Here is a 101,492-nt window from a genome sequence, read left to right on the forward strand (position 1 = left end):
TAGCATTTGAACATGTAAGTGCAAAACCAGTGATATAAGAGAGAAGATCGGAGCGCAAAAACATTGGCACTAAAACCTCAGGGTTTGTCTGCACCAGAAATGCTATGGTGGCACAGCTGCGCTGCTGAAGCACTGTAGTGCAGACACTTTACTACAGTGTCTGAAGGGTTCTCCCAGGGCTGTCATAAATCCCCCTCTCCAAGAAGCAGCAGCCAGGTTGACAGAAGAATTCTTCCATTGACCTAAAGGTGTCTACAGGGGGCTTAGTTTGGCTTAACTATGTATCTCAGGGGGAGGGTTAATTTTTCACACTCCTAAGCGACATAACTAGGTCAACCTATGTTTTAGGTGTAGACCAAGCCTCGGTTGATCAGGGCAATGAGCTTCCCAGGGACAATTCTCTACTCTGCCTGAAGACTGGTCTACACTAGGAGCTTACATTGGCATGACTACACTGCTCGGAGGTGAGCCACAGCCCCGAGTGATGTAGCTATGCTGACCTAACCCCCAGTGTAGACAGTGCGAGGTGGACAGAAGAATTCCACTGCAGCTGTCCTTCTATAGTGGTTTAAGTGTAGACATGCCCTGACTCTAAGATGGAAAGCTGCAGATAAATAAGTACTCTAGTAGTTTGCAAGTTATTCCCTTGCAAAGCTGGTCATGTGTGACGAAATCACTTCTGAAAGGTTAAAAGAAGTGTTTTGTTAAACTTCTCTAAAGCCTACAAAGAAGTGATGTTAAACAAATAGGACAGGAGACCTACAATTAAATATTATGGACCTGATTCTCCAGTCACTTAGTCGTGTAAATCACTGAGGTCAATAGAGATACACTAGTATAAAAGGGACAGGAGAATCAGGCCATGTGCATCTGGGGCCTAATCCAGCTCCCACTGGAGACAATGGGAACCTTTCCATGATTTCAGTGGTAGATGGGCCAGGTCCCTTTACTGTTACTGTGGTGCTTTACACTGGTGTAGTGCCATTGACTTTAGTGGAGTTACTCCTGATTCTCACCTGTGTGAGAGGAGAATCAGGCTCAACACCTTTTGAGGGCCTAACTATTGTAAAGGAAACGATCAGCTAAACAAACACTGAGGAATGGATCCTCAGCTCTTCAGCTGGTATAAATGAGCATGGAACTTCATGCATTCACACCAGCTGAGGATCTGGCCTTGTATACTGCCTGAAACTTTTATTAAGGGCATGCAGATAATTCTCTGGCCTGTGGGCCCATTTTTTCCCAGCCATCCCAATGATAACTCTGAGAATACCTTATGCAGAAGTGAAGCCAGAGTGGGTTATTCCTGCAGTCTAAAAGTAACAGCATGAAAGATGAATCAGGCTTGAGTCTTAACTTCCTTCTCCTTGTGCAGTCATTTACACCTGTGCAAAGAAGGCATTATACAACACAATTCTCTGATTTGGTAGAATTTTATCAGTTTTGCATAGTTGTAAATAATAGCATAAGGTCCAGAAGAATCAGGTTCATAAAGTCTTGGGGGCCACCATGGAAGTGTGGGTCTGGCTCCTCTATCATACTTCAATACCCACTCCTTGTCTTCAGAAAAGACTCCATGAAGAGGCAGTGTCCCTGATCCTGCATCCATTGAAGTGAAATTCAAAATTCCCCCTTAGGAGGAGAAATGGGCCCAAGAGAGGCAAGCTGCAGACCTACAGACAAGGGGTTTCTGTAGCTCTTTCTCACATGAGTGATCCTTACTCACACTTGTAGTCGGACTGAAACCAATGGGCCAGATGCTGAACAGTCACAACTGTGTGAACCCAGAGTACCTTCACTGGTGTTATGCCAGGCTGCCAGCAGGCAGGATGACTGGGATCAGCACCTGGCTCTCTGGAACCACTTCAGAATGTATGGTTCCATCAAAATGGAAACACTTCATGAAAATGGGTCAATGTCATTTCAGAGGAAGATGTGGAGGGGAAGGGAGAGTTCTGATGTCAAACCACTTCTGTTTTTTTTTTTAATTTTTAAGTGACTTTCCATTTAGAACTTTTTATTTTGTAGGATCATGGCTAGCATTATAATATGATAACTTTGGAACATCAGAATTGGAACACAATGTCAAAATGAAACATTTCTATCACCCTAAAACTATTTTTTTTTTAAATTTTCCTTTGCAAGTTTGAACAATGCCAAGTTTCAAAATCCTTCACGAATTGGAAAGCCCAACCTCTGGATGGTTCTAGTTCCAGGGCTGGGACCTTTCATGGAGTTTTGGTGTATTCTAAGAAGTGAAGCAGCAGTGCTCCAGAACTCAAATGACATCATTATATGTAGCTGAAGTAACTGAAGAGGTTTCATAGAATCATAGACTCTCAGGGTTGGAAGGGACCTCAGGAGGTCATCTAGTCCAACCCCCTGCTCAAAGCAGGACCAATCCCCAATGAAATCAAATGTTTGTGTGAGACATTCTTCTTAAGCCTTCTGGGAAGCTACAACCTCTCCTCCAGCAATACAAGTTTCCTCTTCCTGTGATTACTATTTAGATTATTACTTATTACTGCTTTGATTGGTTCAAACTTTCCCCAGATACCTCTTTGTCTTGGTCCTCAGAGCAGCAGGTAACATTTTAGAATGTTAGTTTATTTGCATTTTGTTTAGAAGCTGAAAAACATAACACTGGAAAGCCACCATTTGCTAAAATGTAATGCAAATGTAAAATATTAAACCCACACTATATTTTATAAATAATGGCAAAAAATAATAAAACAATTGAAAAAGCTTTTATACAAAAAAGTGCACAAGAACATAAAGTGAATTGCACATGTTGCAATAAAAAAAGTACAGTAATCTGGCCATTTAATATTCCTGGAACAGCTGAAACAATTCTCATCACTGAAGATGTCTGTCCTGATGCATAAAAATATACCATTTTACTGCATATTGGAGTTACTGAACTGGTTCCAAAGCCTTGGCTCCAAAAGTATTTTTTCCGTTTCACAGCTGTATTCATTTTTATAAATGAAAGGAGAATTTGTACAGATTCAGGACTTTGGGTATGAGAGAGGTAGCCTGCCCTGTTTTAGTGCAAATAAATGTAAACCAACTGTGGAAAGACTGGCAGTGAGGGTCAAGCAGAAAGGATAAAGTAATATTGTGATTGCCAGGTCAAATCTTCAATGGAGTGATCGCTCCTCAGTTTATGTGCACAGTACGGGCCTGATTCTGCTCTCGCTTGCACTAATTTTACACCAGGGTAGCTCTTTTGATTTCAGTGGTGGTATTATCCTGACCGATACAAATATGATAGAGCAATCAGGCCTGTAGGTATCCAATTAAGGAGTAATACATCTTTTGCTCAACCCATACCCAGTTTCAGTTTTTCCAGGTTCAACACACCAGAACAATCCTGCATCCCATGATCATTTTGCATATGTAAAGGTTTCCTCTCCATAGTATTCCACAGTTTTGGATTGCTTATGAAATCCCAGCACTACTGTATGTACACGGTTTGTGATTGCCAGATCATTCTACCAAAAAGGAGGACTCGGATAATCTGATTATACAACATATAGATATTTAGGTAAACCATCTCCACCATGCCGGGTTTCAGTATCAATATCTGTTTGCAACTCAGTCTGATTCTAGCCTGTGACACTGGTTTAATCTCAGGGGAGATTCTCAGATAATCTCAGTTGCTCCTGATCTATAATAGTGGAAGTAAGCAAGAACCAGGCCCTCCAGGCTCAACCCACACAGGTGTGAGCTGTGCCAGCTAAACAGGTGATTTTTCTATATATCAAAAGCAACTTAGTTCACACAATACTGTTAGGACTACTGGAGCTGGCCAGTGGAATCCTTTCAGGAAGGCGGTAATGTGCCTGGCCTCACAAGTAGGGCTCCCAAGGTGGGTCTTTTTCTGATTCTTTATTGTATGTTTCTTGGCAAATTAGTGTTCATTATTGACAGGGGGAAATGTGGTGAGTTTTAAGTGGTGTCAGAAATTGTTTTCTTAGAATTATATAAAAATTCTCTGAAGCACCATGCTGCTGGGATGAGTTACCAGGCAGCAGGGGTGATTTTCAGAGCTCCCTGCAGCAGACTGTTTGCAAACACCAAAGGCTGGATCCTTGCTGGTATAAATGGGTGTTACGCCACTGGAGTAATGGGTGCTGTGCCCATTTACACTAGCTGCGGAGCGGGCGCCTGTTCTGAATTATTTTCCCTCTGAGGTTGTTATATCGAGCTGCTCAGCATCTTGCAGGATCTGGCCCGTCATTGTTTTTGGAGTGGGAAATAGCTTGGTGTTTGGCATCTCTTCTGTCCTTCATCTCCCTTTCAACCCTGACCGAGTGTCTGGAGTGCAGGAGATACCCATCAGAGGAGGACAAATGGTCAGCAGCATTATTAGACCTGAGAATGAGGGGCCAGCACATCAGCGGGAGTAAATGAAGACAATGGGTGGAGCTGTCTCCATTTTCACTAGCTGTGGAGCTGGCCAGGCACTAATCACTTTCTTCAAAGCTCTGCTAGAGGATCACAGCTCAGTCTGAATGGACAGGGCATTGGGTTCTCAACTGCCACTGCGTTTTGGAAGGGGACAGTCAACACACCCAGGTGCAATTAGCTGCCATTGTTGCTACTGTTGCATACATCCCCTTCCACAAGTGCTGGAAGGTATTTCACCCCAAACGTTGGGCAAAAACAGACATGCATGTATGCAATACACTTAATAGTTTTGTGTTAAGGTCTACAAAAAGAAACCTTTGTGCAATGCAGCCCTGTTTGTCAGGAATAACTGTATTTCCCCTGCTTTGCTTAGATTTCTATCTGAATCAGTATCTGGTGGGCAAGTCAACACACAAAATCATACCTAATGTATGTATGGTTGGACATGCAGATAATCTCTGGTATGAATCCAAATCAGACTGGAGCCCAAAACTCCTTTTGTGTTTACAATAAGAGGATGAAGAACCTGTGTATTTCTAGGCCAAGATTTGCAAAGGTAGGGGTCTACTGTAAATCCTTATATAGGGCCAAATAAGTGATTTGATTTTCAAAGGGGCTGAAATCTAGCAGCTTCCATTGATGTCAGTGGGAGCTTCTGGGTACTCAGCACTTTGAAATTCAGGCCATTTAGGGCCAAATTATGATACTGTAATTTTCCTGGAGTAGCACCTTACTGCATAAGTCCCCTCACTGACTTCAGTGGAATTACTTGTTGCATAAGTAAATGTTTAGTGTAAGTGTATCATAATCTGGCACTATTTAAATGCATAAATAAGGACATAGGAGCCTAATTTTGAGCACCCATTTTTGACAATCTTAGTGCCAGTGTTTATAATTTTGAAATAATCTCACTCTTCTACAAGTAACAGTAGCTCAGTGCCTTGGCTTCACTTAAATCTATCACCTGAACTTCAGGGCCTGATTCTGCTCTCACAGCAATTTTATGGTGGAGAAAATCCATTAACTTCTGTGGTGCTATTTTGGATTTACACCAGTTAAAAGGAGTTCAGAATTGCTTTTGGATCTTCACTGTAGAAATTCACTTACACCAGAACCCTGTCTCCTTCTTATACACATTTAATATACCACAAGCAGTATTTACTGTGAGCTAAATCCTTCAGTCCTTAGATTTTTACTCAAATAAGATGTCCATTGACTTAAAGAGGAGTTTAGGATGAGTCAAGTCCTCTTGGTTTGCCCCAATATTTACAAAATGTCTTTGTTGGGGGAAAAAAAATCTCCAAAGTTCTGAGTTTTTAATGCTTGGAAATCAAGTGAACTGTTCATAAAGAAAGGCCAAAAGAAACAAAAAATAAATAGGTGAGAGAGACAATGTCAAGGTACCAGAGAATTAGCAACCAGCAAACGGCTTAGTCAAACATGACAGAAAACAAAATAACACTCAGCGAAATGTGATTGTTTCCCCACATATGCAGATTCTTGACAATTACTGACTCCTGAGCATTGAAGAACTCTAACCTCTGAAAGACCCTCAGATCCTTTTTGAATCCCGCAATGTCACTTGGCTTTGGCTCTGCTAGTTTTTCAGTGCTGGCTTTCCTGTCCCCTTCCCTACAGAGCTCTCAGGTGTGTAACATTACAAAGCACTTGTTTTCTTTTGGGAAGAAAAATCAAAGGGTAGTCTGTCCTGTTTGTGTCACCTTGTGTCTTTCACCCTCCCTTTCTTCTCTCTCCCTTTCCAGCATTGTAATGCACATAGATTAGCTATACGGCGATCCTGTGTCATATGTGACACAGGTTCCTTCCCATCATGCAATCCGTTCAACATGCTCATGTGAATACTCTCCTCTCTAATGAATTGGGTTGTTGCACCAGGAAGCTGCTGATCACCAGGTTTGCACAAGGTTACTGTGAATAATCATACTGTAGGTATCGAATCAGTCTGCCCGGCAGAGGCAAAGTGTCAATCAGTTTAATGCGGTTTCTCCCAATCACGTTTCGAACCTTGATCCGGCAAAGGTGAGCGAGAGGCCTGGGGAGCTCTGGAAAAGAGACAGGACCTAAATGTTAGTCGGGCATTTTCAGATCAGTTGAGTTATTAAGCTAGGCAGTGCCTCACATGCTGAGCCATTACATTTATTAGGGGCTGTGGAGGAAGGACCCCCAGCAGCGGAGTCAGTGCAGTCAAAGGGGATGAACTGTGAGGTGAGCCACTTATGGTGTGTACATCCTCTGCACAGCACCCAGCTCAGCTCCCTGACAGGTCCAGGTGTGCTGTAAGTGGAGGTGGGGCAGATCAGATAGTGGGGGAGCAGCTGTGGCTGTGGAGTGTCTCTGCTGTCTGGGATGGGGGGTGGGATTCCTTCCCTCTCTTCTCCCTCATCCCAGCTCATCTTCTCAGTGCCTGACACACCTTCTTAAGTATACTACTGGTGGCTGAGCGTTTGCACCTTAATACATGTCCCACACTAACCACAGCCTGCTTCCAGTCTGTCCGACATTGCAGCCTGGCCGAGTTCTAGATTCAGACCTGCCAGTGGGAGGACAGCTGACTCCATGTGCTAACACATCACACTGCCACATGGGGCTGGGAGCTATGCCCCTTGTTCGCAGGCTGGCGGGAGCTGAGACACAATGTGAGGAAGAAGAGAGAAAATACTTCAGGTAGCTCTGTGGCAACCCCTCTGGCTCAGCCAGGAACCATGCTCAGCCCTCCTTGGCCAGAACAATGGTAGGCACAATATGAGGCCTTAAAGGTGGCTGGGGAAATGGGGTAGGGATCCCCAGGATTCTGAAGAGGGCTGAAAGAATCCCCTGGAAAAAAGGAGATTTGTAAGTGTGGAGGGGGAATAGGGTGAACCCTTGTGCCAATGAACCAGGTCACTAAGTAATCCCCTGCATTACAAAATGCCAGCCATGAGGATCTGCCAGCTCAGCTGTCATTAGAATCATAGAATATCAAGGTTGGAAGGGACCTCAGGAGGTGATCTAGCCCAATCCCCTGTTCAAAGCAGGACCAGTCCCCAACTGAGCTGAACCCTAATACAAACACAGTTTAGCAAAAAGGTGGAGATGCAAATATAAACCAGATAAAAGCTAGAGGGATTAACACAAAAGAGTCTCTATTTCTACAACAGCAAAGTCTCACTGAGATCAGTGGCTGCCCAGGCACTTAGGTGTAGTGCTGAAAGAGGGAACTAGAGTTTAGGACTCCTGAAGTCCATCTCAGAGTCTGCTACTGTCTTGCTGGGTGGCTTTTGGCAAGTTACTTAACTATACTCAGTCTCCCACTATTAAACCCTCCCACTAATAACCTGACAGAATTTAATAAGGATGAAACCAAATACAGTTCAGTAGAAATTGCAGTAAAGACCTACCCTACTTCTCCACAAGCGATCCAATGATAGAGCATCCTACCTGTGAAAGAAGGTGGTTTCTGACTGCTGAAGCTTTTTATGACCATCAGGCCGTCCCCCCACAATGTGACTTCCCTGGTACCGATTCTGGCCTGTGTAATGTAATTCAGCCCAGCATCATACCTGCTTTCTCTTTAATGACCGCCCAGTCCTCATAGCTGTCTATGTGCTCCTTTAGCCGGGCACAGAGCTGCACATTGCCCACATAATCCAGGAGAACATCGATAATAGGCCCGGCCCAGCGATTCATCTCCGGAGCAGACACCATATCACAAAACTGAAACAAAAGCCATAGCTACTGCAGTCAGTGCGAGATTGATAAATTCCTCAGGGGAGAGACGCTGTCAGGACATCATGTTGGTTATGCCTTCATACCATGGATAAAGACAGTTCTTAATTTTCCCTCTGAAAACTTCTACTAAAAACCCCTTATTGCTGCTGAGGACAAAATCATCCCCTCTGCCACTTTGGGTGAAAGAAACAAAATCCCAGTGGATTCCTGGCTCTGGAGTGTGGAAGAGGTGTCAACCACCTATAGGGCACAGTATCCTCTGTCACCCAAAGAGGGTCCTCAGGGTAGTCAAGGATCCATGAGTGGCTGGGTGCTTGGATGAGAGCCCACAGCTTTCCCTGGATACCAGCAGAGCATCTGCTTTAAAGTCAGAACAACCTTAGGCTCTATCACCCTTAGCGTGTTCCCTTTCTCTTCTTTGGGATCCTAGTTTGGGGAAAGTCTAAGGTAGCAGTTGGCAGGGCAGGCAGTGCAAGGGCACAGGACTTCAACGAGGAAGGACGACACCTCCAGTAGATTCCCTGACATCTGCAGGTTTGTGGGGGAGCTGAACTCCTGGCTAAGGAACAGTCTGGTGGAGATGCTACAAGATAAACCACATGGAGCTTTTGCTTCACTATGTAGGTTATTCTGTGTCAAAAAACAAACTGGGCCTAATATGGGGCCCAAAGCCTGCAGTCCCCCTTACTTTCTCCTGAAGCAGGAAAAACTCGTTGTCAGTGGAAGCTGGTGAGCGCTCAGCACCTTTGAATATCAGGCCACTCATTTAGGTGCCTAAATACAATCTTAGAAGCCTGACTTTCAGCACCCATTTAAAAAAATATGGCCTATCTTTCTACATAAATCCAACCCCATCCATCTGTTTCTTTTAGGGGGCCATGTTGTTACAATCACCAAAGTATCTGACTGTTTTCCAAGTAAATTAGATCTGTGTTGCAAGGTCCCCAGTGGACTTCGGTGGGTCTCCTGCTCTTCTGATTATAGGAAGTTCTGTTTGGGCTATATGGGCCTGATTTTCCTACTCCTTACACGTGGTGTCCAGGTTTAAATGATGACACACAGTGCAAGACAATGCAGAAGCAGATCCTGTGTCTAATGTTATTATTCTTCTTTTCTCCGGCAGCCACCCTCTCTGCACATACACAGACTACATTCAAACACTCATCAAATAAACTAACAGAAAATATTCGGGGGGGGGGACATTAGCAGTTGGCTGAGTGCAAGATAAGAGGATCCTCCCCAACTTCCTTGCACATATGCATGCATTGTGATGCCTGGAAATACTGGGAGAGGGGGTTCCCCAGTTGTTCCTACAACAATAGCAACATCTCTCACACTCTCAGAAACTTCAGTATCCCTAAAACCCCATTCTTTCCTCGAATGCAATTTACCATTAAAAATAAATAATAATAAAAAATGAATCTGTGCATGGGAGAAGAAAAAGAAAAGGGATAAAAATCCCTGATTTCAGAATCCTTTGTGGCATTTCTTCCCCAAAGAAGCAAGCAAATAAACAACCCCCCAAACTCCAAAATACATAATTGCTAACTGCTTGACATTGCTTGTTCCATATATGGCCAAAAAAGGCTTTCCATTCAGTGCATATCATTTTGATCATTTTACTTATTAAAATATATTAAAATGTATAATCAGACTTCTCAAAGCAGTCTAGGGGAACCTTTCATTAATGATAGTGGAAGATATTGCTGAAACATATGGCTATATCAGAAATATGGCTAATTTACAGCAACTGGGCATCTAAATCCCTTCAGTGGATTTGCAAATATCAGTTGATGGGTCTAACTCGGTTCTACACGGCTTTGAGAACCTCAACTGTAATTTACATATATGTGTTGCTAATATTGTGACTTGCACTTTCTCTAATGCTATACATTCAGTAAAACAGATTACTGCAGTTATGAACATTCACTAGGTTACTCTCCCAGCTAGAAGGGCTAGAAACCAAATTTGATTTTAATCAAAAGGGTAGAGTCAAAACATCCACCCTGCTCCGGAAAAGAGCAGTGTGGCCCCTCTTGACATAGACTGGCCTGAGAACCATTGGTTGAGAACCACTCTTTTGGCACACAGTGGAGCATTAGAACAATAGACCACACATCCTCCAATGGACCATTGGGAGATGAGCCCAATAGAGCACCCAATGGATGTTCAAAGATTACCAGTAAATTTTTAATTGAAAAAGTCTAAAATAGAAAATGTTTCAAGGCATATCTCTTCTGCCCAATACCCAGAAGAAACAGGGAGTGCTACCTAGCAAGGTAATTTAATTCATGATGGCTCAAATACCAAGGCAAAGAGAGTGGTATCGATGCCTACGTAGGAAGGCTGGTCCTGTGGTTAGAGCACTAGCTGATGATCTGGCTTCAAATCCCAGCTCCACCACAGACTTCCTGTGTGACCTTCGGCAAGTCACTTAGGTTCTCTGTGACACAATTCCCCATCTGTCAAAAGGGGAGAAGAGCCCTGTCCCACTTCATAGGGGTGTTGGGAGGATAATTACATTAAAGAGTGTGAGGGGCTCAGAGACTATGTTAATGGTGGCCATATAAATATCATAGATCGATTAGATTTGATAGCACTTACCTGTACTATGTTTGACTGTTTGTTCACCGGGGTATCATCCAATCTGTCCCTTCTATGATCCAGCACAGGATGTGGGCCATTTCCGTACTGACACTTAAAACAGGAGTAGGCGTCACACCCTAGATCCATTAGAAATTTGAGCAGACTGAGGTACTTCATTGAAAACATGATGGTGGCTGGGAAAGTAGTGGGATGGCTAGAAATGTACGCATCAATATTCGCCCCATGGTCTAGAAGCAACTTCATGGTTTTCAGGCAGCCGTGGCGAATGGAGATTAGCAAGGGGTTGATAAGATCGACATTGGGGTTGGCGCCGGCTTGCAGCAGCAGCTCCGTGGCGTAGATGTTATTGTTAATGACGGCGAAGTAGAGGACGGTGCTGCGCCTGTCCTCGTAGAGCCGGGCTCTCTCATAGGAGAGGGTTGTGTTCACATCATAGCCAGCCTCAATTAGCTCTTCCAAGATGTCGTTGTTGTTGCGCTCAGCTGCAAGATGGAGCGGGCTGATGCCACTGCGCTTGACCCGAGTGCGGCTGGTCACGGGGAGCAGCATTTTGACTATTCTGCAAGTAGGAGATTCAGTGGATAGCTGTTAGCCTTAGACAATCTACAGCAAATAATAGTGAGACACAGGAGTGAGCCAGCTGCTCATGAAAGTAAAGGATTGATAACACAGGCATGAGCTGTATTATTCCCCACAACTCAGCCAGTGCATTTTCATCCTGACAGGGTGGGGTTAGGAGCAGAGGAACTGCCAGACTGGGTCAGACACAACGTCCATGTGGTCCAAGGGGCCTCTGACAATGGCCAGCATCAGATGCTTCAGAGGAAGGAGTAAGAACCCAGCATATGTAGGATAATCTGCCCCCACATTAGGTCTCACCCTAGTCCCTAAAAATTAGGATTAGTTTTGGCCCTGAAGCATTTCTATGCATTGATTTGTCAAAATGCTTCAAACAGGAGGGAGAGAGCAAAGCCAGAAGCTCAGTTCTGAACTCATCGAGGGAGGGTTATATTCAGGTCCCAGGATCAAAGCCAGCGTTACAGTTCAGGTACCTAATCCAACTCTCTGCACTGGACAAACCTTTGGAGCCCTTCACTCTGTGGGTATTGGGAGGGGCAACTCCATGGGGCTATCGGAGTGAACTCAAGCTGGTTTGGTTGTGATGAGCCAAAAGGACAATTAGGAATTAAAATAAAACAAAGAACCAAAGCTGTTTTCCAGGCAGATTGCCAAGCATTAGCCCAGAGGAAAAAAAAATGTACAGCAAAATTATAAACCTCAGTAAACAGGAATTTCTATTGGAAACAATGATGCTTCCTTAACAACTCAAATAGAACTGCCATCATCCTACAGCCTTAACAATAAAAGTGTGGTGAGTATTAAACATATAGTAACAAATCCATGGTTGCTTTTAGGTCTTCATGGTTGTTACTATGGGCACATAATTTGCAATGAACATTTTATTCAGTGAGTTTAGCCCTTCTTCCTGCTTATAAATCATCTGCAAACAGACAGGAAGGTGGGATTTTTAGTCATGGCGCTAGGCTGAGGCCTCAAGAGATCAAGCCACTTAATCTCAGTGCCCCGGTACTGTCCTCTCTAAAATGAGGATAATTAATACTTTCCTCCCACCTCACAGAGTCTGGGCGCGAGCCTGAGCCCGGATTTCTACACAGCAATGAAACAGCCCCACAGCCTTAGCCCTGAAGCCTGAACTGGCTTGCATGGGCCAGCTGCGGGTGTCTAGTTGCTGCGTACACTTACCCTGTGAGTCTAAATTCATTGAAGTCTGTGAGGCATTTGGTTACTAATAATGATGAGCACCACAGAAGAGAAAATCAATAGCAGACTGGGTTTTTTATTAATGTATTCACTCTTCAAACCTGACGTATGTTTTCTGTGAACATTCTTCAACCTATGGGTTGTTGGACGCAGCAAGTATTCCCTTGTGTGTTCACTATTCCTAACTCCTTACCTGAGCTCAATCACATGACACAGTTTCTCTTCTCTGAACTAGACAACCCAATTGTTATAACTTACTGTTGTCCAACGAAGATTTAGTTCATTTGTGAAACAAATTTTGGGATTAAACTAATCTCCTCATGGGCCTCAAATGTACCTTCCACAAATAAGTGTATGAATACATGAAGGTTTGTAAAGAGTGAATGAAAAGACATTGAAATATGATGCAAAATTCTCCTTAGAAGGGGGTCTAAAGGTGCAAATAATTTTTCACCCAGCTCTAGCAGTCCCCATGCTGCATTGTAGCTACTGGAATTTTGCAATGGGGGAGGGGGGCAGAATTTAGATTATCCTGTGCCGAAAGCAAAAGCATAAACCTGTGCCACTTGAGCTAATGAAAAATCTCTGTTAAGTGATAGCAGCATGTGATCTTTGACACACAGATAAGCAGTGTTGATTCCAGCTCATAGAAGGCACTGCTACATGTACCCGAGATGCTAGCTAGTTCTTCATAATGTTTCTGTAGTGTGCAAGCTTGTTCGGATATATGGAAGACTAACACATTATATCAGATGGTATTAAACTTTAGTTCATTTAATCTTTTCTCTCTTATTTGAACTAAGATAGTTAGGGATGTAAACACTGATTTGGATAAAAACTAGTAATTATAAATAATAGTCATACTGTGGGCAGGATAATTAATAATACTTAGCACTAGAGAAGTGTCTGAGCTAAAGCCGTATGTCAGAACACCCCAGTTTTTGTGTGGTTCAGAATCTGAACCTGCTTCAAATTTCCTATCTGGCCCCCTTCTCTAACAAATCAAGCCAAAATTCCTGATCGAAACACAACTAGCTCTAAACAGATCTAAAACACTGGTCAAAACTTTTTATCTGAAAACAATTATTTTTTATTGAAAAAATGCTTTTTTCTGTCAAAATGGACATCTTCATGGGAAATGTCTGTTTGTGATGACAAAAAAAAAAAAAGAGAGTGAGGGTCTGCTGAAAACTCCCAAAATGAAAATTTTTAGCAACAAAACCAGAAAAAAAATCAGCAAATCAATTGAAAGTTTTTAGTAAAAATGAATTTTTTTGCCTGACTGGCCATAATTTTTCCGGTCTCAACAACCAAATGCCAACATTAAAAAAAAAACAAAAAACAAAAAACCCCACCACTTTTGGGTTTGGGGCTTTTGACAAAAACCTGAAAAATTTCAGTATAACCATGTATAGTGAATTTTTTTGCTGGGAAATAAAGATTTCCTGACTAGCTCTGCTAAATACCCCCAGAATTTGTATGTGTTGTGAGAAAATCTAGATCTGAATCTTGTTGCCTGGGTCCATCCCTGTGCAACAATTATACTGCAGGGGTGAATAAGTACTAATTAATAACTAACCCAATCCTTCACTCAGCTCTTGCACCTCCTAAGCCATCACAACTAACAAATAAACAATAAACATTTAAACCCATTTAGGGCCCAATCCTGCAAAACGTTGGGTGCCTTCTACAAGGTACTGGCCATCTTTAGCTTGACTGCAATGGCAGCTGCTCAACATATCCCACGATCAGAATATTTAAGGATAAATCCAACTTAATAGTAATTATTATAACTTTTAAAGCATCTGACGACGCCATGTGCTTAGCTGCTCCTGAATGGTGCTAAGCTCCCTCTACTTGGACTAAAATGAGAGTTGGAGACATGCAGAACCTTATACGCCTATTTACATGTTGGATTATGATGTCTCCCATGGCAAGTTTATAGCTACACCATTATTCATATACCTGAAGAAGTTCTGTCTTTATTTAAGGAAAAGATCCAAAGCCTACAGAGGAAATTTCCACCCAGAGCCTTTCTCAAAGCAGAGACTGACCTCATGTAACAAAGATGCTCACCAGAATCCAGGCGATTTGGGTGCTGCTTAGATGGCTACCATCCATCACCAACAAATGCTTCATAATAGCCATAAAGGCAAAAAGAGCACATGCACCGCTGCGATTATATCATGCCAAGTGCCAGCATTAGTCATCCCGTGATTTACTGGGTCTTATTAACATTTAAGGGTTGCTTTTGTTCTCTTGCTCCAGAAGTAAATGTGCTCAACCCAGCTCTCTGTATCTGATTGAGAGGGGACTGAAGAATCCTGAACTCCGAGGGTGTTTGAAATCCATACTTGGCTCTGGATCTGAATTTTGCAAATATCCCCTCTCTTGCTAAAGTGTCAAACCCAAAGCCCAGATCCAAAGCCCCCCTGCATGTATTTTAGGATTGGGAATGGGGAACACTAAAATCGGTATCAGGAACCTAATTTTGCAGCTGGAGCCCATCTCTCTTTCTGACCCCTAAAGGCTCTGTTCAGCATGACCGTGCCTCCAAGGCTGCAGACTCTACTTCCTATTCAAAGGTGGGGGGTTCTTCCCAGTGAGAGACATCCAAGCAAAGCCAATTACTGCTTTACATGGCCACCCAAGGCCACCTCCTTCACAGGGCCATACTCACACTGGAAGTGATGCTGGATTCCCCATGGTCCCTACCACTTGATCCTTTCTGCCACCTGAGACCAGGGATGCCTGAACTGGGACGCAGGGAGTGCAGCAGCGCCCCCTGGCTTGAAATGGTTTCCATCATATACAGGGTTTTCAGTTTTGTTCAATGGCTTCCAGTACCCAACTATACAAATTGTTCCAATGCCACTGCCAGCTGCATTGCCTCCCAGCTGCTGTAGATAATACGATACCAATAAAAATGCACCTAGTGATTGATTGCCGTCTTTAAAAAAATCAAAATAAATCACAAACAAATTCTACCCTTCTCCACCACCACTCCTGAGCACTGGGAAGAAAGGGGTTAAGTGACCTCTAGCTATTATCATGATACCGATGATACACAATTATGAATTTCATGCCAACAAAATTCATTTCACATTAATATTGACAAGGCATCATTTAAAATAAACAAACACCAAGCAATAAGAGTTGAGTGTTGAGTCCTGGGACCACATTCTTGGCTTTTTGATGTTATGAAGCCTCCGTGTTCTGGCAGCAAGTCTGAATGTGGAATTCCTGGAGAATTACATATTAAATCCGCAGGAATATAAAGAGAGGTCACCATGAAGGGTGTTATTATACTAAATACCAAAGGAATTAGGAACGACTGGCCACTTGGGGTAAAGCTTTGTCATCTGGATAAATATTTGATATTGGCCGCTAAAGAAAGGATACTTTTGTTTCACTTCAGTTCACAGCAGTTATAAACCAAAAAATGTGTTCAACCTTTTAAGTGTGAAGGAACTAAGACTTCTGACTTAATTCTGAACTCTTTTGCACTGATGGGAATCAGCAATGACTTGTGAGAGATTTGGATCAGGCCCCTTATTTTGAAAGTGGGGTTGGACTCAAGTTGGAGAGCTTTGGAACTGAAGTTAAACTTGTCCAGGTTTTGGGGCTGTTCAGATTGAGAGGTCTGGTTCAGGTTTAGTATAGGCATTCAGATTCAGAACCACTTTTCCAGAGTTTAGGGAAGGAGGACTGGAACTGGGTTTTTGCCTCTGACCCTTTTCTAGTTTAAAATACTTTTGTTTTTAAGAAAATCTCTTTTTAACTTAAACCCTGGAGAGAATTCTGAGTCATGCCAGCATAAGGCTATAATAGCTACTCCTACCCACATGATAGCAATATATACATCAGTTACATAAATGCACTCCAGGATGCCTCCTAGCACATACAGCCTCCACAATGGTACAGTTACAAAAAATAATAATCCTTACATACATCACAGTAATATTGAGAAGTTTAGTTAATGTCTGCAAAGTGCACGGAGATCTTTGGATAAAAGGCATGGTGTTGTCAAAAAGGTTTGGTTCTTCATGCACTATGAAATGGGAAAAATCCATACACACATTTTGCAGCTGTATTTAGTTTCTGATTCTACTATTTATTTGGAGATTTTGATGGAAAAATTAATAGATCCATAGAATTTAAGGCCAGAGGGAATGATTAGGATCACCTAGTCTGATATCCTGCATAACTGCATAGATTTCACCAAGTGGTTTCTACAACAAGAGCATATTTTTTAGAATGATATCCAACCTTGATTTAAACACTTCAAGTGCATTGGTTTTTGGCATTATATGACTAGCTCTAGTCATTACATGGTTTAATGTGCACATCAGCAGGAATAAACCATGCTAAAATATTGTTGGGCCACACACATCCATCACATCCTATGGTAAGTTGTTCCAATAGTTAATTACTCTCATTATTAAAAATGTGTTTTGTCTAGCTTCAGCTTTCAACCATTGGAATTTGTTATGCCTTTGTCTGCTAAATTAAAGAGCCATGTATCAGAAATCTTTTCCCCACTTACAGAAGGTGATCAAATCAATTCTTAACCTTCTCTTGTTTAAACAAAACAGATTGAGCTTATTTAGACTGTTACTATAATTTATAGCATGTTCTGCAGACCTCAGATCATTCTTGTAGCTCTTTTCTGAACTCTTTCCAACTTCTGAACATCCGTTTCAAAGTGCGGACACTAGAACTGGACACAGTATTCCAGCTGTGGTCTCTCTAATGCCATAGAGATTCATTTATCCACTCGTCACCTGTCAGCCTCTGAGTTATTGTTCTCTATAAATGGTGATAAAATCTGAACACACTGAAGAGTTGGGCAGCATGTTCTGCTTCTGAAGGCTCACCACTAATAAGTAATATCTCAGCTGAGGTAGCAGGATCCATCCCTGGTGTGGAAGGGAAGGCCCTATGACTGGCTTATACCATCCCAGCCGACACACCCTTGAGTTTAGTATTTGAAACCCAAACTCTGTGAATATAGGGCCAGATTCCCAGATGGTATAAATAAGTGTTGTTCTATTGACTTTAATGGAGATATACTGATGTAAATATGTGAGGATCTGGGTATTAATTTAATAAAAAATCTGAATTCCTTTCTACAGGGTGAAATGATACAATAAAGTGATTAAAAACACACCAAAAACTTACTCATAGTTGCCTTTTTTGGATGCTATATGAAGAGGTAATAACCCATCCTTATTGCCTTTGTTAGCATCTGCACCTTGGGACAAGAGAAACTCCACCACCTTTTCATGTCCATTTTTACAGGCTTCATAAAGAGCAGAGGCACTATCACTGGCTTGGGTGTTGATATCAGCACCTAAGAGCACAAAAAAACATTGAAGAGCTAAATGGCTAGAATCAGGTGTAATATATTTTGGATCAACAGCCCAAGTCTCCATGACTTACCTAAGGTTTCAACTACAAAACTGTCAGTAAGGTCAAGTGATTCCTAGCACTATTTGCTGGGGTGGGGTGAGAATGTGGGCAAGGCAATAAAAGAACAGCTTATGTCTTCTTCACTGTGTTTTTGCTATGAGGTAAATGTTTTCCCCAGTGCTGAGGAACTGAGTGTAACAGGGTATTCCCTGGGGCTAGCCACTCCACCAAGGACAAACCATTGCATATAAGTGGTAATACACTACATAGGAAGAGAGATTAAACAGCAGTACCCATAGGATAATACCCACAAAGGGTGTCTACGGTTAGATTCTGGTCACGAGCCCAGCCCTACCCTCACCATCTTCTTTACCATGGTTAAATATGGTTGAGGAGAAATCATGTTATAACACGGCCTTTTCTTGCCTGCATGGACAGAGAAAGTCTCATGTTATATAACCCTGTGTTGAAGAACCATGTTTTAATCCTTGTGCATATATCCAGGCTAAAAGATGATTCTGTAACATGGTAGGGTTTTTGCATTTTATTTTATTTTTTGCATTGACTAGCTCTAGTCATTACATGGTTTAATGTGCACACCAGCAAGAATAAACAATGATAAAATATTGTTGGGCCACAACCATGTTGAAATGTAGCTATTTTTGTGGCACCGTTTTAGGACCTGAAAACCTGTGTCAATTTCCAAACTGGGGCTTCAATTGTAATACACAGTGCCACTCTGCCTTCAGGCTGCCTGATCTATGGGTATCCTAAAAGAGAATTACAATCCACTGGTTTTCTGCTTCCCAAACTCTGGTAAGAAACAAACAAACAAAAAAAAGTACAGCCAGTCTTTTGTTTGGCCATGAAAACTCCCTGCCAAAGAGAACATTTCCCCCCTAGCTGAAACATCTGTGTTTTGTTTGGCAATTTAAAGATACTGTAGTTCGAAACACCAGAAGAATTTCAATGACAAAACACAAAACAGGGCTACTTTCTTAATGAGAAATAAATGAAATCTTTCTTTTTTATTTATGGCAAACATTGCTTATTGTAAAAATACAATTATATTATTACTGAGATTCTCAGCAGGTCTTTTATGGCTGGGAAATATTGGGCACTTTTATTGGACTTTTCTCAAAACTGAACTTTAAGGGAATACTAACATGTAATTGAGTTGAATCACAAATCATATTCAAATCAGTGTTTAAAATCATGATGGAGTAACTGGTTAGTTTTCAATGTCACATAAAGCTGACTTGTGAAAAAAATGAACTGGAAAGCCAGCAATATGTTTTGTTCTCTATCAGCCATAACTGCAATCTATATTTTTACAACCACATATCTTTATTTAGAGATTTTTCTTACCTTCATTGCAGTTTAGTTCTTATTTCATCAATATATTTTTATATGCTGGGCCTGATTCTTCTTTACTCTAGGGAGGCTGCACTGCTCTGGCAGTGTAAAGGAGACTGAGTGGGAATAAATTATATTTGCATCCACTTTTAAGGTCCTTTTACATGACTAGAGTGGTGTAAATGGCTTTAGTGTAAATGAGAATCAGGCCCACTATATCTATCTATACAAACACACTGACACACCACATTTTGTCTGATTCCCAGCTAGTGTAAATCAGTGTAGCTCTATTAACTTAAATGCTGCCTCACCAATTTATACCAGCTGAGAATCTTTATTATTTGATAAACTACATAAAATTCGTAGTTTGCACTGGAAATTAATGACAGGCTTAAGCATGGTCTCCTTTTATTTGCTGGCCTGTTCACAGCTGGAAGGGGCCAAGATATCATTTCTTTGTAAGGGATGGTGAAGCCAAAGGGTTGGTTTTACATGCATCATGAAGAGCCAGGAATCTGCTCTGATGCATGTGTAAGAGAGATTTTAAGATTTTAAGAGATTTTATGAACCCACCTGAGAAGAAGTGAGCACAAAGACTCATGGGACTACAGAAGAGAGCTGGATTCTAAAAGGCCTTTCTGGGGGGGAAGTAATATGAGATGTGATTTCTTGACTCATTATGAGAATCAAAATATTCTTATTCTTCCTCCGACTGACTAAGAAATATATTCTTCCTGGGCCATAACTTGCTTGCCTTACTCACAACAATAGACAAGGTAACTTCAAAGGGACTAACTCCTCACATGAGTAATGAGAGCAGGATTTGGCCTTATCTAGGGACTTTAAAATCCTCCCCCCCCAACACTAATAAACGTATTTAGTGCTTTTCAACTGCAAAGTGATTTGCAAACACCTCCTCATTAATCTTCCTGGCACCCCATGAGGTGGGAATGGTGAGTATGGTATCACCTTCTGTAAAATGGGGATAATGAGGTGACCAGCCCCAACGCAGGTATACAAGTGTGGAAGGTATAAGAAGTCTTCTCCCCTCTGTGCCCCTTGCTAAAGGGTCGGACAAAAATCACATAGATTTCAAAGACTGATCCTTGCCTTCTGGAGAACAAGCCACTTCAAAAGGGATAGGGAGGGAAGGAACCAAGCTAAGGTCCCTCCTACCACCTCGTCAGCCAACAGAGCTGGCTGTCTGAGAAAGGGAGTGTACTCTGCACCCTCCTACAGATGGACAATGCTGCACTTTCTCTGCACGATGTGGAGCTCTAGGAGGCTTTGTGCCCCTCATTGCTCCCACTGGAGTCCTGTGGCTCCAAAACTCCTACTCAGGGCTATGGCTAAAAGCTACAATAGAGCCTCAAAAAGAAAAAGAGTACTTGTGGCACCTTAGAGACTAACAAATTTATTAGAGCATAAGCTTTCGTGAGCTACAGCTCACTTCATCGGATGCATTTAAGCTTATGCTCTAATAAATTTGTTAGTCTCTAAGGTGCCACAAGTACTTCTTTTCTTTTTGCGAATACAGACTAACACGGCTGCTACACTGAAATAGAGCCTCAGTGAACTACCCTATGCCACAAGAGGGAGTCCCTTGACCATGGAAAAAAATATCTTCCCTGTGACCTTCTGAGAGACAAGGTGGATGAGGTAATATCTATTTATTTCACTTCAGAAGTTGGTCCAATAAAAGATATTCCCTCACTGACTTTGTCTCTGTAATATCCTGACATAGCTACAACAGCACTGCATACTGTGAACCTTCAACATTATGGAAAACAGGACAAAGTGATACAATATTTGAGGAGAACTATCTTTGCCCAAGTCATATCTTACTGAATGTTCATGAGCAGATCATGCTTGGCTAACATTTAACTCTGACCTTATTCTTATCTTTCCCTGTCTGTGACATATTCTTCTGTCACTGGATTTTTATGATACACATGTACAGTGAGAGTCACAAAAACTTTTGTGTTATCATTGCCGCACGAAGTAAGGGCACCAAATTGCTTCTAAATCTAGTGTCCATTGATACTGAAGAAGTTCGATCATTGTACACCTGTATTCTAACCAGCAGCACCCCCTTCTCACCCATGTGGACTGTTCTTGCTAGAAGCTTCCATGGGAGCAACAGGTGTTCACCACCTCTGAAAACTAGGTGTCATCTCCAGTTGGCTACCGAAAAACTGAGCCAACCAAAATTAGTGGATATTTTTGAATATTTAGGCCATAATATATAAAGCAAATGAACAGCACCACTGTACTCACCACACTTGGCAAGGTATCTCAAAGCATCTAACTGTCCACCCTCGGCAGCCACAAATAAAGAGGTGATCCCATAGGTGTTCTTGCTTTCAATCTTGGCTCCCCCTTTGATCAGGATATCAATTATTTCTATGTCATTCCTGGAGACAGCCTCATGGAGAGCAGTCCATCCCCGATTGCACCGGTGGTTTGCATCAGCATTGTACTGCACCAGCATCCTTACAGCTTCGACATTTTTGCATTCACAGGCTGTTTCAACAAAAGGCAGGTCATTTAGGCCAAACTTTTCAAGAGGCCACTAACTCTGGGTGCCACATTTCTGGGTGCCCCATTACAACATGCTAGAACCTGAGGTACCTAGAATCACAGGCACAGGTGCTGGCTTCTTCTTTGCCCCGGGGTTACTCAACCCCTGCTCTGCCCCTGACCCCGCTCCCATGCCACCCCTTCCCTCAAGCCCCCATCCCCACCCTGCCTCTTCCTGCCCCCGCTCCACCCCTGCCCTGTTTCTTCCCACTGAGTTCCACCCCCCACTTTCCCGCTGTAAAAAGCTTTAATCAAGCGGGTCCCATTCCAGCTCCTCCCCCTCCCTCCCAGCGCCTCCTGCATGCTGTGGAACAGCTGATCCATGGTGGGCAGAGGCACTGGGAAGGAGGGGGAGGGGGGGAGGATTTGATCGGTGGGGCTGCCAACAGCCAGGAGGTGCTGGGGGGGAGGGGGAGATGGCTGCTGGTGGGTGCTAAGCACCCACTAATTTTTTTCCATGGGTGCTCTAGCCTAGGAGCACTCATGGAGTCGGCATCTATGATCACCAGCCACTTTTGCAAGCTCTGGCCATAATGTATTGTACATTGCATATTAATATGGGCTAGGACAGTACAATGGCAATTTCTTTGTAAGTCGAAGTATAATTCTTCATAATGCTATCACTTCTCTTGTGGGTTGATTCTTTCTTTGATGAGTGGGTACAGTTCCCACTATCATTAATGGATGTCATTCACATGCATTGAGAGTGGACTATCTGACCGGATACTACAGCAATTATCTATCCATGGCAGCTTTGCAAAATTCAGCTCACTCACATGCCCAAAGCTAAGTAATTTTTTCACAATTAATTATCCATCATCATGATAGAGGACGAGTGTAACAGGGTAAGCTGGCCCTATAAGGAAAGAGGAATTGGGGAGGGGAAAAATCCAGGCTTCCCCATTCCAAGTAGCTTCAACTGTATAAAATCCCAGGGAACAGCAGGGGCAGATGTGGGCAGAGAGGAAGAGGTCTTGGTGTAAGACTGAGTCTTGCTGAGAAGAAATGACTGTCTCTTTAAGGCACCAGGAGCCTTGTAATGAAGGGTGGGGCAATGCTCCTTTCTCTCCCAATCAAGCCTCCAACCAGTCAAAGTAAAACCCTTGGAGAAGGGCATCACATAAGGCAGAGGGAAAGATTGTTCTGCTAGTAAGCCTTCAACCCTCACTCCCAGAAGGAGCAGGAGTGACCGGGGTTCTCCTTACCAGGCCTTGGAAGAGAAATGAGAAATGCCTCCAGCCAGGAGGAGCACTGGGAAGAAATCTGTTGGTTATCAAAGTTTGAGTTTAAGATCATTTTGACTTTGAAAGATTTTGGCAGCCATGCCCAGTGGAGCTGATGCCAAGAAAGTTAAAGGGACCTACCAAGAAATAGGTAATATGCTGTCTGGCTAATACACTGCCACCTGTGGGCAAGCAGATTTTGTGCTGAGACTAGTAAATTTTTGTAACAGTTTTCTAAGGCTGGGTGTGCTTCCATATGCTATGTTTTGTCCCATCTTTTATATTTACTGAAAAGTGAAACAGTCCCTTAAATCTGGTAGCCTATTTTGGGCCAGATTTTCAAAATCCAGTGTCAAGTTGGGTGTCCATAAATCCAGACACTCAAAGAGAGTGGCCACTTTGTAAAATCTGAGCCTATACATTTAAGACTAGGTTAGTCAGAGCACTAGAAAGAGTACTATGGGCACTAGACAGAGCACTACAAAACATACCATGGGGAACCATCCGTTCCACAAGGAGATGGACCTGATGACCTAAGAGAACTTTTCCTTCTCCAAACTCTGTTTCCATGGATTTTGTGTGGTTTTGCTGAATAAAGTGTGCTCAACACAAAGCAACAATGTAGCATACCCAGGATACCTTATAGCATTTTTTCATATTAGCATACATCTGTTTTAGTAAATACTGTACATTTGTGCCTGTGCCCACACTATAAGTGAATGACTGATGTGTTCTCAATTATTTTTGTTCTGATATCTAATAGGTGCTTTGAATTTTGTATTTAAAAAGGCACATACATACTCATATAGAAACAACATGGGCTTGATCTTTGGAGGCGCTGAACACCTGCTACTTCAGTTGAAATCTAGGGGGCTCAGCACCTCTGAAAATCAGGCCATTTACCTTTATAGAGTGGAGTCTCCCTGGACTTGTTCGTAATATCAGGTTCAGCCCCGGCTTGCAGCAAAGAAAGTAGACAGTCCAGGTTTCCCCTGCTTGTTGCTATGTACAGCGCTGTCTCTTCCTGAAGCGTACGCTGATCAGTGGTTCCAGGGTATGCTAATGAGATGTCATTGTTCCATAGTTAGTAAAGCATATAGCATATGCTGTCTAACTCTGAGACTGAAAATTGTTGCTAATCATTTTGGGGCAGGGATGATCTAAGTATACTTGGTCCTGTCTCAGTGTGGGGAGAATGGACTAGGTGACTTGAGGCCCCTTCCAACTCTACATTCCTATGATGATTTCAAACATGAAACACCAAATGCTAAGAAATTACCCAAGAGATGGCTTTGCCATGCCATCCAGACCAGATTCCACTATTCTCTGCAAAACCACCAAAAACTCTCTGATAAGAAAGATTCTTAAAAAGAGCAAAAAGAAAAGGAGTACTTGTGGCACCTTAGAGACTAACAAATTTATTTGAGCATAAGCTTTCGTGAGCTACAGCTCACTTCATCGGATTGGATGCATGAAGTGAGCTGTAGCTCACGAAAGCTTATGCTCAAATAAATTTGTTAGTCTCTAAGGTGCCACAAGTACTCCTTTTCTTTTTGCGAATACAGACTAACATGGCTGCTACTCTGAAACCTCTTTAAAAGAGGAAAATAAAATCACTTGACATTACATATCACTCCATATATTAACACTGCAGTAAATATGGCATCAGAAATCAATGCTGCACTAAAAAATGCATGAATGAGTTTGCTGACACATTAAAGTGCTTTCATCTATACAGCTGGCTGGGATTTAGACAGTCATAACAATACATGCTGGCCAACACTCAGCCTTAGAGGTGATGCATTTTCTGGTTATCAGTAAGAGGCACCTTATCTCACTGATGGAGAAATTAACCAACATGTTAGCGATGGATCTGAAGCAGAACACAACAGCCAAGCCCCTCGAAGTGCAGATCAAGTACAGATGAGGATTCAAAGTTCAGGACTCAGGACGGGCCTGTATCATGGGATAAAGTGAAACACCAAATCCAAACATTCCTGAGCGTTGGGGGAAGTTTGGCTATGAAGCCAAATCTGGATGTAAACTCAGGCCCCTCTCTAGACCATCATCTCTGGTGGGGTAATCCAGGACCCAACGGGGTGGAAAATTTACCATGTTACAGCACAGAGTGTCTGCAATCCAACTTCTCTCACTGAGGGGCTCATAACCAATCAGCACAAGAGGCAAAGGTGACTGACACTGGATAGGAGCAAGATGTGGCCAATGTATTCCCTGAGAACTCAGTGCAGCCCTTGGCCATACTCTGCTGGTGAGGCTACAGTGAAGTCTGAGCCACAATGTAAAGCTGCCATGCCCCAGTGGAAAGCCTGGGGAAGGGTGATGATGCTGTCTTCAACGGGAGGGGAGGTAGAGGACGGGAGTCTGCATGAGGATCAGAAAAGTGCAACTTGTATCTGCCAGTGCTGGCGGTGCCATTTATTGGATGAAATAGAAATAAACCGGAAGGGTTAGAGCATAAGCCAGTGCACCCCAGAGCAGTGCTCCTACTGACCATGGGTATGCAGCATGCCCTTTGATTTGACATCTTGGAGCACAGTGTTTAGATCCATGCATTGTGATGCCCAAAATCTGTGCACTGCATTTTCTTTTTCAAGGCACTTTAACCCTTCAAAATCCTTCAGGGTCCCCTCCCCTCACCCCACATAAACGAAGTCAAAGTAAGTTGAGAACATCCTGTAGATTGACTATAAAATAGGTTACAGAATAATAGGTCGGACACTAAATTAGGTTAAAATGTTAGAAATTTAGGTTGACTATAGCTACTCGTGATTCAAAAAGCAATTGAGCAACTGTTCTCCAATGGGAACTTGAGACCAAAAGTAAACCAGTAGCCCCATTATTAACTATTAACAAACAGAGGCCAGGCCAGATCTTGAGCTGGAGTATATTGGTGTAGCTCCTCTGACTTCTCTGGAATTACATTGATTTACACCAGCTCATGATCTAGACCACTATTTTATACCCTAAGAAACCTGATAATATGGGGCAAGCCAACATCAACCCAGAACAGTGACAGATATCAATCAGCATTTAAGATCTTAACTGTTATTTATTGTGTACAGACTGCAAGCGGCTTATTCAAATAGGTGAAATTCATACTCATGTACAAAGCTTGAGTAAAGAATCTTTTTGCAAGGAACTAAACAAAAGTTGGTGTGATGTATTAAAACATTGTTAAAATTGTAGCTTGTCACTTTAAATGTCAGGATTTTTCCTGATCCTGCTTGCAGTCTGTAGGAAAGTGTGTGATCTGGGCCTAGCAGCACTCAGTCTGCAGCCAGCTAGCCTACAGAAAGGTGGAGTGAGCTGTGCCTCTCCGTTTCAGGGAGCAGCCTGCTTTGTCCCCCTGTGGTTTTAGGTTCTTGTGTGTTATCTAAGAAATAAAGTAGTGTTACAAGTGCAACCTTTCAGCAAGAGTATTTATCTGTCTCTGTGTGTATGCCGTGAACAGAACATGGGAGTGGTTATATTTTCTTCTTTTTGGCTGATATTTTTAGTTTCTCTTCCATTTGTAATCAGTTGTTTTTATTTTACTAACCTCTTTGCAACACTTTAAGGCAGCCTACTTGGCCATAGTAGGCAGCTTCGTGCAGTGGTAGCCATCCATCCTTGTTAGGTTCGGAAAGGTTCTTCCCTGATTTCATCATATTGAGCAGGGCACTTTCATCTCCTTCCTTGATTGCTTCCACTACAGGATCCAACTCTCTTTAAAACAATGTTGAAAATCAATGACATTTTGCAGCATTACAGTAAAGCTTTTTTTTTTTTTAAACCAAGACGGACTGTGAAAACCTAGGGCCCACCTATGCAAACTAAAATGGCAAGATTTTGGTGGCTCTGGGGTGCACTGGCTGCAATGGACACTAGCTCTACAGTACTATGTGATTGTACTCCCATATACTGCTTTCCTCTAAAAGGTAACTCGGGATGGTCAAACCTGTCCAGAAACCTCTTTCCAATGCTTTGCTCCAAACTCACACCTAACCTGCACCAAACTTTTCTGAGATTTGCACAAGTTTGCTTAATTGTGTAAAAGAAATGAGCCCAGAAGTAGAAATGCTGAAATACAATGAGGGATTGTTCTTGTGGAAAGCAGAAAATGCTGGGAATCTCACAAGAGAGCCTCTTCTGGGAAGACAGCTTGTCCAGTTTCTAAGAAGTCAGCAATGTAGTTCAGATCAATATCTGAATCTTTGTGTAAAGATCTGAAATCACCTCCATTGAGTTAAGGAGGGGAAGAGAAAAGCTGTCCACCCCAATGAAACTCCAAACACAACACAGTAAGGACTAGGTATTAAAAAGTGCTCAATTTCCACTTAGGCACCAAAATAAGTGACCAGATTTTCCAAATGTTGAGTTCCTTTGAAAATCTGTCTGTAGGAATCACAATGGGAGCTGCTGAATGCAGAACAGCTGTGAAAAACTGGTCCTTTTTAAAGTATTTATATGGTATCTGAGCTTTTGAAAATCTGCCCCTTAGCTCTTTAGAAAATCCCTAAAAGCACCTTCCTGAAAAGCCCTCACCCAGGTGAGTAATCTTCATTCCCATGAGTAGTTCTTTGAATAAAAACTACTGGTGTCAGTAAGGGGTTTGCTGGACCAGACCCTAGATGCACTAGCCTAGCAGACTCCACTGCAGCACAGAAAGTTTAACGAGTGTCTCACTTGAGCCCTTGTATGATTGGCCTGCAGCAGCTGGTCAGTATAAAAGAATAAACACTCGGCTGCTTGGTTTCTATCAGAAACATGACAACTTCTGCAGCAGGAGCAGGAAGGAAGCGGGCAGTTTTTAAAAAAAACCTGAATCTTGTGAACTGCTCAGAATAGTTACTGCATCTCTAAGGCAGGTAGCAGGCGGCTGAATTCTCACTGCAAGAACGTTTCGGGATGGGGTCTATTCTGGGTAGTCCAGAGAAGGTGGGCTGGAGCACAAATGGTGCAGGAAGCATCTTCTCTTCCCAGCACCCCCTTCAGGCCCCAGGCAGAATGATGCTACTGGCTCTCCCTGAGCATATAGGGGTTCGTAAGGGCATGGCCAGCTTAACTGGGGCTGTGATCAAGGCTCTCACACATACACATACCCAGTCACATTACTGCTAGCACCCACAAGCAGGTGGGCAGGGTAATTTAGGTTGCCCCTTTCTGCAGTGAGTGCTCAGTGCACTCTCCTCAACACATCCTCGCAGGCATTGTGCCTGAGACATGCAGACACCATGCAGGTGTTCTCCCTCCCCCCAGCACTTTCACAGGAGTATGGGCACAGTTTGGTCCCCTCCCCCTGTTTCATCTTCCCTTTCTGATCTCTCTGTCTAACCTATCCAGCAGTTTTCCCCAACAGTACTTGTACTCAGCCAAGCACGATTATGCTCTTTCACAAGGAAAAAGTCCAGCCTGCAATGGCAGTTTCCCCCTTGGGGTCAGAGCCACAGCCTGCGAGGAGGAACACCACGGCCCCTCTTCAGAGCGTGGGAGAGGACATGTACCCCTGCACATAGGAGCCCTGTGCAGTGAACAGATGAGGCTCACACTGTCCTGAACACATTGACCAAGCACACTGACAAGGATCAGGCTTCTTCACTCAGATTTGATGCCCCTTGACATGTTTATGTTCCTGTTTCCCAGGCTCGAACTCTGAACTTCATGATGCAGTTAAAAATAACACCCGCCTGATTCCGTTGTGATTGTGGCATGGAAGCCAGCGTGTATAAATAAACCACAACACACACATCCCTTTTCCTCTCTCCCCTGTCATCTCAGGGATGTCTAGGGACCCACAGAAGCCTGCACATGTGCAGTAGAGTGCGGGGAGCCATCGGACTGAATAGCCCAGGAGTGACTGAGTGTGTGTAGAGGGCTCAGGGGCGGGCAGGGGAGGGCAGGCAGGGTGGACAAGGGAGAAAATGAATAAGATTCCCTCAAGCAGTACTATGCATTCCTCCCGACACACATAACACCACAACCCCCGCCATCCAAAAGCCTCCAGCTGGCTAGTGAGGGGAGACAGACAACAAGGCTAATTTGGAGCAAGACACAGTGAGACGGAGACACTTACATAGGCTGGGGGGTGATGAACAGGCTGCCGTTGTACCTTCGTCTGACCCCCCAAGATGACCCTGGAGTTTGGCCTCCGGACTGGGCTGCCAACCTGGAGTAGCGATGGCACGAACAAAATAAAGAGAAATACTCTGAATATGAGAAGCAGGTCATTTTCAGGCCCCTTAATAAAGGCAGGAGCCAAAAGAGACACACAGAGAGAAGGAGCCTGCCGCTGGGGCTTTGAATGAAAGCAGATGGCCACGGCTTGCTCTGTGCAGAACTCAGCTGCTCTCTCAGCTCTGAATTATTTTTGGCCCACTGAGGAAGTGTCAGGGGATTTGAATGACCATATAAGACAACAATGAGGTTAACCCCCCCACACTACACAGGAGGAAGATACAGAGCTAGATGACATTCTTCACCTCAAGGAAAGGAGGATCTGAGAGCACAGTCAGATGAGGAAGCCTGGTGAGGGGTTGAAATAGGGTCATTAGCACTGTGCATTCAGCAACAGGCCTCATGCCAGACCTTACCCTACCAAGGTCCTAGGCCAGCTAAAGACCTGGGGCCACAAACCTTCCTGCAGGCTCCCATACCTGCTGAGTAATAGGGTGGGCAGGCTGTGCTCTTGCAGAGCACAGGAGCTCTATACTGCTGAGCTCAGGCAGAGGTGGGAGCATCAGTCAGCGTGCAAGGCAGCAGATGGTGTCCTGTGCTAAAATCAGCAGGTGGCAAGGGACTCTTCGGAGTGCAGGGCCAAAGCTGACAGATCTGCCCTTAAGCTGCCCCATATCAGATCCCCCCTTCAGGCGCTAAGCAACATGACCAGGCCTCACAACAGGTCTTGTATCAGGCGCCGTACAGAAGTACCTCCACCAGATCTTGTAATACTACAACAATCACAGTGGGTACAATCCTGGCCCCATTGAAATGAATGGAAATTTTGCCAGGATTTCACTTTGTATATATAAAACACCCATGACACCCATCACATTGTTTGGGGGCCTTTAATAAACGTGGCATCATAAGATTACAATTATAGCTGTCAAAAATACACAAAATATATACAAATTGTTGTTCTTTTGCAGAGTTTGAAACACACCTTTGTTTTTTGATGATTTGGATTTTTTTAATGACCTTTTCCATCTTTTTTAAGAATTTTTCATTTTTAAAAATGAAAATCACAAATGTTTGCAGGTTCCTGTAACCCAGTGGGCTGCTTAGGCGTTGGGCACCGAGCGCGACATTGTGTGGTAAGAGGGGTCTGCCTAGATGTGGACTTACTTGGGTGCACTTGGGTGTATATGAGCTCAGAATTTGTGCCGAAGTAAACAAAAGCAATATGTTTGTGACATCTCAGTTGTGTTTATAGCCATGTGTTTTATATATGTAGTTTGGTTCTTTTGTGGGGGGGGGGGGGGGAATCAGAACCATTCCACATTTTTTCATAAAAATTCTGCAAGCCTCACCTGACTAGTACTAACTCAGGAAAGCACTCTGTTCCCTGCGGAGCAATGGGGCTGTCACCTGAGTGAGGTTTCTTTAGGTAAGAAAAGGTTGCATGACTGGTCTAGTGTTTTGCAAAGATACACAACTTTTAGCAGACATTCGGGCCAGAGTTCTAATCTAATTGACAATGGTATCAGGCCAGAGTAATGCCGCTGACTCCAGTAGACCTACCCAGCGGCAATGAGATCAGAAGCTGACCACTGTAAATTAATTACAAGCTGGTCTGTTAAACGAGTTTCTGTGATGGTTTGCAAACCTGTTTAGAAAGCCATTTTCCACTGTGGGCTTTTTGATGGCTCCAGCTCACTCATACACTCACCTGTGCCAAGGATTAATCTGGTTTGGTGGGTTATGAGAGCAAGGACTAGTCAACGTAGGTGGCTCTCCAGGGGCTGTCATGACCGATTTCTGATGACTCTGGGCAGCTGACTGACCTGAGGGATCCTCTGTCAAGCTCTGTTCTATGGCCAGTTGAATAAGCTCATCTTCACTCATGCTACTGTACAGACTGTACTCTTCATGACCTATTGTTTTTCTCTGGGTGTTTGTTGTGGCCGTGATCTTTGTAGCCATCCTCTGCTTGCCTAGTACCAGGGGATAAGAAGAAACTGTAAAACTCAAAATCTTGAAAATGTGCAAGTGACGTTCAACCATCTTGTGTCCAGGGTCAGATCTGCACCTTGACTTATACTGACCAGGGGTCCTTAGCATATTTTCAGTCGAAGAGAAAACACATTTTAGTGAATCCACTAGAAGCGACATTTAAATTTAATGGGCTTGATTTCTTTTTTTCTCTTTTAGCCCTCTTATAATAATTGCACCTCGCAGACCCAGCTAATTTATCTCTTGCTAAATGGGAGAAGTTACAAGTGCATAAAGCAGACTTTCTTCTGCTTCCTTCAGGTGAGGGCACTTCTGGGTAATAAGATGTAGTGGAAATCCCCCAAGGGATTAAGAGAACACTGTCAGTTTAAAAATGAATCAAAGAAAACATTCACATGTCCCCCTCTGTGTTACTCCTACTTGTCTTTGATTATTGAAGATGAAAGTTGCTGGGCCAGATCGCCAGATGGTGTAAAGCAAGATAACTGTTGATTTCAATGGAGTTAATCCCATTTACACTAGCTGAGGAGCTGGCCTGCCATGCCCTTTTCACCCTTTACGCTATTAGGTTAATTTCTGTAGTGCACTTAGCTTGAACAACAAAAAAGATACTGGTCAGTTTCACTTCAGCATCTGCTCCCTCTCCTGAGAGCAGCACTTCTGGAGGCCCATGTTCCCATTGGTCACCCACCCCTGGCCTGTGCTAAATCCCTGGCTTTTCAGGGCTGTGCAGACACAAGGGCTGGTTCTCTGCTGCCCCCACAACTTGTGCACTCATGTACACGTGTGCAAAGAGGGTGTAAAATGCTACCCAGTTGGAATGGCAGTGATTGATGCCTGCTTTGCATTCACTTTCTGCAGGTACGATATATGAGACTACACAAGGCGCTAACTGGCAGAGAATTGGGCTCAAATACCCCAAGTTCATTTCACATATCCACTTGGATGGGAGCATACTGTACAGTGTGTCTTCCACCCTGTCTCCTTCCTTCCTCAAATGTACACTAAGCCCCAACATTAAAACCAGCCCTGTGTCTTCCATAGGATTTGGGGGAGGGGGAAGAAAGGAGCATGCAGCAGGGACAGCATTCCTCCTTCTGGCACTAGCAGAGAAGTAAATATGACTCCTAGATAATCACCTGTTTGGGAGAAATAAGGAGAGGTTGCATTTAAAGAAAGAAAAAAATCTGATGGGCTTGCAGCAGCTGACCTGTTGGTTAATCCTTAAAGGCAGGTTGCTACCCTCACAAGATGCTTAAAAGCAGTTTACAGGGAGTGGGAGAGACCCAGAAAGGCGACTCCTTAGAGGAAGTAATGCACAAGGCTGAAAAAGCAAACAGCTGGTTAATGCTGCTATTCCAGTGGAAATGACTTCGCTAGCAATGGGGTTTCTAATAACCAAACAAGAGCCAGGTGCAACTGTGCCAAAAGAGAACTTCTGATATAGGGTGACCAGATAGCAAGTGTGAAAAAACGGGACAGTGGTGGGGAGTAATAGGTGCCTATGTAAGAAAAAGCCCTAAATATCAGGACTGTCCCTATAAAATAGGGACATCTGGTCACCCTATTCTGATAGCTGAAAGCCGGTGAGTCCCTGTTCCTTGGACTGAGTCTCATTGGTGCAGATCCCCATCAGCTCTGCAGGATCCACGAGGGCCTCTCATTAGGGCTGTTATGTTGCATCCCTGTTTGGGTGCTCTCCTGGCTGTTCGATTGCAACCAACTTTTTCCAAGTATTTTGTAGGCTGCCATAAGCAAAATAATGGGCTCGCTCAAAATTGCGGCGAGTAGTCACATTTGTAAAGCTAAGGAGGACTTGTGGCACCTTAGAGACTAACAAATTTATTTGAGCATAAGCTTTCGTGAGCTACAGCTCACTTCATCGGATGCATTCCCCATCCCACAAGTCCTCCTTTTCTTTTTGCAAATTCAGACTAACACGACTGCTACTTTGTAAAACTGTGTGCAAGGTCTAACAGAAGAGAAAAGCCTGGGTTCTTGGGAGAGATGTTAGGCACTGACAGGCCTGTAGCATTTGTACTGCTCTAAGCACACTGGGAAATGCCCACCCCTCTTGCCCCAGAGTCTCTCTTTCACGCACATACTGTAGGGAACCATATAACCTTTTGTTGCTCTAGACCACCATTCATTCCCAATCACTCTAGGTGTCTGTGCCAGTTTACTAGGCTAAGAACTCTGCTCTGCCAGCCCCCTGTGTAACTGTACACTCTCCATTTCGATCTCTGGATCGCTAGACTGCAGCTAGTGGAGAACATAACCCTCTGGTAGGGGTTATGGCAAGTACAGTTGCATAGAATGTGAGCAGCAGTGGTGCCTCAGAGCCAGGCACACAGGCACATCACTATGGTCCCAGGAGCTTAAAGTATTTCATGTTCCAGCTACAATATATTACCACGGCTCTAAGCAACCTGTATAGACTTTGTCTGTAGGGAAGAGGAGACAGCCCTGATGCTCGATTTTACAGTGGTGGAAGGATATGTCAAAATCAGTGAAGACCGTCTTCATTCATAATTCCATTGAGACGTGGGATGTTTTCTCTGATTACCATTAAATTTAAGAGCCTGAGTAAAACCTACAAAAGCAAGGAAATGTGGATTTAAGGACTCACCTTTATTCTCATTTATCCTGCTGTGCAAAGTTCCACAGGGTATATAACACGTGACTACTGCCTGCTCTGATCTCAGACTCCAAGCACCACAGAAGCAAAAGAGGGAAAGTTAAGGGCAGAGAGTTACCCTTGATTTTGTATGTATTAGATCATGCTGGGAGTGGTAATCTGCCTATTAAGGAGTACAATATGCAAGCTGTAGCCCACAACAGTTGCCTAAGTAAAATGTTGGAGGCTTGAAGTTCTTCAACCCTGTTTTATGCCAGATCTCACAAGACTGATATTTGATTATTGTCTTCAGTGATAGCTGGCACACAGGCAGAGACAGCCTCAGGCCAGTGCTATGACCCCTGTGCATCCAAGGGATCTGTGCCAAGCCACCAAATAGCTGACAGCTGCAGGAACAGAGCCACAGTGGCCCTTCCTCCCTTCTCAGCCACTGTGTTACCTATCCATGCTTTGACATTAGTGCCACAGACAAGTCAAGTACCATGACACAGACCTTCCCCCAATGGCTCTCTTTGCCCCGGGCTAGTTGAATTCCTGACATGTTGCTCTGCTGTTTTACACTCCATCATCCACTGTACTTGATTGGTGGCTGGTGGCTGTGTGCTGTGGATGTATGGAGACCACATGGTCTGACTGCACATGGCAAAGTAGCTGGATGGCATTTTGTATAACAGAAAGCCTCATACAACCTAGACATAAAGGTAATTTCTTAGTGTCCTTCTCCCCCTTTTTCTTTTGTTTCATCACCTGCAGAGTGTGTAATGGGGGGTATATGGGATCATGAATTTTGGGACGACTCTTATTTTCTCTCTTGCATCTTCTGTATGGATTAAGCAATCCCACCCACTTGCAAAAAAATCCATATTGGTGCTCTCCACTTATCTAAATATTATGACAAGAGTCCCAGCGAGTGCAGAAACAACAGCGTTGGCAGCGGCTCCAACCACTGACTCATCCTGCAGAGAGAAATGGTATGGGGCCCAAAATAGAGAGAGTTTTTTTACTAGTAAATCATGTTTCTCTCATCGAACTTGCAGGACCAAGGATGAGGGAGCCAAAGCCAAATTCCTGACTTCTAGGGATTTTCAGACAGGCTCGAAGTAACAGAAAGCTGTAGATATTCTTATTCCTTATTGATGAGAGTCCAGATTTGATTCTCACTCATTCTCTGCTAATAGGTCTCTCTTTTCATGCACATCCAGGGCTCTGACAGCAAGGTCACATTTTTTCTGGACAACTGCACTCTAAAGCAGAGGTGTCATCATAACTAAACAAGTAGGCACTTTCGATCCTGCGTCACAAGTTATATTGTCCTTGCTAAACAAATAAATAACAATGAACAATCCCAAGTCACCATAGCCCAGAGCTAAGTAACGTGACTAGATGCTGGGGCCCTTCAGAGCGGGAGGTGGAAGGAATCCTTTTTTTCCATTCAACTTCAGCATAAGGGTTGGAATAGGCTCCATATCATGCCTCTTTTGTGAGAATCATCATAGCATTGGGTGTTCCAACCCCAGCCTGCCCCAAATGCTGCCTGTCACCATCCTGCCCCAGAGAGTTAGTTCTGGCACAAAGAGTGTGCATGATCTGCTGTGTAGACATGCTGCTCTCCTCATGTAGTGGAATCATGCCAATTCAGCTGTGTCAGGGGCCCTCTGCACCCACAGAATATGGGTAACATATGGGTAGGGTTTGGGCCCAGAAGGCTCTGCATAACTCCACTCCACATAACTCCATTCCTTCTCTCTTTTGCTTTCTTATCTTCTTCCTCCCCCTCTGGCTCCCATTGCTCAGACAGACCCACCCCTTCCATCTGCTGCCCCCTCTGCATCCTTCTCAAGCTCCTGTCTGTGGCCAAGGGTTTCAGGCATGGGTGCCTCAAGTTAGGCTACTTTTGTCCTTATGTAGGCACCTCAGTGAGTGTCTGGAATTGCAAAAGGCATTCCCAGTTTTGAAAATCTTGGCCCACGTGCCTGTCCCCATGGCGTGCCTTATGCTTAGAACAGTATCCCTGTTTTGTTCACCAGCAAATGACCACCTTCATCCAAATCCTGCCTGGACACACACTTCTCCCAAGAATGAGTTAAGCAAGAATCCACCAAAGATAGAAAACAAAACTGCTCCATTTTAAGACTGGGCAACAGGTGTATTGTGTATCTGAACTAAGTCTGTTGAGGCAAGAAGCAGGCCTTCCTGTCTCTTTCTACAGACAGGAGCCAACCTGCAGTCTACTGCCACACAAGAGCTGGTAAGTTACTGTTCCCTCTCACAATGCTTTTCTGATATGTAGCTGAGCTGCCTTAATTTAGTGGTGAGCTTCCAAAATGACCTTATGAATGCCCCCTGGATTAATATGCTATAAATTGAGTATTCCACATCCACTGCAAGGGAAATTAGTGCCATCAAAACTCTTTGTGGCTAGGAATGGTTGAACCAGTTTAGTTAAAGTAAGAATCAACTCAAGCCATCTCTTCATATTGAAAATGAATCTTGCTTATAGGTTTAAAACTACTGGTTTAACTGTTAAAATGACTACATTTTATTTGGATCTGAACTTCTGAATGTCCCTTGAATTCCCAAGCAATACTGGGAATCTCACAAGAGCCTGTGCTCACACAATTATGATGAGCCTATTGTGCCTGATAGGAACAGAACCTGAACATTGAGGCATTTTGCCCATCACTATTCATTACCAAAACCCTTTGCCTCTATTCTGAATTGCTGCGTTACTGATCTCTTCTTTCATTGTACCATTTTGCTGACTGTGCTATAATTTAATATCTCAGTCTAACAAGATCCTCCTGGGTTTGAATTCACAGCCATCTCCACGTAGGGTCTGCTCCTGCACTTTCAGCATAGGCAAAGTTCCCCCTTGCTAAGTATTCTTCTTCTTTTTACTGGATTGACTTCAATGAAAGTTTGTCTAAGTAAGGTATAGAAGATCAGACTCATAATGTACATGGATATGTTAAGCGTATACAGAGACAAAAGTACATGGTAAGGAATGAAATGCTAACATTGTAGGCCAGGTCATGACTTCCTTCTTCGCATAAGTGAGCTGTTACATATGAGTAGTCCCACTGAAATCAAGATTGCTACTCATGTGAGTAACTGCTCACCAATGTGAGTAAAGACTCACCATCTGCCTCTGTGGCAAAAACCATGGACATCTGTAGATATTATTATTATAGGACTGTATGCTCTTTGGAGCAGAGACCTTCTTTTTGGTGTGTGTGTGTGTGTGTGTGTGTGTGTGTGTGTGTGTGTGTGTGTGTGTGTGTGTGAGAGAGAGAGAGAGAGAGAGAGAGAGAGACTGGCAAAACGGAGCCCTGATCCCTGAGTGCGTCCTCTAGCCACTACCCAATGCAAATAAATAATATTAGTATAGGGAATAAAAAGTTGGTCATTAACTATTTGAACCACCGTTCAGTACAATTAGTGACTAAATAGGACAATTTATATGAAACAACAAGTCGCCTCTCAACGCACCTCCCATAAAACATAATGTATCAAGACTGCCAGTCCCTGTTCAAAAGACTCAGGAAAGCAGCATTGCAGCTTACTGTTAGAAAAGGTGGTAGTAGGTCAAGGATAATGAAGAGGTCATTAAAGGAGCAGTGGAAGGGATCTTGCCTTAGCACTGATTTCACCCTGCTCAACTTGTAGGTAGATACAGAATTTCAGTTTCTATGGTTTATGCTTCATTAAACAGCATTGATCATGCTGACAACAACAATAAGATTAAGAGACTCCAAATGAAAGAGTTAAGGAGGATTTCTTGGTTTACTGTTTCTTTTCCTCTTAGATTTTAAGGCCCCAATTCAGCAAACACTTCCACACATACTTAACTTTACATATGAAGTTAACAGGATTGCTCATATGTGCAAAGTTATGTATGTCCTTGCAGGGTTGAGGCCATTACTTGTACCTTTAGGTCTTCATGTTTGGGCCAGATCCTCAGATGGGGTTGAAGTCTATGGAGCTATGCTGATTTACACCAGTTGAGAATCTGGCTTTTTTTTTTCTTCTTTTTTCTTTTTTAGTAAATTGCCAGTCAAACCTCTGCAATTTTCCAAGTAAATTATGGCAGTTTACTACTAAGGATATCATGGGGTTTTTAAACAATGAAAAGATTTTTCATTTGAAACCATGCAGAATTACCGTGTTTAGAGGGAAAACAAATAATGTAGGTCAGCAGCAGCAGCCAAGTATACTTTTGCAATAACAGTTGATGCAAGCCCGTCAAGTTATAGCACGATGCAGAATAAAGCAACTATAGGCTTCCAGATGGAACTTTCCAGGTAAACAAATCCATTTCAGCCCCAGCTGTCAGAACATGTCTAACTGTTTATGAAGTAAGCTTGGCATATCTCACAATGACATCAAACCATGATTCTGCACAAACTCTTTGATGCAAAGGGTTTATTTCTTACCAGATTGGATCCCAGTACAGAGTTAAGTGCAATAACAACTTCAGAGATATAAATGAAGAGAACCATTTGCTAATATCATTTTGCTAGTTTACTCTATACCTGGTACACTGCATTCACTTTTCAGTACCTTAAATATGTCATAACAACATCAGCAACTATTTTTCTATGTGCCTTAGAAACAAGACATGCAAACATTCCAAGTGCACATTCTCCGTGTAAAGGAAAAGTAAATAAACTATGCAGCTATGATTCTTTCCAACCATTTCCAAATTAAATTTAACTGATGAGGATTTTAAAAAAAAGTCTTGGTTAGTTTACAAAATATTACAGGAGTAAGTATTTTCACAAACTATAACACGTTAATAGATTCTGCATAAGATAAGGAAATTTAAAGCATGCACAGTTGCGTTACCTGATGGTTTCTGAAACAAAACAATAATGCTGCAAAGAGTTCTCTCCCTGAGTAAGTCTCAGTACAGAAAATCTCCTTTAGTATTCATCTCTTGCCTTTCCCTGGGTGCGCTGATCTACTGCAGGGCAGCTTTGAAATGCTCTCACTTTGAAGCCTGTAGTTTATTTCTGGATCACCCCATGATCAACGATTACCAGCCAAAATATAAGTTGTTCTGAATCTCAGATTTCCGGCTTGAAGATGCACTGGAGAAACTTTTACCCATCCTAAAGTTCTTCTTTGTTGCTTTAATTTGTAGAACTTCATTTCATCAAGCATCCTGTAGCTAAATGACACAAGGTTGACCTTTTTATTACATCATTTTTTATTGTCCTTGACAAGTAGACCATATATGGATATGTTTCTGAAACTTAAAGAGAAAAAAGAAATTGCAATATATTTTTGATATAAAGTATGTGGTCCTGGAGGGTTTCATTCATTTTTGGGGAAAGGTGCAGGCAGATTTTCTACTGTACCTGCTTTTGTTGCAGCTGCTGCTGCATAAACAGAATAGGGCAAACATGACAGTGGCTGCTGGCTGAGGTTTTACAGTGGTTAATGTATTTTAAGGCTACTCGAATTTATGGAGCCCGAGTCTTTAGAACTTCCAAAATACCACAAAAGCACTTGTGAAACAATCCCACACAGGATTCCATAAACATTTACGATAGAGAAAGAACTGCTCTAAATAGCATGTGAACATGAAGGAAAGCCCCATTCCCTAGACAGCTTAAGGTTTGTGCTATGGTGGCCATATATCTTATGGTGGCCTTTAGAGCAAGTTGCTCAAGGAGTAGATAATATGGATCCAGGTGGAGTCTAAAAGAAGACCAGGTGGACTGAAAACAACTAGGCATGGGTGACCTGCCCCTTTAGGGCCTGGGAAACCTAAGGCCAGTAAGTCTCATTCAGTTAGCCCCACCCTGCCGCACCTGGGCAGGATGTGGGCCTTAAAAGGAAGAATGCTGACCAGGGAGGAGTGGAGAATGAATGCTCTAACCTGAGTGTGGGCTGAGGAAGAGATCCAGAGGTGAATAGGGAGTCTTGTCACTGGAAGACCTGAGGGAAAACAGGTGTGGCTGTTAGGTTTCTTCTGCCAAGGGCCTGGGGAAGCCTAAGTGAGCTTAGGGCCATAGACCAATGAGAGGGTGTAGGATTTGCCTGGGTCTCTTGTGGACCCCTTGAGCTATGGGGGGAGTGAAAAAGACTGTTCAGACTCCAGTCAGAGGGCTGTACAGGACCCCTGCAGTCAAGAGAAAGAAGGAATGTTGTGTGTCCTGATACAGAGGAGGAAAAAATATTTACAGGCCTGAGTGTAAGGTCTGGGAACATTGGTACCCCTGAAGAGGTGGGGCTACATGTGACTTATCAGAGGCCTAAGTCACTGAAGTAGCCTGGAAGACATTGATAGTTGAGTGGAGTTGTAGAAGACCAAGGGGAAACTGAGGTAAAGGTGCCACAATGCCCCACTATGTTACAAAGGGCTGCACTAGGACAGCAGGTTGTGTAACAGCATGTATGAATTAATTAATATTGGTGGGTTGGCTGGAAGAAGAAAAATACCACTTGCCTGAGGCCATGGAGGTAACTAGTCATTTGTCCAGAAGAAGCCCAGGTGCAATGACTGTGGAGAAAAGACATGATATGAAATCAGCTGATACCGATACTCCTTCTCCCAGCATTTACCATATTGGTTCCATGAGCGAAATGGAGGGCAAGCTCATGGTGGGTGGCCCTTTCCTTCATTTGTCAACACCTTGTTGAGCTTCAGCCTGGTGGCAGAACACAAATACCCATCGCACTAATGCTCAACAAGTTGGCCTTAGATGGAGCCACTCTAGTAATATTCCTTCATCTATCCAGTTACTTTCAGTCTACCTGCTCTTCTTTTAGATGATTTCTGCATCAGAATTACCCCTTCTTTGTTTCTTCTCCTTGACCAGCTTGCTCTGGTGTGATGCAGATGGCCATCTCATCATGCGTCCTCCTTCTAAGCTGCTGTCTGGTGAATGTTCTGTCCTTCACGACTTCATGATGTTAGAGCAATTCTTTTTTCAGTCCACATTTAAGGTATTCCACCACTTATGCTGGCAGTCAAAGAACCAATTGCTGCAGTGACCTCCTAGGGCGTGAACCTTGCACACCTTTGACAATCATCTCAGCAATCCCTTCTCCACCTTTAAGCATCACCTAAAACCTTCTCTGAGTTAGTTTTAATTCTAACCGCTATTCATTTAATATGTAGAGCCTTTCCTCTTCTTTTTCTTTTCCCCTGTAAAACTGCCCTGCTGCTTGTTTCTCAGGCTCTGACCCTGTCATCAGATCTACTTGGCTGTGTGGAGTCCCACTGAGTTGAATAAAACTATTCATGCACTTAGTCAAGCTCGTGCCTAACCGCTTGGCTGAATTGGGGCCAGAGTGCTCAGTACCTTGCAGGATTAAACATTTAATTAGAAAATGGTATTGGGGCCAGATTCTGGTCCCAAGATCCACATGAGGAAAGGACTTTCCATGTACCAGTGTCGTCTTCCTGCAGAAACGGGGCAGCACTGCCTCCATGGCACTGTCCTATCTTCTCCCATGCACCTTGTGGAGGATGCACTGTGGGTCCTGGGGTCTGCGAGTGGTGAGGCAGTGGGAAGGGGATGGGGTGGAGCAAGGTAGGTTAGGACATGTATCATCCCCCATCAGAGCTGTGCTGCCTTGGAATGCAGGAAGGATGACCCACAAGGGATACAGAGCTGGTGCAGAGGTACAGGGCCTCTCAACAGCTTGTTGTGGACTGCCACTGATTCACTTTGATCCATGCAGATCCCAGGGAACCTGTGAAGCTTGTTGGCCAATGGCACTATTGCAGAGAACACTTAGCTTCTTCCCAGGTGGGTTCACGAGGGACAGGACAGTGGGACTCATAGATCCATTGCCCAAGAGACGGGCCAAAACTGGCAGCGGTTAGAACTTTCTGAGAGAACTCTCTTGCAGAACAGTGGTAGGAATAATGGCTTTGAAAATGTGTCTATTAGTATGTAAAAATGTATTCACCTTTAGGTTATTTTTTTAATGTAGCATTTATGTCTTCCTGTTAGGCTCCTTTGACCAGCATACATTGAGTAATGCAATTTTTCTGCAGTTGGTCAGCCGTGACCTTTTCTGCTAAACCTAGAACCACCCTGTACACAAGTTAGGAGCCCTCATTTTGCATCCTGGATAAATATTCATAAAAGGGAACTCTGCAGCCTGTGCAGATATTCACAGTTGTATAAAGGGTATTTGCTTTCCTTAAAAGCATCCAGTACAGCTGATTGCTGAGGGCAGGATACTGGAGTATGTGTACCATTTGTTTGATCTGGTATGGTAGTTCCTTAGAGTTTTCCTATAATGAAGCATGATTTTATAATTAAAGCTCAGGACTGGGCATCAGGAGATCTGGATTCTATTCCCAGATATCACTGATTCTCTTTGAAGCCTTGTGCAGCCACTTAAGTTCTCTGTGCCTCAGTTTCCCCACTTCCAAATGGAAATAATGGCTCTTACTTACCTCATAAGGGTGTCTAGGGCTCAGTCCTGACATCTCACTGATGTGAAGCCAATAGGACTATTTACTTGAGGGAAAACTGTTTTTGTATCCTTGGATGGAGCGCCTCTGGAAGTTTGAAGTATTAGTTGCTGAAGTACTAATGTACAGAAATACATTTTATTTATTTTTCAATAAAGCAAAGCTGTAAGTCTGCTACAGCACATTCAAAGCATAGTAATAATCATGATTGTAGAAGAAGTGTTAATACTTTTCCCAAAGACACATCCAGTTGTGCATCTTAATTTAATACTTAATTCCAAGAGATTACAAAATGTCACCAGCAAAAATAAATACAAAATATGATGCCATTTTCTGGGAATGCTTTCAGACTCGGATGCTGCACATTAATATCTGTTTTCTCTTTACACAGAAAAACAGTATCATAAACCAGCTCATGCTGGCTATGGGAAGTGGATTAGGGTCTCATGAATGGGGCACATAAAGGGAGAACTGAGTTTGAGGAAAGAGGAAGAGAGGAGACCCTGTGAAAACTTGGTAAATAAAAAAAAGCAGGTTCCTTTTCCTACTTCCTCAAAAGTAGCCAGCAGTAGTTTCTAAATGCCTCTTTAACCTTTGCTTCAACTTCACATTTGCTTACAAGCTCACTTTCCCTTTGTTTCAACTAATCAGCTCTTCAGTTCCCTTAGGCCTTGTTTCTCAGCAGGATCACTACTGTGGATGCTGCTAAGACTAGTGCAGAAATCAAATTTGTGCATGCATTCAGTGAGACTAGAAACTGATTCTATGTTTAAAGTCAGCAAATAAAAATATTTTTGCTGTCTCATGATTAGAAATCTTCATGTGCAAATGAGTATGAACACATCATGTATGCTATCCTTTCAGAGAGTTTCGAGAGTTTGGATCAGACAAATTAAGACACCATCGAGAAAGCAAGAACATATTGAATAGATGCAACAGACTAACTGTGTCTGATGGATACTATAATTCCAATAGGCAACCTAACCACTTCATTTCAGCCGGCCATTCAGACATGGTAGTTCTCTAGGAAATGCAGAAAGTGGGCGCTGAAAAGACACATGGAATATGAGATGCAGGAAGATCCAGATAATGGGATCTCTTACATTATGCATTTGCAGAGCAGCTGTTTAATTAGGTTTTCTGCCTGACCTGAATTTCTTATGTCAATTTAGTCACAGCATTTAACACAATACCTTCTAAGCTATAGTCCGTGGTGATATTCTGTTGGTTACCTGGAGCGTGACACTGTTCATGGGTAACATAGAGCTCTTCTAGTCTTTAGGTGCAATGCATTATGGGTGTTGTAGTTCATTGATAAAATATGTGTAATACATTCATTCTCATATTTTACAGTCATCTTTATCAAAATCAGATGCCAAGTCCTGCTCCCATTGATGTCAATGTCACAACTCCCATTGGTTTCAATGGGGAGAGGGATTCTGCTATTGACTGATATTTGGTGTGCCTGCAGTATTTCACTACGATCACACACTCTCAAAGATAACCAGCAAACTCCAGTGCATCTCTCCTACCCCAAACTCACCCATCAACCCTGATCCCTTTCAAAGAAAAAGCAAATGATTTTCAATAGACCTACATTTTGCTTTAGATGGCTTTTTATTTTATACCATCTGGCAAATACCTGCCTTCTATTTGATTCCTCAGCACTTACATACCTTGTAACCAAATTCTTATTTTAAAAACATTGTTTACACCATACATTTCAATTTTCACATTTAGAATTATAGTAGCAAAAAATGCCAACCACTAAAATACACTGAAGTGCACTTGTGAAAGAGGAGAAACATGTACACTCAATGTTTATGCAGTGCTTTGCACTGACCTACCCTAACAACAGGGGAAGGAGACTATTATTAGCTCAGCATTGTAGCTGGGGGAAAGGAAGGCATAAGGGTGAAGGGCAGAGCTGCAGAAGGAGTCAGTGTTAGAGCTAGGACTAGAACTCAGGAGCTCCTGGCTTCAATTGCTGTAGAACAAACCATTCTTCTCTCCATACACACATGCTGCTACTAAAACTCCATCCAACTAGAAAGGGGACAAGAATTACAATAGATGAGGAAGGTTTCAATTTCTTTCCCATATCAAGAATGGGCTGAGAAGTGATTGCTTTGGCCATGCTTATATGATGGTGACAATAAACCAGCAGCACTTTAGTCTGTGGGTACTGGGTGGTGTTGGTAGCTGTGAATACAGGAGGTCAGACTAAATTATCTGATGGTCCCTTCTGGCCTGAAATTCTATGACACTTCTAATGAAAAAGCTGTGAGATATCGAATATGCCAAGGTCTGGGTAATTGCTAAGGTGTGATATCTACAGAATATATTAATTCTCGGTGGCTCTGCTATCTAAGACCCTGATGCTGCAAAGTCCTTCCAACCCCAATCAACTCAGAATTAGAGCTGATGATTTTTCAGTTCACTGGCAATTTCAAAAAAATTGAAAAAATATTCATTTCTGGTTGAATGAAATGTTTTATATTGACAAAATGGAAAAGTTTCATTTTGATGTAAACCATTTTTGATTTGTTGTTACATTTTTTTAAAAACAGTCATTTTGAATGAAAAAACAAAATGTTTTATTTCCAAAATGTCAATGAAATTTTTTGATTTTTTTTTCAGAAATATTTTTCAACAGCGGCAATTTGATGAAATTGCCATGAATTCATTTGCAAATTCATTTGCAAAATGGTGTTGCTGAATTTGCTTCCCCGCCCCCCCAAAAAAAGTTTCTCAGACTATATTAGTTTTAAGACTCAAGCTTCCTCTCACCTTAATGTGAAATCAGTGTACGTCCTATAATTTGAATGGAATGGCTTCTGATTTATTTTGGTGTGTTTTAGAGCCCCCTGCCTCAGAGATTCAGCATAGTGGCCAAGCGTGCTATATCCACTTTTGCATAGGGACTTCTTTCTGCATCTCAGTTACAGTCTAGAGGGAGTCCTCGCTTCTTTGAAGATAGCATATTAGCACTAAGGGGAACAACAAATATATAAGGTCTTCAGCACCATTTTAGCTACTTGCTGACTCAGGCTGGACCCGACAGCCAATAAACCTTGGAGGAATCTGCAGTTATTACAGTCTCAGCCTCTCTCTGCAAATATCATCAGAAGGTCAAGTACACAGACTCAAAATGAAAAGGGATTAAAGTACAGGAGAATATGTAATCATAATGCACAATGAATAAAACCTCCATGACTATGTAAACAAAGACATGTTCCTTTTACTTGGGTAAACATCACCTTTCTGCTATTCTTTGTTGGGCAAATATCATTTATATTTTATAATGAGATTTATCAGGAGTTCTAGTGAAAGGTTTGTTCTTTTTCTTGACCTTTCAAAAACAGAAGCTGCAGACCCATTATTAGAGGGAAGGATGGGGGCAAGAATGTCAATATGTTCCACATCATTCTACTACATACAATGAACGTAATGGCCAAAGCCACTGTTTCTGAATCACTGCCCTAATGGAGATATCCTACAGAATGTGACAGGAAATGATTTTTCAATCGAATTTTTAAACCAGTCTACAGAAAGCTATAGTAGGAACATGCTTCTCTATTAAACTCCATAGGCTGGCTTAAAATCTGACAGAAAGGGTATCAGTCTCTACTGAATTTTATAGTTTGTTGAGATATTTCTATGGTACCCTGTAGAATTTCTATAGAATTCTGTTGGTTTACTCTCTATTAATTTTATAGGACGTTTCCCTAAAAGGATAAGGCTGCTGACCCTACAAAGTCAGTTTTCAGAGGTCCCGAGAACCAAAATGTAGATGTACCTTTGATCTTATAAGGAGATATTTATCCCTAATTGCCTGTACTGAGTGGTGGGAAAGGGAGCTAACTCTGGCCCTTAGTGGCCCCATCCCTGCTAGTGACTAGCATGGCTACCTGGAGGCAGGTCAAAAAGTGATGCTTTCAGTAGTCTTTTTAACTCAAGCTGTAGAATTTAATAGAGAATCACACCTGTGGTATATTGAAAACTGCTGGAATTGCAAGCTATCCCTTTAAGAGTGTGGGTGAGTTCTCTTATGTGAAAGTGAAGCGTGTGATCTGGGGGGTCACAGTCAGGAAGGAGCCAATTCAGAAAAAGGTGGGCTGAGCTTTGCCTTTCTGCCTTAAGGAGCAGCCTGCTTTGTCTCTCTGTTTTTGGTTACTGTGTGTTGTTGTTCTGGATTCTAAGAAATGAATTAGTTTTACATTGCAACCTTCCAGCAAGAGTATTTGATGTTGTTTAACTTCTCTGTTTATAGGCCATGAGTATAACAATTCCCCTGCTCTAGATTTCTATAGACTAGTTTTAAAAATCCTACAGAAAGCTCATTCTTTAGGGCTGTGATTTGGAGGTTCTGTTTTCAACTGTTCCATCCACTGTGTATAGTAGGACTATGTGTGACTTTTTACTGTTAATCTTGCCTTTCCCTTCCTTCAATGACATGAAAATAGGTCTGCTACATACCAGATCTACTTTCCTTAAAATTCCTAAGGGTCAGAAAAAATTCTTGCTGAAGTCAATAGCAAGGCTGGCCTTACTATGAGGCGTCCGCGTCCGCCTCAGGTGCCAGACTGTGGGGGGGGCGCCACTATGACCCAGAGTTTCAAAGTTTTCTCCCAAGAGAGGGGGTATGGGGGCGTCATTGATCTCCCCGCCTCAGGTGCCAAATTGTTGTGGGCCAGCCTGGTGAATAGGAGAGGCATCCACGTAAAGTCACAATCCAGCAAAGCTGATAAGCATGTGCTTAACCGTAAGCATGTGCGTAGCTTCATGGAATTCAATTGGAACTACTCACATGCTCAGACTAAGCATATGATTAAGGGCTTTGCTGGATTGGGGTCTCATTGAAGGCAGAACTGGGCCCTCTGTATGTATAATATGGGGAGAAGAAAAGAGAACCATGCAGGACAGTTGTGTAGTCATGTCACTTAATGCACTTCTAGAAGGCACTCTCATACTATGGTGAAGAGAGCTGTAAAAGGAATAGAACAGCATATGCTGAAGGACAATGCACTGTCATCTCTATTTACACATTGCTGTACAGCCAAATTGAAATGTGTCTAATTTCATCATTTAAAATCCAGTCCAAATGAAGTCTACTATTACAACCACTGAGAAAGCTTAGACATCCTCCACCAACTACTTTGTTTATGTATAAGAAGGTAAGAAGGATTTTATTTCTCTTCTAAATGCAAATCATAATGCAGCAGGTTTGTTTTGCAGGGCTGACATTTAATTGTTTGCCCTATATCTCTCAAGAGGAGTTAAATTTATCATAAGTGTCTGGACAGAATGTCATCTGACACTAGTGTATGTCTGTTGCACAATGTACCAGGGAACGAGTAAAATTTAACTTAGTTAAAAATAACTGTATGCTTACCTCGTAATTTGGCAGGCTCCTGGATTTTATCCACTGCAATGATCAACAGACGGTACAATAATGAGACACAAATATGCAAGGGGACAAGATTGATTAATAAACTCGAGAAAACATAACCTTCCCCCTTTTCTTTCCTATATTAATTCATTCTCCCTGTTTAGATAAATACTAAATATCATTCCACAGTCATTTCTTTAGAAGCAGGTGGACTCCTTTAAACATATTTGTATTGTCACAGTGGGACGTGGCCCCTTTAAGGGGAGATGGGCTTGCTCAAAGAGAATAGGCTTATCTCAGCCACCTCTAAGTAATTACCTTGGTGATTGACTAATGAGCACCTGGACTTGAAAGGCTATCACAGCTCATTTGAAAAGAGGAGCTCCTAGAGAAGCCTACCTGCCAAACCTATCAGTGGAATGACTGGGTAGGGAGAAGGGGCAAGCAGACTGTTTGAGTGCTTGCCTACCCAGGGACATCAAATTCACACCTTTAGTTAATTTGGATTATTTTTTCTTGAAATGGGTTAGTTAAACTGCATTAAATCCATGTGTGAACACCCTCATACAGAATTCAAGTGGCCTTAATTTGATTTAGTTTAATTCCTATCCCTATTCTATAAATAGCCAGATTCTTCTGCCCTTGCTCACACTGTATAGCAGATTACTGCACATGTTTCAGAGTAGCAGCCGTGTTAGTCTGTATTCGCAAAAAGAAAAGGAGTACTTGTGGCACCTTAGAGACTAACAAATTTATTTGAGCATAAGTTTTCGTGAGCTACAGCTCACTTCATCGGATGCATTTGGTGGAAAATCTATCCATTTGTAGTATTTGTAGTATTTTTTCACCAAATGCATCCGATGAAGTGAGCTGTAGCTCACGAAAGCTTATGCTCAAATAAATGTGTTAGTCTCTAAGGTGCCACAAGTACTCCTTTTCTTACTGCACATGTGGTTCCCTTTATTTCTGCGTGACTAGCTGTGGAGTAAGGTACTACATGGTCTGATTGAAGGTAGTAGAATCTGCTCACCAAATACATTTAGAACTGGCTCCCAGCTTTGTTTTAGTTGTATTTAGAGTCCTCTTAGCCCTCTAGGGAAAACTCAAATACAGAAAAGATTGTTGCACAACTGGCAAAAGTACCCAAACCATGTTATGGACAACAGTAAAACAGGCACAAAAGCATACACTAATGCTGAAGTATCAACCCTCATCTGAAATGTCTTGATTTGTGTCATATTCTTAATATTTTAATAAACTCAGGGTCTTTTTTCCATTTGAGCTGCCAACAGACCACTGTGTCTTGTCCAAACACATGAGGTAAGCAAGATCTTCATCTGGCCTTGGCTAGACAACAATAGATGCCACAGACAGTAGTATTGGTGACACACTTCTATCATCCACTGTCCGTCTATCCATTTGTAGTATTTTTAAGGCACCTACTCCTATCATCTTGGTACTTAAAAATTGTTCCTTCTAAGTCAATATTTAGCCAATGGCCCTGCTTCATGCTGAGGGTCCCTTTGCTCCTACAAGTACTGGGGTAGATCCACAGCGGGTGTAAATTGTCTTGGTTTCATTGCAATTGATACCAGCTGAGGATCTGTCCCACGATCTTTAGAAGAAAGCTAAAATCTCTGACTGCTTGTGGCCATTAAGCAGCCTTTGGCCCTTTTGCAGGACTAGGGATAAACAATGTGGATGAATAAATTCTGCTTGCCAACATTCCCTCTGCAGTGTGTGATAAATGCATTTTTCTTCACTAACTAAAACCCAGTTGTGTCCTACAGCATAGTTGGTAAAGAAAGGCTGCTATGCTCTGTCCCAAAGAAGGCTCCATTTCAAATAAAGTGGTCCCAGTACATCTGTTTACTCCAGGTATTTCCCAGGCACCCATCACAGTGGTATCTATATACGAGTCTAAGCTCAGCATCTAATAGTGCTTCTGGATGTTGTATGCTCAGGACATATTATGGGTATAAGCAGCAGAGAGTGTGAGGTGCTATAAGAACATCAGAGAATGAGGTGACGGAGTGGATGGAATTTAGTAACTTCCACGTGGCTGCTGAGAAAGGAAAGGGATTTGTTTCACGGGATTAGAAACTGGATATAGGGACTCTCTAGGTTCCCAGGCCAAATCCAGCCTAGCACTGATCAGACGTTGCTGACATCTGAAAGCTGTACAGTAGCCTACGAGAGATACATTTGGAAGTCCCAATCCAGGTAGCAATGGATAGATGTTCACATCACAAAAACTGTCACAACTGCACGAATTGGACCCTTTTGGGTGATCTCAGCAGAAAGGCCTGTCTCATATGTAGAGTGGATCCTTCAAGGTCAGAGCTGAAGTTACCATGTCACTGTTAGGATGTTTATATTGTCCATGCTGTGCCTGTTTTATAGATACTAGAAGACTTTGCTTTTTGGGGATGTGAGGACAGCGCATTTCATGAGCACTTAAATCATGCAAAAATGGCTTTTGTTTTTGTCATAACTTTAGTCACGTTCGCATTGTGTGTGTGTGTGCATGTGTGGATACATAGATAGATAGATAGATAGATATTAATCTCTTGCCTAGTTTAATTACCTGTTTTTCAGTTACATAGGAATTGCCAGATTGGATCAAACCCAGGTTCCATCTAGTCCGGTATCCTGTCTCTGACATTTTGTTTACGTTGACCATCTGCAGGCAGCTCCCCCCTTCCCCCCGCTCCGCCCTCCCGCAGCTCCCAGTGATTGTGATTCGTCGTTCCCAGCCAATGAATACCCTAACAATATCTCAGAAAGGCAGCCTGGACAGAGACCCACTAATGTTACAGCAGCACCTCCTTATCCATGTTTTTCATTTTGCAGTGTATAATCAGAACCAAAGCTCTTATGCTATAAAAAGAAAATCTCTAAATATTTTAAATATCAGGATCAAAACATGTCTGTGGTTATTGGTTCAGTGTTTAGGTGAGCTGGAGTGTTTCATAATCATGTCTATTTGCATTTAATTTAAAAGAAAAAACAAGCAACCAAAAAGATGTAACAGAAACCACTGGAGCCTTTGGAGGACACTGAACCTGGCATGTGACATGAGAATTGCCTTTTGTAACCTTAACCCATCCCACATGCTGGTGTCAGTACTAAAGATCAGTCCAGCGCTGCTGGGTTTCACACTTGTGTTACAGGCCATTAGGGCCAAATTTTGCTTTCAGTTACATTAGTGCAGATCCTGTGAAATTAGTGGGGTTGCACTAGAGTAACTGAGAACAAAATTTGGTCTACAGAGTGCATAGAAGATCAATGGAAACACAACTATAGTCCCCTTTTGATTAATTAGAAGCTATATACATAAATACTCAAAATAAGAATAGTCCCCTAACCGTTGACAGATATTTTTTTCCTGGCTAAGTGACAAAAGTGATGAAGGAAATAGGTGTATTCTACTTTTAGATCCCCCCTCACCCTCCACAGATTCGTGGAACAGATTCTTCACCCCACCTGAGTTCTGCTTGGATGCAGTGGAGGATGTTGGTTCCATGATCCTGAGCTGCCAAGCACAAGTTAAAGTGGCAGAAGAGTAGCAACATTGGGATGGCAACTGGCCCAGGAGACACCTCTGCCAGCTTTCTGTTGGTGAAGAATTCCCCTGCCCAGGTAGAATTTGTCACTATCTATTTCCAGATGCTTTTAGTCAACTGCACTACGTGCACTTACATGGTGTAAAGTGTATGGAGTGGACCAGAGAATGTGTCCCTTTATCATTAGAAGTGTTTGTCAGAATTATTGGGCCAGTTCCTATGTTGATTTAAAAGAGCGTATCTCCATTCATTTCAATTCAACTATTCCCATTTATCTCAGCTGAAGATCTAGCCCAGTGTCTTTGGACCCAGAAAGTTTTTGAGAGAGTCTCAAAGGTTCTTTCAAAGGGCTTTGGAAACTATGTTTTAAATCTTAAATAACATAACATACAAATGACATACACTGACTAGTCATGTGACGTTCTAGTAACATTTTCTGTACTTTTTTTTTTTTTAAATCTGGATTACAAACTGTATCTAGTTAGAAAAAAAACCATAGAAGATTCCAGGATACTTGTGATTTAAAAAAGAATTGTGCAGGGGGTCAAGGGAATAGGAGAAGGAGCCTTTAACCACAGAGGTTGATGGTTTGAATTCAACAAAGGTTGATTGATATTGTGCAAAATATATGATCTTATGGCTGTGTGTGGTTGTGATGTCATGAGTTGGTGGGTCACAGTCCAGTGTGAATTGTACAGGTGTCCTCTTGACAAAAATCATCATCCAGATGAGAACCACTGTAAGCATCTCAGAAAGACCCCCGCCTGCTGCCTCAAAAAATAAAAAATAAAAATAATAATAAAAAATTAATGTTGACTGAACCTCCTTACCCCTAGATGGGGTCCCAGCGTGTGGGGGCAGGAGCCAGGGTGGTTCCCAAACTTGCACAGCCACAATCTGCTCTGCAGAAAGGGAACCTCAGTGCCCAAGTCTCTTAGTCCACTATCAACTCATTAGAAGTTTGAGAGGCTTTAAAAAGGGATATGCTGCAAAAAGGTTGGGAACTGTGGGGAAAGGACAGAATTAGGCGAGCCAAACAGCTTCCAAAAGCTCAAACAAATCTTACCCCAAACTGCCATTTTTAATGTTTGTATCCTTAAGTATTCAGGGTTTGCTTTTATTTTTCCTTTATTTTAGTGCATCTGGACCGGGCTCTTTTACTGCAGATGTCAGGTGGGGGAGGGGGTGATTTCCTTGTCCAATTGCATTAAAAACAGGGTGTTTTAATGAGATTGCTGTGCATAGCTATGCAGCGGAGTTAGCCCCTGGGCAAGCAAAGCCCAGCCAGCCACCCACAGAGAGGACACTCTCCCTGCACTGAGGCCATGATCCACTCTGTGTCCCGCGTTCTCTTTTAGAACGCGGCCCAGGGTTGCTAGGGGAACGCCAGAAGAGGACGGCTACTGAAAGGTAACTGTAGCAACAGCAAACTCACCTCCTCCCTTCCCCCCCGCCCCCCCCCCCCCGACGCTCACCCGCCCGCATTCCCCCGACTCTTGTGAGTGAGCTCTGCCGGAGATTTGCAATACAAAAGTCTGAAGTTGCTACTAAGATAGACTGCTCTGCATCTCGTGCAGTTAAAACAATACACTTCTAATTGCTTTGTTGTAGTTAGACGTCTGTTGCAAACGCTTTCCCCTCTGCAGAAGGAGAACGACACTGCAACGCACATGACTTGTGTATGAAGTATTGTAGGCAGGGAAAGTCGCCTGCTAGATTCCCGAGCTCATCATGAGTGACATGGAGTCCCTGGCTGTGCCAAGGAACGATGATCCTAGGTACTCACTGCAGCTGGAAAACAGGAGGAGAAACGTTTTTGTGACCCAGTTAGGGGAACACAGGTAGGTGATGTCTCTTGCACTCACGTTTTATTTCTTGGAATCTAAAGTCTAAAAGGGGAGTGTTAAAGTGAATGTGCCTGTGAGATCTGAATTTCAGAAATTGAACTCCCCTTTCCCTGTGTGTTTCTAGGGCATTTAGAATAAGAACAGATTGATTAGTATTGTAGTAGCCTTTATGGTAGACATAAAAATAGCTCCCTCCCCCGGGGATCTGTGTTGACTGTGGAGTTTATGTCTCAGAGGCTGAGCTATCTAGGATGATGCTCTTAGGCTGGACAATTTAGTCAGATTGAAGCCTTCTCAATTTCTACTATAAAATTATTGCTTGCAACATCTGAACATGTCCATTTATTATATCTGAATCCATCTTGCAAACCTGGAGTAGAGTAGAAGACAGCAAGGAAGTGAATCATTTAAACTTACAAGTTATAGAAGATAGTATGGAGTCTATAAAAAAAATACCTACCATGCATAATGTGACACATATGCACAATTGGCAAACTCAGCCCTGGAAAAGTCTAGGACAAATCTGGGAAACTGAATATGTGCAGCTGCTGCATATGTGTGCCCTGTTAATCTGTCTAGTTTGCTGTTTGTAATGTGGTCATCACTGTGGTTTCCGCTTGCCAACATACTGTAGTTGTGACACATGTATGAATCTACCATATCTTGTTGACTTGCTGGCTGTCTAAAAAGCCATGAGAGGTCAAGGATGCACAGTCCTCATGTATTTTGGCAGCCATTTCTTTTTTTTATAGAACATCTTTTCAAAAGAATAGGTAACATACCAGACATGCCCATTAGTTCTAATTATGCACATTTAAGGGCCATATCTAGAGTTTTAGAGCACCCTGGACTCAAAGATTTCAATCTCCAGTAATACAAGGCTAAAGGCATCTAACCCTCATGACCACAACAAACCAAGTGGAAAATGATAACTTGAGACACTTTGCAGTGGGATTAATCTTATAATGGAAACCTAAATTCTTGTTCCAGTTCTGCCTGACTCTGCGCAGGGGCAAAATGTTTCACTTTTCGTATTTGTAAAACAAAAATAATATTCACCTGTTCAGGTACTTATCTGAACATTTGATAATACTTCTGTATGTCCTTGGGTGTTGTGAGAGCCCTAAATTAATCTTTTATACAGTTTTTAACTAAGGACACCAGGGCAAAGATCTAGTTTTAAGAGAAGTGGCAGGAAACCTGTAATGTGGACACAAGAGATCTCTTTCAGGAGTCGCTCACACTGTAAAGAGCATTGAACTCAATTTATTGGCTAGCGAAAGATGCAGTGAGTCTACCCTATTGGGATCTGAACATGTGGATTTAAGTTTTATTAATGACATTGGCACAATAAATGAAATTTGCTGATGATACAAAGTTGAGGGACATCATCAATACAGAGGAGGATCGGAATATTATACAGGAAGATCTGGGTGACCTTGCAGACTGTAGTAACAGAAATGGGATGAAAGTCAATAGTACAAAGTGCAAGGCACTTATGATCTAATAATAAGAATTTCTGTTACGAGCTAAGAGCTCATCAGTTGGGAAAAAAAAAGGGAAGAGACCTGGGTGTGGGGGTCAATTATAGAATGGACTGAGCCATCAATGTGAGGCAGCTGTGAAAAAGGTAAATGCAATCCTAAAATGTATTAGGGAAGACATTTCCAGTAGAGATAGAGAAGTATTAATGCCATTGTGCAAGGCATTTATAGGACCTTATCTGGAATACTGTGTACAGTTCTTGTCACCCATGTTCAAGAAAGATGAATTTAAAGTGGACCAGGTGATGATTAGGGGAATGGAGGGCCTATCTTACGAGAAGAGGCTGGAAGAGCTTGGCTTGTTTAGCCTAGCAAAAAGAAGGTTCAGAGGGGTTATGAGTGCTCTCTATAATTACATCCGGGTAAATACCAGGGAGTATGAAGTGCTATTTAGGCTAATGGATAATACTGTCAAAGAACAACTGGCTATAAACTGGCCATGAAAAAATTCAGGCTGGAAATTAGAAGAAGGTTTCTAAACATCTGAGCAGGGAGGTTCTGGAACAGTCTCCCATTAGGAATTGTGGGAGAAAACAACTTAATTCTCTTTAAAAGAGAGCTGGACAAATTTGAATACAATTGTATGATGGAGGTGCTTGTGATGGTGGGGGCGAGGGGGGAGAAGGGCTCCTTAGCCCTGGGACTCACTGCCAGTTTATATTACTAAAAGCACATGCTTCAGGATTTCAGGCAGTCACCAGTAGAGGTCAGGAAGGGATATTTTTCCCTGAATATATTCTGGGAGGGTATTTTTATCTCTTTCATCTGAAGCATCAGGGATGGCCATGACTGGAGATGGTACACTGGTGGGGTGGGCCAGGGCTCTGAGGGGGCACCGAGCATTCTCTCTCTCAGGTGCTTGGCTGGCTGGTTCTTGCTCATATGCGCAGAGTCTAACTGATCGCCATGTGTGGGGTTGGGAAGGAATTTTTCCCCAGGTCAGACTGGCAGTGATCCTGGGAGATTTTCGCCTTCCTCTACAGTGGGTCACTTGCCAACTACACCTGGGTCCATCTCACTTAATCAATTCCCTGCCATTGCAGGGGCCTTGGGCATTGGTGCATCAGTTCCTCCTTTTCTCAGTCTGTGGCACACAATAGTCTGATCTCCTGTGGATTTTATTTATGTTGGTCTCATTTTCTTCATTGGGTTTAGTGTGTGGGTGCTGAGTGGTGTTGGTGGCCTGTGATATACAGGAGATCAGACTCAACAATCAAGTGTGGTCCCTTCTGGCCTTAAACTCTATCACTCTGATCTGGCTTGTCAAAGTGTCCTTAATTCTCTCCATGTAAAGGTGACTCCCATTTGTTTTCCCAGGGAAGAAGAGGATAAAGATGTGACTCATATCCCCATCATCAGCGAGGTTAGATGTGTTGTTTTTTTTTATGCCTCCTTCTTTTGAGCGTGTGTCACGGGGAACATAGTTCAAGAGCTTCCCCTTCAACAGGGTGCTGTGTATGTGTCATCAAGACTCAGCCCACCTGTGTCTGTCTATATGGAAATTGTATGGCCCTCATTGCTGTAGGATCTGAGTTTGGTGGCTGGATAGGTGAGCAGGGACATATTCAGCTGCTTAGGGCACCTAAAAATTTGGGGCACCACCAGGATCATAGGCGCCGACTTCTCTTCTTGCCGGGCGATGGTGGACACTGCGCTCTGTTCCAAGCCCCCAACTTCACCTCCTCCCCAAGCCTCCACCACACCTCTTCCCGCCCCTGCTCCATCCCTGCCCCGCCTCCTTCCCTGAGCACGCCCCATCCCTGCTCCTCCCCATCCATTCCAGAGCTTGAACGCAGCAAATCAGCTGTTTGTGGCACTCTGGAAGTGCTGGGACGGAGGGGGAGGAGTTGGTAAGCACGGGGCTGCCGGTGCGCAAGAGGCGTGGGGGGAGGAGGGCTGAGGGGTAGAGTTTGGTGCTGGTGGGTGCTCTTCACCCACTAAATTTTCCCCATGGGTGCTCCAGCCCCAGAGCACCCACCCACAGAGTCTGTGCCTATGACCGGGACAGCAGGTAAGAGCAGGTTGGCTCCCACACACCCAGTGCGCATCACAGTCTCCTTCCTAGACAGAAGGCAGGGGCCGTATTCACAGAGCCGAATGCGCCGGTGCAGGGGCACCAGTTGCACCAGCATAGGGCCACCGGTTTAATAATACTGCGTAGGGCCCCATAAATCCTAAAGGTGGCCATGTAGGTAAGGCCGTGGAACCCTTTTCCTCAGGAATATTACCTCAGCGCCATGTATCAGTTGCTGAGGTGATGTGATGACAGTTGCAGCTGAAAGGATGCTGCAGTCAGCTCCTACAAGAGCTCTGTTCATGGGCCTCTCACCCCTCACCAAGCCATGTCATTCTTTATATGGGGGATTTCTTTTGCAAAAACATCTCAGTGCTCTTTTTTCATGAACACACAAATATAAGAGGCCAATTAGCAAAGAGCACTAACAAACCAGTGTGGGCACCAAGCAGGGAAAATATATTCTGGTAAGGAAATTTCAGCTTCAAGCTTCCAACAACCATGGGCCCAATCCTGACGTGTTTAGTTAGGAAGACTCCCACGACCTGAATGGAACCTTTCTGTGGACTTCACTAGAAAGTAGAGCAGGCTTTTAGTAAGGGCTTCAGGATTGGGCTAAGAAAAAGTCAATGACAAACCTCCTGAGGCTTTGTGATACCTGACACTGTACCTCAGCTAATCACTTCTTTGTAGTTGGATGTCCTGTCACATCTTAACATCTTAACACCATCTTTTGAAGCATCTTATCCACATGGTAAATTCTGATTCTTCTCTCATTTACCCCAGTCTAATTCCATTAATCAAAATGGAGTTATTTTTGACTTACACCAGTGGAGGATCAGGTCCTGTATGCATTGCATCACCATCAAGACTGAATTGTAGAAAATGTTGTCTGTTAGGAAATAAATACAGCCCAGCTGATATTAAGCCGCTGCACTGATATACAGTTTATGTCCCTCTATATGAATTATTTTCCCACATTGTGGTCACATTTGGCAGGTTGGGAGCTCTGGGCCACTGTCTGCTCTCAGTGCACTCAAGGGGAGCTCTGTCATTTGCCTTAATAGGATCAGGACTTGGCCTTAAAACTGTGGCATTCATGTTCTTGTTTGAATCCTTGTTTTCTTATTTTAATCCATACTTTGAGGGCAAGGGGATAAAAATAATTATTTTGGTTAATACTTTAAGACAAAAAGTAATGATGCACTTGTTTTTATGCAAGACCCAAGGGAACTTCACAGGAATCTGTTATGTGCCTCTATTGATTTGAAAACCCAATTCCACTTGTAGGCCCCGAGCAAGATTCTTGAGACTGATGCAAACTCTTTGCAAAAAAACCTTGGTTCTGAAGAAAGAGGTTGAAGTTGATCGTGTCACGGCAGAGCTGATTGCTAAGAGACAGGAATTTAAAGAGCGGATGGAGCTGTGGCTCAGCGGAGAGCACAATTTGCCAAAAAGCAGCAGGATGTAAGCATCATTTCCCATCTCTGTTATGAGAAGAGAGCACTCAGAGTCCCTAAGGAGTTAGTCCTGGTCTTTTCACATTCCCAGGACTCTGCTCTGGTGGTTTCTATATCTGCACACTTGCTTTTGGGCTTGGTGCAGTCAATGGTGTATTTGAGTGCTTGGCAGAGTCATGTTGGAGCAGGCAAGAACTGCAGCCTGGTACGCTTTTTCCCCAAGTGAAAGCAATGTGCTCTCCTTCGCTCTCTGTCTGATCATACTCACAGTTATAAGAATGACTTTCAGATTGTTCCATCAGCATTGGGTTGATCCTGAAAGCCTCTATAGACTGACACTGCTCCCCTCTGCTTATGCAGTAAAACATGTAGGGCTAAATTCAGCAGTGACATAACTGTTGGTGTCAGGTACTTAGTGTGAACCTGATTTTTCATCCTACAGGAATATAAATGGAAACAAACCTGGGTCTTTGTAGATTTGTAAAACTCTAGTTTAACAGGATAAGCAAGCAGAACATGCATTATTTAATTGATTTTACAAAAAGTCTCTTCCCTGAATGGGGTGTTGCACTGGTTTATTAAATGTCCTTTTTTTTTTTTTTTTTTTTTTGGCCAGAGCAGGAATCAAGCTCTTAAATTTGACAAGTTTCTTAAAGAAAGTAATGTGAAGAAGAGGCGTGCACTCCAGAAATACCAAGCAGAAGTAAAAATGAATGAAATAAAACAGAGGGAGATAGATAAACTGGTAGCAGAACTTGAAAAACTCAAACTCAGGTATGCAACAGACCCATCTAGGGTTATCTAAAAAATTCACTTTCCACCACCCACTTAACGAGTTCTACTATGTCATTTTGCATGTATCTTTCTAACCTGTGTTTGTGGCTTAGAAACTTAAACTTCAGGTTTGCATTGCAGTAATCTAGACCCTGAAGGCTCAAATACTAGCAGGATCAGCTCAGTTTCTCAGACAGATAACTTACATTCCATGCAATGTATAGAGTAAAATCTTTAGAAGAGCGCTAACCCCCCAGATTTGAACATGTACACATTTTGTGAAAGCTTAAATCAGAAAGTCCAGAACTTTAAGTATATAAGAATTGTCACACTGGATCAGACCAATTGTCTATCTAGCCCAGAATTCTGTCTTCTGATGCCCATGCCAGATGCTTCAGAGGGAATTAACAGAACAGAGTAATTAGCAAGTGATCCATGCCCTGTCTTCCAGTTCCCAGCTTCTGGCATCAGAGGTTTTGGGACACCAAAAGTATGGGGTTGTGTCCCTGACCATCTTGGCTAGCCATTATGGACCTAGCCTCCATGAACTTATCTAATTCTTTTTTTACCCAGTTATACTTTTGGCCTTCACAACTTCCCCGGTAACAGCCCATGTTGACTCTATGTTGTGTGAAGAAGTACTTCCTTTGTTTTTAAAACCTAGTGCCTATTAATTTCATTAGGTGACCCCTGGTACTTGTGCTATGTGATGGGGTAAATTAACACTTCCCTATTCAATTTCTCCCACAACAGTCATGATTTTGTAGACCTCCTATAAAATCCCCTGTAGTCTCTTTCTAAAATGAACAGTCTCAGTCTTTTTAATCTCTCCTCAGAATGGAAGCCTAATCCATACCTCTTTTCCCCATTCCCTATATTTTTTCCAATTCTAATATATCTTTTGAAATGGGCTGACCAGAATTGCACATACCCATAGTGTGGGTGTATAATGGATTTATATAGTGGCATTTTGATATTTTCTGTTTTATTTTCTATCCCTTTCTTAATTGTTCCTAACATTCAGTTAGCTTTTTAGACTGCCCCTGTACATTGAGCAGATATTTTCAAAGAACTATCCACAATGCTCCAAGGTCTCTTTCCTGAGTGGTAACAGCTAACTTAGACCCCATCGATTTTGTATGCATAGCTGGGATTATGTTTTCCAATGTGCATTACTTTGCATTTATCAACACTGAATTTCATCTGCCATTTTGTTGTCCAGTCACCCAGTTTTGTGAGATCCCTTTGTAACTCTTCAGAGTCAGCTTTGGATTTAACTATCTTGAGTAACTTTGTATCATCAGCACTCTTTGACTTCTCACCAGGGATCCTAGCTTTCCGTGATTAAAAAAAAAAAATTCTCTGACCAAAAAAAATGAAAATCTGCATTTTTCCACGATTAAAATGAAACACTGAGCTTTAGTTTCCCTAGCCATAATATATATAGTTATCAGTTGAACACACAGTTTTATTGATATATTTACAATTTTTGGGCTGACAGCCTGAGCTCGGCTCATTGTCCTGACTATCTGAAGGTTTGATTATCTGATCTGGCCCCAGTCCCAATTAGATCAGATAATCAGGGTTCCACTGTATATATTTTTATTTTGTTCACAAAATGTAAAAATTAAAGGTTCCTTGTAAAAACGGAAATTCGATGTTCCTTGTTTTTTTTATGGCAAACGGATTTCTAGGATCCCTGCTTCTTACTGTTTACCCCTTTTTCCAGATAATTTATGAATATGTTGAATAGCTCTGTTCCCAGTATAAATAAATCCCTGGAGGACACCACTATTTACCTCTCTTCCCTGTGAAAACTGATCATTTATTCCTACCCTTTGTTTCCTATCTTTTAACCAGTTACTGAATAAAGACTGGGGGTGGGTGGATCATTACACCAAGTAAAAACTATTTCCCCATGCTAATTTTTTACTATTACTCGCACCTTTTGTCATCTGTTTCAAATGGGCCATCCTGATTATCACTACAAAAGTTTTTTTTCTCCTGCTGATAATAGCCCACCTTAATTGATTAGTCTCGTTACAGTTGGTATGGCAACATCCATTTTTTCATGTTCTCTGGGTGTATATATATCTTCCTACTGTATTTTCCACTGCATGCACCCGATGAAGTGGATTTTAGCCCACGAAAGCTTATGCCCAAATAAATTTGTTAATCTCTAAGGTGCCACAAGTACTCCTCGGGTTTTTTTGCTTATACAGACTAACTCGGCTACCACTCTGAAACCTGATCCATGATAGTATCTTCCCTCTTATCCCATGACTCCTTATTTGGGGGACTTGTCAAAGGCTTTCTGAAGTCCAAGTACACTATATCCACCGGATCCCCCTTGTCCACGCGCTTGTTGACACCTTCAAAGAATTCTAATAGATTGGTGAGGCATCATTTCCTTTTACAAAAGCTGTGTTGACTCTTCCCCAACATACTTTGTTCATCTGTGTGTCTGATAATTCTGTTATTTAGTATAGTTTCAACCAATTTGTCAGATGCTGAAGTTAGGCTTATCAGCCTGTAATTGCAAGGATCATCTCTGGAGCCTTTTTAAAAAATCAGCATTACATTAGATATACTCAAGTCATCTTGGTACAGAGGCTGATTTTAGTGATAGGTTACTTACTACAGTTAGTAGTTCTGCAATTTCATATTTGAGTTCCTTCAGAACTCTTGGGTGAATATCATTTGATGCTGGTGATGTATTACTGTTTGATTTTCAATTTGTTCCCCAAACCCTCTATTAATACCTCAATTGGGACAGTTCCTTAGGTTTGTCCCCTAAAAAGAATGGTTTTGGTGTGGGAATCTCCCTCATATCCTCTGAAGGATACCAGTGAAGACTGATGCAAAGAATTGATTTTAGCTTCTCCACAATGAATTTGCTTTTCTTGAGTGCTCTTTTAGCACCTCAGTCATCCAGTGGTCCCACTGATTGTTTGGCAAGCTTCCTGGCTTCTGATGTAATTTTAAAAAATGCTGTGAGATTTTGTGTCTTTTGCTAGTTGCTCTTCAATTATTTTTTTACCTGCCTAATTATATTTTCCACACTTGAAATGCCCAGAGTTTATGCTCCTTTCTATTTTTCCTCAGTAGGATTTGGCTTCCAGTTTTAAAGGGTGTCTTTTGTCTCTGCCTCTTTTATCTGTTTAGCCAGAGTGGCGCGTTTTTTTTGGGGTCCTCTATGCTGGTTTTTTGTTTTTGTTTAATTTGGTACACATTTATTTGAGCCATTATTATGGGTGTTTTAAATAGTCTCCATGCAGTTTTCAGGCATTTCACTCTTGTAACTGTTCCTTTTAATTTCAATTTAACCCTATCCTCCTTTGCGTAGTTCCCCTTTTAGAAGTTAAATAAGGGGTGGGCAAACTTTTTGGCCCTAGGCCCACATCGGGGATGCAAAAACTGTATGGAGGGCCAGGTAGGGAAGGCTGTGCCTCCCCAAACAGCCTGCCCCCCACCCCCTATCCCGCCCCTCCCACTTCCCACTCCCTGACTGCCCCCCTCACAACCCTCAACCCATCCAATCCCCCCCTGCTCCTTGTCCCCTGACCTCTCCCTCCCAGGACCCCGCCCCTAAGTACCCCCTGGAACCCCACCCCCTATTCAACCCTCCCTCCGCTCCCTGTCCCCTGACAGAACCCCCAGGACTCCCACGCCTATCCAACTGCCCCTTCTCCCTGTCCCCTGACTGCCCCAACCCCTAACCACCCCCCGAACCCCACCCCCTTTCCAACCCCACCCCCGCTCCCCACCCCCTTACCATGCTTGCTCAGAGCAGCAGGAGCTCACAGCCCCAGCCACCCGCTGGAGCCGGCCAACGGTGCGCTGCCCAACAGGAGTGATGGGCCAGAGTGCTTGGCGGCATGGCGAGCGAGGTTGCGGGGGAGGGAGGACAGCAGGGGAGGGGCCAATAGCTAGCCTCCCCAGCCCAGGAGATCAAGGGCCAGGCAGTACAGTCCCAAGGGCCAGATGTGGCCTGCAGCAATAGGTTGCCCGCCTCTGAGTTAATGCTACAACTGGTGGAGGTCTTTGGTATTCTCTCTCCCCCCCCACCCAAAAATGTTAGATGTAATTACATTATGGTTGCTATTATTGAGAAGTTCAGCTATATTTATCTCTTGACCAGATCCTGGGACAATTTAGGACTAAATCAAGATTATTTCTCTCCTTATGGTCCCAGGATCTTCTGCTATAAGAAGCAGTAATTAATGGTGTCTAGAAATTTTATCTCTGTACCCATCCTGAGGTGACATGGTCCCAGTCAATATGGGGATATTTGAAATCCCATGGCATTACTGGTTTTCTGTTATTAGAGCTTGTCTAGACTCCCTGATCATTTCTCAGTCACCATCACAATCCTGGTCTGGTGGTTGTCATATATTCTTACCGCTATTTATTCAATATGGAATTTCTATTCACAGAGATTTTATGGTACAGTCGGATTCATTTAAGATTTTTCCATATTTGACTGAGTGCTTTGCACTGCCCCCACCAGTGTGACCTACTCTGGTCATTCCTGTATATTTTGTAGCCCTGGTATACTGTGTCCCATTGATTATCATCATTCCATCACATTTCTGTGATGCCTAATAGTATCCATATCCTCATTTAATACCAGGCACTCAAGTACACCCTTTTAATATTTAGACTTGTAGCATTTGTATACAAGCACTCATAAATTTGTCAATATTTAGTTTCTTCATGTGATGTAACTGAATGGGACTCTTTCCTCGTTTGACTGTTTCAACTTCTTTCCTCTCCTCATTATGAGGATATGGAGTGGCCCTTTAATAAATCCGCCTCAGAGGGATGTCTCCGTCTGAAATGTGCGTTCCTCTTACCTGCATGACTTTTCCCCAGCCCTAGTTTAAAAACTTCTTTACAACCTTTTTAATTTTACATGCCAGCAATCTGGTTCAATTTTGATTTAGGGAGAGCTCATCCTTCCTCGATAGGCTCCTTCTTCCCAAAAGGGTCCCCATTCCTAATAAACCTAAATCCCTCTTCTCAATATCGTTCTTATGCATGCATTGAGTCTCTGCAGTTCTGCCTGTCTAACCAGCCCTGCATGTGGAACTGAAAGCACTTCAGAAAATGCTACCATGGAGGCCCTGGACTTTAATCTCTTATCTATAACCCAAATTTGACTGCTTGGAACTCCTACCGTTCCCTATGTCATTGTACCTACATGTACCATGACCACTGGCTCCACCCCAGCACTGCACATAAGTCTATCTTACTGTTTGGGAGGTCTGCAACCTTTACACCCGGCCAGCAAATTCACCATGTGTTTTCCCAGTCATCACAAAATCTAGCAATCTATATTTCTAATAATTGAATCTCCCATAATTGTTAGCTATCTCGTCCTAATAACTCTGTAGGGTTGGTCCCATCTCTACTTAATACAACAGTCAAAGAGACATTCAACAATCAAATCAGAATAGCATATTGCATAAGACCTGAATTTTCCTTGAGCCTTGGGCCAAACTTTCCTCTCTCCCATGTACTCTTACCAGTTACTGTATACTGCTTTTGCTACATTCTACTCCATGGGCACTTTAGTTAAAAAGGGATGACTAGTCAGACAACTATTTGTGAACATTTTGCAAATTCACAATCTCTTTGATTTGCCTTTTGAGTGATTCAGAAATAGTAGTTGATAATGGTCGTCCAATCAGGGAACAAAAGCAATACCATGGTGACATGGGTGACCAATCACTCAGCTGAGTATTGAAAGATAGAGAGAATGTTTGCTGCAGCCATTTAGTTACACACACTCAGGCTGGAATTTGTTTGCAAAAAATATTAGTCAGACAACTGTGAACAGCAAAACTTGTAAAGTCAGGCTCCATTTGTGGACAACTTGCAAACGTTACTATTATTATTATACGTGGTAGCACCTAGCAGCGCCCCGTCTCGGATCAAGGCTCCATTGTGCTAGTTACTGCACAAACACAGAACAAAACAACAATCTCTGCTCCAGTGAGATTAAGAACAAAGGGCTAAATTCACTTGAATAACTTGTACAGTTCTGCAGCTCTTAAGGCTTCCACCAGGAATGGAGAACGAGGTGATAATATTTAAAAAAATGGAATGTACTATAAAATAAATGCTAACAAATTTATTAGAGCATAAGCTTTCGTGAACTACAGCTCACTTCATCGGATGCATCCGATGAAGTGAGCTGTAGCTCACGAAAGCTTATGCTCTAATAATTTGTTAGTCTCTAAGGTGCCACAAGTACTCCTTTTCTTTTTGCGAATACAGACTAACACGGCTGCTACTCTGAAACCTATGATAAATAACACTATTTAATTAATCCAACCCTCCACTTTTAATGGAGCTGGTACAGAATTACCACACCAATCCCTGGACAATTCAGGGACCTTGATGGTGAATTTAGGTCCAGCTGTCCACAGAGCACACATGGCCTTGAGGGATATGCTTCATTTTACAGATGGGCAAACAGGAAATCAGAGAGACAAAGGGGTTGCACAGGAAGTCTCTGAGAGGCAGGAATAGAATCCAAATCTCCTGATTTCTAGTCCTGGGTCTTAACAATCTGTTCTTTTTTGCTTTTCACCATCAGAAGATAAAAACTTTTGTGGCTATGGGCAAGTGATGGGGTGGGGGTGGGGAGGGGGGAGATTGTCATGCTTAGATTAAAATGAACATAAGAATGGCCATACCAAGTCAGACCAAAGGTCCATCTACCCTAGTATCCTGTCTTCTGACAGTGGCCAATGCCAGATGCTTCAGAGGGAATGAACAGAACAGGTCAATTATTCAGTGATCCATCCCCTGTCATCCAGTCCCAGCATCATATATTTTGAGGCCAGAAGAGATCATTCTGATCCTCTAGTGTGACGTCCTGTATAGCATAGGCCCGAAAACTTTCCCAAACTAATTCCTAGAGCATACCTAAAACATCCAATCTTGATTTTAAAATTGTCAATGAGGGAGAATCCACCATGACTTTTGATAAATTGTTCCAATGGCTAATTACACTCTCATCATTATAAATTCACACCTTATTTCCAGTCTGAATTTGTCTAGCTTCAGCTTCCGGCAATTGGATCATGTTATAACTTTCTCTGCTAGACTGAAGAGCCCCCTGTTACATATTTGTTCCTCATGTAGGTACTTATAGACTGTAATCATCCCTTAACCTTCTCTTTGTTAAGCTAAATAGATAAATACAAAGGGTATGTCTACACAGCAAAGAAAAACCTGCAGATGCCCCATGCCAGCTGACTTGGCTCACAGGGTTTGGGCTGCTTCATTGCTGTGTAGACTTCTGGGCTTGGGCTGGAGCCCGAGCTCTGGGATGCTCCCACCTCGCAAAATCCTAGAGCCTGGGCTCCAGCCTGAGCCTAGACTTCTACACAGTAGTGAAATAACCCCACAGCCTGAGCCCCGCGAACTGAATCAGCTGGCATGGGCCAGCTGCAGATGTCTAGTTGCTGTGTACACATACCTAAAGAGCTCAATCACTATAAGGCATGTCTTCTAATCCTTTATCATTCTTGTGGCTCTTCTCTGAACACTCTCCAGTTATCAACATCGTTCTTGAATTGTGGCCATCAGAACTGGGACACGGTGTTCTATCAGTGATCGCACAAGTGCCAAAAACAGAAGTAAAATAACCCCTCTATGAGATTCCCCTCTGTATGCATCCCAGGATCCATTAGCTGTTTTGGCCACCACATTGTGCTGGGAGCTCATGTTCAGTTGATTACTCTCCATAACCCCCAAATCTTCTTCAGTCACTCCTCCCCAGGATAGATGGGATGGTCCTATGGTTCAAGCAGGCCACTAGAGTCCTAATCTCATTAGTTATTGACAAAATTCCCATTGACTTTATTGGTACAAGGTCCCGGGAGTGTTGGGTTCTTGGCTTTGTCACAGACTAGTTAGATAATCATGGGCAAGTCACTTAACCTCTCGTTGCTTCAGTTTACCTCATTTATGAAAATACATTGACTATAATAGTACAGTAATGCTATTCTAACAACACTAACTTTCCACGCGGTGTTGGGAGGCTGAACTGATTGGGCACTTTTGGATCTGATGAAGGCTGCTATGTCCATTTATATGCAACATACTTACACCATTCACATTACTATAAGGGAATCCTTTCCCTTGAGTAGTGCAAGTGTGACAAGAAGCCATAATTGACACACGGGATTCATGTAATTAGCTCCTCATATTCTCATTGGTTTTTATTAAGCTTTACATATTTCTTGCTGCATTTTTACAGACAACAGAAGCTGCAGAAGAAGGTAGCCAAGCAAAAAGTCTATGAGGATTTCCTACTGAAAATCATTGACCAGTTGCCTGACAGTAAGTGCTCTTACACTGCATCTGCAGTCTCCTTAAGTATAATAATAGTAACTTTCACTGATTCATTTTGCTCCTGTGACCTGGCCATGTAGCCTAGTCATCGCCAATAGTGAGTGTCTTAAAAGTAAAAAGAAAAGGAGTACTTGTGGCGCCTTAGAGACTAACAAATTTATTTGAGCATAAGCCTACCTGTAGCTCAAGAAGGCTTATGCTCAAATAAATTTGTTAGTCTCTAAGGTGCTGCAAGTACTCCTTTTCTTTTTGCGAATACAGACTACACGGCTGCTACTCTGAAACCTTTAAAAGTAAAGGCAATCCACATGTTACAGAGCATGGGACAGCTTCTGTTCCTCAGTCAACGAACAGGCCTGCTAAGCAGCACGCTAACCATCACAGCAGGGTTGAGACAGTTCAGTGAGTCCAAATCCATTTTTGCACGACCCACATTGTTTTGTTTTGTGGGCAAGATAAGGCGCTCAGGCCTACCTGGACCATGTTGGCTGAGCTAGACCAGTTCTATTAGGTATGCAGGATAAAAATAGGTGGGAACATTGTCTCCATATTCCCAGCACTTGGGGGCTGGTATAATCCAACTGCCCTTTCTTAGAAGAATTTACTCATTCAGACTTATCTATTCAGGGAGGGGCCTGGGTTTTTTTAATTTTTTTTTATACGTAGGTGTTTATTTTCTGCTCTGCTCCGCAAGTATGCAGCTTATCCTTGGAACAGAATGCAATGAGGTTTCAGGCAGTTCTTAGCTCCCATGGGAGTTTGTTCCACAGCTATGGACCAGCCCCTCCAAGAAAGCTAAGCTTTAACCTTGCAGTGGGCAGATCCATTGTGCCTAGCAGTAAGGTGATGATCCACAGATGACTCCTGCCAGAGCTTCTGGGGATCTTTTAGGCATCCTGGGCCCAGGGCCGGCTCCAGGCACCAGCGAAGGAAGTAGGTGCCTGGGGCGGCCCATAGAAAGGGGCGGCACTCTGTCCATCATTGGGGCTGCACGTCCGAGTCTTCAGTGGCAATTCGGTGGCGAGCCCTGCAGTCCCTCTCTTCCTCTTCGGCGGCACTTCGGCGGCAGCTCAACGAGGCTTGGTTTTTGTTTTTTTTCCCCTTCACGGCTTGGGGCGGCAAAAAAGCTGGAGCCAGCCCTGCCTGGGCCCAAACCATTTCTCCTTCCCTATTTATTAAACAATTGGAGTCACTAGAAGATGCTCCAGACTAATTTCTCACTCAGTGTTTCTCAACCTGTGAATTGCAACCCAGAGGTCGCGAGGTCATGAAAGGCAATCAGGGGTTGGGGAAGTAGAGGGAAGCATTACATATTTTATTACAATCTAAAGCAAAGAACTCTTTCTCCTCCACTCCTCACACACTCTTACCCTTCAAGGGTAAGCATTCTCTGGCAACATCTCAAAACACAAATAACAATGATAAGCTTAGAGTTTATCACTGATACCTTGTTAATCTTACTTTTGTACTAAATGTAATGGGTCATGAACATTTTTGTTTGACTAGGGGATCACCAACCTGAAAAGCTGAGAAACCCTGTTTTAGCTGGGAATGATATTTTGGCTGATACAAGCTCTTCTAGTTTTAAATTATGTGGTTTATCTTTCAGTTTACATCTATCATAATTAAATACAGTGCAGCTTGTTATTTCTATATCAGATAACGGATCAGCTACTTGATTAATTTCCCCAAATCTTAGATTCTGCCTTGTTACTTGCACATTTGTCGTAGAATAAGAATTTGCTTAAATGCATCAAAATGTCCATCTGAGTTCTTTCGAGTATTTCAGGTCTTGGTTCTCTAGCCCAGACTCAAGGCTGAAGTGATAATTGTGCACAAAAAGATTATCAGATTATCATAGCTATCTCTTCTGACAGCCATTTAACATCTAGTCGGGTGTTAAATCTATAGATTATTCATCTCTTAGCAACATTCAGAGGCTGAGCCATGGAAAGTTACCAGCTTCCCTTCACAACACGGTCAAGTTTGTGTGATGCAATCACCTGCTTAAATGTCTCAGAATTCATGACTAAGAGTAGATTCTTTTAAGCGGACTCTTCTATGCCATATTTAACTTTTTAGTACAAAATCTTAATTCCCTTGTCCCATCCTATTGCTGGAGAACCGGTTCTTCAGATTATGTATTTAGATTCTCTTGTTATATGGTATCAATATTCTGTCCTGTGAAAAACTGTTATAGCCTCTGACCAAGCTTTCCACAAGTTAAATGTCCCTGTAATAGAACCAGTGCCATCCAGTGGTGGAGAGATGCAGTACATCTTTTAAAATGGACTGCATTATATTGTCATAGAAACATAGTCATAGAATTTCAGGCCAGAAAGAACCACCAGCTCATCTAGTCTGACCTCCTGTACGTCACAGGCCACCAACACCACCCAGCACGAACATACTAAATCCAACAACTGAAATGAGACCAAAGTATTGTAGCCTACAGGACATCAGACTGTTGTGTGTGCCACAGGCAGAGAATAGGAAGGATCAATGCCGAAGGCACCTGCAATGGCAGGGAATTAAGTGACATGGACCCAGATAAATCTGGCAAGTGACCCGCACGCACACACTCTAGAGGAAGGCAAAACCCCCCAAGGTCACTGCCAATTTGACTTGAAGGGAAATTCTTTCCTGACTCCACATATGGTGATCAGTTAGACTCTGAGCACATGAGCAAGAGCCAGTCAGCCAAGCACCTGAGAGAGAGAGAGTGAGAGAGAGAGAGTGCTCGGTGCCCCATCAGAGCCCTGGCCCACACTGCCCAGTGTCCCCTCTCCAGTCATGCCCATCCATGATACTTCAGAGGAAGGCGATAACCCCAACCCCCAAAATCCATTAGGGGAGAGAGTGGAAATCCCTTTCTGACCCCTGCAGTTGGCCAACGGAAACCCTGAAGCATAAGGTTTTAGGAACATAAGACATAAACTGGAATTGATCACTGGGGCTGCTGAACCCTACCCCTTACCATCACAAGCAGTGCTGTCATCCAATTATACTCATAAATTTGTCCAGCTCTCACTTAAAACTAATCCAGTTATTTCTCCCCACAACTCCTATTGGGAGGTTGTTCTAGAACTTCACTCTTCTGATTAGAAACTTTCTTCTAATTTCCAGCCTGAATTTGTTCATGGCCATTTTATACCCATTTGTTCTTGTGCCAACATTGTCCTTTAGCTTAAATAGCTCTTCACACTCCCTCGTATTTATCCCTCTACACCGCGATGTATTTATTAAGAGCACTCATATCCCCTCTCAGCTTTCTCTTTGGGAGACTAAATAAGCCAAGCTCTTCCAGTTCCCTTTCATAAGACAGGCCCTCCATTCTCCTGGTCATCCTAGTTGCTCTTCTCTGCATCTGTTCCAGTTTGAATTAATCTTTCTAGAACATGGGTGACAAAGCTGTACACAGTATTCCAGATGAAGTCTCACCAGTACCTTGTATAATGGCATTAATACTTCTCTGTCTCTTTTGGCAATACGTAATACATCCTAGGATTGCATTTGACTTTTTCCATAGCTGCATCCATTGCTGGCTCATAGTGATCAATCCCTGCACTCAGGTCTCTCTCATCCTCCTGTCACTTCCAACTGACGAGTCCCCAGCTTGTAGCAGACATTCTTATAAGACCCTCCTAAGTGGATGACCTTGCACTTTGTACTATTGAATTTCGTCTCATTTCTGTCACTCCAGCCTTCAAGGTCATCCAGATTTTCCTGTTTAATATTCCGATCCTCCTATGTATTGACAATTTTCAGAGTAGCAGCCGTGTTAGTCTGTATCTGCAAAAAGAAAAGGAGGACTTGTGGCTCCTTAGAGACTAACAAATTTATTTGAGCATAAGCTTTTGTGAGCTACAGCTCACTTCATTGGATGCATTCAGTGGAAAAACAATGAAGTGAGCTGTAGCTCACAAAAGCTTATGCTTAAATAAATTTGTTAGTCTCTAAGGTGCCACAAGTCCTCCTTTTCTTTTTTTGTATTGACGTCTCCCAACTTTGCATCAACAAATTTCATTAGCACACTCCTACTTTTTGTGTCAAGGTCATTAATAAAAATGATGTCAATTTGGTACATTTTTATGGAATTAAGTCACTTATGCCTGCATGCTATCAAAACAAGAAGTCTTTTTTTTTTCTTCTCAGATATCCATTACAGTGTTTCCAACTCTTGCAACTTTATCATGAGTCCCGCAATACTTGTTGGTCTTAAAATCTCAGTTCCTGAAGTCAGCTGAATCTCATAAGTCATAAGACTGTCAGCTTTCAGTTTAAAAATATCCGCTTCTGATCCTTGTGGTTGTGGAGAAAAGATTGAAAACATAAAGGCTCCAAAAACTGGAAGGCAACTAAAAATAATTCCAAATTTAATATTTTTTAAAAAAATCTCATGATTTTTAAATCATCTCATCAGGGTTGAATGTTTGCAGTTGGAAATATTGAGTCAGTTATTATGGAAAAGATTTATTTAGTATGGACAGGGCCCAGTTGTGCAATTGGCCCCTCCTGGAAGGTGTGGGAGTTGTGGATACATGGTATCTCCCCTGAGCTACTCGGGGTATGTCTACATTGCAATAAAACACCTGCGGCTGACTCATGTCAGCTGGCTTGGGCTTGGGCTACGGGGCTATAAAATTGCAGTGTAGACGTTTGGGCTTGGGCTGGAGCCCAGGCTCTGGGACCCAGTGAAGGGGGAGGGTCCAGAGCCCAGAGCCCTGGCTCCAGCCAGAGCCCCACGAGCCCAAGTCAGCTGACATGGGCCATCTGTGGGTGTTTTATTGCAATGTAGACATACCCTCAATTCCTTAAAGGATCTGGTACATAACTTGAAAAGGAAGGAAAATAAAGCATCTCTAATACATGGTGAGCTAAGTCTGTTTTCCCTTTGTGCTGTTTCCCCTGTGTCCCACTACAGACTATCTGGAGTATGGTGCAGATTCTGTCATTGGCGCTATCATCAAGCGGCATGAGATGCTGTCAGCTACAAACCAGACCTTGATAAAGAACTTGATCACCCTGTCAGATGACTTTGAGAAAAGCCAGCATGACCTTGAAACCTTGCAACAGGAACATGATACCACAAAACTTGTAATGTTATCAAGCGTGTTATTTATGGTATATTAGATAATAGCTAGTCCAAGAGAGTTAAGCCAGGGTCTGTAAGGGTCTGATTCTGTGAAATACTGAGCACCAGTGACTTCCACTGAACCCTTGGATGGGATCCATCCCCCAGCCCTCCAGGTCTGTCCTAGAGTCTCCAGAATTAAAGATTAATTAAAGATTATGTCATCTGATGAAACCTCCAGGAATATGTCCAACCAACATTGGCAAACCTAGGTCCATATATAACTGCTGAAATGGACAGTTTCTGGAATATTTCTGATCACAAACACCAAGTACGTTCTCATCACTTGATCACCCTGGGCAAATTTTTACTCTCAGATGGGTAGTGTCAATCTCTGTGGCACATTTTGCCCTCCATCTCCCATCGAATGTCCCGTGAGTCAGGCAGGCCCAAGGACAGACTATGCAGTAATGGTCCACAGCATGGGTCTTCTAGCACAATGTTGACCCACGCTTATACACTGTGGCCACTGAAGCCGATTCCTGATAGAGAAAAGTTTCTTTGGGTGTTTTATTTTTAATTCAGTGAATAATCCTTAACATTTCTGTTAATAAAAACAGAGGGCTAGATCCAGGCTCCTACAAGGGAAGGGGAAGAGATGTAGCAAGAGCCTGGCTCTTCAGCTCAAGTCATAGAGACTTATGGTTCCAGCTCTTGGGAGCCCTTGTTCATTCCCCTGTGTGTTGGCCAAGATGGTGGCCATCACAGTAGCATTTGAATTGCGCCTGGAGGCATTATTTCTTCAAAAGCCAGGAACCTGGCATTAGGGGCCAAATTCTGTGCTCAGTTATGTAAGTGTAAATCCAGAGTGAGGGTTTGTCTACATAGGGAAGTTGACCCAGAATAGCTATTCTGGAGCTGCTCCCTGTTGTGGACACTCACCTTCAAGAATCAGTGTCAAAATACTTCAGAATTACTATTGCTCTTTAAATTCGCACCCTACGTTGTTCCAGAAGAACTTCCCATGTGGACAAGCTCTAACTGTATTGGAGTTGCTTTGGACTTATATCACTGTAATTGAGAGCAGAATGGCCTATTTTTTTCAGAGTCGTGGCTGCGGAGAATGCTGGTAGCCTATACAACACTTGTTGAACAGGTCCAGCCTGTGCTTCCCCCAGTGCAGCCATGTGGCCAGGGAAAAACTTGCCTCTGAGAGTAACTCACTGTTAGTGAAATAGTTTGTTAATTTGTAAAGTGCATTGGGATTCTTCAAGTTGAAAGCCACTAAGAGAATGAGTGACACTAGAGCTAGACTCTTCTGCAGTGCAAAGTACATTCCCAGTGGGCATTCTTGTTTACCTCACTTAGATGCTGATTTGGGAACTTTCTGAGCTTCAAATGAAGTGCAACAGAATACAGGAGAAAAACAAGCAGCTGGAAGTCAGTATTAACCATGGTAAAGGTCACTTCAGATATCAGGTAAGTTCAAAAGTGCCCCTTCTGTTCCTTCCAGCAGAACATGAGCTATGGATAAAACAGAGGAGACACATACCCTAACTGAAAAGACTGGCACACGAGTGAGATTATAAACATTCAGGGCGTGATCCTCCTTCCTTGGAGGCAAGTGGGGGAGTTGGCAGCAGGATCAGGCCCAGAATTCATTAACGTGCCCATTGTTCTAAGATACACACATCATCCCTCTTCTTGGTTTGCTGTCCAACTTTCATCATTTACTTTCATCTAGTTTGTTTTTTGGTGTGGGCTAAACTTCCAAGTCAGGGCTAGTCCTCACTGAAGTCAGAGGGAACGTTGTGTGAGTAAGGAGCTCTAGGTTTAGCCCTATGTTCTTAAACTTCAGTTCTTTCTAAAAGGACAATGTTAAAGCCAGAAACTACTATTAAAATCTGCAGCAACTTACTGCAAACACTGTATCTTCAGTATTCAGAGTAGCAGCCGTGTTAGTCTGTATTCGCAAAAAGAAAAGGAGTACTTGTGGCACCTTAGAGACTAACAAATTTATTAGAGCATAAGCTTTCGTGAGCTACAGCGAAGTGAGCTGTAGCTCACGAAAGCTTATGCTCTAATAAATTTGTTAGTCTCTAAGGTGCCACAAGTACTCCTTTTCTTTTTGTATCTTCAGTAGTTTCCAAGGACGGATTCAAGCCTTGTTTACACTGAGATTTGACTCTGTTACAGCCACTGCAGACTAGCCACTGGTATAGCTGCACCACTGCAAACCTCTACTGTTGCTATGCAAAGAGGCTGTAGGCCATGACTTGTAGCCAGTGCAGTCTAGCCCAGTTTCAAGCAGTGAATTTGAACTTCAAGTGGCTTTCCTTGTCTACTCTAGGAGTTCGTATTGGTGAAAATGGCTAGTCACTGATTGTCTAAACTGCAGATTTCAGTCAAGGCCTTTAGGCACAATCCTTTCTCCATACAGACAAGTTATTTCTAGGTGTCAGCTGGGGGCTATGTTGGGAGAGAGACTCTTTCAGTCCAACCCTATGGACACGCTGTCTTCCTCCCACTCCATGAGTTACTACCCAGTTTTCCCTCTTAAACTTCCTCTCCCTCTTGACCTTTTTTCACATCTCCCTCACTAGCCCCTCCCAGAGCTCCCTCTGGTTTTCTCTTTTCCCCACTCATCCCTTCATTTTCCTAGGTTTCACTCTGCTGCAACGCCCTACTTCTGTGCCTATCCCCACCCACAGCTGCCACTTGGCACAGCTCATTCTCACTAGCCCTGCTGCTGCTCACCACCAAGTGAGGCAGCCACGACAGCGAGTGGGAGCCATGCCATGGACTGGGGAATGACAGAGAGCCCAGGCAGGAGGCAGCAGGGACTTGTGGGAAAATTGCTACACTCTGCAAGCCTGGCAATCTGGAGGGACCCCAGTCTTACTAGCCCCATGGGGGAGAAGGCATCGGGGGGGGGGGGAAGCAGTTAAAAGGGGGATTTTCCAGTGTAGGATGGAAGGGCCAGTATCAGTATTAGCAGTTGCTGAGGCTGAGGGTTTAAAACTTGTGCAAAGAAGGGCACCAAGTTGGGTAGAACAGAGGGGCCAAGAGAGGGATGTAGGAGGAAATGGGGGCAGAGATATAGGCAGCAGTGCAGTTGGGTTGCTCACTGAGGAGAAGCTAGATCTCACAGCAGAATTGTTACCCAGCCAAATTCCTGTGTGGTAGTCTTGAGAGGTGTTTCCTCATCATGGAGGTTGGCAATCCCAGGCACACGTATGTGCAAAGTGTTCTGTGGGGCAAAATTCACCAACGTCTTTTATGCCTTTGCAGAGTCAAGAACTAGGCAGCTTGTTGTTAGCTATCGCCAACCTGGCTGAGCAGTGCCACATGCAGCATTATGGCCCCTTGCAGGAAATGGAATGGTTGTCAAAACTGGACATGATCCAAGTAAGTAACAAACACTGCTGTAGCATTAATAGAAAAGCTGCTCAGGACAGCGGGGTGCCTGCTGCTAAGGGAATACAGATTGTATAGGCAGCTAAAATGTAAGTGACTCAGATGTCTGGCTCATTCAAGAATGGGTGTTTTGGAGCCTTTGAGCAAATGCAGTAATGCATGTACTAGCAACATATGTAGCAGTTAGTTATATACACAGTGGGAGAGGGCACACTGCATAGCACTGAAAACCTGGAACTGGGGATCAAGAAATCTGAGTTCAATTCCCAGCTCTGCTTATGACACACTGTGTGCCTTTAGGCAAGTCACTTAATGGCTCCGTGACTCAGTTTCAACATCTATGAAACTGGAATAATATTTCCCTCTCAGCCATTCCACTACACACCCGTGGCGTTTAGCCTGCTCTTGGTTGTGAAACTGAGGCTTTGAGCCATTGTGCCCGTTGGTAGTTAGAGTACATTGCTGAATGGGAGCGGGGCAGCTGTAGTGCTCTGGGGACCAGCGCAGCAGCTCGTCATTAAGGTAAAGCAGGGGAACCACAGAAGCCTGCAGTACCAGTAGTGCCACGTACAGCTAGTCTTGGGAACCATTACTGAAATACCAATACTGTCTGCATTGCAATGCAGGGGTTTGGGACCATGTGGTACTTGCAGATTTTCATCAGATACACTGTGTGTTGGATTGTCAGTCCTGCTTTCTCTGTATGACAATTTTAAACATGCACTTACAGTCCAGACAAGATTGTAGTTTGTGTGTGGACCATCCTGAGTGTTGGAGTCATTAGAAGGAACTGATACAATTGATTTGCATTTACCATCTAAATCACAGATTAAGCCCCCAGTTTAGCGAGATCCTGAAGCGTGTGGCTAACTTTAAGCACATGAATAGGCTCATTGACTTCAGTGAGAATACTCATATGCTTTAAGTTAGGCATGTGTTTAAGTACCTTGCTAAACTGGGACCAACAAGCCTAATCCTGTATCCCTTACTCAGTATATCTCACTGTGGACAGTATATAAAACTGCTGCTTAGTTTCATCAAAGGGACTATGTGTGTGAGATAAGGGCTGCAGGATGGAGCCCTTCCATGAGTGAATGTCTGTCTGCATGGAAGAAACCTCTCTTTTTATACTAGGAATTCATTCTGGAAAAAAAGCATATCCAGCAATTAGTGACTCAGCCTGATGAATCTGGGGCATTGCTATCTACTCTTGGAGACCAAACTCAGAGCAGAAAAATGGGAATCACCAAGAAGAAGTTCCAAAGCCAAGTTCCAGCAGGCAGTGGTGGTGTAATACAAACTCTTAAAAACAACGGGAAAGCATCAGTGTGAAACTGTTTTATATTAATGTGTTGCAGTTTCCAAAGCAATGGAAGAGAGGAAATTATACAAGCTTCCTCAGACTTTTTGTAGTGTGAATTGCTTCTTTCTAGTGCCTTCATTTTTAATATTTTTGTCTTCCATACACACACAAGTTTGGCATTGTTTCACACAATTACTGGACTATAACTCAAAAGCCAAAAAGCCCACCAATAAAGTAAATGAAAATTACATTGGTTTTGCTATATGGGTATAGTATTAGTCCATTACTAGCTGTGGGTTTTATCCATGGCATGTCCAGTGAAATTAGTAAGGAGTCATTTATGATATTCCATTCTTTGACCAAAAAGTAAGACTAAATGGATACAATAAAACATATTGGACCACAGTGTGAGAATAGTTAATTTGTTGTTTGTAAAACATACACTAAGATCCTTATCTGAAAATTGCTATGTAAATACCAAGTATGATTATGTTGCAGTGTGTGTTTTTCTGTGGGCTTGTTTGAAATTACATCGGGGACAAGTTCTCAGCTGTACTGATTTACAACAGCTGGCCTGAGACTTTTTCGATGTCATAACAAGGGTTTCAATTCCCTGTTGCCAAGGGGAGAAACTGAAACAGAAGGTACAAAATTACTTATCAGCTGGAAAAGCTAGAGAAACTCAATGCCAGTAACAAGAAGTTCAATACTAGGTTAATGGCCTTTGACTCAGTTCAGGTATAATATCAGTTTAATAGCTCAGACGTTCAGATGCTTCTTCATGGTCAAGTCTCCCATGACACTTAAGGCGTTAGCCAACTAATAATGGCTTACATAGAAGGGGCCCATCAATATTAATTTATTATATTTTTGTGGTTTATTCCTCCCATCCTTCATCTGTTGCTTGTCTTCTTTGATTGTGAGCATTATAACTTATTTTATTACCATTTGTTTATTATTATAGGTTACTGTGACATTCTGTGAACATTTCCTTACTTCTCACAGTTGAGCTCACACTTAAGGTAAATTTATAGGCCCAGTTATTACAACAGAGCCCCAGTCACAGACCAGCACCTCATTGTGCTAGGTGCTGTACAGACATAGAACAAAAATTGCTCCCACTTGGGAGCTAAAACAAGGGCTCAATTTTAGAACATCATCGATTCATTATCCTCAGCTTGCTCTCACTCCTTGCCCAAAACAGAATCATTGCTGTGTGGTGTAAGAATAAAAAAGTCGCATCTTATTGTTGAGATGGGAAATTGGTTTTATGGTGAAGATCTGGGATTTTTTTTCCTAATCCACCACAGCCTTCCTATGGGACCCTGGGCAAGTTAAGTCACCTCTCTGTGCCTCAGTTTTCCCCATCTGTAAAATGAGGATAATTCTTCCATTAGATGTAACTCAATACTATTTGTAAAAATGCTTTGAGAGTCTCAGGTGGAAGGTTATATGGTTCTATTAAGACAAAACTGGGATTATTTATCACTGGTCAGTCCACAGGTTAGGAGCTTTGAAAAGAAGTTCTCAAAAGATCCAGAGCGGAGGCTTTGTACACCTTACTCATTCAGGCCTCTTTCTCTACTCTCTTCTCTTCTCCACCATAGCCAGATATTCTGCATTTCCTTTGTGCATTACACCTTCCACATCTCCCAGCATATCCATACAAAGGAGAAAACTGATGGGTATCATTTTTATTGAAAAAGGTGCAATGCATCACCCTTTGTTTGCACTATACAAATTAGGGCTGGTCAAAAAAATTCCCATCAAAACTGTTTTTTGATGAAAAATTCGGTTCTTGACCAAATTAAATTTTTCACAAAAAAAAATTTTTTTGTTGTTGTTGAAATATTTCACCTACAAACCAAAATATTTTGGCTGAAAATGGGAGTTATAGTGCCTCAGGGGAGTTGCCGTTTGCTCCTCGTGTCCCCTTTCTGGACTTTATCTCCCATATTGCACCACGACTAGGAACTCCATGATGCACAGCTTTTCCTCACCAAGAGGGGAGATCATGGAGCATTATGAGTAAACTTGGAAAATTTGATTTTTATTATAATTTTGTTGGATAACACTGATGTTTATTTTAAAGCATTTTTTAAAAATTATTTTTATCAATTTAAGCTTTCACTGTAGCAAGAAATTGCGGGGTGGGGGTCACACATTTAATGACAGATGTTGAGATTCAAAATGTTGAAGCTTTAGAACTGTTAAAACACAAATTGTCAACAGCACATGTCAAAATATACAAAGTAAATATGCTCAAATCAAACTCTAATAAGTTCTCAAGCAATATTTTTCTTATCTTGCCTATCTGTATATTTCTGTTCTTACCAATAGAAATATTTTGTGTTGGTTTGTATGTGTATTGTGAAATTGACATTTACTGAGATTTACCAGTAAAGATCGAATTCTTCGGAGCCTAATTATGAGAGATGTAGTGTTGCTGATGATCCTGGCACATAACGGAGCAAACTACAACTCCCAGGTGGTGCCACAGTTCATGTTTTCAGTGAAAATCTTGGAGTTTTAGAGGAAAAAAAATGAAATTTCAGAGAAAACAGAAATTTTTTTGTTTTCCTCAGAATTTTCAATTGGGGGGAAAAACATGCAGACGAGCTCTAATGTTGAATTCCGGGACACGTGGACTGTAAGTGAGACCAAAACAGGGCTTAAAGTCTGGGTTTCGTGCTTAATTACGCCCATATAAAGCCGAAGTGATGCAGTTATCCCAGATTTACACCAGTGAAACTCAGAATGAAATTTGGCCCTTAGAACTGCAACAACATAAGTCCTGATTCTCCTTTCATTACATGAATTTAGTCATTTACACCTGGACAATGTGGTGTAAAATGCTACCAAATCAGAGTGCAGAGGGAGTGTAAAATGATGCCATTCTGATCTGGATGGGTTCTACCTCAACTCTGCACAGCTATAAATAACTACACATGCATGGGAATGGAGCATCAGATGCACAGTAATATATACTGTCCTGTTATAAGAATGAATGTTTCATTCTTCAAGGCTTCAACCAGTTCACAAATGGTGCAGGAACAAAGTGTGGTCTGGGAAGGTCTGATAAGTGTCTGAACCTTGCTCCCACAATTCTCTCGGATGCCAACAGGGATCTGACAATATGCCGTGAAGGTTGCCCACAATGCAACGAGCCCGGAGGCATTGCAAAGGACTCTGAGCCTTGGTCTACACGAGGAGTTGAGGTTGAATTTAGCAGCGTTAAATCGATTTAACCCTGCATCCGTCCAAACGACGAAGCCCTTTTTTTCCAACTTAAAGGGCTCTTAAAATCGATTTCCTTACTCCACCCCAGACAAGGGGATTAGCGCTGAAATTTGCCTTTCCGGGTCAAATTTGGGGTACTGTGGACACAATTAGACGGTATTGACCTCCGGGAGCTATCCCAGAGTGCTCCATTGTGACCACTCTGGACAGCACTCTCAACTCAGATACACTGGCCAGGTAGACAGGAAAAGGCCCACGAACTTTTGAATTTCAATTTCCTGTTTGGCCAGCGTGGCAAGCTGCAGGTGACCATGCAGAGCTCATCAGCAGAGGTGACCATGATGGAGTCCCAGAATGGCAAAAGAGCTCCAGCATGGACCAAACGGGAGGTATGGGATCTGATCGCTGTATGGGGAGAGGAATCCGTGCTACGTTCCAGTTTTCGAAATGCCAAAACATCTGTAAAAATCTCCCAGACCATGAAGGACAGAGGCCATAACAGGGACCCGAAGCAGTGCCGCATGAAACTTAAAGAGCTGAGGCAAGCCTATCAGAAAAGCAGAGAGGCGAACGGCCGCTCCGGGTCAGAGCCCAAAACATGTCGCTTCTATGATGAGCTGCATGCCATTTTAGGGGGTTCAGCCACCACTACGACAGCCGTGTTGTTTGACTCCTTCAATGGAGATGGCGGCAACACGGAAGCAGGTTTTGGGGACAAGGAAGATAGCTCACAGCAAGCAAGCGGAGAAACTGGTTTTCCTGACAGCCAGGAACTGTTTCTCATCCTGGACCTGGAGCCAGTACCCCCCGAACCCACCCAAGGCTGCCTCCCGGCAGGCGGAGAAGACACCACTGGTGTGTATACCTTTTAAAATACTATACATGGTTTAAAAGCAAGCATGTTTAATGATTAATTTGTCCTGGCATTCGTGGCTCTCCTGGATGTATTCCCAAAGCCTTTGCAAAACGTTTCTGGGGAGGGCTGCCTTATTCCATCCACCATGGCAAGACACTTTACCACTCCAGGCCAGTAGCACGTACTCGGGAATCATTGTAGAACAAAGCATTGCAGTGTATGTTTGCTGGCGTTCAAACAACATCCATTCTTTTTCTCTCTGTGTTATCCTCAGGAGAGTGATATCATTCATGGTCGCTTGGTTGAAATAGGGTGCTTTTCTTAAGGGTGGAGGGGCTAGCCATGCGCTGGGGGGAGGCAAAATGCGACCTTGGAACAAAAGCACATATGCTATGTATGTAATGTTAACAGCAAGGTTTACTGTGAAAGAGTGTACCCATTGTTCTATAAAATGTGTCTTTTTAAATACCACTGTCCCTTTTTTTTTCTCCCACCAGCTGCATGTGTTTCAAGGTTCACAGGATCTTCTCCTTCCCCGAGGCTACAGAAGATTAGAAGGCAAAAAAAACGCACTCGCGATGAAATGTTCTCTGAGCTCATGCTGTCCTCCCACATTGACAGAGCACAGACGAATGCATGGAGGCAGACAATGTCAGAGTGCAGGAAAGCACAAAATGACCAGGAGGAGAGGTGGTGGGCTGAAGAGAGTAAGTGGTGGGCTGAAGAGAGGGCTGAAGCTGAAATGTGGTGGCAGCGTGATGAGAGGAGGCAGGATTCAATGCTGAGGCTGCTGGAGGATCAAACTAATATGCTCCAGTGTATGGTTGAGCTGCAGGAAAAGCAGAAGGAGCACAGACCGCCGCTACAGCCCCTGTGTAACCAACCGCCCTCCTCCCCAAGTTCCATAGCCTCCTCACCCAGACACCCAAGAATGCGGTGCGGGAGCCTCCAGCCACCCAGCCACTCCACCCCAGAGGATTGCCCAAGCAACAGAAGGCTGGCATTCAATAAGTTTTAAACTTTTAAAGTGTTGTGTGGCCTTGACCTTCTCTCCTCCACCACCCCTCCTGGTGCTTCTCTCCTCCACTACCCCTCCTGGGCTACCTTGGTAGTTATCCCCCTGTTTGTGTGATGAATTAATAAAGAATGCATGAATGTGAAGCAACAATGACTTTATTGCCTCTGCAAGCGGTGATCGAAGGGAGGAGGGGAGGGTGGTTAGCTTACAGGGAAGTAGAGTGAACTAAGGGGCGGGGGGTTTCATCAAGGAGAAACAATCAGAACTTTCACACTGTAGCCTGACCAGTCATGAAACTGGTTTTCAAAGCTTCTCTGATGCGCACCGCACCCTCCTGTGCTCTTCTAACCGCCCTGGTGTCTGGCTGTGCATAACCAGCAGCCAGGCGATTTGCCTCAACCTCCCACCCCGCCATAAACGTCTCCCCCTTACTCTCACTGATATTGCGGAGCGCACAGCAAGCAGTAATAACAGTGGGAATATTGGTTTCGCTGAGGTCTAACCGAGTCAGTAAACTGCGCCAGCATGCTTTTAAACATCCAAATGCACATTCTACCACCATTCTGCACTTGCTCAGCCTGTAGCTGAACAGCTCCTGACTACTCTCCAGGCTGCCTGTGTATGGCTTCATGAACCATGGCATTAAGGGATAGGCTGGGTCCCCAAGGATAACTATAGGCATTTCAACATCCCCAACGGTTATTTTCTGGTCTGGGAAGAAAGTCCCTTCCTGCAGCTTTTGAAACAGACCAGAGTTCCTGAAGATGTGAGTGTCATGTACCTTTCCCAGCCATCCCATGTTGATGTTGGTGAAACGTCCCTTGTGATCTACCAATGCTTGCAGCACTATTGAAAAGTACCCCTTGCGGTTTATGTACTCGCTGGCTTGGTGCTGCGGTGCCAAGATAGGGATATGGGTTCCGTCTATGGGCCCACCACAGTTAGGGAATCCCATTGCAGCAAAGCCATCCACTATGACCTGCACATTTCCCAGGGTCACTACCCTTGATATCAGCAGATCTTTGACTGCATTGGCTACTTGCATCACAGCAGCCCCCACAGTAGATTTGCCCACTCCAAATTGATTCCCGACTGACTGGTAGCTGTCTGGTGTTTTAAACTTCCACAGGGCTATTGCCACTCGCTTCTCAACTGTGAGGGCTGCTCTCATCTTGGTATTCTTGCGCCTCAAGGCAGGGGAAAGCAAGTCACAAAGTTCCATGAAAGTGCCCTTACGAATGCGAAAGTTTCGCAGCCACTGGGAATCATCCCAGACCTGCAACACTATGCGGTCCCACCAGTCTGTGCTTGTTTCCCGAGCCCAGAATCAGCGTTCCACCGCATGAACCTGCCCCATTAGCACCATGATGCCCACATTGCCAGGGCCCGTGCTTTGAGAGAAGTCTGTGTCCATGTCCTCATCACTCTCATCACCGCGCTGACGTCGCCTACTTGCCCGGTTTCGCTTTGCCAGGTTCTGGTGCTACATATACTGCTGGATAATGCATGTGGTTTAATGTGCTCCTAATTGCCAAAGTGATCTGAGTGGGCTCCATGCTTGCTGTGGTATGGCGTCTGCACAGAAAAAAGGCGCGGAACGATTGTCTGCTGTTGCCCTGACAGAGGGAGGGGCGACTGACGACACTGCTTACAGGGTTGGCTTACAGGGAACTAAAATCAACAAAGGGGGTGGCTTTGCGAGAAACAGAATGGCCCCCTCAAGGAAAGAGCTCAAAACCTCAAGGATAGAACTCAAAACTGGGTTTAGCAGGCTGTTGATTTCACGGAGGGAGGGAGGAGAAAATGAAATCTGATCTATTTCTTGTTTTGATCCACTTCATCTATCTTTATACATCTTGCTGGCAGCAGATTGTGCAGTACGACTGCTAGCCATTGTCATCTCCTGGGTGCTCGGCAGAAGACGGTGCAGTATGACTGCTGGCCATCGTCTTCTGCTGGCTGCTGATTAAAAGACAGTGTACTGCCGGTAGGACTAATTCACCATGAGATGAAACTTAAAAGGGAAATGACCTGGCTGAGTCACTCCGATGTTTGCCCAGGCACCCCTGACCTCATCGAGGTCTGTTAAAAGAGTACTACGTCAACAATGGCTACCAGTCATAGTGCACTGTCTGCTGCCAAAAGGCAATAAACTGCTGCTGTGTAGCAATGCAGTACCACGTCTGCCAGCACCCAGGAGACATACGGTGACAGTTAGCTGAGCGGGCTCCATGCTTGCCGTGATATAGCGTCTGCACAGGTAACTCAAGAAAAAAGGCGCAAAATGATTGTCTGCCCTTGCTTTCATGGAAGGAGGGAGGGAAGGGGGGCCTGACTATATGTATCCAGAACCACCCATGACAATGTTTTAGCCCCATCAGGCACTGGGATTTCTACCCAGAATTCAAATGGGTGGCGGAGACTGCGGGAACTGTGGAATAGCTACCCACAGTGCAACACTCCAGAAGTCGACGGTTGCCTCGGTACTGTGGACACACTCTGCCGACTACATGCACTTAGAGCATTTGTGTGGGGACACACACAATCAACTGTATAAAAATGCTTTCTACAAAACCGACTTCTATAAATTCGACCTAATTTCGTAGTGTAGATATACCCTAAGATACCTACACACACTATACCAGATACATCAATACAGTGTGGCCCTGTGTAGACAAGAGCATGCCCACCGGTGCACAAGGAGCAGTGTAAACACACTCAACCCAAAGCTTCATCAATTTAATTGAACTGATATAACTTTCATTGGCAAAACTCCTATGTGCAGACTAGGCCTTAGAAGGAGTCAAGTGAATTAAACCAGCTGAAGATGCTGGTCCCGAGCATCAATCAGTTATGCTCTCAGTTAATATCTGCATAAAGCAGAGTTATTCCAGATTTACACCTGTTGAAGAGATCCCAGAGTTTGGCCATCTGCCATTTGTTGATGTGTTTACTTGTTTTGAAACTGTGACTGTCAAGAGAAATTAAGTGGATTTCTTAGCACATTTGTCATATTACTTATGCATGCATTTTCCAAGCAATGTTTCTGCAGTTATGAAATAAATGGAGAAAGCTGCAATTGCCTTGCCTTTTCAGACTTAATTAAAAACAACAGGACCTAGAACCTATAGTTGAACCATTCCCTACCCTTCCCTCTCCCACTGCTTCAGCTATTTCTATGTGCCTGCCAACTGGGATGATCTTATTTATTATTACTACTTTATTCTACCATTTTGATTGATTGGTTGACTTCGCTACCTTAGAAATATAACACCACCACCAAATAGTTCCCCTCTATTCAGTTGCAGTAAAAAGATAAGTAAAGATAAATGCTTTCTAAAAAATTGTAAGGTACTGTTTCTCTGCTGCTTTATGCTGCCAGGATTCATAGAGAAGTCAGATGGGCCTGCCTTAAGGCTGCTCTTACTTGTCTTCTGGCTGCAATGGCCTCTTGGGGGTCATCTGCCAAGGGAGAGTAGCTGGAGTGAAGTGTGTTTTGCCCCCACTTCCTTCCTGACCCCTGACCCCTCACCCCCTCATTCTTATGTTGGGAGCAGGAAGAGGAGGCTGAGGTCATTTATAGCTCCTTTTTGCCAATGGAATAACTTAAAGGGGCTTCAGTACAGCTGAGAACCAGGCTCTTTGTTTTGTTCTTTTGTTAAGATACAGTGAACTCAAACTCCTGAGAGACACGTGGGAGAAAAAGCTCTCTTTGGTAAAGATTCAACACCCTTTCCCCTTCAGGAAAGCTCTGTGAAATCCCTGTTTTTGCTGGAGATTTCTCTAGGGAGAAGACAAGACTTGACACTCCTGCTACTTCTATGGTAAAAAGCAGAAGCAATTCTTCCAGGTCTCTGTAACACTGTGGTCTACCCTTTTAAAGGCCACTGGGCCTGGAGCCAGACAGCTCTGTTCTGAAGCAGAGCCTATTTAAGAACAGGTGTTTGGACCTGGTAGTGATTATCAGATCCAGCTTGGAAGGGATCAGGTGACTGCCCGATGAGCATCTGATTCATATAAAGGCAGAAAGAGGTAAGTTTAATAGTGGGCACCTGAGCTGAAGGAAGCAGGTTGATATCTAGGTAAGTGGATATTCCAGCCCATTGGAGGAGTGGGGAAGTGCTATTAGGAGTAGGGAGGCTCTGGTAAAGAAACTGCACAGTCAGGTTAAAAGGTAGTTCTTGGATTTATATCAAGCTGTTTTGTTTTAGGGTTTGCTAATTATTGTTGATGTCATCACTAAATGGTGCCCTGAAGAAAGGGCCTGAGCAGACTCTAAGTGTGGTGTTTAAGCCTTTGTTGGCTAGGGAGATAGGCTAGCAGCCTACATCTTCTTACGTATAGCTTTGCTTTCTCCCTCTCTTCTCTTTCTCCCTGCACAATAGTCACAAACCTGTTTTTAGTCAATACAGTAACAGATTAACTGCATAACTGTTTAGGATACAGTTAGTGGGGCAAGCACTAGATAGAATAACACTCACCTCTATCATACTGAGAGAGAGAGAGAGGACCAACTAGTAAAACAAGGTTTGTGCTTTTTTTTTCCCCCCCTAAAAGAAAAGGATGTTGCTAAATCTACCCAGGTGCACTTGCATCACCTGACATTACTCAGAGAGACAAGGTGGGTGAGGTAATTTTTTATTAGAACAACTTCTGTGGGTGGGAGGTACAAGCTTTTGAGCTACCTGGAGCTCTTCTTCAGGTCTGGCAAGGTACTCAGTGTCGCACCTAAATATAAGGTGGACAGATTGTAAGCATAGGGAGTTAATGCATTAAGAGATCATTCAAGATGAAGTGGGCAATTAACTCCTCTGCATGCATAGGACAGAGCAGTCTGTCATGCTATTTAATATTCGAGCGGCAGCGAACCAGCAGAGCAGCTCACAGCAGGAGTTTGCCTGGGAGTTCGCCTGGAGTGAGCCCAGTGAGGCTTACATCTTGCCAACGTCTCTGAGGAAGCTCATAGTAGGTAGGTGATATGGAAGGGGGGGGTTCAGCTGTTGTGACCTGCACTGGATGTGCCATGTTTGTCTTTCTTCCACAGGACAGAAGCGACTTTGTCTGTACAAAGTGCAAGCTGGTCTCCATATTGGAAGAGAAGATTGAAGGTCTGGAGCAACAGGTAACGACCCTGCGTTGTATACAAGAGACTGAGGATTTTCTGGACCAAACTCAGGATAGGCTTCTAGGGGCACAAAGCTCTAAAGATATAGAGCAGGTTGCACAGAGGAGCCAAGAGGCCAGTGAAGAAGCTTGGCAACATGTGACCTCCAGAAGAGGTAAGCGGAATGTCCGGGTTCCAGTAACACAGACACAGGTAACTAACCGCTTTCATGTTCTCTCCACAGGTACCAATGCGGAGAGTGGACCAGATGATATGTCTGGGGGGAGAAAGCAGAAGGAGACTCCGCTGGTTGGGAGGCATGAGATGCGATGTCCTGAGGTTGGGGGTTCCACGACCACCACTCTCAAGAGGAGAAGGCGGGTGGTGGTGGTCGGGGACTCTCTCCTCCGGGGGACTGAGTCATCTATCTGCCGCCCTGACCGGGAAAACCGAGAAGTCTGCTGCTTGCCAGGGGCTAAGATTCGTGATGTGACGGAGAGACTGCCGAGACTCATCAAGCCCTTGGATCGCTACCCCTTCCTGCTTCTCCACGTGGGCACCAATGATACTGCCAAGAATGACCTTGAGCGGATCACTGCGGACTACGTGGCTCTGGGAAGAAGGATAAAGGAGTTGGAGGCGCAAGTGGTGTTCTCGTCCATCCTCCCCGTGGAAGGAAAAGGCCTGGGTAGGGACCGTCGAATCGTGGAGGTCAACGAATGGCTACGCAGGTGGTGTCGGAGAGAAGGCTTTGGATTCTTTGACCATGGGATGGTGTTCCATGAAGGAGGAGTGCTGGGCAGAGACGGGCTCCATCTTACGAAGAGAGGGAAGAACATCTTTGCCAGCAGGCTGGCTAACCTAGTGAGGAGGGCTTTAAACTAGGTTCACCAGGGGAAAGAGACCAAAGCCCTGAGGTAAGTGGGAAAGCGGGATACCGGGAGGAAGCACAGGCAGGAATGTCTGTGAGGGGAGGGCTCCTGCCTCATACTGGGAATGAGGGGCGATCAACAGGTTATCTCAAGTGCTTATATACAAATGCACAAAGCCTTGGAAACAAGCAGGGAGAACTGGAGGTCCTGGTGATGTCAAGGAATTATGACGTGATTGGAATAACAGAGACTTGGTGGGATAACTCACATGACTGGAGTACAGTCATGGATGGTTATAAACTGTTCAGGAAGGACAGGCAGGGCAGAAAAGGTGGGGGAGTAGCACTGTATGTAAGGGAGCAGTATGACTGCTCAGAGCTCCGGTACGAAACTGTGGAAAAACCTGAGTGTCTCTGGATTAAGTTTAGAAGTGTGTGCAACAAGAGTGATGTCATGGTGGGAGTCTGCTATAGACCACCGGACCAGGGGATGAGGTGGATGAGGCTTTCTTCCGGCAACTCACGGAAGCTACTAGATCGCATGCCCTGATTCTCATGGGTGACTTTAATTTTCCTGATATCTGCTGGGAGAGCAATACAGCGGTGCATAGACAATCCAGGAAGTTTTTGGAAAGCGTAGGGGACAATTTCCTGGTGCAAGTGCTAGGGGAGCCAACTAGGGGGAGCGCTTTTCTTGACCTGCTGCTCACAAACCGGGTAGAATTAGTGGGGGAAGCAAAAGTGGATGGGAATCTGGGAGGCAGTGACCATGAGTTGGTTGAGTTCAGGATCCTGACGCAGGGAAGAAAGGTAAGCAGCAGGATACGGACCCTGGACTTCAGGAAAGCAGACTTTGACTCCCTCAGGGAACAGATGGCCAGGATCCCCTGGGGGACTAACATGAAAGGGAAGGGAGTCCAGGAGAGCTGGCTGTATTTCAAGGAATCCCTGTTGAGGTTACAGGGACAAACCATCCCGATGAGTCGAAAGAATAGTAAATATGGCAGGCGACCAGCTTGGCTTAATGGTGAAATCCTAGCGGATCTTAAACATAAAAAAGAAGCTTACAAGAAGTGGAAGGTTGGACATATGACCAGGGAAGAGTATAAAAATATTGCTCGGGCATGTAGGAAAGATATCAGGAGGGCCAAATCGCACCTGGAGCTGCAGCTAGCAAGAGATGTCAAGAGTAACAAGAAGGGTTTCTTCAGGTATGTTGGCAACAAGAAGAAAGCCAAGGAAAGTGTGGGCCCCTTACTGAATGAGGGAGGCAAGCTAGTGACAGAGGATGTGGAAAAAGCTAATGTACTCAATGCTTTTTTTGCCTCTGTTTTCACTAACAAGGTCAGCTCCCAGACTGCTGTGCTGGGCATCACAAAATGGGGAAGAGATGGCCAGCCCTCTGTAGAGATAGAGGTGGTTAGGGACTATTTAGAAAAGCTGGACGTGCACAAGTCCATGGGGCCGGACGAATTGCATCCGAGAGTGCTGAGGGAATTGGCGGCTGTGATTGCAGAGCCCTTGGCCATTATCTTTGAAAACTCGTGGCGAACGGGGGAAGTCCCGGATGACTGGAAAAAGGCTAATGTAGTGCCCATCTTTAAAAAAGGGAAGAAGGAGGATCCTGGGAACTACAGGCCGGTCAGCCTCACCTCAGTCCCTGGAAAAATCATGGAGCAGGTCCTCAAAGAATCAATCCTGAAGCACTTAGAGGAGAGGAAAGTGATCAGGAACAGTCAGCATGGATTCACCAAGGGAAGGTCATGCCTGACTAATCTAATCGCCTTTTATGATGAGATTACTGGTTCTGTGGATGAAGGGAAAGCAGTGGATGTATTGTTTCTTGACTTTAGCAAAGCTTTTGACACGGTCTCCCACAGCATTCTTGTCAGCAAGTTAAGGAAGTATGGGCTGGATGAATGCACTATAAGGTGGGTAGAAAGCTGGCTAGATTGTCGGGCTCAACGGGTAGTGATCAATGGCTCCATGTCTAGTTGGCAGCCGGTGTCAAGTGGAGTGCCCCAGGGGTCGGTCCTGGGGCCCGTTTTGTTCAATATCTTCATAAATGATCTGGAGGATGGTGTGGATTGCACTCTCAGCAAATTTGCGGATGATACTAAACTGGGAGGAGTGGTAGATACGCTGGAGGGGAGGGATAGGATACAGAAGGACCTAGACAAATTGGAAGATTGGGCCAAAAGAAATCTAATGAGGTTCAATAAGGATAAGTGCAGGGTCCTGCACTTAGGATGGAAGAATCCAATGCACCGCTACAGACTAGGGACCGAATGGCTCGGCAGCAGTTCTGCGGAAAAGGACCTAGGGGTGACAGTGGACGAGAAGCTGGATATGAGTCAGCAGTGTGCCCTTGTTGCCAAGAAGGCCAATGGCATTTTGGGATGTATAAGTAGGGGCATAGCGAGCAGATCGAGGGACGTGATCGTTCCCCTCTATTCGACACTGGTGAGGCCTCATCTGGAGTACTGTGTCCAGTTTTGGGCCCCACACTACAAGAAGGATGTGGATAAATTGGAAAGAGTACAGCGAAGGGCAACAAAAATGATTAGGGGTCTAGAGCACATGACTTATGAGGAGAGGCTGAGGGAGCTGGGATTGTTTAGTCTGCAGAAGAGAAGAATGAGGGGGGATTTGATAGCTGCTTTCAACTACCTGAAAGGGGGTTTCAAAGAGGATGGCTCTAGACTGTTCTCAATGGTAGCAGATGACAGAACGAGGAGTAATGGTCTCAAGTTGCAATGGGGGAGGTTTAGATTGGATATTAGGAAAAACTTTTTCACTAAGAGGGTGGTGAAACACTGGAATGCGTTACCTAGGGAGGTGGTAGAATCTCCTTCCTTAGAGGTTTTTAAGGTCAGGCTTGACAAAGCCCTGGCTGGGATGATTTAACTGGGACTTGGTCCTGCTTTGAGCAGGGGGTTGGACTAGATGACCTTCTGGGGTCCCTTCCAACCCTGATATTCTATGATTCTATGATTTCTCCTCTGGTGTAGCAGTCAGGACCTGTTAGGTCAGCATCCAAACATCCCACAGGTTGGGGAGGGCTGAGAATCCAGATCAGGATCTGAACTTTGATAACTATCTCTAATATACTAAACCAAACCCCTGGATCACAACACCCTTCCCTAAGTTTTGTAGGGGATTCTAAACCTTGAATTGCATCTGAATTTTGTAGCTGTGGCCTATTTTTTTCTGTTAAGTGAAATGCAGCTGAAGATCACGATCTTCCTGATGAGATGACTTTCTGGGCAGCTCAACTACCTGACCTATTGCCACTGGTTTTTAACTTATTCCCCAAACTCCAGTATGTGATCTCTCAAACTTCTCGCGCTTGATTAATTGCTGGCTAATAGGATTTTCTCCTTTTAATGGATTATTGGTAGAGGCTGGCAAATCTCAAATTTTGAGGCTGCACCATCATGTGAAAGGGTACAAGTTAAAAGAAGACTTTCTCCCCCCGACCCCCCAAAGTACAGCAAAACTTCTTTTTATATGCCTCAAGTTCTTTGTAGAAAGCTTGTTTAACACTTTGTTGGTTTTCCCCCCTCCATTCTCCATTGCTGAATATAGTTCTGGATAAACTGTAGAAATATCTTCGCTAAAGGATCTACTTTCCACCTTGATGTATAGGTATCAGTAGATCCCTTAGAGAAGGATTGAAGTAACTGGGATTTCATACAGGTATGGATGGCACAGTGAAGTGGAGATCCAAGAAGACTTTGATGCCATTAGACAAGTTGTTTGGATTAATACTGTGAACTGTACCTTGTGGCATGTTCAGAACCATGATTTGGTCCATGCCCATCTTTCCTACTCATGACAGATTGATCAGACTTTGTGTGCTGTCATAAATATAAAGAGAAGGCTAACCACCTTTAAATCCCTCCTGGCCAGAGGAAAAACCCCTTTAACCTGTAAAGGGTTAAGAAGCTAAGATAATCTCACTGGCACCTGACCAATGAGGAGACAAGATACTTTCAAAGCTGGGGGGTGGGGGACAAAGGGTCCTCTCTGTCTGTGTGATGCTTTTGCCAGGACCAGAGCAGGAATGCAGGTCAGAACTCCTGTAAAGGGCTAATAAGCAATTTAGTTAGATATGCGTTAGATTCATTTTTGTTTAAATGGCTGATAAAATAAGTTGTGCTGAATGGGATGTATATTCCTGTTTTTGTGTCTTTTTGTAACTTAAGGTTTTGCTTAGAAGGATTCTCTGTTCTGAATCTGACTACTCTGTAAGGTATTTCCCTTCCTGATTTTAGAGGTGTTTTTTCTTCTTTCTTTTTCTTTAATTAAAATCCTCTTTTAAGAACCTGATTGCTTTTTCATTGTTCTTAAGATCCAAGGGTTTGGGTCTGTGTTCACCTATGCAAATTGGTGAGGATTTTTATCAAGCCTTCACCAGGAAAGGGGGTGTTTTTTGGGGGGGGGGGGGGAGATGTTTCCAAGTGGGCACTTCCCCTGTTTTTGTTAGACAGTTGGTGGTGGCAGCATAAGGTCCAGGGACAAAAGGTGAAACAGTTTGTACCTTGGGGAAGTTTTAACCTAAGCTGGTAAAATAAGATTAGGGGGGTCTTTCATGCAGGTCCCCACATCTGTACCCTAGAGTTCAGAGTGGGGAAGGAACCTTGACATGGTGGCATTGGTGCAATGCACTGAGTTGTTTGACTTGCCAATGCTGAGAAAAGTGCAGACTGTAGAAACCTAGGAAAAGTACAGGTAACATGTTCTTCCTGTGTCAGACATTTTCTCTCCTCTTTACTAGGTAATTCAGGATAAAAAACATCATAACTGAGTTTATCCATAGAACAGTAGAAGACTAATTTGGACAATCCTGGTGGAAATAGGAAATGTCAGGTAAGGTATCATCCCGATTATTGTAGGCTAAAAGAAGCTGGTTGATGGGTATGGTTAAACTTATGCCAAACTGACTTTAAAATGACCATAGTGAAAAGCGTTTTTAAAAAAAATACTAGAACACAGACTCTTTTACTAACTATGAAATGGCATGAAAGAAACAAAGGGACAACAGAATATTAATGGCAACAAACAGTTCAGCTGTAAGCCTGAGAGTTCGCTATACATGGCTGACCTGGTGCGATCTGCAAACACCACTACTAAATGGGAGGAAACACTGTCTAGTAGCTATGGCAGTTTGGATCCTCATCCTCTATCTGTTCTAGTCCTGACTCCACCACGAGCTCTTGTGAGGTTAGCTAATACTTATTCCTGAATTCAGGAAAGCACATGCTCAAGTCCATCCCTGCTCAGGATAGGATCAAAGCACTAATTTAAGAATGCACTTAGGTCCCATTGAAGTCAATGGGACCTATGCACCTGCTTCAGTGCTGTCCTGAACAGGGATTGAATTGGCTGTACAGGCCAGGTACAGCCCCATTTAAATGGGAATAATACCACTTCAGAGGTATGAGGCTAAATGCAGGAATGTTGCAACATGTTTTGAGACTGGGGAAGGGGTTACACTGTTCCTGATGTTCTTCAGGTTTGTCGCTTATTCCCTCTGTCCCTCCAGTTAAGCAGAGTGATGCCACTTATCTGGGCCTGGATTAATTGGCTCTGGCTATAGTATTTTTGATCGTATCCATGTCATGGATTCTGAACATGCATATAAGGCTTAGTCCATCTACACTGGAAGGTTTTATTGATATACATACAAGAGGTCTGATGAATGGCTCATTAGATTATGGGACATTTGTTTTAATTCCTAAAACTAGAAAGTCTGAGCTGTTTGAACCATGACTTCTCATGATACTTCACTCTGAGGAGGACGTTTGCACTACGATAGGTGGCTTTTGGATTTTGATTTGGTCACCCTTCACTTGAAGTAAGTGTTTCTAGACCCTTTATCTGTAAATGTTTGTTCTGCTGTATCAAGTGCCTTAGCCCTACCTCTAGAATGCTGTGCATTAGGAATACCTGAGCTAGACAGGTGGATAAAACAGCAGCATTGACCAGGTAAGTGTTTTACATCCAACAACTAGGAATCTACCTTGGTCAGCTACACTCATATTGGGGTGAAGGTATTTTTTTTTTTCTAATCCCTATAATGATAGAGGAAGTAGCTGTTTGTCACCTGAAATCTGCATCATGGAAATGCTGGAATGTAACTAATCCATACTGTAGGGATTTACTCAAAAGAACTGAGCTCCCAAGGGTTTCTACAGCAATGCAATACTGGGCTAAAAGTAACAAGTCTTTTACTAATCTCGTAGGGACTTTTATAGGAAACACTAAACTTCTCTGCAACAAGATCACTGTCTCTTATTCTACATGCATACATCTAAGCATGCTTGAAGTACTGTGTGAGCTGCCACAGGCAGTGTAGCAACAAACTGAATGGGGGCTGGGTGTGTGTGCTTGGGGGGGCATTATGACCTTGGAGAGGAAGGAGGGTTAAGGTGAGGGGCTTGAGACCCCCTGTCTCTAATCTTGAGGCGCTGCACCAAGTCCTCGCGATCAGGGGCATCCCTGGGGGTGCAGGGCCTGGGACAGAGGTGCCGAGTTTCTAATGGGTCAGGGGGCGCCCTCCTGGCTCTGCCTCCCCCCCCCCCAGCGTCTCAGGCCGCCGCGAAACATTGGATCTGCAGGAGGCGCTGAGCGGCGGGGGCCCGCCGGCAGGGGGCGCCGCTGAGGGAGGGGGGGGTCTAGGAGGGGGGGCTGCCGGTGGCCGCTGCTCTCCCCTCCCCCCCCCCGCCGCCCACCCACCTATCTCCTCACTGCCGGCCGCTCACCCGGCTCGCCTGCCTCTCGCCTCCCCCCCCCCCCGCGCCTCCTCACGATTTTATGAAGCGCGGGCCCCCCGATCCGCTGTGCCCGAGGGAGGGCTCTGCTCGGGATCAGGCCTCTCGCGGATCAGGTGAAGCTTGCGGGCGGCGGGGAGGAGCTGCTTGAGGACGACGCGACTGACGAAGCCGCCTCGCCACGGCCAGCTCGGAAGCGAGCGAGCTGCGGGAACGACCCCTTGCTTGACGGCGCGGGCCGCAGCTGCTCCGGGATCGCTGTGCGGCGCGGGCCGCAGCACGCGGCTTCAACGGCCGCTGCCGCAGAGCGCCGCGGAAGAGGGGGCGGGGGGAAGCCGCCGCAGCCGGAAGCCTGTCACCCTGGTTAGTGCGGTTACAAAACGGTGGCTCCATCGGTAAGGTGGAGGGACCCGAAAGTCATTGCCTCGGTCTCCGCTTCTCCGCATCGCATCCGCCTTCCCCAGCGCCGCTTCTGCCCGGCGTCCCGCGTGATGGTCAACCCTACGCCGTCCTGACGCCCGGGCGCGGAGGCGGGAAGAGCCGGAGGGAGGGACGTGAGCCCTGCTCGTGCCAAATGCTCCTGAACGGTGTGAGATCCATGCCTTGAGCCTAAATGCCGCTGTTTCTCCTCTGGTTCATGACTCTGCGTCCCTGGGGTCAAGAACGGACAAAATAAAAGTGAGGCAGCAAATGGGGGGGGGGGCTGTGAATGGGGGTGCTCGATTTCAGTAAGCAACAAAGAGGAACAAATCTAGACGCATCCGATGAAGTGAGCTGTAGCTCACGAAAGCTTATGCTCTAATAAATTTGTTAGTCTCTCAGGTGCCACAAGTCCTCCTTTTCTTTTTGCGGATACGGACTAACACGGCTGCTACTCTGAAATCTAGGTGTGAGCGGCTGTGCCTTTGGCGTCTCTCTAGTGCTAAGGAAGAAGGGCTGGGGGTGGGTATATTACACTGTGAATTAGTAAAAAGAAAAAAAGGAGGACTTGTGGCACCTTGGAGACTAACAAATTTATTTGAGCATAAGCTTTCGTGAGCTACAGCTCACTTCATCGGATTGGATGCATGAAGTGAGCTGTAGCTCACGAAAGCTTATGCTGAAATAAATTTGTTAGTCTCTAAGGTGCAACAAGTCCTCCTTTTCTTTTTGCAGATACAGACTAACACGGCTGCTACTCTGAAACCTGTGAATTAGTAGCCACCATTGTTCTTCCTGGTAGTAGGTAGGGCAGTTTCAGACTATGATCCAATCCAACGTCTTGCACGCTCAGTGGGGAGAAGATCCACTAGCGTGCTTGTCTTCTTTCCCAGCCCATCCACTCCTCATCGTCCTGAGAGCTGCACTTCTTGGGCTAGGAACAGATTTGCTGATGCATCTGTGCCATCTAGTGTCTGCTCTTGGTGGCTATCAAAATATTTCTCTCCCAAAAGAGCAATCCTTGGTCATGATAACTGAGTAGAAGAGAGGTTTCAGAGTAGCAGCCGTGTTAGTCTGTATTCGCAAAAAGAAAGGGAGTACTTGTGGCACCTTGGAGACTAACAAATGTATTTGAGCATAAGCTTTCGTGAGCTACAGCTCACTTCATCGGATGCATTTGGAGAGAGACTTTAGAGAGCATGTAGCTGGCTACTGGGAGTCGAGTTGGGGTATGTGAATTCTGTGCTCAGCTGCAGACCCAGTAATTTAAAAGGACACTGTCAACTTGAAACCTAGGTGACTTAAAAGAAGAAAAAAGTAAAAAGTTGCAGGGATCATATGCCCTTGATTCCTCTTGTCAATGTTGGTGTTCTTTAGTTGCATCTTCCTGTATTGTTTGCAATATTTTCCTTCCTCTGTTGGAATGTGGGAATCCTCAAAAGAATAGGGCACAATGAATGACTACAGCAAAAGTGCTATCAAATTCATAAAGCAAACAAACTGAAATAATTTTGGGGGTTTTTTTGTTTTTGTTTTTTTTAACCCTCTAATATCCTTCATGTTTTGGCCTTCTGGCTACTCAAACGCTCTCCCGTGGACTATGCCAGCCCTTTCTTTGCTTGCAGGTTAACAGTGGGTGCACCCCAGTCTTCAGTTCCCCTTGAAGTATTGCCCCTGGTGATATCCAACTCTTGTCACTGGCTACTCACAGAAATACCAAGTCTGCTATTCCCCAAAGGGACAGCTTCAACTCTTGTCCAGCACTTAAACTTATTCTTGTTTTCACTATAAATATATTTATCAAAGATTTAAGGTTCAAGTGATAATGAAAAAGGATATGGGGAAACAAATGGTTACATATATAACAAAATCATCTCATGGTTTCTAGAGACTAAACTTAACTCAGGTTGACCTCCTCCTTTCTAAATAAGTTTCTCATGGAAGTAGTTTTCAGTCAACCTAGCTACCACCTCTCAGGTAGATGGATTACCTACAGTGATGGGAGAATCCCTCTCATCTGCATAGATAGTGTCTGCAGCTGCTCCATTGTAGCATTTTCAGGGTAGATATACCCTCAGGCTTCTGTAAGGAATTTGCCTTGATACTGCATGACAGTTTGGTTAAAACAGACTAAAATGATCGTTTTATATCACGACACACGACACACATCCAGTTGGGTCCTGCAGGGAATGGTTCTTGGCCCTGTGCTATTTAGGATTTGTATTAATGGCCTGGATGACAACATCACTGAAGCTTTGCAGATGACACAAAATTGGAAGAGTGGTAAATAATGAAGAGGACAGGTCACTGGCAGAGTGTGATCTGGATTGCTTGGTAAACTGGACTCAAGCAAATAGTATGTGTGTTTAATATGGCTAAATGTAAATTATATACATCTAGGAACAAAGACTTTAGGCCTAACTTACATGATGGGGGGGCTTTGAAAGATTTTTGGGGGGTTATGGTGGTGATCAGCTGAATATGCGTTGCTAGTGTGATGCTGTGGCCAACAGTGCTAATGCAATCCTGTGATTGGAAAAACAGAGGAATGTCAAGTAGGAGTGCTGAAGTTATTTTACCTATGTATATGGCACTGGTGTGACTGCTACTGGAATACTGTTTAGTTCTGTGTCAACAATCCAAGAAGAATGTTAAGTTGGAGAGGAGGTTCAGAGAAGAGCCATGAGAATGATTAAAGAATTAGAAAACATGCCTTATAGAAGCTCCATTGACTGACTTTTTTTTCTTCTTCTTCTTCTTCTTCTTAACAAAGAAAATGTTAAGGCTCACAGTCTGTAATTACCTATACAGGGGAATAAATATTTAACAATGGGTTCTTTAGCAGAGAAAGGTATAACACAACAAATGTCAAGCTGAAGCTAGACAAATTCAGACTGGAAATAAGGTGTAATGGTTTTTAACACTGAGAATAATTAATCATTGGAACAACTTACTGAAGGCCATGGTGGATTGTCCATCCCTGACAATTTCTAAATGAATACTTTTCTAAAATAACATGCTCTAGGAATTTTGGGGAAGTTCTATGGCTTTTGTTATACAGGAGGTCAGATTAGCTGGCCACAATGGTCCCTTCCGGCATTGGAATCTACAAACAAAGTATAAACCAGAAAAGAATTGGGGCCCAAAGTTTCAATTGTATTAATTATGGTAATACATGCTGACTTTTTTCCTGTAAATTTAAATAAAGGAAACATTAAGAGTAACCAATGACCATGCAATGTGATCACATTCAGATTATTGTGCTCTCTCACATTCTAAATATCTCTTCCAGAGGACTGCAGGTGAGATGGACCTAGCAGTTAATCACTGTAACAGCTAATCCTTCAGTTCATTGTGGCATACAGCTCTGGCGGAGCTTTCGCAGTCTGATTAGAATATGCACACTCAGCTCTGTCAGTGGCTGGATAGCACCTAGTGTTTCCAGAGTCCTGTTTTTCATAGCAAATAGCGTTTGTTTGTGGCTTTTTTTTTTTTTCTTTAAAACATGGAGGTTTACCAGCATGTGTGGGGAAGTCTTTTAGACTATCAAGGGAGCCTGTGTGCAAAGCCAATATCTGCAAAGCCTTGATAAACATCAGTCACAATATCCATTTGGGATCTTTTTTAATCAAGGAAGAAATGACCTCCCATCACACAATATAGCCATCATTTGAATACTTCCAAATCAATCTGCATAGTCTTCCCTAGTTGATTTTGGCTTAAGTTATTTAAAACTACAAGTGATTTGAGCACCCAACCTGAGATGCCTTGAAAGGGGCCTCACTTTCACAGCTCTGGGGGGCAGGGATTGCGGTTTTCTGTTTTGTAAACCAGGATCCCACTGTGCTAGGCCTGGTACAAACATGACAGGGGCTCCCAGGTGCTGTTGCAATACATATATAAATAAGTTTTCAGAAATTGGTGAAAACAGGCAACCAAAAACTGGGGCACCAGAAATTGTTGATCACCTCTGGAAAACTTAGGCCTTTAGTTTCATGACAACTTTGAGAAGTTTTGCTGCTAATTGAAAACCAAAGCAGGAAGGATACTGTTATACTGGTACAATCACAATGCAATATGCTTTGCTGAGTTGCTGCCTCTTCCTCTTGGGAGGTCATTTGGCACAGGAGAGCACGTGTACAATGCTTGTATGGGCTGGGCACTGGACTTCTGAGGGGAGAAACTGTGCCATAAATCAAAGTACCCAATTTGCTTTTCAAAGCTTATAAAATGGTTGTAAATATCAGTGAAAGGAGAGCAGAAACTTATATTTATGGCATTGTTTGTTCCCAGCGGGGAACAAATGCTTCAGTGCTAGCTGCTGTTACGCCTCTTAACCTAGCCATGGGAGATTTTAACCTGATGCAAGATGATGAGATTTGCTCTGATCACATCAATATAAGAAATTACTTCATTAAAGTGTAGGAGTAATAAAGAGAACTTTTGCTGACCGGTAGTGTGCACGCCAATCTCAGTCAGACCTTGGTATTTTTAGGGCTTGCAAATAATTAGCATTCTCAAAAAGAAAAGGAGTACTTGTGGCACCTTAGAGACTAACAAATTTATTAGAGCATAAGCTTTCGTGAGCTACAGCTCACTTCATCGGATGCATTTGGTGGAAAAAACAGAGGAGAGATTTATATATACACACGCACAGAGAACATGAAACAATGGGTTTATCATACACACTGTAAGGAGAGTGATCACTTAAGATAAGCCATCACCAACAGCGGGGGGGGGAAGGAGGAAAACCTTTCATGGTGACAAGCAGGTAGGCTAATTCCAGCAGTTAACAAGAATATCAGAGGAACAGTGGGGGGTGGGGTGGGAGGGAGAAATACCATGGGGAAATAGTTTTACTTTGTGTAATGACTCATCCATTCCCAGTCTCTCTATTCAAGCCTAAGTTAATTGTATCCAGTTTGCAAATTAATTCCAATTCAGCAGTCTCTCGTTGGAGTCTGTTTTTGAAGCTTTTTTGTTGAAGGATAGCCACTCTTAGGTCTGTGATCGAGTGACCAGAGAGATTGAAATGTTCTCCAACTGGTTTTTGAATGTTATAATTCTTGACGTCTGATTTGTGTCCATTCATTCTTTTACGTAGAGACTGTCCAGTTTGGCCAATGTACATGGCAGAGGGGCATTGCTGGCACATGATGGCATATATCACATTGGTAGATGCGCAGGTGAACGAGCCTCTGATAGTGTGGCTGATGTGATTAGGCCCTATGATGGTGTCCCCTGAATAGATATGTGGACAGAGTTGGCAATGGGCTTTGTTGCAAGGATACGTTCCTGGGTTAGTGGTTCTGTTGTGTGGTTGCTGGTGAGTATTTGCTTCAGATTGGGGGGCTGTCTGTAAGCAAGGACTGGTCTGTCTCCCAAGATCTGAGAGAGCGATGGCTCGTCCTTCAGGATAGGTTGTAGATCCTTGATGATGCTTGGAGAGGTTTTAGTTGGGGGCTGAAGGTGATGGCTAGTGGCGTTCTGTTGTTTTCTTTGTTGGGCCTGTCCTGTAGTAGGTGACTTCTGGGTACTCTTCTGGCTCTGTCAATCTGTTTCTTCACTTCAGCAGGTGGGTACTGTAGTTGTAGGAATGCATGATAGAGATCTTGTAGGTGTTTGTCTCTGTCTGAGGGGTTGGAGCAAATGCGGTTATATCGTAGCGCTTGGCTGTAGACAATGGATCGAGTGGTATGATCTGGATGAAAGCTAGAGGCATGTAGGTAGGAATAGCGGTCAGTAGGTTTTCCGATATAGGGTGGTGTTTATGTGACCATCGCTTATTAGCACTGTAGTGTCCAGGAATTAGCCTACCTGCTTGTCACCATGAAAGGTTTTCCTCCTTCCCCCCCCCCCGCTGCTGGTGATGGCTTATCTTAAGTGATCACTCTCCTTACAGTGTGTATGATAAACCCATTGTTTCATGTTCTCTGTGTGTGTGTATATAAATCTCTCCTCTGTTTTTTCCACCAAATGCATCCGATGAAGTGAGCTGTAGCTCACGAAAGCTTATGCTCAAATAAATTTGTTAGTCTCTAAGGTGCCACAAGTACTCCTTTTCTTTTTGTGAATACAGACTAACACGGCTGCTACT

General features: G+C 43.6%; 2 protein-coding genes across 4 annotated transcripts; one reads left to right on the plus strand and one right to left on the minus strand.

Annotated features, from left to right (window-relative positions):
* Window positions 1-5,139: 5,139 nt before the first annotated feature.
* Window positions 5,140-95,493, minus strand: ASB2 (ankyrin repeat and SOCS box containing 2). Of its 3 annotated transcripts, none has more exons than XM_043517888.1 (13): window positions 95,013-95,493; window positions 47,745-47,777; window positions 42,332-42,467; window positions 38,755-39,079; window positions 30,988-31,276; window positions 29,176-29,268; window positions 26,662-26,828; window positions 24,006-24,161; window positions 21,577-21,822; window positions 17,713-17,884; window positions 10,747-11,308; window positions 7,974-8,127; window positions 5,140-6,476 (listed from the first exon to the last, which is right to left on the minus strand). In XM_043517888.1, exons 5-13 carry the CDS (start codon window positions 31,239-31,241, stop codon window positions 6,340-6,342), a joined length of 1,941 nt encoding a protein of 646 aa, XP_043373823.1. In that variant the 5' UTR covers window positions 31,242-31,276; window positions 38,755-39,079; window positions 42,332-42,467; window positions 47,745-47,777; window positions 95,013-95,493; the 3' UTR covers window positions 5,140-6,339. The 3 variants fall into 3 exon arrangements, with proteins under 3 accessions (XP_043373823.1, XP_038262607.1, XP_038262609.1); XM_038406679.2 differs by having other exon boundaries at window positions 30,988-31,252; window positions 95,013-95,491; XM_038406681.2 differs by lacking the exons at window positions 42,332-42,467; window positions 47,745-47,777; window positions 95,013-95,493 and adding an exon at window positions 39,794-39,858 and having other exon boundaries at window positions 30,988-31,252.
* Window positions 52,609-77,518, plus strand: CCDC197 (coiled-coil domain containing 197). The gene is given in 12 exon segments (XM_038406684.1): window positions 52,609-52,717; window positions 52,954-53,148; window positions 56,016-56,061; window positions 58,003-58,044; window positions 58,046-58,133; window positions 58,136-58,179; window positions 58,789-58,946; window positions 67,222-67,304; window positions 72,241-72,413; window positions 73,759-73,869; window positions 75,682-75,798; window positions 76,942-77,518. Coding segments are annotated over 11 exon segments (1,170 nt in total). The 5' UTR covers window positions 52,609-52,717; window positions 52,954-53,038; the 3' UTR covers window positions 77,140-77,518.
* Window positions 95,494-101,492: the final 5,999 nt, after the last annotated feature.

This window comes from Dermochelys coriacea, chromosome 6 (assembly GCF_009764565.3).
Source record: "Dermochelys coriacea isolate rDerCor1 chromosome 6, rDerCor1.pri.v4, whole genome shotgun sequence".
In the NCBI taxonomy this organism is placed as follows: Eukaryota; Metazoa; Chordata; order Testudines; family Dermochelyidae; genus Dermochelys; species Dermochelys coriacea.

Coding starts and splice junctions, on each gene's coding strand:
- ASB2 (XM_043517888.1), bottom strand. CDS start 31,241: ATGGCTACAAAGATCACGGCCACAACAAACACCCAGAGAAAAACAATA. Junction 26,829..29,175: donor TTCATCACCCCCCAGCCTAT/GTAAGTGTCTCC, acceptor ATTGTTTTAAAG/AGAGTTGGATCCTGTAGTGG. Junction 6,477..7,973: donor GGTCATTAAAGAGAAAGCAG/GTATGATGCTGG, acceptor TCTCTTTTCCAG/AGCTCCCCAGGCCTCTCGCT.